Source organism: Oncorhynchus tshawytscha, linkage group LG09 (assembly GCF_018296145.1).
Source record: "Oncorhynchus tshawytscha isolate Ot180627B linkage group LG09, Otsh_v2.0, whole genome shotgun sequence".
Lineage (NCBI taxonomy): Eukaryota > Metazoa > Chordata > Actinopteri > Salmoniformes > Salmonidae > Oncorhynchus > Oncorhynchus tshawytscha.
The window spans coordinates 69,014,677-69,158,855 of record NC_056437.1 but is presented as its reverse complement, the minus strand read 5'-3'; the positions used below and the strand labels follow the sequence as shown (position 1 = coordinate 69,158,855).

General features: G+C 42.0%; 8 protein-coding genes across 13 annotated transcripts in view; 2 read left to right on the top strand and 6 right to left on the bottom strand.

The window, feature by feature from the left end:
• Positions 1-12,581, top strand: part of mpp2a (membrane palmitoylated protein 2a) — a 26,853-nt gene extending 14,272 nt beyond the window's left edge. For both annotated transcript variants that reach the window (XM_024432943.2, XM_042327315.1), the window contains 10 exons: positions 3,987-4,139; positions 4,355-4,510; positions 4,840-5,067; positions 5,996-6,127; positions 6,304-6,409; positions 8,969-9,040; positions 9,129-9,290; positions 9,504-9,706; positions 9,833-9,961; positions 10,925-12,581. In XM_024432943.2, coding sequence (XP_024288711.1) covers positions 3,987-4,139; positions 4,355-4,510; positions 4,840-5,067; positions 5,996-6,127; positions 6,304-6,409; positions 8,969-9,040; positions 9,129-9,290; positions 9,504-9,706; positions 9,833-9,961; positions 10,925-11,101 — 1,518 coding nt within the window. In that variant the 3' untranslated portion in view covers positions 11,102-12,581. The remainder of the gene's footprint in view (positions 1-3,986; positions 4,140-4,354; positions 4,511-4,839; positions 5,068-5,995; positions 6,128-6,303; positions 6,410-8,968; positions 9,041-9,128; positions 9,291-9,503; positions 9,707-9,832; positions 9,962-10,924) is intronic.
• Positions 12,582-24,475: 11,894 nt separating this feature from the next.
• Positions 24,476-32,625, bottom strand: si:dkey-283b1.6. Of its 3 annotated transcripts, XM_042327313.1 has the most exons (5): positions 32,473-32,625; positions 31,852-31,907; positions 25,588-25,653; positions 25,215-25,443; positions 24,476-25,055 (listed from the first exon to the last, which is right to left on the bottom strand). In XM_042327313.1, exons 3-5 carry the CDS (start codon positions 25,617-25,619, stop codon positions 24,933-24,935), a joined length of 384 nt encoding a protein of 127 aa, XP_042183247.1. In that variant the 5' UTR covers positions 25,620-25,653; positions 31,852-31,907; positions 32,473-32,625; the 3' UTR covers positions 24,476-24,932. The 3 variants fall into 3 exon arrangements, with proteins under 3 accessions (XP_042183247.1, XP_042183246.1, XP_042183248.1); XM_042327312.1 differs by lacking the exon at positions 31,852-31,907; XM_042327314.1 differs by lacking the exons at positions 31,852-31,907; positions 32,473-32,625 and adding an exon at positions 28,030-28,215.
• Positions 32,626-33,176: 551 nt separating this feature from the next.
• LOC112258520 (abl interactor 2) lies at positions 33,177-52,686 on the bottom strand. The gene is given in 10 exon segments (XM_024432940.2): positions 33,177-34,446; positions 34,625-34,753; positions 37,802-37,927; positions 38,400-38,452; positions 38,454-38,702; positions 38,925-39,026; positions 39,634-39,692; positions 40,486-40,665; positions 42,722-42,892; positions 52,376-52,686. Coding segments are annotated over 10 exon segments (1,368 nt in total). The 5' UTR covers positions 52,508-52,686; the 3' UTR covers positions 33,177-34,279.
• Positions 52,687-53,125: 439 nt separating this feature from the next.
• On the bottom strand, positions 53,126-54,578 carry LOC112259411 (Ig-like V-type domain-containing protein FAM187A). Its single transcript, XM_024434113.2, has one exon. The coding sequence runs from the start codon at positions 54,567-54,569 to the stop codon at positions 53,274-53,276; it is 1,296 nt and encodes a 431-aa protein (XP_024289881.1). The 5' UTR covers positions 54,570-54,578; the 3' UTR covers positions 53,126-53,273.
• Positions 54,579-54,880: 302 nt separating this feature from the next.
• Positions 54,881-58,540, bottom strand: ccdc103 (coiled-coil domain containing 103). The gene is made up of 4 exons (XM_024434114.2): positions 58,249-58,540; positions 56,145-56,291; positions 55,813-55,951; positions 54,881-55,442 (listed from the first exon to the last, which is right to left on the bottom strand). The coding sequence occupies exons 2-4, from the start codon at positions 56,288-56,290 to the stop codon at positions 54,897-54,899; spliced, it is 831 nt and encodes a 276-aa protein (XP_024289882.1). The 5' UTR covers position 56,291; positions 58,249-58,540; the 3' UTR covers positions 54,881-54,896.
• A 1,078-nt stretch (positions 58,541-59,618) lies between these two features.
• si:dkey-75a21.2 (uncharacterized protein LOC794385 homolog) lies at positions 59,619-61,814 on the bottom strand. The gene is given in 9 exon segments (XM_042327872.1): positions 59,619-60,465; positions 60,600-60,668; positions 60,786-60,911; positions 61,015-61,033; positions 61,036-61,275; positions 61,361-61,383; positions 61,428-61,592; positions 61,594-61,627; positions 61,799-61,814. Coding segments are annotated over 7 exon segments (558 nt in total). The 3' UTR covers positions 59,619-60,465; positions 60,600-60,668; positions 60,786-60,850.
• Positions 61,815-64,945: 3,131 nt separating this feature from the next.
• LOC112258519 (integrin alpha-3) lies at positions 64,946-98,338 on the bottom strand. Of its 2 annotated transcripts, XM_024432938.2 has the most exons (27): positions 97,876-98,338; positions 76,071-76,198; positions 75,680-75,771; positions 75,168-75,411; positions 74,668-74,763; positions 74,095-74,326; positions 73,700-73,893; positions 71,920-72,008; positions 71,570-71,706; positions 71,319-71,396; positions 71,098-71,165; positions 70,096-70,232; positions 69,764-69,910; positions 69,397-69,494; positions 69,009-69,177; positions 68,736-68,741; positions 68,529-68,612; positions 68,331-68,410; positions 68,112-68,189; positions 67,898-68,000; positions 67,635-67,811; positions 67,263-67,385; positions 66,926-67,039; positions 66,711-66,809; positions 66,375-66,500; positions 65,969-66,123; positions 64,946-65,456 (listed from the first exon to the last, which is right to left on the bottom strand). In XM_024432938.2, exons 1-26 carry the CDS (start codon positions 98,073-98,075, stop codon positions 66,016-66,018), a joined length of 3,207 nt encoding a protein of 1,068 aa, XP_024288706.1. In that variant the 5' UTR covers positions 98,076-98,338; the 3' UTR covers positions 64,946-65,456; positions 65,969-66,015. The 2 variants fall into 2 exon arrangements, with proteins under 2 accessions (XP_024288706.1, XP_024288707.1); XM_024432939.2 differs by lacking the exon at positions 68,736-68,741 and having other exon boundaries at positions 97,876-98,336.
• A 14,048-nt stretch (positions 98,339-112,386) lies between these two features.
• On the top strand, positions 112,387-126,673 carry LOC112258518 (globoside alpha-1,3-N-acetylgalactosaminyltransferase 1). Of its 2 annotated transcripts, XM_042327311.1 has the most exons (8): positions 112,652-112,690; positions 121,480-121,518; positions 121,670-121,705; positions 123,576-123,781; positions 124,222-124,275; positions 124,619-124,651; positions 124,852-124,986; positions 125,558-126,673. In XM_042327311.1, the coding sequence occupies exons 5-8, from the start codon at positions 124,259-124,261 to the stop codon at positions 126,246-126,248; spliced, it is 876 nt and encodes a 291-aa protein (XP_042183245.1). In that variant the 5' UTR covers positions 112,652-112,690; positions 121,480-121,518; positions 121,670-121,705; positions 123,576-123,781; positions 124,222-124,258; the 3' UTR covers positions 126,249-126,673. The 2 variants fall into 2 exon arrangements, with proteins under 2 accessions (XP_042183244.1, XP_042183245.1); XM_042327310.1 differs by lacking the exon at positions 123,576-123,781 and having other exon boundaries at positions 112,387-112,690.
• Positions 126,674-144,179: the final 17,506 nt, after the last annotated feature.

Here is a 144,179-nt window from a genome sequence, read left to right as displayed (position 1 = left end):
AAGCTGTAAGTCATTACAACACTCTACATGGCTGAGGGGAAATGGAAACCACGGCTGTGAACAAAAGAGACAGCAAGGGGAATCATTCAATTGCTTAAGAAATAAATTGGGTGTTTAGCCTTTTGTTTAATGAATGGTCCCCAAGGAGAAGGGTTGTGCACCTTTTAATTGAAGTTGCTCAGTGATTAAAGGGGAAGTGTCTGGGTACTGTTACTGGAAATACAGAGGGATGCTCTGGAACAAAAGCTACAAAGACGTAGATCTTTTTTTTTTTTTTAAGCACAACAGGTCCTGATCATTTTGTTATTCATTTATTCATGATGAGCTGGGGCCAGTAAATGTAATTATTTAAATGAGGTAATCTCTTGCGTCAAGGAGGACTGATGAAGAGGGTAATATGATCTCAAACTAGTCGACATCTGAGGATGTGGAACTGTCATGCCCCGGCACTAATGACTGCTGCTGGACCGCTTTGATGTCAGATGATGGGAGGGATCTCTCTCGCTCTCTCCAATCAAATCAAATTGTATTTGTCACATGCGCCGAATACAACAGGTGGAGACCTTACAGTGAAATGCTTACTTACAAGCACTAAACCAACAATGCAAATCATTAAAGAGCAGCAGTAAAATAACAATAGCGGGGCTATAAACAGATGGTAGTGGTACAGAGTCAATGTGCGGGGGCACCGGTGTCGAGGTAATTGAGGTAATATGTACATGTAGGTAGAGGAATTACAGTGACTATGCATAGATAATAACAGCGAGTAGCAGCAGTGTAAGAGGGGGAGGGGGGGGGGCAATGCAAATAGTCTGGGTAGCCATTTGATTAGATGTTCTGGTGTCTTATGGCATGGGAGAAGAAGCTGTTAAGAAGCCTCTTGGACCTAGAATTGGCGCTCCGGTACTGCTTGCCGTGCGGTAGCAGAGAGAACAGTCTATGACTAGGCTGGCTGGAGTCTTTGACAACTTTTAGGGCCTTCTTCTGACACCGCCTGGTATAGAGGTCATGGATGGCAGGAAGATTGGCTTCAGTGATGTACTGGGCCATACACACTACCCTCTGTAGTGCCTTGTGGTCAGAGGCCGAGCAGTTGCCATACCAGGCAGTGATGAAACCCGTCAGGATGCTCTCGATGGTGCAGCTGTAAAACCTTTTGAGGATCTGAGGACCCATGCCAAATCTTTTCAGTCTCCTGAGGGGGAATATGTTTAATCTTTTCCTCTTTTCCTCTTGGTGTGCTTGGACCATGTTAATTTGTTGGTGATGTTGACGCCAAGGAACTTGAAGCTCTCAACCTGCTTTACTACAGCCCCGTCGATGAGAATGGGGGCGTGCTCGGTCCTCCTTTTCATGCAGTCCACAATCATCTCCTATGTCTTGATCACGTCGAGGGAGAGGTTGTTGTCCTTGCACCACACGGTCAGGTCTCTGTCTTCCCCCCCTATAGGCTGTCTCATCATTGTCAGTGATCAGGCCTCCCACTGTTGTGTCATCGGCAAACTTAATGATGGTGTTGGAGTTGTGCCACCATGCAGTCAAATGAACATGGAGTACAGGAGGGGACTGAGCACACATCCCTGAGAGGCCCCCTCGTTGAGGATCAGCGTGGCGGATGTGTTGTTACCTACCCTTACCACCTGGAGGTGGCCCGTCAGGAAGTCCAGGATCCAGTTGCAGAGGGAGGTGTTTAGTCCCAGGGTTCTTAGCTTAGTGATGAGCTTTGAGGGCACTATGGTGTTGAATGCTGAGCTGTAGTCAATGAATGGCATTCTCAAATAAGTGTTCCTTTTGTCAAGGTGTTGGGGTGGTATGCAAATTGGAGTGGGTCTAGGGTTTCTGGGATATGGTGTTGATGTGAGCTATGACCAGCCTTTCAATGCATTTCATGGCTACAGATGTGAGTGCTACGGGTCGGTAGTCATTTAGGCAGGTTACCTTAGTGTTCTTGGGCACAGGGACTATGGTGGTCTGCTTGAAACATGTTGGTTTTACCGACTCAGACAGGGAGAGGTTGAAATTGTCAGTGAATACACTTGCCAGTTGGTCAGCGCATCCTCAGAGTACACGTCCTGGTAAAACGTCTGGCCCTGCGGCCTTGAGAATGTTGACCTGTTTAAAGGTCTTACGCACATCGGCTGCGGAGAGCGTGATCACACAGTCGTTCGGAACAGCTGATGCTCTCATGCATGTTTCTTGCCTCGAAGCGAGCATATAAGTTATTTAGCTCGTCTGGTAGGCTCGTGTCACTGGGAAGCTCTCGGCTGTGCTTCCCTTTGTATTTTGTAATAGTTTACAAGCCATGTCACATACGACAAGCTTCTCAGCTGGTGTAGTACGATTCGTTCTTAGTCCTGTATTGACGGTTCATAGGAGGGCGTAGCGGGATTTCTTATAAGCTTTCTCACACACACACACACACACACACACACACACACTCTCTCTCCCCTGCAGGGGAAATGAGAAGTGACAGCCTAAAAATAGCACTCCTAATGGAGGCCTGACATTGATTTGCCTTTAAGCACAGTTTGTCAATGAACCAGATATAAGGTGTGTGTGCACTCCTAGTCCACCAGGTGGTATGATTACCAAAGAGTTTAAATGACAGTTTTGGTCTGGCAGTGAGGCCCATATACTCTGTGTAGGTGGGTCGCCTTGCCCTTAAGTGTTGATCCCAGTACAGATTTGCTTAATCCCTCTTCATAGTAAGTTTATGTTTAAGGAAGAATAGGGTGATCCTAAATTTGCTCTTATGACAACCACTGGGCTAGAAGCCTAAATTCCTGGCTGGTGCCAGATGCCACTCAGTCCCAGACCTCAGGGTCGTGTCTGGCCCATCCCTTCAGTTGTTAATGTCCACTAATTCTCTCAAGAATTACTTTCAAACATCTGCTTTTACATTAAAGACATGATCAGCTGACTTTGAACTCAATTCCTTCTGTGAATGAACTTCAAAGGGAAAGTCAGTCAGGACATTTTGGGCGGATCTTGGAGCTTCTGTGAATGAACTTCAAAGGGAAAGTCAGTCAGTCAGCCAGCCAGGACATTTTGGGCGGATCTTGGAGCTTCTGTGAAATATTAATGGCTTCCACTCTACTTTGATGAAAAATAGTTTAGGCAGGTTCAGATAAAAGTCAGATAAAAGTCAGAGAACTAAAAAAGTACAAAAAATAAAATAGAACGATTTTTATATATATTTTAAGGTGCAAAGTATGTGTACTTACTATTTTTAAAGTACCCAAAACCATTCTGAAGCATACTTATTTCCATCCTAAAGAGATTCTCCAATACTTTTGTATACTTTGTAGCCAGTAGTTCTGCAAATTGTGTGCACATTTTGCTTGCTGTCACTCAAATGGTGAGGGGCTGAAGAACATTGGCTAGAACTCAAATTGTTAGGGGGCTGACCCACGTGGCAGAAAATGTAGGAAAAATGTCGCAGCACAGCTTCCAGAAAAACAGTCGCTTTCAAACTAGGGATTTCGTAGCTTATTGAGGTAAAACAGTAATTCTGCTCATAGATTATGCATGTATGAACTGCGCATTGACACATCCAGCCCAAAGCGGGAGGTAAAAAAAATAAAATAAAAAGTTCCAGAGCATGTCTTTAATAAGTATACATTTGTATGTCAAATATGTATTCAAATAAAAGTATAGGTGTGTGTGTCTCCTTGTGTCTCCTTGTGTCTCCTTGTGTCTCCTTGTGTCTCCTTGTGTCTCCTTGTGTCTCCTTTTAGTGTTGTGGTGTCTCTCTTGTTGTGATGTGTGTTTTGTCCTATAATTTTATTGAATTTATTTGTATTTTTAATCCCAGCCCCCCCTCCCCACAGGAGGCCTTTCAGTAGGCTGTCATTGTGAATAAGAATATGTTCTTAACTGACTTGCCTAGTTAAATAAATGTTCAATTAAAAAAAAAAAATAATAATAATAAATTATATATATATATATATATATATAATCATTTTTTTTTTTTAAATGTCCTGTAGGAGCCAGAGAGTCTGGAAGAGACCAGGTTGGAGGCAGTGAGGGACAACAACGTAGAGCTGGTCGAGGAGATCCTCAGAGAGCTGAGTCCCTTCACACACCAAAGCAACAGCGCAGCAGAGCTCACGCGCATCCTCAATGAACCCCACTTTCAGGTACACACACAGAAGCACACATAGTGTGGACACACCCACCCACACCCATTAAACCACACACTCATGTGGACATCAATGCACGCATACACTTACCTAGACGTGCAGAGAAGAAATGTCCTTCATCACATAATCCACTATTTAGTCTTATGAAAGTATTTCTGGTAGCCTCAGTCTGCTGTCAATCTAATGTTCTCTCTCTGCCGACTGGTTCCCAGTCTCTGCTGGAGACCCATGACTCGGTGGCGTCCCAGGTGTGTGACACCCCACCCCCCAGCCCCTGTGCCTACATGGAGCTCCCTGTCAGCAACCAGCCCGTGCCCCCAGATGCCGTCCGGATGGTGGGCATCCGCAAAGTGGCTGGTGAACACTTGGTTAGTACCACCTTGCTCTTTGTCTATCACCTATCTGGTATAGATAGCATGGCACCCAGAGTTTAGGTGTTTTAGTCAACTCTTCCTTCTTTGGCTGAATCACAAACAGGCTAGTGGTTTATCCATAGTGTATAATTGTAACCGTAGTGTATCCTCATTTATGTCCTTTTTTCAAGAGAAGGAATTGCCATTATTTTGTCATTTTAGATATTTGATTGAACATGTAGGACATTGTAGAATGACAATTAAGAGAGGAGAGAGTTTGTGCCAAAGTAGCAACACCCCATGCCACACATCCTCATTAGTTTATATGTTTTGAACCTGTTCAGGGCGTGACTTTCCGTGTGGAGGCGGGGGAGCTGGTGATTGCCAGGATCCTCCACGGAGGGATGATCGACCAGCAGGGACTCCTCCATGCGGGTGACATCATCAAGGAGGTGAACGGGAAGGAGGTGGGTGAGGACCCGAGGGTTCTGCAGGAGATGCTGCAGGATGCCAGCGGCAGCGTGGTGCTCAAGATCCTCCCTAGCTATCAGGAGGGCCATGCGCCAGGACAGGTAAGAGTTAACAATAAAGTACCAGAGTGAACAATAAAGTACCAGAGTGAACAGTTAACAATAAAGTACCAGAGTGAACGATAAAGTACCAGAGTGAACGATAAAGTACCAGAGTGAACGATAAAGTACCAGAGTGAACGACAAAGTACCAGAGTGAACGACAAAGTACCAGAGTGAACGACAAAGTACCAGAGTGAACGACAAAGTACCAGAGTTAGCAATAAAGTACAAAGTACCAAGAGTGAACAATAAAGTACAAGAGTGAACAATAAAGTACCAGAGTGAACAATAAAGTACCAGAGTGAACAATAAAGTACCAGAGTGAACAATAAAGTACCAGAGTGAACAATAAAGTACCAGAGTTAGCAATAAAGTACCAGAGTTAGCAATAAAGTACCAAGGCACCAGTCTGCTAGAACGCACCCCCTCTTCCCAGGCTGGTTGTCATGGATACCACCAGGCGGAGGGAGCTGAGTATTTCCGTACAATATGTCTTTTGGGGGGGGATTTCTTTCCTTTTATCTTCACTCGTTCCGTGGCTGGTAGACTGTGGAAAAAAAGAGGGTTGGGAAAATAGTCTGAAAGTACAAACCAGTTGTCAGCCGAAGGGTGTTATGGCTGCTGAGGAAGTGTTGATATTTACAGTAACGTATTTCAACTGAGGATTGTAGAAAGTAGTTTGTCTTTATGCATTCTTGTTGATAATGGCATTGATCAGCTGGAATACTGTATACAGCTGTATACTCTGAATGCACATACTGCATGCTCTAGAGGAAAACTTCCACTTTGATAAACAAATGTAAACTTTGCAAGTTAGAAGTGTGACAAATCGAGCTTCTCCTTTTGAATTTGGTACGCAATGTTCAACACTATCCAACAGTAACAGACTCGTAACCATCTGTATGTATCTACTTCCTGTTCCCCACAGGTGTTTGTGAAGTGTCACTATGACTACGACCCAGCCAATGACAACCTGATCCCGTGTAAAGAGGCAGGGCTTAAGTTCTACACCGGTGACATCCTGCAGATCGTCAATCAGGATGACCTCAACTGGTGGCAGGTGGGTCCATAGGGATTATTTTGCCATGTACTGTATGTAACACAAATTGTTTTGTGTATTGCTTCTGTTGTCAATACTATCAGCCTCTGTATTCGTCTACTTGTGCCTATCGGTGTACGGTGTGCGTGCTGGTGGGTCTAAGTATTGATGAGAGAATCATCCTGTGGGTCTGTCAGGCTCGTCGTTGTGTGGAGGGAGGCAGCGCTGGGCTGATCCCCAGTCAGCTGCTGGAGGAGAAGAGAAAAGCCTTTGTCAAGCGAGACGTGGAGCTGGCCCCCGCAGGTAGGACCAGTGCATAGGGCTGTGGCAGTCATGACAGTTTGCCAGACGGTCATTGCCGTGCAAAAGACTGCCGGTCACAAGGTAATCGACCGTTAATTAACATAAACACGTTTGGTATCTCCAGGTCTCCACGCATACGAGCCAGTGATGTGTGCCGTTGGAACATCTACATTTTTGAAAAGTATTATAAATCAATGAAATATACATCATCACAATAAATCCATGATTTATCTTAGTCAGGTCTAAGGAAACGTTATCAAATGAAAATGTATTTCAGAAGAACAGAATATGAGTTGTCCTACTGTATGTTATCTGGCTGTGCTCCATGCCATAGGCTGCAGGCTTGTTCATTTAGCGGACAAGATATGCTTATAAGTCCCATGATATAATTTAATTTTATCCGATTTTATAGTAAGAAGAATATAATAGAACTCAATAAAATAGAAAGGATACGTTTCCCATTACAGAGCGAGTGTGAAGTGGCTATGTTGAGCATAAAATGATGATTTGAAACAGGTCCTATGTGCTAGCTTTAGAGTTATTTGGCAACTTTAGTTGTGAATGATACAAAGAGCATGCTCTCTCTGCCCGACACGTGATATTTTGCCCAAACTCTTGTGTACCACGGGCTCTCAAACCTTGTTCCTGCAGCTACCCAGTGCTTAATTTGGGACACCAAGTGAAATCTGTTATGGAACATCAATAGTAACATCTTTTCGCAACAAAACATATTTCACTAAACTGTTGACAGCCCGTCTGCGCGCTCAGGAAAGGAATAAAGGAGAGAGTAGAGGAGATGGAAATGCATGATGGTGAGATATTCTGTATAGCTGAAGGTGACTCTCAATTAATTATGAAAATATTTTTTTAAATCCCTATTACTAGGCTATTCAAAGTCAGGCTAACTGTAGGCTAACTGTAAACCGCCCTGCACAAACAATGAACCAACAGCATCACCTAGGACTGGCTATACGTTCTCTCCCAGACCCGTGGATAGAACCTTTGCAGCATAACATAATGAACCAACAGCATAGCACCAGTCCACCCAGTATGTACAATAATACGGTCCACACTCAAAGGCGATTATTCACATTAGTTTAATTTTGGAGCATAGGCTAGACCAATTATGTACCAAGACATCTTAAATCAGTTTGGTTTCATTTGTTTTCTGCAATGCGTAATATCCGGTAGGCTATGCATTGTATAACGGCACAATCATGTTGGGTACAACCAAAGCACGACTAGAGTACATAAAAGGAGATTACTGTGACTCAATGGTGAAATGAAATTTTACTGTGGTCATCACTCATAACTGCCGGTGTGGCAGTCATTCAGTCACCCAACAACCCTACCAGTGCAGCCCACCTTATTAACACATCATAACACTTACCCCCTGTCTGTCTCTCACTCCTCACAAATGAACAGACAGCTTTTAATATGAGCCAGATCGTCAGATCCTTGATGTGTAGCTTATTATGTAGAGGGGAATGATGTTGTGCTGGGCATTAGAGGTCTTCATAGATCCACATGTACTCTAATACAGAGAACCGATCCGGGACCCGAATGGGTCTGGATCCAGAATTCGAAATAATGTCACGGGTCTGATACGATTGTCAGGGGTCTCGGGTCTGTTTAATCGTAACTGACTTGTCCGAAAGGACCCGTACATATCCGAAAGGCGAATGCTACAGTAGAGAGAGAGAGAAATTGTATAATTTACGCTGCTGCTCTTTTCACGATGGTGGCACGTGTAGCTTGTTGTTGGTCAATTATAAACCATCAAAGCCATCAAAATCCATAGAGCCTCCATGGAAAGAGTTATGCAATATCTAATCAATGGAAGATGAAATTACAAGTTAAAGGAGCAGGGTAGGCTACAACAACCATGAGCCAACAGTTAAGCTTCTACTTAATATTCTGATGGAGTTGTTGTTATTTCTAACTGTAGGACGAGAAAGCTCATGCAGCCTCAATTGGCCTAGCTAGCTAGCTTAACTAGCTTCTCCCGGTTTGATGCCGTCAAGACAGGTACTACTTAATTATATTGGATGATAAATAACCTAGCTATGGCAACAAGTCGGCTTGGTTGGTTGCTGTCTCTCGTCTTTCCCTCCGTCCTCCCTGTGCCACTCGCTCTAAGTAACATACCCCTCCCCCACATGCTAGAGCGGCACCTCTCCCTCCTCTCCCTCATGCTTTATCAGCTCTGGTTAAAAAGTAGGTTAAAAACTTCCCTTTTCTGCTGCTTCCTTCACTCGGATCGGTTCAGGATCCGACCAGGTCTATAATGAGTGGGTCTAGTTGTCCTCGGGTCCGTATCTATATTTAAAATATATATATTTTATGCATATCGGGTCCGGGTGGGAAAGCAACAGGTCCATTTTGGAATGTTTCCAACTTTTTGGACCAATGACCTCTACTTGGCATTGTTATATACTGCCCCCTAGTGTAAAATCAAATGGATGATTAATAAGAAAACCATGTGAATACCTGTGGATGAATGTGGATAAATGGAGTTTGTATGGGATCATCATTGTTTATTGTGTGTTATTGTGACAGGAAATCTTTGTACTGGAGTGGCGGGAAAGAACAAGAAGAAAAAGATGATGTATCTAACCACTAAGAATGCAGGTGGGAATTTGTTGAATTCTGAGTGTTTCTGTAAATTACATTGAAATGTTAACAAATAAACAAAGCTCTCTCACTCTCTCACTCTCAGAGTTTGACAGGCATGAGTTGCTGATCTATGAGGAGGTTGCCAAGGTGCCTCCATTCCGCAGGAAGACGTTGGTTCTGATTGGTGCTCTGGGAGTGGGCCGACGCAGCCTGAAGAACAAACTGCTGCTCTCTGACCCACAACACTACGGCACCACCATCCCCCGTGAGCGTTGCTAACGCTAACTTTCCAACTAATTGACAACATCAAAATGCTTCCATGCTAAAGCCAGGCCTTTTTGATTTTGGATTTAATCCATTGTGTCAGGACACCTTCATACAGTAACTAGGGATTGTTGAAACCGTTTCCAGCAAGTTGCTCTGGATAAGAGTGTCCGGTAAAGGACTAAAATGTAGATCATCTTCTTGCCTCCTCCAGACACCTCCAGAAAGCCAAAGTCAGGGGAGCGGGAGGACCAGATGTATGCCTTCACCTCGCGGAGCAAGATGGAGGCGGACATCAAGAATGGCCGCTACCTGGAGCATGGCGAGTACGACGGCAATCTCTACGGCACCAAGATGGACTCCATCCATGAGGTGGTGGAGGCCGGTCGTATCTGTGTACTGGACGCCAATCCTCAGGTAGGAGCGACTGGCTACATTGTGGCCCCATGCACCACAATCTGGAGCCCTAGCTGGGTGAATTCAGGGTTCTAACAGTGACATTGGTACCTCATACAGACATTGTATTCCTTGTACTACTTCCAGGCCTTGAAGGTACTGCGGACGTCGGAGTTCCTGCCTTACGTGGTGTTCATTGAGGCCCCTGATTTTGAGGTCCTTAAGGCCATGAACCAGTCGGCCATCGAGACTGGAGTTGTCACCAAGCAGCTGACGGTAAGCACCAGGGTGAAGCCAAACAGAGGATAATGCCTGAATGGAAAACTCAATGACAGCTACTGACTATGTCTTTCATTCAGGACGACCAACGTGCCTCAATTTGTTTAGCCATTATACACTGAGTGTACAAAACATTAAGGACACCTGCTCTTTCCATGACATAGACTGACCAGGTGAAAGCTATGATCCCTTATTGATATCACTTGTTAAATCCACATTAATCTGCGTAGATGAAGGGGAGGAGACAGGTTAACGAAGGATTTTTAAGCCGTGAGACAATTGAGATACGGATTGTGTATGTGTACCATTCACAGGGTGAATGGGAAAGACAAAAGATTGAAGTGCCTTTGAACGGGGTATGGTAGTAGGTGCCAGGCTCATCTGTTGTGTCAAGAATCTTTAGATCTTTAGATGGTTCTTCATACTGTATGTCTGTGCAGTGGGATTTTTGAAAAAGTTAATCTTAACAACCAGAAAGTTCTATCTGCATAAACCCATTTGAACTTGGAGCTATCCAATCACACGCCTGAACAAATACAGACTGACCAATCGGAACACGTCTTTGCCATCAACACTGTCAGAAATCTTAAAGTAAATTGCACATCATTGTTCAGTGATGACAGTAATCTGTCTGATGATCATAATACATTGCTTATCTGGGTAAAATAGTGTTATTCTATCATTTATGTATTCAAATAACTACAGTCTTCTTAAAAACTGAACATGCATAATTCATAAGTGTCAGGTAGAACTATGCTTTATGCAGATAGAACCTTATAGTCCCAAGGTCACAACTTGCTGTAAAGCTGAAAGGCCCTAATGTTGCTCACTAGCTACATGCTTGAGCTTCCAGGTTCTTACCTATTGGCGCCTTCCTAAACAGAACCAATTAGCTTGTTCAGGGCCTGTTCTCTTCCTATTACTCTTAGTTCTAACAACTGACATCTTTGGTCTCTGTAGGACTCAGAGCTGAAGAGAACAGTGGATGAGAGCACCCGCATCCAGACGGCCTACGGACACTACTTTGACCTCACCATCATCAACGACAACCTGGACGAGAGCTACAGGAACCTGAAGGCAGCCCTGGAGAAGGTCTCTGCTACCCAGCAGTGGGTCCCAGTCACCTGGGTCTTCTAGTGGGAGACAGAAGGACAAAAGAGGGTGGTGTCGAACACTTGTTCTCTCATTCATCCCCACAAGACATCTGAAGATACTGTCTGGCTCATCATCACTGTGACCTCTGGACCTCTGACCTTTGGACGCCATACTGTACATAAGACTGAACTGACAGCATTCTTTTTGCTGTGTATGTATTGCTTTTGGAAATTTGTCGACAAATTTGGGCATTATGGGATTCTGGTGTGTGTGTGCATGTGTGTGCATGTGCGTGCATTCGTGCAGTTGCAGAGTGTCTTTACCATAATCCTGTTCACGACATTGACTCTTTAGTTCAGCAAGACTTCATCTATGTTTACATGAATCATAAATGGACATTCAGAATAGTAAATAGATAATCTTACATCAAAACAGTGGTAGATGGCCTTCTACTGTTTATGTCTTCACTACAGGCTCTGACACACACACACACACACACACCAAATTCTATTTTTATTACCACATTCTATTTTGTGTATGGTTGCGTTCAAGTCGGAACACTTTTTGACCCCTACTGTTGGGTATTTCTTTTTTCTATCATTTCAAAAAGTCCAGACACCAAGGTGTGATAGTAAAACATAAAAATAATTTGGAGATAGCATATAGATGCATAGAGAGATGTGTATGATAGATGGACTGTAAGCACAACCGTTATTTAGGTAACCACACAGATACTTTACGTATATGTTTTTGACGTGCCAAAAGCCTCCTTTCTCTTTTATTTCATAAGAATACTATTCCCAGGTACATCCCTGCGGTACAGTACAGTACACACCCGTTTGACAAGGTAACGGCTCCGGCATTTTACTTGATGGGTCCCTTGGTGTTTACTTGTCAAACTGGGGCAGACCTTTTTATTCCACTTTCGTAACAGAGGATCTTGTGATGCAGTGGTACAGGATGCCTATTGGGTCAGTTGAAATCGATGCACCGCAGGCGTTTGGGAAATTTGGCGATGATTAGTTTGGGGTTGTATTCACTAGACACGAAACAGAAGAAAACAGACTGAGGACGTACCCTGTACTGTATAGCTTGTTTTCGTTTTCTGTTTGCGAAACATTTAGCGAGAATGTGCCCTAATGAACATGACCCTGTAAACTCCAGAGAAACGACATACAACAATGACAAGTTTGTGTGCACCTGATGAGTGCACGGTCATAGTTTCTTCCTTTTAGCATGGTTTCTGCATTCCATGATGCTCACGTGTATCCATGGCATTTTCAAATACCTACAATATGAGTTTGGAGATTTCAATTAGTTGAATTCATGGTTGAACGATTTCAAGAACCTTGTGTATTTGACTGTGTATCAGTCGCCTTTTCTAGACGTACTGTAAATGACAGACTGTGAATGTAGATATACAGTAGACTAGAGGCAAACACTAACTACAGTGACAGTGTGTTGTTTATAGGAAAATGAACTGTACATTTGATGATGTCCACAATTAAACGTCTAAAATCAATGAGACCAAATTGATGTTTTGATTCCATGGAAGGATCAAATAGCATCCCAGTAAAGCTACATTTTTTTTAGGGGGTTTAGGAAACAGCGGGCCCAAGTGCAAGGGATTTCCAGTGTTAAGAACAAATGTGGTGGCCAAGCCATTGATAACGTACTATTGGTAAGCCTATCAGGATGATATGCATTCCAAGTCATGATGACCTCATCTAACTCCATTTTCCACTGTCACTAAAAAAGAATGGATGGTTCCAAATAACTGATTTTTTAATTCAACTTGCATTAAGATATTAGGTGATTGATGCCTCATCAGATACTATTGATAGAAACAGTTCCCCCGTGTTTCTAAGAGCCCTGCCCATTGTCACTCCTCATCACCAAAGGCCAAAGTATGTGTTTTAGAATATTTATTTATCTAAACTTCTTTCTTTCCATCCCTCAGTTCCCACACTGCTTCAACCTTCAGTCTCTTCCACAACAGACAGGGAATCTCTTTGTAGGTCAGAGAACGTCTGATATTTTTAGGTTATTTTCCACCTCAGGACATTCTGCCATCTACCAACCAACAAACAAAATAGTAAAAATATTTCCAACAAACGTAGGTGTTCCCTTCAGGATGTGACGGATAAGGCCTTAATGTGTATGTACTCAAGTTGTTAGGTCTGGTAAGGCTATTCTCGTTTGTTAATCTCAGTGAAAAATAAGAACTTGTTTGAGGACCTACAAAGCGAAAACTAGTCTCTGGTGAGTAGTGACAGACGGTCAGAAGCCACGCAAGAGTTTGTTCAGGGTTGCAGAGATTAAGCAGAACGTAATGGCGAGCGGAATTTAGACACAATCATAAGGGAGGATCATTGGGTTGGATAAGCTTCTAATACATACACAAATGATCCAGCAAATTCTCTCTCACTATCTCAACCCCCTCTCTCTGTCAGAGATCCACTACCTGAGCCAGCTCCATAAGGACAGCATGTTTCGTGTGTCCCTGGACCAGATCAGTCAGGGCCAGATCCAGTTTGACACACTGATCCTAGGTCAGAGTGAAGGTGGGCATTGCTTCACGGCGGTGGCTCTGGTGTGGGACGTAGACCCCCCTCCACCCGCAGATCCCTTTGCTTTGGTGGCGGCCCTGGTGCATGGACCTTCACTGGAGGAACCGGGCCGCAGATCATCGCCGGAGGCTCCGGACCGGGGACCGTCGCCGGAGGCTCCGGACCGGGGACCGTCGCCGGAGGCTCCGGACCGGGGATCGACGCCGGAGGCTTCGGGCCATGGATCATCACTGGAGGCTTCGGGCCATGGATCATCACTGGGGGCTTTGAACGTGGAGCTGGAACAGATCTCACCGGACTGAGGAGACATACTGGCAGCCTAGTGAGTGGAGCTGCCACAACACATCCTGGCTGGATACCTAGTGCATAGAGCCGGCGGAGGACACACTGGACCGTGGAGGCGCACCGGAGGTCTGGAGCGCAGAGCTGGCATAACTTGTCCTGGCTGAATGCCCACTTTAGCACGGCCACTGCGGGGAGCTTGCAAAGCGCACCGGGCTGTGGCTGAGCACCGAAGACATGGTGCTCAGAACCGGATAACACTGTGCTTGACCAGTCATTCTCTCCCCACGGTAAGCACGAGGAGTTGGCTCAGGTCTACAACCTGACTCCTCCAATCTCCCTGTGTGCCCCCCACCAAACATTTTTGGGGGGCTGCCTCGTGCTTGCTTCATTGCCGTGACTCCCTCGCTGCTTCCACCTGTTCCCATGGGAGGCGATCCCTTCCGGCCAGGATCTCCTCCCACGTCCAGGATCCTTTGCCGTCCAGGACGTTCTCCCATGTCCAGTCCTCCTAACCACTCTGCTTGGTCCGTTCGTGGTGGGATCTTCTCTAACATCCGTTGTTAGAAGGAGACCAACGTGCAGCGTGGTAAGTGTTCATGATTCTTTATTTACCCAGAACACCAAACAAAACAACAAAAGAATATTGAACGTCACGTTCTGCAGGCTTCACAGAGCTAACAAAAAACAAGATCCCACAAACACCAAAATGAGAATGGCAACTTATATGTGATCCCCAATCAGAGACAATGATAAACAGCTGCCTCTGATTGGGAACCACACTCTGCAAAAAACAAAGAAATAGAAAACATAGAAATAAAGAAACTAGAAAGCCCACCCTAGTCACACCCTGGTCTAACCAAAATAGAGAATAAAAGCCTCTCTATGGCCAGAGCGTGACAGGGTCAAACGTTTCGGGTAGCCTTCCACAAACGTCCCACAATAAGTTGGGTGAATTTTGGCCCATTCCTCCTGACAGAGCTGGTGTAACTGAGTCAGGTTTGTAGGCCTCCTTGCATTTTCTATAGGATTGAGGTCAGAGCTTTGTGATGGCCACTCCAATACCTCGACTTTGTTGTCCTTAAGCCATTTTGCCACAATTTTGGAAGTATGCTTGGGGTCATTGCCCATTTGGAAGACCCATTTACAACCAAGCTTTAACTTTCTAACTGATATCTTGAGATGTTGCTTCAATATATCCACAATTTTCCTTTCCTTGTGATGCTATCTATTTTGTGAAGTGTACCAGTCCCTCCTGCAGCAAAGCACACCCACAACATGATGCTGCCACCCCCATGCTTCAGTTCGGATAGTGTTCTTTGGCTTGCAAGCCTCCCCCTTTTTTCACCAAACATAACGATGGTCATTATGGCCAAACAGTTCTCTTTTTGTTTCATCAGTCCAAAAAGTATGATCTTTGTCCTCATGTGCAGTTGAAAACCGTAGTCTGACTTTTTTAATGGTGGTTTTGGAGCATTGGTTTCTTCCTTGCTGAGCGGCCTTTCAGGTTATGCTGATAAAGGACTCGTTTTACTGTGGATATAGATACTTTTATATCGGTTTCCTCCAGCATCTTCACAAGGTCCTTTGCTGTCGTTTTGGGATTGATGTACACTTTTCGCACCAAAGTATGTTCATCTCTAGGAGACAGAATACGTCTCCTTCCGAATCAGTATGACGGCTGAGTGGTCCCATGATGTTTATACTTGCATACTATTGTTTGTACAGCTGAACGTGGTACCTTCAGGCTTTTGGAAATTGCTCCCAAGGATGACCCAGACTACAATTTCTCTTCTGAGGTCTTGGCTGATTTCTTTTGTTTTTCCCATGATGTCAAGCAAAGAGGCACTGAGTTTGAAGGTAGGCCTTGAAATACATCCACAGGTACACCTCCAATTGACTCAAATGATGTCATTTAGCCTATCAGAAGCTTCTAAAGCCAAGACATCATTTTCTTGAATTTTCCAAGCTGTTTAAAGGCACAGACAACGTAGTGTATGTAAACTTCTGACCCACTGGAATTGTGATACAGTGAATTATAAATTCAATAATCTGTCTGTAAACTATTGTTGGAAGAATTACTTGTGTCATGCATAAAGTAGATGTCCTAACCAACTTGCCAAAACTATAGCTTGTTAACAAAAATTTGTGGAGTGGTTGACAAACGAGTTTTAATGACTTCAACCTAAGTGTATGTAAACTTCTGACTTCAACTGTATATGGGGCTTTGGTGACAAACGGATGACATCCAATTTGCTGAGTAGAGTGTTGGAGGCTATTTTGTAAATGACATCGCCGAAGTCGGTAGGATAGTGAGTTTTATGAGGGTGTTTGGGGGCATGAGTGAAGGATGCTTTTTGCGAAATAGGAAGCCGATTCTAGATTTAGATTTAGATCAAACACGGTCTATGACCCCTAATTGGTGTCACACTTTATCCCCAGCCCCAGCGAACACACCTGACTCCAATAATCAACTAATCATGATCTTCAGTTTAGAACACAATTATTTTAATGAGCTGTGTTTGCTAGGGATGGGGGAAAAGTGTGACACCCATAACCACAGGAAGTAGTGGTGCTGAGGGTGCTGCAGCATCCCCTGATAAGTCATAATAAAATAATGATGAATATACAAATAAAATAAATTAAAAAAGTTTATACACCAAATTTGTGCACCAGGCATTAAATACTTACCCCTCTACGAGCAGAGAAAACTAAAACAAATTAACTGCTGCTGAGGTCCCTTATACTTTGAGGGCCTAACCACAGTATTACATGCCTTTATTTTTAAATCACATGTAGTCCCATTTCAGCGTACGTGTAATGTTTTTATTGTAGGATGGAGCGGAAATGCTTCCTATATAGAATATAACACTGTATTTGAATTCATAGAGCACCCGTCACACCCACAGAAACTCTGAAAAGACAGAGTAAAGCACAGTTAATCAAAAAAAATCAAAAATTGAGATGATCAGTGATGATCCTTCAATGCTGCCGAAGGTCTATTTTCATACAAAAAAAGGGCAGAGAGTTTGAGATATTAAGGATGAGAAGCACTTTTTATAGTTCAAATGATTGTGTTCTAAGACTCTCTCTCCACCTCCCAACAGGGAAGTCCTTTATGACTCTGTTGACCAATGCCAAGTTTGAGTGGTTTGAGGACTGGAAAGATGCCAAGCTAAACAAGAGAGGGTTCGATTACGAAGAGCTGAAGATGAGCATGGCCAAGGAGCTCCTAGATTGGGCACTGGTTGTCTTCCCTCAGCTCAGGAATAAGGTACTTTGAAAATATAGCTTCATTTGAACATCACTGGTCAAAATACATTGTCATATTCAATTTTAGGATGTATACCGTAGAGTAGAGTTTTTTGGACAATCCAAAGAGGCATTATAATTCGTTACCACACCCATTGTGCTTGAAATCAAGACTTCTTTGAAGCAATAATGTCATCCAATTGTAATGATGTCTCATACCTGCTGGCTGTCTCTGTACCTACCAGCACAAGATGTTGAAAAGATGTATTTTTGGTTGAAAGATGTTGAAAAAAACATCTTTCAACCAATTTTGCTCACTGGGTACCTTGTGTGCCTATAGGTGGTGTATATGGATGGAGGCTTCCACACCCCTGACCAACATGCACTACCTGGGCGTCCCGCGTGGGGAGATGTATGTGGCTGAACACAACATGGACTGCTACAGCCGGGAGACGGTGGCCAGAACCCGGCCCCCCACGCCCATCAAGGGATTCTACCTCACCGGTGAGAAAGAAATTGTTCAGTGTTGTAGTATTTGAGTTTTATTTGAGTACAATTGTCACAAAGGCACAAGGTGATGCTTGACTGTGGCAGTTGTATGAGTTAGTCAGTGGAATAAAATGCAAGAACTGAAAGTAATTTTAAGGCGCTACCGTAGATAATACTGTTTCTGGTCTATGCTAGACGGTTCTACACATTGTACAAACTTACCATCAGTAGTTTTCATTTCAGCAAACCCTTTGTCTTGTTCTGAACCCCAGACCAGGACGTGTTCTGTAACGGGATGGCTCTGCACGGACCTCCTACATGGACCTCCTAGCTCTGAAGAAACATCTCAAAAAGCAGACTCGTGAAAAGGCTCGTAACAAAGCCTGAGAAACCATTTGGACACAGCACTGACCACAGTCAAAATCATTATATAAACCAATATAATGTAGGTTACTGCATACAGTATGTCACATTTCTTCACCCTATCAATCAGTTTAATGTAACGGCGCCATTTTGTCTGATATTGAATTCAAATACTGTGTTTTTCTTTATTACCTGTTATGGTCACTTTTCCATCGCCTTAGCCTTGTTTAATGATGTTAGAAAGAAATGACATCACTGGATTCCACACAGTCGTGAATGATTACTACTCTTTAGTCAGATCACACCAGGCAGAAACGTGGTTTTGTTTTATGCTTTGTTTCCATAGAAGTGCTTCTATTGTACAGACACACCTCATTAAGGTGCACTTTTCCCCCTGAAAGTCTGTTACATTTGTCCTCTCCAATGTGGGTAGTTTCAACCAGATTATGTTCAAATGATACTTGTTACAACCAAGTCATTCTGTAACTGTAATACCTATCACTGTTACACTGTGGTTACACTGCTGTAACTTTTGCGCCTAGTACTGTAGCCAGCCACCGGGTAGGTTTCAGCTTGTTCTGTTCTATGACTCAAATGCAGATAGGAGAAAATAAGTCACTCTCAAGCTGCACCTCACGTCTCAGTACAACACTGTGCTGGGAACTATACTTTGAACTCTCATGCCATTAAAAACACTTTACAACCAGTGTTACAGTGCATTCGGAAAGTATTCAGACCCATTTTTCCACATTTTGTTACGTTACAGCCTTATTCTAAAATTGATTAAATTGTTGTTTTCCCTCATCAATCTACACACAATACCCCATAATGACAAAGCAAAAACAGATTTTTTGTACTTTTATTTTTATGTTATTAAAAATAAAAAACGGAAATATTAAATTTACATACGTTTTCAGACCTTTTACTCAGCATTTTGTTGAAGCACCTTTAGCAGCAATTATAGCCTCGTGGCTTCTAGGGTATGACGCTACAAGCTTGACATACCTGTATCAGAGGAGTTTCTCCCATTATTCTCTGCAGATCTCAAGCTCTGTCAGGTTGGATGGGGTGTGTCGCTGCATAGCTATTTTCAGGTCTCTCCAGAGATGTTCGACTGGGTTCAAGTCCGGGCCCTGGCTGGGCCATTCAGAGACTTGTCCCGAAGAAACTCCTGTGTTGTCTTGGCTATGTGCTTAGGGTCCTTGTGCTGTTGGAAGGTGAACCTTAACCCCAGTCTGAGGTCCTGAGCGCTCTGGAGCAAGTTTTCATTAAGGCTCACTCTGTACTTTGCTACGTTCATCTTCCCCTCGATCCTGAGTAGTCTCCCAGTCCCTGCCGCTGAAAAACATCCCCACAGCATGATGCTGCCACCACCATGTTTCACCAAGCGTGCTACAGATGTGACACTTGGCATTCAGGCCAAAGAGTGCAATCTTGGTTTCATCAGAACAGAGAATCTTGTTTCTCATGGTCTGAGAGTCTTTAGGTGCCTTTTGGCAAACTCCAAGCGGGCTGTCATGTGCCTTTTACTGAGGAGTGGCTTCCATCTGGCCACTCTACCATAAAGGCCTGATTGGTGGAGTGCTGCAGCGATGGTTGTCCCTCTGGAAGGTTCTCCCATCTCCACAGAGGAACTCTAGATCTCTGTCAGAGTGACCATCGGGTTCTTGGTCACGACCCTGGCCAAGGCCGTTCTCCCCCTATTGCTCAGTTTGGCTGGGCGGTCAGCTCTAGGAAGAGTCTTGTTGGTTCCAAACTTCTTCCATTTAAGCATGATGGAGGCCACTGTGTTCTTGGGGACCATCAATCATGCAGAAATGTTTTGGTACCCTCCCCCAGATCTGTGCCTGGACACAATCCTGTCTCAGAGCTCTACGGACAATTCCTTCGACCTCATGGCTTGGTTTTTGCTCTGACATGCATTGTCAACTGTGGGACCTTATATAGACAGGTGTTAGCCTTTCCAAATCATGTCCAATCAATTGAATTTACCACGGTGGACTCCAATCAAGTTGTAGAAACATCGCAAGGATGATCAATGGAAACAAGATGCACCTGAGCTCAATTTCGAGGTTCAAAACATCTGAATACTTATGTAAACAAGGTATTTCTGTTTTTTTATTTTTAATACATTTGCAAAAAATTGTAAAAAACTGTTTTTCGCTTTGTCATTATGGGGTATTGTTTGTAGATTGATGAGGACATTTTTGTAATTAATCCATGTTAGAATAAGGCTGTAATGTAACAAAATGTGGAAAAAGTCAAGGGGTCTGAATACTTTCCAAATCCACTTTATACTATATAAAAGTTGATGAATCACACTCACTTGATGAGTAACTTTGCACTGAGACCTGTTCTGAAGACATGTGTTAGTTCCCCAAGTTAATGCCAAGGTGTTTAGCTCATTGAGCTAACACAGTCCACTAGCAAACAAGAGACCCAGGTTTCAAACCCAGTCTGTCATATTTGCAAAATGCTAGTATTGTTCAGAATGTTCCATAAAGTAACGCATCACACATTTTGAGACCCAAAACAGTGTTGGGTTAGTAGCATTGAGGCATCTCAATAACAACTGCTCAACCTCTGGTCTAGTCTTAGATAATGAATAACAGAGATGGGCCATATATCTGTTTTGATCATAGTTCCTCATAATTTTGATCATAGTTTACGGTCATAGACGGAGTCCATCCAAATCATCTTGGCTCCTGGACTCTGTCCACGCATTTCAAGGCTGTGTTGAAACAATGACTTATCAATGGTCCAAGACCAGCTCAGTAAATCCCTGCCATTGTGACAATGCGTCATCATAATGCTGCCTCAAATGTCCACGATCCTCAAGGCGTTGTCAGACAATGTAAGTAATGTAATGTATGTCCCCCTAATTGCCCTGAATAACACTGTTGATCGTACAGCTATTGTATGCAGTAATCATTAGCCTATGAACCAGAGTTATACTGTTAGCACTGATGCGGTGTGCCCTAGTAGGAAGACCGCTGTATGCAGCTCACCCTGCACTATCAGCCCCAATATAAATAAAATGAGCAAGTCTACTTCTGATAAGCTTCCCAGTAAAGCTGTCACACCCTGATATGTTTCACCTGCCTTTGTGCTTGTCTCAACCCCCCTCCAGGTGTCGCCCATCTTCCCCATTATCCCCTGTGTATTTAAACCCGTGTTCTCTGTTTGACTGTTGCCAGTTCGTTTTGTTCGTGAAACCAACCAGCGTTTGTTCCCCTGCTCCGGTCTGTTTCTTGCTCCTGTTTTCTAGACCTTCCTGGTTTTGACCATTCTTCTTGCCCTGACCCTGAGCCTGCCTGCCATTCTATACCTTTCCCCACCTCACTGGATTATTGACCACTGCCTGCCTTGACCCTGAGACTGCCTGCTGTTCTGGACCCTTTGCACCTTCTCTGGACTTCTGACCCCTGCCTGCCTTTGACCTGTCGTTTGCCTGCCCCTGTATTCTAAATAATTCAAAATAAACTTTTGTGTCTGCATCTGGGTCATACCTGAAACGTGATAAAAGCATTAAAATTAATCAAGCAGAACAGAGAAGTGCTAAAAAACTGTCCGCATGAACATATGCAGCTTGAGAAACAAGGTCCATGAAGTCAATAACTTGCTTATAACAGATGACGTTCACATTCTGACTAGCTCTGAAACTCACTTACATTATACCTTTGATGATACAGTGGTAGCAATATATAACGTCAACAGAAAAGACAGAAATGCCAATGGGGGTGGTGTTGCAGTCTGTATTCAGAATCACATTCCTGTAAAGCTTAGAGATGATCTCATGTGAAATACTGTTGAAGTAATATGGCTACAGGTTCATCCGCCTCACCTTAAGCCCACTCTTGTGGTAAGCTGCTATAGACCACCAAGTCCTAACAGTAAGTATCTGGATAATATGTGTGAAATGCTTGATAATGTGATATCAACAGTATATTTTCTGGGTGATTTAAATATTGACTGGCACTCATCAAGCTGCCCACTCAAGAATAAAATTCAAACTGTAACCAGTGCCTACAACCTGGTTCAGGGTCTCAGTCAACATACCAATGTATTTACAAACAGCACAGGAATTAAATCAACATGTATAGATCACATATTTACAAATGCTGCAGAAGTTTAATTTAAAGCAGTATCCAAATCGATAGGATGTAGTGATCACAATATAGCAGCCATATCTAGGAAAACCAAAGTTCCAAAGGCTGGGCCTAATATACTGTATAAGAGGTCATACAAATAAGTTTTGTTGTGATTCACATGTTGAAGATGTAAATAATATTTGCTGGTCTGTGGTGTGTTATGAGAAGCAACCAGACGCTGCACTTGACACATTTGTAAAATTGCTTATTCCAGTTACTAATAAGCCTGCACCCATTAAGAAAATTACTGTAAAAATGATTAAATCCCCTTGGATTGACGAGGAATTTAAAAATTCTATGGTTGAGAGGGATGAGGCTAAAGGCATGCCAAATAAGTCTGGCAGCCCAACTGACTGGCAAACATACTGCAAATTAAGAAATCTGACTAAACTAAATAAAAATGAAAATAAACTATAATATGAAACAAACAAAAATTAATTATATAAAGAATGCTAGTATAAAGCTTTGGAGCACCTTAAGAAATCTTGGGAAAAAAGGCAAACTCAGCTTCATCATTCATTGAATCAGATGGCTCATTCATCACAAAACCCACTGATATTGCCAACTACTGTAATAACTTTTTCATTTGCAAGATAAGCAAACGTATATATGATATGCCAGCAACAAACACTGACACTACCCAGTCAAGTATATCTGGCCAAATTATGAAAGACAAGAATTGTACTTTTGAATTCCGTAAAGTCTTTGTGGAAGAGGAGAAAAAAATTATTGTTGTCTATCAACAATGACAAGCCACCGGGTTCTGATAATCTGGATGGAAAATTACTGAGGATAATGGCCGGACGATATTGCCACATCTTCAATTTAAGCCTACTAGAAAGTGTGTGCACTCAGGCCTGGAGAGAAGCTAAAGTCATTCTGCTACCCAATAATAATCAATCCCCTTTACTGGCTCAAATAGCCGACCAATCAGCCTGTTATCAACCCTTAGTAAACTTCTGGAAAAAATAGTTTGACCAGATACAATGCTATTTCACAGTCAACAGATTGACACTAGACTTTCAGCATGCTTACAGGGAAGGGCACTCAACAAGCACAGCACTACTGATGATTGGCTGAGAGAAATTGATGATACGATGATTGTGGGGGCTGTCTTGTTAGATTTCAGGGCAGCTTTTGAAATTATCGATCGTAGTCTGGTGCTGAAAAAAATGTATGCGTTATGGCTTTACACCCCCTGCTATAATGTGGATAAAGAGTTACTTGTCTAACAGAACACAGAGGGTGTTCTTTAATGGAAGCCTCTCAAACATAAACCAGGAAGAATCAGGAATTCCCCAAGGTAGCTGTTTAGGCCCCTTACTTTTTTCAATCTTTACTAACGTCATGCCTTTGGCTTTGAGTAAAGCCAGTGTGTCTATGTACTGTATGCGGATGACTCAAAACCATACACGTCAGTTACTACAGCAACTGAAATGACTGCAACACTTAACAAAGAGCTGCAGTTAGTTTCCGCAATGGGTAGCAAGGAATAAGTTAGTCCTAAATATTTACAAAACTAAAAGCATTGTATTTGTGACAAATCACTCACTAATCCTCAACTACTTCTCATAATGAAAAATGTGGAAATTTAGCAAGTTGAAGTTCACAGCCCCAAGTCCAGAACAGCCTATGGGAGGCGCACAGTGCCACTTAGAGTCATGACTACATCGAACTGTATTCCACATCAGGTAACTGATGCAAGCAGTGGAATCAGCTAAAAAAAAAGGTAAAAAATACACCTTATGGAACAACGGGGACTGTGAAGAGATATAGAAAGGTACAGACACATGCATTGTGATATTGTTGTATGGTGGTATAGCACATTTTGTTTTGTAGATATGTAGTGGGGTAATAATGTTATATGATGTTCTGTTTAATGTTTTGTTTTATCTGTAATGTAAGTGCTTTAATATGTTTGGACCCCAGGAAGAAAAGCTGCTGCCTTGGCAGAAGCGAATGGGCATCCATAAAAAATAGAAATAGGCAAGGGGGCATTAAATGAAGGGGTTACCATTTTGCTGTCACTTCATACACTACACATCATCAGCCAAAGACTTGTTCCAATTCATGTAAGGATATATGATTGGGCAACTGGAGTAACAGGAAATAACATATTTATAACCGAGAGCTATGCCACAACCTGTCATGTCCATCACATAGTACATTTTTATCAGTTTGTCTGTTCAATATCTTACCAGTGTTTCACAGAACAGCTTCCTGGGTAGGGCTGTTATGTAACCTATTGGGCCAAAGAGCATGGACAATGTGTTACAGCATCATAAATGGCTAATATAGGACAGATCAGATCATTGATATGAGAACAGACTTTATTCCCAATGTCAAAATAGTTAAAATAATTTACCATATTACACAACAAGGTCCATGAGATTTTACATAAATTAATAAACTATTCTGAGTTACACTTTGAAAAATAAAATGTGAAAGATTTCTTAATATTTACACACTGGTTTGTACAGATTGGTAGCTATAGCTACTACGCAACCCCATTTGATCTCTTATCCCCAACTTTTGCTTTAAAGTACACACTTTCATAGACGTCCAAACACTTGCTTTTCCTTATGGTCTCCAAACTTTCCACCTCACGTCCCCATTCCACATTCCCAAGGACCAAGTCTCTGTGGTATACATGTCCAGCTTCAGGATCCCCACTCCACATACAGTATGTGCCATTTTCTGTGTTATTTATCCCTTAGTCTGTGGCCTCAGGCCTCCCCCTCACAGGATTCCTAAGGTGGTACGGTCCTATGGTTGGGAGTGGGGTTCAGGAGGCACTGAGTAAGATTGCATGGGGAAAACAGGTGTGTTGGAGAGCTCAGAATAGGCTGGAGGAAGCTCTGGGTGGATAAAGTCTGGCTTCATCTCCACCTAGACATAATTAGATCAAAAGTGGATGAATAGAGATTAAAACACATTTACAATACAGTACAGTGTTTTACCCAAAAAGTGTGAATAAAAATCCATTGTATTGTTGTAAACCCTACTGTGCGGTACAATTTTTACCTCATGTTTAGGATGGACTATTACCTCATTGTAGGCAGGAGGTGGGCTGTAGAACTCTGAGTTGCTGTAGCGAGGAGGCCTGTGGATGTCTTCGTTGTCATAAGATACTGTGGGGAAGGGAATGACATAGATGGAGGGCCTGTCTCGTCTCTCCTCCCGGTCCAGATGCACCTCGCGGGCCCGGTGTAAGGACTTACAGAAGGCTATGCAGCAGACGATGCTGATGCCAAATGTGATCAACGGGATGAAGATTCTAAGGGAAGAGAAGGTAATTGGTTGGTGAATTTCTCGTCGCTGTAGGAGTTCGTGACAAGTGACAGGCAAAGTCTATTTCAGAGTGTGTTTGTGCGTGTGTGTCCTCGACGGATATGAAGGTGAACAGGAAGGGGACTCTTACTCTAAAATGAGAAACGTGTCTTGTATCGGCATCTTGTGAAGTTAACACCTGCACCTCAGTAGAAACCTGCAAGGACAAACACAACTACCTCATGAAGCTGGTTGAGAGAATGCCAAGAGTGTGTAAAGCTGTCATCAAGGCAAAGGGTGGCTACTTTGAAGAATTATAAATATAAATTCATTTTGATTTGTTTAACACTCTTTTGGTTACTGCATGATTCCATACATGTTATTTCATAGTTGTGATGTCTTCACTATTATTCTACAATGTAGAACATAGTCTGTAATAATTCAAAGTGCAGAAGTATGAAGAATAATATTGTTATAATAGGAATAAAGGAGGATGAAAACAAAAAACTATCAGTCAACGGAGGAAAAAGTCAAGGTGTTCATGAAACGTAATCTCAAGATGACAGGTGGAAACAACTGATTTTCAGAGTGAAGGCCCCGTCCAATCGTAGCTATGATGACGCACATTAAAAAATGAAAATTGCCTTGTTATAGCAGGTTAGGGAATTGAAGAACACCCCGTTCTCTATTAATGAACTATTTCCCCATGAAATAGTGAAGTGATGACGTGCCCTGTGCCCCATTTAAAAGGGCTCCAAGCAAAGAAGAAGAATGTTCGTCTAGTGGTCGATAAATTATAAGTAAACAACCAAATGTTCAAGGACTCGAAGATTGCAAGGTGGCTGTGAGTGATAGCTACCTCCTGTTGAAGTAGTCCCCAATACACATATGCACCTCATTACAAAGTACAATTACAGATTCATTTGTTTTTTACAAAAAATGTTTTTTTCCATTATGGACTTTCTTTATTCATGCTGTATGGAACCGTGGACTAAGTGGACTTAAAGTTAGACTTATGGCAATGCAGAATGGATATGATGAACTTGAAACTTGAAATTAAATCATGGTGTTTTTCGATGGTAAGTTTACAAACATTGGTTGTGATAAGTATAATTGAAACGTGGGTATCATTATGGTAAGTGGGGAAATAAGTATAGCCAGTTGTAATTGTAATGACTTAGCAGATAATAAATAAATAAAAAATATTATTTCTCTTTGCAGGTAAAAATGTATCTATTGTTTACTGGAAACTCATTCTACAAATATAGATTATGTTCAGTAGAAAAAGGACTGGGAGGGAGAAATATATTTTTGTCATGGGCAAATAAACTCAAAAGGGGTGATTATACTAATTAATACACATTTTGATCCGAATGTGCAAACAGATCCGCAAGGAAGATGGATTCTTTTAAATATGCTATTGGACCAAAAACAGATCTGGATAATTAATCTATATGGGCCAAATAATGATGAGCCATACTTCTTCAAAAATATATATAATAATCTATTGAGCTCACAAGCAACATATTAATCTATTATTATCTATTATGGTGTGAGATTATAATAGGGTTTTAAGTACATCAATGGATCGTAAAGGAAATCACACGACAAAACTATCACCCTTCAAGCACTTAAGGAGATCCCAAAGATCATGGATACATTATTAGAATATATGGAGGCTGAAAAACCCTGACCTAGTGAGATATACATGGGGGAGGCTTAATCAAGCTAGCCGTCTTGATTACTTCCTAGTCTCATTCTTGATGGCATCAAAAGTGTTTTTTAAAGTATTAATTGGAGACCGAAAGCGATTGGACCACCATCTAATTGGCCTCTAATATCTCTTACAAAATTTCCACGTGGACGGGGATATTGTAAATGTAATCAAAGCCTATTGAATGTTCTTAACTAAGACAAAATTATTTATAATGTACTTTTTTTCACAACATAGGTATAGAGGATCCCCTTCTTGTATGGGACAGTTTTAAATGTACTTTTAGAGGCCATTCAATACAATACTCATTGTATTGAATTCCGGCAGGTAGGCTAGTGGTTAGAGCATTGGACTAGTAACCGATAGTTTGCAAGATCAAATCCCAGAGCTGACAAGGTAAAAAAAAATCTGTTGTTCTGCCCCTGAACAAGGCAGTTAATCCACTGTTCCTAGGCCCTGATTGAAAATAAGAAGTTGTTCTTAACGGACTTGCCTAGTTAAATTAAGGTAAAATTTAAAAAAAAATACTCATCATTAAAACAAAAGCAGTTTGGGTCAAAAGAGATTAGACTAATAAAGGAAAAAGAAGTAACAGCGCAGGTAGACGGTAATGGAAACTGGACTATAGAGAACTGTCACGTGACTAGGGGGGTTTCTAGGTATGTGTGTGTATAGTGTGTGTGTGTGTGTATGGTTCCCAATTAGAGGCAGCTGATTATCAATACCTCTTGGGGATCATACTTAGTGTGTCCTTTTTCCCACCTGCTAGGTGGGATATTGTTTTGTGTGAGTGCCTATCTGCGCTACGTATTTCACGATCGTTATATTTTTGTTGTTTTGGAAGTTTTCACTATCATTAAAATGTAGAACTCTACTCACGCTGCGCCTTGATCCAATTATTTATACGACGGTCGTGTGTCACGGCTTTCTTCCTGGGAAGGAGAGGCGGACCAAAACGCAGCGTGGTTATAGTTCATGGTTCTTTAATAAGAGACACTAAACATGAACAACTACAAACCAAGAACCGTGAAAACAGTCCCGTGTGGCACAAACACTGACACAGGAAACAATCACCCACAAAATGCCCAAAGAATATGGCTGCCTAAATATGGCTCCCAATCAGAGACAACGATAAACACCTGTCTCTGATTGAGAACCAATCCAGGCAACCATAGACTTACCTAGACACCTAAAAGAACACAACCCCATAAATCTACAAAAAAACCCTAGACAAGACAAAACACATAAATCACCCATGTCACACCCTGGCCTAAGCAAAATAATAAAGAAAACAAAGATAACTAAGGCCAGGGCATGATATCGTGATAGAAACAAAATAGGTTAGAGGAAAAACAAAAAGAAATGGAGGTACTTATATGTTTTCTTTTCAGTCTCCTCCATTTCCACTGAATGGTATTAATTGCAAGGATGTATTTCCTAATAATAATGTTAACATTATGTACTGCAACCCCAGATGTAAAATAGAAAATAATTGTTACTTCTCAGAAAGTATTGAGCTTTTAAGAGGAGTAAAACAAGGCTGTTCATTGTCTCTATACATATTTACTATGGCCATTGAAATGCTAGCTATTAAAATTAGATCCAATAAGAATATCAAGGGGTTAGAAATCCAGGGGATAAAAACAAATGTGTCAATGTATGCTGATGACTCAAGTTTTTTCTTAAGTCCGCAATCTGGATCCCTGCAGTCTCATTGAAGATCTTGATCACTTTTCTAGCCTCTCTGGACTAAAACCTAATTATGACAAGAGTGCCATATTACGTATTGGATCGTTTAAAAACTGTATTTACACTACTTTGTAGTCTACCAATAAAATGGGAGGATGGTGAAGTACAGCACTTTGAGATATCAGCTGATGTACGAAGGGCTATATAAATAAATTTGATTTGATTTGATTTGATTTAAAGTAGACATACTTGGTATTCACATCTCAAAAAATATAAATTGAACTTGCCAGAATTAATTTCAATAGAAAGTTAGCAAAAATAGATACAATTCTGCAACCATGGAGAGGTAAATACATGTCTATCTATTGAAAAAAATCACATTGATTAACTCTTTGGTCCTATCACAGTTTACTTACTTACTAATGGCCCTGCCTACTCCAGATGACACGATTTTTGAATCATATGGGCAAAACATATTTAATTGTATTTGGAATGATAAGCCAGACACATTTAAACATGCCCACTTACAGTTGAAGCCGGAAGTTTACATACACCTTAGCCAAATACATTTAAACTCAGTTTTTAGCAATTCCTGACATTTAATCCCAGTAAAAAATTCCCTGTCTGGTGTCAGTTAGGATCACCACTTTATTTTAAGAATGTGAAATGTCAGAATAATACTAGAGAAAATGATTTCTTTCAGCTTTTATTTCTTTCATCACATTCCCAGTAGGTCAGAAGTTTACATACACTCAATTAGTATTTGGTAGCATTGCCTGCATTGCCTTTCAATTGTTTAACTTAGGTCAAATGTTTTGGGTAGCCTTCCACAAGCTTCCCACAATAAGTTGGGTGAAATTTGTCCCATTCCTCCTGACAGAGCTGGTGTAACTGAGTCAGGTTTGTAGGCCTCCTTGCTCGCACACGCTTTTTCAGTTCTGCCCACACATTTTCTATAGGATGGAGGTCAGGGCTTTGTGATGGCCACTCCAATACCTTGAATTTGTTGTCCTGAAGTATGCTTTGGGTCATTGTCCATTTGGAAAAGCCACTTGCGTCCAAGCTTTAACTTCCTGACTGATGTCTTGAGATGCTGCTACAATATATCCAGATAATTTCCCTGCCTCATGATGCCATCTATTTTGTGAAGTGCACCAGTCCCTCCTGCAGCAAAGCACCCCCACAACATCATGCTGCCACCCCCATGCTTCAAGGTTGGGATGGTGTTCTTCGGCTTGCAAGCCTCCCCCTTTTTCCTCCAAACATAATGATGGTCATTATGGCCAAACAGTTCTATTTTTGTTTCGTCAGACCAGAGAACATTTCTCCAAAAAGTATGATCTTTGTCCCCATGTGCAGTTGCAAACCGTAGTCTGGCTTTTTTATGGCGGTTTTGGAGCAGTGGCTTCTTCTTTGCTGAGCGGCATTTCAGGTTCTGTCAATATAGGACTCATTTTACTGTGGATATAGGTACTTTTGTACCTGTTTCTTCCAGCATCTTTACAAGGCCCTATGCTGTTGTTCTGGGATCGATTTGCGCTTTTCGCACAAAATTCCCTTAATCTCTAGGAGACAGAATGTGTCTCCTTCCTGAGCGATATGACAGCTGCATGGTCCCATGGTGTTTATACTTGTGTCCTATTGTTTGTACAGATGAACAAGGTACCTTCAGGCATTTGGAAATTGCTCCCAAGGATGAACCAGGCTTATGGAGGTTTACACATTTTTTTCTGAGATCTTGGCTGATTTCTTTTGATTTTCCCATGACGTCAAGCAAAGAGGCACTGATTTTGAAGGTAGGCCTTGAAATACATCCACAGGTACACCTCCAATTGACCCAAATGATGTCAATTAGCCTATCAGAAGCTTCTAAAGCCTTGACATAATTTTCTGGAATTTTCCAAGCTGTTTAAAGGCACTGTCAACTTAGTGTATGTAAACTTCTGACCCACTGGAATTGTGATACAGTGAATGATAAGTGAAATAATCTGTTTGTAAACAATTGTTGTAAAGATTACTTGTGTCGTGCACACAGTAGATGTCCTAACCGACTTGCCAAAACTATAGTTTGTGAACAAGTCATTTGTGGAGTGGTTGAAAAACTGGTTTTAATGACTCCAACCTAAGTGTATGTAAACTTCCGACTTTAACTGTATGTAATGAATATGAATTTGGGGGGCTAAAATGATTAAATATTAAAGCGTTAAACCTCTCACTAAAAGCGTCACTTATACATAAATTATACTTAGTCCCAAAATGGTTCTCCAGTAGATTATTAAGAAAGGCTCATCCTTTGTTCAAAAATTGCCTTTTTGCATTTATACAGATTGCAACTTCTAATTTTCGTCTAATTGAAAATGACATTTTTATCACGTTTCAGGTAAGACCCAAATGCAGACTGTGTCGAAGTAACAATGTTTATTACAGCAACAGGGGCAGGCAAACGTCAGTTCAAGGCAGGCAGTGGTTGATAATCCAGAGTAGTGGGGCGAAGGTACAGGCTGTCAGGCAGGGTCAGGGTGGGCAGAAAAGGTCAAAACCGAGAAAACAGGAACAATAGGCAAGACAGGAGCAGGGGGGAAAATGCTGGTAGGTTTGATGAACAAAACTAACTGGCACAGACAGACCGAAAACACAGGTATAAGTACCCAGGGGATAATGGGGAAGATGGGCGACACCTGGAGGTGGCAAGACGAGCACAAGGACCGATGAAACAGATCAGGGCATGACAATTTTATTTCAAGTATTGCCCTTTCTTAAACAAGCCATACAAAGGTGGTTACAATTTCAATTTTATCCTCCAGAAAAGATAGAACAAATAATACAACAAATGTTATGGTTAAACTCAAATATACTGATGAATTAAAAAAACATTCTTTATGGAAACAATGTTAAAAATGTGTATTATATTTTTTTTATTATATTATGAATAGAAACAGAGGAGTTATGTCACATACAGTGGGGAGAACAAGTATTTGATACACTGCTGATTTTGCAGATTTTCCTACTTACAAAGCATGTAGAGGTCTGTAATTTTTATCATAGATACACTTCAAGAGAGACGGAATCTAAAACAAAAATCCAGAAAATCACATTGTATGATTTTAAAGTAATTCATTTGCATTTTATTGCATGACATAAGTATTTGATCACCTACCAACCAGTAAGAATTCCGGCTCTCAAAGACTTGTTAGTTTTTCTTTAAGAAGCCCACCTGTTCTCCACTCATTACCTATTAACTATTGCATAGTCAATGTGTACAACACAGAGTCAACACCAATAATAATCTATTCCATCTGTCAGAGTAGATTGTTTATTTATTTAACTAGGCAAGTCAGTTAAGAACAAATTCTGATTGACAATGACGGAATACCCCGGCTAAACCCTAACGACGCTGAGCCAATTGTGCGCCGTCCTATGGGACTCCCAATCACGGCCGGTTGTGATACAGCCTGGAATCGAACCAGGGTCTGTAGTGACGCCTCTAGCACTGAGATGCAGTGCCTTGGATCACTGCACCACTCGGGAGCCAAATCATACATTCATACCAACAAAGTTCTGTTGACCTATAGTCATATTATACTGAATGTTAACGCACAGCAAATATATGAATCCAAATGAACTTTATCTTACCTTAAAGACAGCAGCCACTTCAGTAAACCTGGGACTTCAAACGGAAATCAATAAGGACCTGAACCTTCTTTGTACTGTGTGTCTGTGTGTGTGTGTGCACGTGTGTGTGTGTGAATATAGAAGACCTGAGTGTATGTGTACTGTGTTAATATGTCTCTTATCTGGCAAAAGGTGTGCTATGGGACTGAGGGTTAAGGTTACAGGTTTATGGCAACCCTTTGCTGTTTAAAGGCACAGCACCTGAGCTGCCATGGCCATGATGAGGCCAAACACAATGGTAAAGTTACTGTATCATGCTGTCTTAGCATTAGAATAAGACAGTTTTAGACAACAAAATGACATGGACTTAGTTTGTTACTCCTCTTAATGCTCTTCGTAGCACATACCGTAGTCATCTTTTTTTCTATAGTTGGTTTCTAGACTAGCATGAGAATATTGGAAGAGATTAACTTTATCTGAAGTGGGTTAAGGTTTTATAATTGTAAAAGGAGTTACAATCGGAAAAGTTCATTTGGAAAAGTATTTATTGAAAGACATGTCAATAAAACATTGTTCAATCTAAAAGGACGTACTAAATATCAAAATGAAACTAACTGAAAACATGAACAAGTTGAAAAGCACTTTCAGATTTTTCAATATCATGACATCAACTACAGTAAAATATTTTCACCACGTGATAGAATTCAGACAAATAAAAAAAAATGTTGGTATGAATTTTCTCAATAATCCATATATTACTTCATCTTAGTTTGAATATTACAAAATGTATTAGTGCAATTCTAATTAAGAGACCAATATCATCCTGCAGAGCCAAAAACTGCAGCAGCAAAACAGTGCCTGGTTCCATTGACAAAAAAAAAAACAGATGCAACTTTACCACATCATTTTGCAGTGTTCCGGGCTTGTCCTAGTGAGCACAACAGCGAGGCCAATCTAGTTCACATACTGGTACTACAGTACTTGTAAAACAATACTTAACAGGACATAGAGCTATTATATAAATTGCAAAGCATTTTCCCTCTTTACCAAGTATTCACTACCTTCATGGTTATTAAGAAAGCTGACTTTGAATCTTGTATCTAGTCTTGGTTGAAAGATAGCAGATACTAAGTCGTCCTACCTAGTGACCCTCTTGGTAATGTATAGCTAGCCCCTCGCGCTATAAAGTGGCTATATTTCAGAATCCTGTTATCATTCCCTGTATAAATATTGCTTTATATTCCGTTCACATTACTATGACCTGTAGAGGTCAGTAGAGGTCTTTCTACAAAGCTAATAGTTGACTATGTCCCCATCAAGAAACAACCCAACAACCACTAGCCCTAAACTCTGGTGGTTGAAATTCCATCTGGCCTATCAAAGGGACAGGTGAAGCTACATTAGTTATTGATTATTTTTACCAATGATGTGAATAGGTATGATTATACCTGTCCAATTCTTCCTGGTCAACATAAAGTGCCTAGGTAGACTTAGGGTATAGGGTTAGGGGTTGTTTGTGGACAGAGCCTACTTTCCCTTTTCATATTACAGGTAGAATAAGCGAAATGACATTGCCACGAGCAGCACCACAGATATTGTGATAAGCGAGATGCACGACTCCGCTCTCACACAGTCACACACAGAATCTGCGCATGTGCACGGGTTCGCTTCACACTTGTACAACATGGTAGCCACAAGACCAAAACAGAGGACAAAGTTGAGCCTCGGGCGTCAACACTCTTAGTTGTAGAGGAAATTGACCCACTATGCTGTTTACTTTCTGTGTTTACGTCATATCGCTGAGTCTACCTTTAAGTGGTCTAATATCTTAGCTGGAGGAGGAATCTACGTAGTTCCCAGGGAAGAATCCCTCTACTCCGTTGAGCAGTCCCTCACACCAGCCATCTTCATTCCTCTTGATCAGGTAGATGACTTCTCCCTGCAGGAACACCAGGTCTCCAGGCTTCCCTGAGTTGTAGCTGTACAGCGCCACCACTGGGAAGAAAAGTGAATTGCAATGAGACAACCAAGACAAAACACAAATATAGACCAAATGTTATGGTATGATTTGGTCAGACATTGAATAAGTACTGTAAAAGTATGCATGCAATTCGGGCCATGACGTCATTTAGTAATTTAGCAATTGGTGAATACGCATGGAGCACTATCATACCTTTCTCCAAAAAGTCTGCAGGGCCAGTCGTATCATAATCCGCAGGGGGGGGTAGGGGTGACATGTCGTCATCAAAGCCCACCACGCTGTCGGTAAAAGGTGGAGGAGGAGGGGCTGGGATCACCAGATCTACAAGATTGGACAAAAGTCATATACAGTTAAAGTAGGAAGTTTACATACACCTTAGCCAAATACATTTAAACTCTGTTTTTTTGCAATTCCTGACATTTAATCCTAGTAAAAATTCCCTGTCAGTTAGGATCACCACTTTATTTTAAGAATGTGAAATGGCAGAATAATAGTAGAGAGAATGATTTATTTCAGCTTTTATTTCTTTCATCACATTCCCAGTGGGTCAGAAGTTTACATACACACACATACACAATTAGTATTTGGTAGCATTGCTTTTAAATTGTTTAACTTGGGTCAAACGTTTCTTGTAGCATTCCACAAGTTTCCACAATAAGTTGGGTGAATTTTGGCCCATTCCCCCTGACAAAGCTGGTGTAACTGAGTCAGGTTTGTAGGCCTCCTTGTTCGCACACACCTTTTCAGGTCTGCCCACAAATTTTCTATGGGATTGAGGTCAGGGCTTTGTGATGGCCAATCCAATACCTTGACTTTGTTGTCGTTAAGCCATTTTGCCACAACTTTGGAAGTATGCTTGGGGTCAACGTCCATTTAGAAGACCCATTTGCGACCAAGCTTTAACTTCCTGACTAATGTCTTGAGATGTTGCTTCAATATATCCAGATAATTTTTCTTCCTCATGATGCCATCTATTTTGTGAAATGCACCAGTCCCTCCTGCAGCAAAGCACCCCCACAACATCATGCTGCCACCCACGTGCTTCACGGTTGGGATGGTGTTCTGCCTCCCCCTTATTCCTCCAAAAATAACAATGGTCATTATGGCCAAACATTTCTATTTTTGTTTCATCTGACCAGAGGACATTTCTCCAAAAAGTACAATATTTGTCCCCATGTGCAGTTGCAAACCGTAGGCTGGCTTTTTTATGGCGGTTTTGGAGCAGTGGCTTCTTCCTTGCTGAGCGGCCTTTCAGGATATGCCGATATAGGACTCGTTTTACTGTGGATATAGGTACTTTTGTACCTGTTTCCTCCAGCATATTCACAAGGTCCTTTGCTGTAGTTCTGGGATTGATGTACACTTTTCGCACCAAAGTATGTTCATCACTAGGAGACAGAACACGCCTCCTTCGTGAGCGGTATGACGGCTGCGTGGTCCCATGGTGTTTATACTTGCGTACTATTGTTTGTACAGATGAACATGATACTTTCAGGAGTTTGGAAATTGCTACCAAGGATGAACCAGACTTGTGGAGGTCTACTGTTTTCTTTAACTGAGGTCTTGGCTGATTTCTTTTCATTTTCCCATGATGTCAAGCAAAGAGGCACTGATTTTGAAGGTAGGCCTTGAAATACATCCACAGGTACATCTCCAATTGACTCAAATGCTGTCAATTAGCCTATCAAAAGCTTCTAAAGCCATGACGTCAAAAGCTTCTAAAGCCATGACATCATTTTCTTGAATTTTCCAAGCTGTTTAAAGGTCAACTTAGTGTATGTAAACTTCTGACCCACTGAAATTGTGATACAGTGAATAATAAGTGAAATAATCTGTCTGTAAACAATTGTCGGGAAAAATGACTTGTGTCATGCACAAAGTAGATGTCCTAACTGACTCGCCAAAGAGTGGTTGAAAAACAAGTTTTAATGACTCCAACCTAAGTGTATGTTAACTTCCGTCTTCAACTGTAAACCCAAACTGATGATAGGCTGCACCACTTGCCATACAAGTAATTCAGCATACGTTCCAAAGTGTATCAAAACTATAGCTATACTGCATAACTTGTTCCGAGGACTCTTTAAATCAATTTCCAGTACCTAGCTTATTTGAAACTCTTTTCTACACATAAAGTTTTATCTGTCATATTGAAAAACACAAGACATCATAGCTATCAAGGAAAAAACAAAGACGTTACCAACCCAGTGTCTGACGGACTTTTAGAGGACAGAATCTGTCCATGGCTTTACCTTCCAACACAGTAGACTCAACAGCAATAGCAGCAGAAGCAGAAGCAGCACCAGTGATGCAGTGATTTGGACAGAAGTCACCCTCTCATGCCCCCCTCTCCATGGCCTGGAGGGTGTACTGCGGCCGCACACAGTCCCCACTTACCCAGGTGATCCAGGCGGGCGGGCAGGCTGGACAAGGGGCTCAGCAACACGGGAGGGGTGAGGGGAGGGGGGTATGAAGGGGGAGGGGGGATCATGACTGACCGGTGAGGTCACAGAGGGAGGTAGGAATGGGTGACGGAGAAAGATGACATCAGATCAACCAAAAGGGGTCTTTAGCGGGGACTCCACATGTATTTGAATCAATGTTTTATTGGACCTTTATTTCACTAGGCAAGTCAGTTAAGAACAAATTATTTTTTACAACGATGGTCCAAATGCTAATGCTAGCACTAATATGAAGCTAACACAATTGCTTAAGCAAGGCTTGAATCATCATCATGCATCATAAACCTAAACAACGGTGGTGTAATATTAAACCAGTTTCGCATTAGCCATGTTCAGCTCCTCATGAACTAATGATTGGTATATTAATACTAAGTCATGAGGCCATATTGGACTACAGCTGGGGGTAGGACCTGGGATGGGGTAGGTTGCCAAAGTAGCCTTACGTGATTGGATGGTTGGCAGGAAGAGCGAGCGAGTGTAGAGCGAGCGAGAGCTAGGGCCTTTGCGGACCCTGAGGGACATGGAGCGCGAGCTGGGGGGGTGACGACGTAAACAAGACCGTCTGGGCTGCAGAGCTGAGCCGGAGAGATACAGGTCACAGGTCAAAGGTCAAGATCAAGCAGACAGACACAGAGAGAGAGCGCGAGAGAGAGAGAGAGAGAGAGGAAGACACGGAAGAGTCTAATAACAGAGATAAGGACAAGAAAACACCAAAGATCAGCATCAGCGAGCATGCTCTACATAGAAAGACAGACAGATAGATAAACAAACCTCAGACAGACAGCTAAACTAAACATTGTGTGAGGTCTCATTCTAGAGTCCTTTCAAAACCACTTGTTGAAAGACCATTAAAAGTACAGTGTGACACAATTATGGCTGGGTGGTCCACCAAACCAACCGCTCCTTTTACCTTCATCCACCTCATCACTCGGTGGACGGGGAGGGCCAGGGAGCTCCAGGCCCTCACTGGTTGGTGGAGGGAGAGGCTCGTCAGATGGTGGTGGCATAGGAGGCGGGAAGCCGTTCTCTTCAGCCACTAAGAAAAAAGTATATTTATGGAAGAGTATCTGCTTCCTTCATCTGATTTAAGTTGATATTCAGCGTTTCATACCGTGTGAAGTCAGTAACACAGTCATGCAACTAGGCCATAAAAGTATTTATTTCTTAGTATCACAGTGCAGGCACAAGGTTGTTTGTTCCTGGTTTTCTGCCTCTAGATGTGTCCGCATGTGCATGTCCCTAGGTGTCTCTATGCACACTACGTGTTCTCATTTCCTCTGCTACACTGTGCTGTGCAGTGTGCGTGAGCTGTCTCACAGTGTGGACAACACAAAAAAAAGCCATATTTTCCACCTAGATGTTTGATATTGAGTGTGATATTCATTTTATGACATGTTAATGTACTTTAGTTAGTCATACAATACGTTTACAATCAATTACTAATAGTATGTACGCTGGTTACAAAAAGTGTAGTCATGTTTTACGAAATTCATGATAAAGACACTTACCAGTCTCCAGTGGGGGTGGGGCAGGGGAGGGGGATGTAGGCAAGGCTGGTATGGGCAGGTTTAGGGGTGCTGGTTGCGGGGGGCAGTGGAGGGGGAGGAGGGACATCCAGAGAGGAGGCAGGTGGCGCCATGGGAGGAGGAGGAGAGGCCGGAGTGGTCATGGCGGCGTCGCCATCCTCCATCAGAGACAGGGGCGGTGGTGTGGGCGTGGCCTCCTCCAGCAGGGTGGTGATGATGTCAGAGTCAGGTGATGTGGGCCAGCTGGGGACCACGGGGGGAGGCACGGCCTTGCCGAAGCTGGACCTGTTACAGGAGGGGGAGGGCAAAGTCAAATTAAACTCGGGGTATATTTCCATGGTCTGGGTGGAGATATTCTACAGGCTACTCTACACACAAAATATACAAATCCAGAAGCACCTCACTTAACTGAGGTGTCTGAGTACTCGTAAGGCATGGACTGTTTAGTAGTAAGTGTCGAAGCTTATGTGTGTACAGTAAAACTGTTTCCAGGAAGTGTTTTTTTACCCAATGGAGCGATCATGGAGAGAGGTGAGGGACACCCCTCGAGACAGAGAGGGGGCTACGGGACACTGGACAGGCTCTAGGTGTGCTCTGGAAGTGCTCCTGCTGAAAACACACACACAGCCGTAAGCGTCACATAGTATCATCACAAATACTGGCACTTGAACTCACACAGACCAGCTCTATCAACTCACAAATAGTGAGAAACGTGCAGAAAGCTTCAAATCATGCACATTGACGTCATCTTCTCTCACTCAACAGTTTAAATATACTACTCAGTGCAAATGATACCCGCATATTTGATTTCTATACTTCCTGGTTTGTTTTTGGCATAATCACATTGTGAAATCTCTGTGCTCTTTCTCCTGCCAACAGTAAATCTCCCTCTGGCTGAAAGGCATTCAATCCCCTACTGAATGAACACAACAAACATGATTGGACAGGAGGTGTGGTTAGCCATGAATACTGTTTAACCTCCTTCCCCAACCCTACCCACAGCACACACAAATTATTTTAAGGATTTCTTTTGCTGATGTTTCTGGTCTTGAATAAAAGTTAAATAAAGTGTTTTTGTGGGCCACTGAGCATAGGGGACGTGCGGAAAGTAGGCTTCCTGTCTGAATGACTAGTTACAGGAAGTGAAACAGCTACAGTTAGACTGACAGTGTGAGAGCAGAGCAGTCAAATGGAGCCAGCAGTGTCAGCATCATACCTGATGGTGCCGCCATGTTTGCGTGTTGACCCTGGTTTCCCCAGCAGCTTACCCGAATCCTACGGGGAAGTGGTGAGAGAAAGGGAGAGAAAGGGAGAGCAGAGTGAAAAAGAAGAGGTAGTGTGTTGTGTGTGTGTGTGTGTGTGTGTGTGTTGTAGATGAGTGAATTGTGTTGGAGCATCAATGAAGCGGCTTAGCCTTGGCAAAACTAATTAGTGCGTCTAGCCATTTTCCCACGGTGCACAGTGGCCTGCCTGCTTAATCTGGCGTGCGTGCGTAGTGCGTTGCATCCGTGCTGTGTGTGTGTGTGTGTGCGTGTGTGAGTGTGCGTTGCATCCGTGCATGCTTGTGTGTGTGTGTGTGCGTGTGTGAGTGCGTTGCATCCGTGCATGCTGTGTGAGTGTGTGTGTGCATGCTTGTGTGTGTGTGTGTGTGTGTGTGTGTGTGTGTGCTAATCGAGGTCGGCACTACGCAACAAGCTGCTCCTCTCTAAGTGGATGTGGTGTAGACTAGAGGCACGGTGGTAGAAAATAACAGCTGCTGCTGCCTAGCTGCATCAGAAAGGCTCGTCGAGAGGGCTAAGGAAAGCTACGGAGCCTTTGTCTCCCGCCGTGGCGTCCTGGTTTTGAAAAGTCGTTTTCACCAACTTTGCAATACGTAATTACATTTGCACCTCAGTCATACTACTGAACACTGATTGCAACGTACAGTAGTGTACAGTTTTGTAGCTGTATAGTTTGACACTTGCAGGGAAAGTATTTGAACCGTTGACCTTTTTTTCAATGGCGTGGGAATGTGAGGTAAAACATGTGTTGTGAGTAATTGCACTTGAACTCGAGAACTCAGTCTCACCTTCATGCCATGTCCCTGTGTGTCCAGGTCCGAGTAGGTGATGGGACTACGGGTGTACTTGGGTTTGGGCTCCTTGCCTGTTGCCGGGGGGATTATTTTGTGACTGCGGGGAACCCTCTTGGCTGTGGTGAAAGCCCCTATCTCTCTCCGGGCCACCTTCTCTCTGTGCATGTCCACTGTCTACAAGACAGGAGGCAGAGGATGTTGCCATCAGGGTATGAACCAATAACACTTAATTTTATTTTTTATTTTTTTTAAACTACAGATAAACATGTGCCATTCTTAATTCCTCCCCTCTGGTAAAACTTTTTCCAAAATACATAATAAACCATACAGGATGGAATAGCATGGTATCCTTTCTCTGACAACATCATTAGCTGAACAAAGCTCATTCATGAACGTGGTAATATTGTCAAACTTTCTTTCCTTCCCCAAATAGAGGAAGTTCAAGTGAGCCCTATCATTTAGTATACAGTTGTTAGGGAACCTTCATGGGTGCCAGCAGACAATGGAGGACATCAATCAGAGGTTAGCAGGAAGGAGCATTCCATCCCAGCCCCTATGATGCTCTGCGTTGAAGGTCAAAGTTCACACTGTAGCCCCTTAACCCACTCGCCCCTCCATCCCCAACCCCCTCCTCAGGCGACCTGGTTCTGTATGATAATGCTGGGCACGGAGCATGCAGGAATGCCTGGGGTCTGTGCCAGCTTTGGGGACAGTGGGGCTACAGAGAGGGGTAGGGGGGGCAGCGGGGGACAGTTGGGCTGGTGTAAGAGAGGGGAGGTGGGGGGGGCAGGTTTGCTAAAATGCAAACCTGCCTTTTTAACTTTTGACTTTTTAAGGTTAACTGTGCATTTCTGCTAACCAGTGGAGGCTCCTCAGAGGAGGAAGGGGAGGACCATCCTTCTCAGTGAATTACAGGAAAATATAAATAGTGAAACACTAAAAAAGTTATCCTTTTTAGATAAAACTATGCTAAATATATTCACGTCACCAAATAATTGATTAAAACACACTGTTTTACAATGAAGGTCTACAGTAGCCTCAACAGCCATCTGTAGGGTAGCACCATGGTGTAGCCAGAGGACAGCTAGTTTCCGTTCTCCTCTAGGTACATTGACTTCAACACAAAACCTAGGAGGCTCGTGGTTCTCACACCATCCATAGGCTTGCACAGCAATTATGACAACTTCTAAAGTACGTCCTCCAACCTATCAGCTCTTACTTAGATAGCAAATGCAGCTAGTTCGTTTAGTCTACTCAAACACCCGGCTCAAACAAAGAGGGATGCTATGTTAGTTAGCTGGCTATGGCTATCAAACACTGGAACTCTTCCAAAGTCAAGGTAAGCTTTTGGTTTTACTAATTTATTGCCACCGGGGCTTGCCAGTGTAACTGCTAAACTGCTTGCTGATGACTGTACACTGTACTGCATGATTGTCACAGGTTTACTAACGCGTTAGTTCTAGTAGCTATGTTGAATATGACAATATGGTGACAACGATGTAGGCTGTGTGTGGCGGTTAACGGTTATGATAAGAAGGTTTTGCTTGGAAAGGTTTCCTTGCCTGGTCCCAGACCGCTAATGTGTTAAGCACTGAAGTCCACAAGCTAAGGGAAAAGGTGAGAGGAGGAGAGGGCATAGATGTGAGAAGGACTATACAATGATCAAAGTGATAATGCTGTTTGTATGTGGCTGCTATGAAAGTGAACAGTGTTTGCATGTGACCAGGGGTGTATTATTTCCGCCAAAAACGTTTCTTAAACAGAGGCAAATGGAACGAAATGGGTATAAACATACCTGAATTTGTCCAATAGAAACTCTTGTTTGCAACTGTTGGACTAATGATTACACCCTAGATCAGCTAGATGGAGGCAAGAGTGTACAAGGCGGTATTGAATGTGTTAATGTATGTCACCTTTCAAATTTCTCTCGACCTGTGCACCTACGTTGTAAACTTTCATTCATAGGCTAGGTTGTAGCAACCTCATGATGGGTATAGAGACAATTTGAGTATCCTGTAGTAACCTAAACCTAGCGATGTTACATTGAGCTGGGTAAATGGAATATGAATGGCAGTCATCCAATACGCTGTAATAGAAATTAGGCCATGCTCATGAAAAAATAATCGTCCTCCCTCCTCGGCATCAACCACCACTGCTGCTAATATACACATGCTTGTATTCTCTTCCTGAAACTGAATCGGAGCCTAACACATAAGTTGAGACATGCTACCTGTCCGATGAGGTTGACAGAGGACTCCATGTGTCTGAGCTGGGAGTTCTGTGCATCCAGCAGCTTGAGGACGTTGGAGGCGAGGTTGCTGATCTGGTAGGCCACACTGGCCAGAGACTGGGTGGTGAAGTTCTTAGTCTCCTCCAGGGCCTTGGCCGCATCTGCACCTGCCTAACGGGAGTGAGAGAGAGAGAGAAAGGGAGAGAAATACAGAGAGAGACATGGAGAGACTGACAATCATGAAAAAATTATGCTCATGGCACAAATGCCAAACAATAGAGTACGATTATGATTAGCCGATGTGTGTATCATGGCGCCGGAAAAGATGGCTGGCATTTTACGCGCTCCTAACCAAATTTGTTTTTTTTTGTGAGTTGTTTGTAACTTATTCTTTAACTTATTCTGTATATAATGTTGCTGCTACCGTCTCTTATGGCCGAAAATAACTTCTGGACATCCGAACAGCTGTTACTCACCACGAACTGGCAGAAGCTTTTTTTTTTCTTCCTTTAACGAGCCCAACGAGAACGTCATACTGCTTTGCCGGGAACAGTCCCAAATCCCCCTCATTCTTTTGAAGAGAAGGCAGAGTAAAAGAGGACAGATGTCAGGCTGTCTTCTGAGAATTCGTAGGCGATCGAATACACCCCCAACGCCTTCCGTTCTACGAGCTAACATGTAATCATTGGAAAATAATATCGACGAGGAAGATTACTAGCAACGAGACCAACGAGACATTAAAAACTGTAATATCTTATACTTCACGGAGTCGTGGCTGAACGATGACATAATCAATATAAAGCTAGATGGATATATGCTGTATTGGTGGGAAAGAACAGTGGCGTCTGGTAAGACAAGGGGGGTGGACTATGTATATTTGTAAACAACAGCTGGTGCACGATATCTAAGGAAGTCTCACGGTTTTGTTCGCCTGAGGTAGAGTATCTCATGATAAGCTGTAGACCACACTATCTACCTAGAGAGTTTTCATCTGTATTTTTCGTAGCTGTCTACAGACCACCACAGACCGATGCTGGCACTAAGACTGCACTCAATGAGCTGTATTCTGCCATAAGCAAACAGGAAAATGCTCATCCAGAGGCGATGCTCCTAGTGGCCGGTGACTTTAATGCAGGGAAACTTAAATGAGTTTTACCTCATTTCTATCAGCATGTTAAATATGCAACCAGAGGGAAAACAACTCTAGACCACCTTTACTCCACACACAGATACGCATACAAAGCTCTCCCTCGCCCTCCATTTGGCAAATCTGACCATAATTCTATCCTCCTGATTCAAAAGCAGGAAGCACCAATGACTCAGTCAATAAAAAAGTGGTCAGATGAAGCAGATGCTAAGCTAGAGGACTGTTTTGCTGACACAGACTGGAAAATGTTTTGGGATTCTTCCGATGGCATTGAGGAATACACCACATCAGTCATTGGCTTCATCAATAAGAGCATCGATGAAGTCATCCCCACAGTGACCGTACGTACATAGCCCAACCAGAAGCCATGGATTACAGGCAACATTCGCACTGAGCTAAAGGATAGAGCTGCTGCTTTCAAGGAGCGCAACTCTAACCCGGAAGTTTACAAGAAATCCCGCTATGCCCTCCGACCAACCATCAAACAGGAAAAGCGTCAATACAGGACTAAGATCGAATCGTACTACACCGGCTCTGATGCTCATCGGATGTGGCAGGGCTTGCAAACCATTACAGACTACAACGGGAAGCAGAGCCGATAACTGCCCAGTGACACAAGCCTACCAGATGAGCTAAACTACTTCTATGCTCGCTTTGAGGCAAATAACACTGAAACATGCATGAGAGCACCAGCTGTTCTGGACGACTGTGTGATCATGCTCTCCGCAGCTGATGTGAGTAAGACCTTTAAACAGGTCAACATTCAGAAGGCCGCAGGGCCAGATGGATTACCAGGTCTGTGAGCATGTGCTGACAACTTGCAAGTGTCTTCACTGACATTTTCAACCTCTCCCTGTCTGAGACCCGTAGCACTAACTTCTGTAGCCATGAAGTGTTTGAAAGGCTGGTCATGGCTCACATCAACACCATTATCCCAGAAACCCTAGACCCACTCCAATTTGCATACCGCCCTAACAGATCCATAAATTATGCAATCTCTATTGCACTCCACACTGCCCTTTTCCACCTGGACAAAAGGAACACCTATGTGAGAATGTTATTCATTGACTACAGCTCAGCGTTCAACACCATAGCACCCTCAAAGCTCATCAATAAGCTAAGGACCCTGGGACTAAACACTTCCTCTGCAACTGGATCCTGGACTTCCTGACAGGCTGCCCCCAGGTGGTAAGGGTAGATAACAACATATTCCACACTGATCCTCAACACAGGGACCCCTCAGGGGTGCGTGCTCAGTCCCCTCCCTGTTCACTCATGTCTGTATGGCCAGGCACGACTCCAACACCATCTTTACGTTTGCCGATGACACAACATTGGTAGGCCTGATCACCGACAACAATGAGACAGCCTATAGGGAGGAGGTCAGAGACCTGGCCGTGTGGTGCCAGGACAACAACCTCTCCCTCAATATGATCAAGACAAAGGAAATGATTGTAGACTACAGGAAAAGGAGGACCGTGTACACCCCCATTCTCATCGATGGGGCTGTAGTAGAGCAGATTGAGAGCTTCAAGTTCCTTGGTGTCCACATCACCAACACACCAAGCACACCAAGACAGTCATGAAGAGGGCATGACAAAACCTATTCCCCCTCAGGAGACTGAAAATATTTGGCATGGGTCCTCAGATCCTCAAAAGGTTCTACAGCTGCACCATCGAGAGCATCCTGACTGGTTGCATCGGCCTCTGATTGCAAGGCAGACAGTACGGCACAGTACGTCGTGCCTGGCCGTGGGGTGGCAGGTAGCCTAGTGGTTAGAGCATTGGGCCAGTAACCGAAAGGTTACTAGATCGAATCCCCGAGCTGACAAGGTAAAAATCTGTCATTCTGCCCCTGAACAATGCATTTAACCCACTAAGCTGTCATTGTAAATAAGGATTTGTTCTTAACTGACTTGCCAAGTTAAATAAAGGTTAAATAAAAAGGCACTACAGAGCTTCCTGCCATCCAGGACCTCTATATCAGGCAGTGTCAGAGGAAGGCCCTAAACATTGTCAAAGACTCCAGCCACCTTGGTCATAGACTGTTCTCTCTGCTACCGCACGGCAAGCGGTATCGGAGCTACAAGTCTAGGTCCAAGAGGCTTCTAAACAGTTTCTACCCCCAAACCATAAGACTCCTGAACATCTAATCAAATGACTACCCAGACTATTTGAAGTGCCCACCCCACCCCCATCTCCCATTTTATGCCACTGCTACTCTCTGTTATCATCTATGCATAGTCACTTTCATAACTCTACCTACATGTAGATATTACCTCGACTAACCGGTTCCCCCGCACATTGACTCTGTACCGGTACCCCCCTGTATATAGTCTCGCTATTGTTAATTACTGCTGCTCTTTAATTACTTGTTCCTTTTATTTATTTTTCTTATTTGTAATTTTTTTAACTGCATTGTTAGTTAGGGGCTTGTAAGTAAGCATTTCACTGTAAGGTCTACACATGTTGTATTCAGCACATGTGACTAATACAATTTTATTTGATTTGATCACTTGGGGATCATAACGAATCATGATAATAGTTGCATCTCATTTTGAAATTGACAATGTGGGATGACATTTTTCAAGAGTTATGAGTCATATGACGCTGTTGAAGTGTCTGAGAAGAGCAGTGAAATCAGACCTCTCACTTCCTCCTCACACAGTGAGAATACCTTCCTGTTCTAATTCTTCAATAATATCGCAACACACAGCTCAGTGCTAAACACAATACCCCCTTTTATAGATGCCCAGTGAAAGCACCTATTTACTAGCTTGGAAGAAACTGCCCGATCGCTGCCTTCACAATTCTATTTCATTTCATGGTGAACGTACACAGCAATTTCTCCAGTGTTAAATCAACTCTGACAGTGTTACATTTAACACTGGGCAAGTGTCGTTACAGGTCCACACATTTGTGCGTTAAATTAACAATGAGCTTAGTGCTGACGCTGTTACACTTTGTCAGTGATGGGGAATTAACACTTTCAGTGTCGTGCAATAACACCTCACAAAAGCATTTCTAACACCAGGAAGTGTATATAGTTTACACCAATGGTGTTATGCAATAACACCTCATATAGCATTTTTAACCATCACACTAAAAGGTCCGTATCTCTTGACAAGGTCATTTCATGTTGGACATTATAACATTATTTACAAGTCGTTAATGCCACCTGCTCTTATGTAAGGTTTTACAAAGACTTCAGAACTGTCAGCAGACACGCTCAGACTTTAATTTAAAATGTTTTTGATTTCACCTTTATTTAACCAGGTAGGCCAGTTGAGAACAAGCTCTCATTTACTGTGACCTGGCCAAGATAAAGCAAAGCAGTGCGACACAAACAACAACACAGAGTTACACATGGAATAAACAAACGTACAGTCAATAACACAATAGATTTAAAAAATAAATCATTTTACATAACCATAGACCACTTAATTGATACAACACTTCTACTCACGGGTGGCCAAAACTAAATAATTCAAAGCAACGCCGCCCACGACCCCAATATAATTTCAGACTGTGCGTTGCCTTTTTGAGTGAATTAGAGAGTTACCACCCATGACTGTACTTGTTAGTGACAGAGACAAGATTGTTCGTTCATTCTCAGTCCTGTAGACTTCACCGAGTTCCTACTGCTAAACTGTTTATGACAATATGTTACTTACAGTATATCATAAGGTCTTACTTTGATGGCCATGTTTTACCCCAACACAATGGTGTTACAAACCTACTGGTTTACGGGCCACATCAGGCCTGCAAGTCACATTATGCTGCTTGCAAAGTGATATGTAATTCCCCTTGGAATCCAGCCAGAGTTAGGGCAGCCAACAGTTGTCATTTTTATTCACCTGCAATCTGCATTAAGAATGACTGCCATTTAAACTGGAACAACTATTTCAGTGATTGGATTCGTGTCGAAAAATGTATGCAATTTATCTTTGTGTAGCATAAGATGAATCAATCAATATCTGTTCAAAAACACAGGTATTAAAAACAATCCCAAATAATCGAGCTGCAGTAGAGCATGCTGGGAAATCACATAATGTTGGTTTGGTTTTGATGTGAACGTTTTACTCTACACCAAGAAAATCGGACAGAATCAGACATACACTCAACACTGGTTCTTAACATTAACACTGGGGTTATTTTACACCACTGAGAGTTAATTTCACTCCTGAAATAAAACCTTGTAATGTTACACTGAAAAATCAACACTTAGGTAACATTGTCCAATTTGCTGTGTTGCGATCAGACATGTTCCAGCAGGCTACTTCAGTATTTAGAGCATCACCTAACAACTTGGTTGACAATAGGCTACACAGCATGGGGAAGTAGAGCCTGCCCTTATATGTGCACTCCTTCACAGTCACATAGAAATGGGCACATAATCATGCTCACTTCTAACAAGCAGATGCACAGAGACTTCCTGTGTTACTTTCTGTGCTCAGATGAACACTATCTCTCTCTCACACTCAAATGCCGATGGAGAGACACATCACACACAGACACAACCAATTAGGATGCACTCAGTTGTGTTTCTCTTCATCTCGAAATCCTCTCTGTACACTGAAATATTTGAAGGAGGTGGGTGTCACCGGAAGTGCACTTCATCTTGCTCATCTTGACAATGCACAATCTAGCAGCATCACTGTTCCAGTGTTCACACTAGATTAGAATACAAGCACAGAAATACTCTTTGTCAATTTTGTAAGCTTTCTAAACTAGTGTGAGTACTTCTGACTACGTAAACTAATCTGTTCCTCTTTCTTTGACAGGAATGTTTCTTAATGTACACTGAACAAAAATATAAACGCAGCATGCAACAATTTCAACATTTTACTGAGTTAGTTATTATAAGGAAATCAGTCAATTGAAATAAATTCATTAGGCCCTAATCTATGGATTTAATGACTGGGTATGCATCTGATATGCATCTGCTACAGATATGCATCTGATACAGATATGCATCTGATACAGATATGCATCTGTTGGTCACAGATACCTTTTTTTTTAAAGTAGGGGCACGGATCAGGACACCATTCAGTATCTGGTGGGACCACCATTTGCCTCATGGAGCCCGACACATCCTCGCATAGAGTTGATCAGGCTGTGGATTGTGGCCTGTGGAATGTTGTCCCACTCCTCTTCAATGGCCGTGCGAAGTTGCTGGATATTGGCCGGAACTGGAACAAGCTGTCATGCATGTCGATCCAGAGCATCCCAGACATGCTCAATGTGTGACATGTCTGGTGAGAATGTAGGCCATGGCAGAACTGGAACATTTTCAGCTTCCAGGAATTATGTACAGATCTTTCTGACATGGGGCTGTGTATTATCATGCTAAAACATGAGGTGATGGCGGCAGATGAATGGCACGACAATGGGCCACAGGATCTCGTCACGGTATCTCTGTGCGTTCAAATTGCCATCGATAAAATGCAATTGTGATTTTTGTCCGTAGCTTATCCCTGACCATACCATAACCCCACTCCCACCATGGGGCACTCTGTTCACAAAGTTCACATCAGCAAACCGCTTACTCACACGACGCCATACACGTGGTCTGTAGTTGTGAGACCGGTTGGACGTACTACCAAATTCTCTAAAATGACGTTGAAGGCGGCTTATGGTAGAGAAATGAACATTGCATTCTCTGACAACAGCTCTGGTGAAGATTTCTGTAGTCAGCATGCCAATTGCACGTTCCCTCAAAACTAGCATTGTGTTGTGTGACAAAACTGCACATTTTAGAGTGGCATTTTATTGTCCCAAGCACAAGGTGCACTTGTGTAATGATCAAGCTATTTAATCAGCTTCTTGATATGCCACACCTGTCCGGTGGATGGATTATCTTGGCAAAGGAGAAATGCTAAGTGCCAAAATGTCCCTCCATCCACCCTCTGTGACTTCTAGGAAGATTTTAACCCGCTAATCCCAGAACATACTCCCAGGTTTTCACCATGATTGTAAAGCCCTAGTTTTTGCGTTGCTTTGACAAAGTTATTTCTGAAGATTAATATTTATTTAATGTGATTAGTGATTAATTTAAGTCTGTGTTTTCAACCCTGTTAGCCATAAATAGACAGACTAGACATGTTTTAACAATTTAAAGTTTGTAGTGAATCTTGCATTCAATTGTCCACCCGTGTTGCACACAATAAGCTTCCATTCCCCTTGTCACAAAGGGATTCATGGCTGATTTAACTAATAATTACCAGTTGGAGGGCCGTTCAAGTGGATTTTTCCCAGATGTGGTAAATTCCCATTTCCCACTTGGTTACGAACGCACCATAACACTGCTAAAACTCCACTGTAGAGCTGTATAGTAGTAAAGTAGAGCTCCACAGGTGGGGGTTGTGCTTACAGCCCAACACCGTGAGGGACGTTTGGCATTTGCCAGAGAAGACCAAGATTGGCAAATTCGCCACTGGCGCCCTGTGCTCTTCACAGATGAAAGCAGGTTCACACTTAGCACATGTGACAGACGTGACAGAGTCTGGAGACGCCGTGGAGAAGATTCTGCTGCCTGCAACATCCTCCAGCATGACCGGTTTGGCGGTGGGTCAGTCATGGTGTGGGGTGGCATTTCTTTGGGGGGCCGCATAGCCCTCCATGTGCTCGCCAGAGGTAGCCTGACTGCCATTAGGTACCGAGATGAGATCCTCAGACCCCTTGTGAGACCATATGCTGGTGTGGTTGGCCCTGGGTTCCTCCTAATGCAAGACAATGCTAGACCTCATGTTGCTGGAGTGTGTCAGCAGTTCCTGCAAGAGGAAGGCATTGATGCTATGGACTGGCCCGCCCGTTCCCCAGACCTGAATCCAATTGAGCACATCTGGGACATCATGTCTCGCTCCATCCACCAACGCCACGTTGCACCACAGACTGTCCAGGAGTTGGCGGATGCTTTAGTCCAGGTCTGGGAGGATAGCCCTCAGGAGATCATCTACCACCTCATCAGGAGCATGTCCAGGCGTTGTAGGGAGGTCATACAGGCACGTGGAGGCCACACACACTACTGAGCCTCATTTTGACTTGTTTTAAGGACATTACATCAAAGTTGGATCAGCCTGTAGTGTGGTTTTCCACTTTAATTTTGAGTGTGACTCCAAATCCATTGATACATTTGATTTCCATTGATACATTTTGTGTGATTTTGTTGTCAGCACATTCAACGACGTAAAGAAAAAAGTATTTAATAAGAATATTTCATTCATTCAGATCTAGGATGTGTTATTTTAGTGTTCCCTTTATTTTTTTGTGCAGTGTATTTTGGGGGCCAACCGTTAGTTACATGCTGACCACACCAGCCAAGTTGCATGCGCGAGCATTGCAAAATAAACGTACACATACATGTTGTTCAATAATTTAATCCAAACTGCTCGCTCGTGTCAACAAGCGTCTGGTAGCCAGAACATGATTTTGTGTGAATCAAAATGGGTCAAAATTTTACTAAGATCCAGAGAAAAAAGACCTTGTGCATTTCAAGTAAAATAACAACCCAATGTTTATATCCCAGGACAAATTATCTAGCAACAAGCTAGCTAGCTAAATGACCATGAATGTCTCATGTGTTTCAACCTGTCCCCAAATTAACATAGTTGGTTCAGAGTTCGTTTTGATATTTCAACCTGCTTGTCCTGATCACATTTTTTGTCGATGGACAAAATCAACATGCGCACGTGTGCCGGGTCTAGTCAGCATGTTAGAGTAAATGTCATTCCTGTTCATCTGTTCTATTGTATTGTTATCACATGTTAAGGTTGAACACTGGCAGTTGTATAGCTTCAATGAGGCTAACAGAGGTATGAGCCTATGTAAATCCCAAAGTTGGGGTAGTTACCACTTTATTACTGTATGAACTCAGCAAAGTTAATATATTATATTACAATATGTGTAATATGCATAAATATTACATTTTAATTTGCAGTTTACAAACTTAACATTATGAACAGAAATGACATTTACGTTAACATGTGACCAAAAATAACAATCGGAAAGCCACGACTCCAATCTGATAGGCTGCCACACCTACAATGTATTTAGTTTTAAAAAGGTGGAATGCCTCCCATCACAAAATGGTCCCGGTTTGAATCTTTACACAGGGGTTCCTCTAAGACCTTTTTCAGAGGGGTTCCTCAAGGAAACGTTTTAAACTGGAAAGGTTATGCCGGTGTGGTGACCCAAAAGGTTCTTCCAGGCACCATTACATCTAAGAGCGTACACTCTTTGAAAAAAAGGTTGCATCGCAAACCTAAAATGATTTTTCGACTTACCCCATAGCAGAACCCTTTGAAGAACCCATCTTGGTTCCAGATAGAACCCTTTCCACAGAGGGTTCTACCTGGAACAAAAAAGAGTTCTTCAAAGGGACAGTTGGCACTATGCATTGGGGCAGGTAGCGTTCTCCTAGCATCCGCCAAACCCAGAATCATACTAGCTACGGTATAACTTAGGCTGTGTCCTAAATGGATGTCTGCACTAAACTTCCATCTCACCTGCAGGTAGTTATTCTCGCAGTATTCGGCCACGTTCATCAGGTTGTTGTAGTTGTCCAACAGGGCTTGTCTCGCCGGCGCAGCCTCTTGGAAGATTTGTGTAATTTCATCAGTACAGCTTTGGTCCTTCATGACAACCCTTTTCGCGCAACTCTCTTCCTTGGAACCCCGTGGCGACCCTTGTGGGAACTTGTTAGCTGAAAAATTCACTTTATAAGTCCACCACTCAGAGACATCATCACTTTGCAGAAGCAGTACCAAAAGTAGGGCTGGAGAATCTCCCGACTTGCGTTACCAAAAAAGAGAAGCTGTTTTACTTACCACTTGGCTGTGTGTGTCGTGTAGCTCACTTGATCTTCCTCTTTCTGCAACGCCTTGACATTATGCAAGGCGTAGCTGCTGATGGTGTGTGCAACACAACGCAAAAAGCCTTTGATGTTGTATCTATGTGAACCTGCCGCGGAATATCACTGCGCATAATAAATAGGCCTAATGTATGAATTGATCCCTAAATTACCTCCTTAAAACCAGTGAGTAATGGCAATCAATCTTTTTTTAAAGGTATGCATGTTAGTTTAGCCTACGGTAAAACATGTCTTAAATGAAAAAGTAATAGGCTTCGAGCTGTCTGTCGGCGTCATAGTGTCCGCATTGACATCCAGGCTAATGCATGCAGCACTAGTGCCACCTATTGGCCATAAGGCAAAAATCCAATAGGGTAGGCAATTACATACGTTTTTTTGACACACATTCCTACATCATGAGCACACTTTATTAACACACTTTATTTCTTTAGCTAAGATTTAGACAAATTGGACGTAAAGACAATCATACATTTCACAAAATGATTTGTTCAAAATAACTAAAAAAGAAATCTCATCAAGTGGCAAGCAGATTTCTAGTATTTGGCTACTTTTGGTCTTACTGTGCGCCAAGTATACTTCAACAGCACTATCAAAACAAATACCCCAGTCATCCCTCCGTAGCAGAGGAGAATAATCCTCAGGGCATAGAGCGACTCAGGGTCAGAGAGCAGACGCTTGCGGCCCAGACGGTAGTAAACCCCCAGCCTGATCTCAGCAGCCCTCTTCCCCTGGATCCAGCAGTAGTAGGACCCTCTGTCGTCCTGTGTTGCTGGGCTGAAGTGCAGGTGGTGGCCTGTGTCTATGAACAGACGGAAGGTCACGTTCAGACCCTCCATGTACTGGGAGCGATACAGAGGCCTAGAGCCTTGGTCCCAGGCTACCGCGTGCTGAGGTTTGGCTCCAGGGCAGGAGAGGATGAGTGGGGTGTCCACTGGGTGGTTGTGGTAGTAGACAGGGACCCCATGAGCTGCTGGCTCGTTGTAGCCCAGGAACTCCAGCAGGGCCTGGTGTTCTGGCTGGGCGATGGACTTGGGGGGGCAGGGGACCTGGCAGCTCCGCACCCCCAGCTCTGCCCCCTGGTGGTTGGTCTGGGTGAGGCCAAACCGTTGGGGTACAGCGGAGGAGCCGCAAGAGGCCACTGTCTGAGATGTCCACCTGTAGCGCACGTGGAGGTAGTCGCTCTTCACGTAGCAGAGTCCTACGCGGGTCTGCTCACCCCGCACGCCACAGCGGTCGCACACGGACCACGGCCAGAAGCTGGTGAACACTTGGTAGAGTGGAAGATCCTGGTTGGATCTCGAAGCTGCCCTCACCGCCACTGCTGCTGCTCTCCCCCGTCTCTGGGCACGACTCCAGGGAAAGGACACCCTGTGAGCCTCTTGGACGTCCACGTCATAACCATAGAAGAAGTCCCCCTTGGTCGTCCCACAGAGGTAGTGGCCCGAGTCTTCCTCCTGGGCCCTAAAGATGAGCAGGCTGAAGAGGCGGATGGAGAACCTACTCCGGAGGTCCCCTCCCCGGCCCACTTTGGATGAGTCCACCACAGAGGTGCCCTGGAAGTCAGTGAGGGCCCTGGTGTCCGGGCTGCCCAGCTTTTTCTGGTAGTACCATACCACAGAGTGGGCCTCCTCAGGCTTACAGTGACAGGGCAGCTCTACGGTCATGTCAACCAAATAGGCAGCATTGTCAAACACAAGGAAGGCAGGACAGGCCCTACTGGCAAAAATGTCCTCCTTGTCTTCAGGGGCCTCATAGGTAGACAGTAGGGAGAAAGAGAGGGTCTGGAGGAGGAGCAGCAACAGGGACATGTGTTTTAAAGGGATCATCATGTCCCGAGCCCCATCCTTGTCCTCTTCAAGTTATTCTTAGTCTATCTAGATATGCTATGAAAGGGCCATTACGTATTCTAGAATGTTCAGAGATCCACAAAGAGATTCTCTGGTTACCATGGCAGTTATTGTCATTTCACTTTGACACTGCATTGCATGGTAGTAAACATTGTCCTTCATATAACTTATACATATTATACATTTCAGAATAAAGAACAAACAAACGATATTAAAGTTTTTGCAACCACATAAAGCTCTACAATGTATAGTAACAGTCATTGTTATTTCTGAAAACAATAAGTCCAATATGGGTTTGTGTAATGTTTCTTACTGAGGAGGAGAGACTGTTTGAACCCCATACAACTGCATTATACCATTTAAAGTTTCAGTATCAATGCTTCTTCCGGCAGCCTCGCTGGTCTGTCCTGGAAACAGAGTCTCTGGCTCAGCATCTTGTGTCTCTTTAATCTCTTCCACATTACTTCCATGGACAATGACATCCCCTTTGGATCCTTTGACACTGCTATTCCCCGCTGCTGATGCTTTCCTCAGGTTCTGAAACAGATCTCCACATGCCTCTCTCTCAGCCCGGCTCAGGAGGCACATATTGAGTCCAAACCTGGGGGTCTTGGACAGCCCCTCCAGGATCCCTATCACCATGGCCTCATCCCCAGGCTGGAGACCACTGGAAAGGAACACAAGAAATTCCCCCAGTAGTCCGAACCCCACCTCAGCCCTGAAGATGTTCCGAAGGCCCTCTCCACCTAGGGAGAGCAGGAGGCTGTATTTATCCTCTGGGTTTTCACTGCCGAACCTGCGCCAGTCCCGGCTGAACTCTGATGCTGTCCTGGGCTGGAACTCGGACAACTGAGGCTTAAAATAACATATAGGAGACATTGTGTGTCAATTACTAATTTAATGAGATTGTTTGTTAATCAGATAGCATTAATATGCTTAATATGCCTGCCCTATACTATGAATACTATGAATACTATACTATGAATATATCCTGTCTAATATAAAACTAGGACTCCATATCCAGGGTTATCCCCAGGATTTTTAACAGCAATCTAGAGAAAAAAAACCCTATTATGGTGTGGTGCTTGGCCTTAAATTACATTTCAAATATAATAAAATGACATAGTGGTGCAGCCAGTCCACAAGGTGGCGCAGCACCACTCACATAATCCTGATGTTAGAATGGAGAGATGTTTGTGTTGGTGTGTGGTGGCAGAAGTCTAACCTTTAGGCCTATTTCATCACAGCTAGTCTGGTTCTGCCCTTTGTCAGTGGAGGCGAGAGCATTCCATGGCTGTTTGCGAGGAGCTCCAGCTTTATCCTTCCTGTCCAGTGGTTTCAGGTTGGATGCCAGGACTATGTCCCTGAGAGGATTGATGGTCAAAACAAACCATAAAACTGTCTGCTGTCTGGACTTCATTGTTTCAAGACAACATTTAAATTCTAATGGGACATCATTTATGATGAAAATACATAGTACATATGTTGTCTATTCATTTGTGAAACAACCGTGTGTAGGATTTTATATTGAAAAGAGAATCAACCTAGCCATCTCACCTAAACTCCTCATACGTTCCGACCTTCTGGTGTAGAGCACGGAACTTTGCATCATTTTCTCTTTGATATTTCTTGTCTGCTTCTACAGCAGACTGCAACTCCCGCTCCAGCGCTGAGAAGTTTAAAACCTCAGGAGAGTCATCCATCCTGTGAGACAAGACATGACCAGTGAACCAATGGAATCTCTTTTTAGTTCTGTGACACAGACAATGTACTCAGAATTGCCTGACAATCAGACTGTGATACTGTACCTCTGGTTCAGTCAAAATCAAAATCAAATTTTATTTGTCACATACACATGGTTAGCAGATGTTAATGCGAGTGTAGCGAAATGCTTGTGCTTCTAGTTCCGACAATGCAGTAATAACGAGCAAGTAATCTAACTAACAATTCCCAAAAAAAACTACTGTCTTATACACAGTGTAAGGGGATAAAGAATATGTACATAAGGATATATGAATGAGTGATGGTACAGAGCAGCATAGGCAAGATACAGTAGATGATATCGAGTACAGTATATACATATGAGATAAGTATGTAAACCAAGTGGCATAGTTAAAGTGGCTAGTGATACATGTATTACATAAGGATGCAGTCGATGATATAGAGTACAGTATCAACGTATGCATATGAGATGAACAATGTAGGGTAAGTAACATTATATAAGGTAGCATTGTTTAAAGTGGCTAGTGATATATTTACATAATTTCCCATCAATTCCCATGATTAAAGTGGCTGGAGTAGAGTCAGTGTCATTGACAGTGTGTTGGCAGTAGCCACTCAATGTTAGTGGTGGCTGTTTAACAGTCTGATGGCCTTGAGATAGAAGCTGTTTTTCAGTCTCTCGGTCCCAGCTTTGATGCACCTGTACTGACCTCGCCTTCTGGATGACAGCGGGGTGAACAGGCAGTGGCTCGGGTGGTTGATGTCCTTGATGATCTTTATGGCCTTCCTGTAGCATCGGGTGGTGTAGGTGTCCTGGAGGGCAGGTAGTTTGCCCCCGGTGATGCGTTGTGCAGACCTCACTACCCTCTGGAGAGCCTTACGGTTGAGGGCGGTGCAGTTGCCATACCAGGCGGTGATACAGCCCGCCAGGATGCTCTCGATTGTGCATCTGTAGAAGTTTGTGAGTGCTTTTGGTGACAAGCCGAATTTCTTCAGCCTCCTGAGGTTGAAGAGGCGCTGCTGCGCCTTCCTCACGATGCTGTCTGTGTGAGTGGACCAATTCAGTTTGTCTGTGATGTGTATGCCGAGGAACTTAAAACTTGCTACCCTCTCCACTACTGTTCCATCGATGTGGATGGGGGTGTTCCCTCTGCTGTTTCCTGAAGTCCACAATCATCTCCTTAGTTTTGTTGACGTTGAGTGTGAGTTATTTTCCTGACACCAGAGATTAATGTCATATCTTTGTTAGAAAAATGTCCTATCACAAGCTCTACAAGCCAGAATGTTGAATAAAATTATATTTGAACTTACTTTACTGGTTGTCCGTGCGGTCTTTTTGCAGGTAGGAATGTGAGACAATATCCACAGGAAAGAATGATTAAATCAACTTTTCAATGCAGTAGTGACTTCAGATTTCTATCCCTGGAAGCATGAATAGGACCTTGCACCCACTGGGCACAGACATCAAGTCAATTCACCATCTACTTCACATTTTATTTAAATGGAGTGGAAACAATGGTTGAATCAACCAGTGATTTCTTAGTGGTTAAACACATGCACTAGCTTGGCAAGTATGAATGCATGTACTTTCATTTTGTGCACATGCTTCAGGTGATAGAAACCTGAATGCACTAATTTTCCAGGGCTTTGAAAAGTTATTACACATTCCTGTGAATGTCTTACATCCCTACCTTCAAAAGGACCAAGCACACAGTTAAATACCATTTTATTTAACATTCTGGCATGAAGAGGTCTTGAAAGGAAATGTTTCTGATCCAAACACGTTAATGCCCGACGTAGAATTCTATCTAATTCCACGTCGTCTTCAGGCTGGCTATACGTCTCAGAACTGCTTGGAGAATCAACTCCAACTATGTTGCCAGATAGAAACCTTTATAGACTACATTTTCTTTCATTGATAGCGCGGTGGTGAACTTACCTGAGCTTTAGGTTAGCTAGCTAGTATTATTTTGATGAACAATCGTAATATCTGGACGTTGTTGTTTGTGCTGTAGCCTGATGCTCTTGCTGCAAGTCCGTGTCCCCTTCCTCAAACACACGTCGTCACCATGGCAACTTGGGTAAGGAAGGTACTATTTAGGCTGGTTGGGACGTCCCAACACCATTGAATTTGAAAATGAGGTAAGGATTTGGGTTTAAGGTTAGAGTTTTAGCAAAGATAGCAAATATGTTTGTTATATCTGTGTTTTAAGGTAGGGACCTTCCAAGGATACTGGATTGCACGAGCCGTGTTTAAAAGCCCATGTGTAACACAACTTCAAAATAAAAGTTCCCCACGATATGTCTCATTTACTGAGACCCAGCAACTCATTTTTGTCCACACCAATGAACATTATTTCTTGGTCCGTATCATTGACGTCATACTTTTAAAAAAACCATTGTTCAGTCCTGTTGCACATTTGAGAGTTTCAGTGCTTTTCAATGATATCACGTGTTTCGGCGTGTGAATTTGCTAACTCTCCTACAGGTTCTTCAAATTGGCTGCCAATCACAATTACCACATTTTATGGTAAAACGAAGTTGTGTAATTACAATTTTTGTGAGTTTGAAATTAAAATAGGTTTTACGAAGGAAGTATCTCAGGAATAGCTTGGGGTGTTTTCAAAAAGTTTTATAATTTCTTCACATTAAATAAGAGCTTGTTTATAAATGTCTAATGTAGAGGACATCAAGGTGTGCCAACTTATTTTCTGTACACATTTACTGTAATGCTACATTTTTACATTTACTAACCAAGTCCTAATGTCCACATACCATACACACACACATACATATATAATATATATATAAGGCCTCCCGAGTTGCACCGCAGTCTAAGGCACTGCATTGCCGTGCTAGAGGCGTCACTACAGACCCGGGTTTGATCCCAGGCTGTATCACAACCCGGCCGTGATCATATTAGGGGAGGGTTTGGCCGGGGGGGGGGCTTTACTAAGCTCATTGCACTCTAGCGATTCCTTGTGGCAGGCCTGGTGCTTGCAGGCTGACCCGGTAGTTGAACAGTGAGTTGAACAGTGTTTCCTCCGATACATTGGTGTGGCTGGCAGGTGGGTGTTAAGAAGTGCGGTCTGGCGGGTCATGTTTCGGATGACGCAATAATCAATGAACCTTTTAAAATGATAAACTTGGATTAGCTAAAACAACATGCCATTGGAACACAGGAGTGATGGTTGCTGATAATGGGCCTGTACGCCTATGTAGATATTCTATTAAAAAAACAACAATAAAAAGTCATTTATAACATAAACAATGTCTACACTGCATTTCTGATCAATTTGATGTTATTTTAATGGGGCTTTTCTTTCAAAAACAAGGACATTTCTAAATGACCCCAAACTTTTTAATGGTAGCGTACACCAGTATATAAAAAAATATAAATAAGCATTTTATATTTAAGACTCGGCAAAGTCATGACAACTACTGTTTTGGTTCAGTGATAGTATAGGCCTGTAGATCTACAACTGGGTTGGAAGAACAGCTTTTTAAAGTCTGATGGTCCATAAACATGGAATCAATTTCCAAAACATATGAAATTGCAGAAACGTCTTGCATTGAATGAACGTAAAACCAAAAGGCAAGAATGCAATACTGAAATAGCCACTGATTCTAGTGTTGTAGAGGCCACAATGCATTGAAATAGCCACTGGTTTTGTACAAGGCGGAGTTGACATAAAGGTGGTAGGCAGATGGGGGGTGTTTGAGGGCAGAGCGCTAGTGCACTGAAGGTCACAGATGGTGAGCAGTTGGATGATGGGCACATGGGGCCACTGATGTTGACTTGCTTATTTTGTGTAGTACTCCCAATGTCCATGTGCTATTCCACACACAGACATTCAATTGGGTGCCTTCCTCTTCCAGCAGCATGTGCCATGTCCACACTCTCCTATGGAGCTCTTTGCGGGGCGTGCGTGTCCCTGGCGAAACTTTGCTGTTGGTCCAGGGTTGGTTTTGCCAAAGTTTGATAGAGCGGCTATGAGTTCACTGTCTGTTTTAATCTTCTTGAAGCTGGAAACAAAGGATGCTACTTTAGGCCTGAAACACACAAGATCCTCCCTCATCTTCTTTTTGAGGTCTTCAAAGATCTCCATCCAGTCTTCCTCTAACGTCGCCCCCTCAGCTGGTTTTCCAGATGTACCTTGGAGAGCATTACAACCATAGTATTAGAATTACAACCATCCTTCAGATTACCAAATGAGTTATAGGTATACATTCTTAAATTGAAGCCCTTCACTTGGTATCAGATATATTGTGGTAATATTGTAGATTTACCTGAGCCGTTTACATCAGAAACGGGAGCACACTCGATTACAACAGTGTCCTCAGACACGTTGCCACAGTCTATTGTAGGAGGAGAGAATTACAACCATCAGACAACCAGATTGTTACGTCGTCTATATTGCCTGTCAGGGATAATGTTGCGTAATTGTGGATTTATTCAGTTATGGAGGAACATACCGAAAACATAACATTCTGGTGAACATTCTTCTTCATTGCAGTTATCCAGATTCTCATGAGAATCATCAATCTTGTTCTCTACATACGATTGCAACCCATGCTTCTTTGAAAAGCTTGTGGTATAATCTGTAATGGACAAATGAGGAACACACCTAAAGCAAATGATTTCTGGTGATAACATTTAAATACACTGTATGAATCAGCAGATCAAGTGTGTCAAGCAACTGACTTGTAGCAGAATTGAAGCTGGGGCAAATGGAGGAGTCCACAGAGGCATGCACATGGTTGTCTCCATACTCCACTTGCAACTCCTATTTGATCATGTTTAGAGCTGATGAAAGAGAGTGGACTATTTCAAACAGCTTTGTCAATTTCTCAATGGTGTCCGCTGACACATTTCTCCTCTTCAGCACCTCAGCACTTGTCAGACTGTGGTTGTCGCCATTCCGTAAACGCCCATGAAAGAGGCAACCTCCTTTCATATGGAGATCTGCAGACGTACAATGAATGGGATTAAAATAAGAGAATTCCAAGCTACTTTCTGAAAACAGGAACTTCATAACTATTAGGCCTACTTAATAACTTTGTTTTGACTTGTCTTATGATAGTGTGGGTAAATTGTGTTGCACTTCTATTACTAACCTTGATTCTCTTCGTTGCGAATGAATCAACCTCTTCGGGATGAAGTACATTATTGCACCACAACATGTGTTGTTGTCCACTTCAGCCAGAAGTACCCTTTTTCTCCAAGTCAAATCTGATGTTCTCTGGAAGTCTTTCAACCACTTGTGGACCTCTTCCTCAGAGCAGTTTCAACTCCAGGAAAGATCTGAAATGTGTTTCTCCCAGTGGTTAGTATGAGCCCAATGTGTGGTCATAGTTCTCAGGCTAGAGAGTCTTACAAATGATTAGCCAAGTAAGTTATCAAACTCTGGTCCACGCACATGCACTGCAAGCTGCGAGTACATCCAACGCATGCGCACGGACAAGAGCCAGTCGTCTACTATGCATACCTTCATATACAGTCATTGAGGCATTCAGAGAAAGGTTTGCCTGCACTATAGCAACAACTTTACTTTGGTGAGTTACGAAAGTAAAGCATATTGAAACTAGTCACTAAACATTGGTAAAAAAAAAACGCGGCAGAGGGAACTTTTTGCTGTTGTCGCGCGACATACTAGGTCTACTAGTTAGTTAGCTAGTTAACTTTAGCTGTAGCTATTACGCTACAGTAGCTTTAACAATTCTGTGAATAAATTATTTTGTACAGTGTATTCTTATATTTTTACAATGGGGCGATAGGCCTAGATGTAACAAAAACAATGTTAACAGAATGGGTTGGTATAATTTGTGGAACGTTCCAACAAGAATCTGTTCCAAAAACTTCGTAAAGAACAAGGTTGTCAACAAACACCGCATACAGAGTTGTATAGTGGCGGAATAAGACACCGGGTAGGGAGAGGGCTATATCATTCAATCTTTCACTCACCACGTTTATTCCGAAAATGTCTGTCCTCACTCTGGTAGCCCATAGACAAACATTGAGAATAAGCTACGTGGTGAGTTGATCGTGCTACTTTGTATGCGTTGATTGTTGGCAACTTTGTACTTTACTTTTTTAGAACAGATTTCCTGTTGGAACGTTCCAAATTATACCCACCCTAACAGAGTTATGACGTTACCTAGGCTGTATCACATCCGTCCGTGATTGGGTGTCCCATGGGCGGCGCACAATTGGCCCAGAGTCGTCCGTGTTTGGCCGGGGTAGGCCGTCATTGTAAATACACATTTATTCTTAACTGACTTGCCTAGTTAAATAAAGGTTAAACAAAATACAAATAAAACGAGCTGCCGTTAGCTAACTCCAGCTGGCTACAAGTTGTTAGCTAACTTGATCCTGCCTCCAAAGTGTGTGTGGTCACCTCTGCGCGGTCACTTTCCACACAGCACAGATGACACCAAAACAATGTCAGTTTTCTTTTCATTCATAAACTCTCAGATAATTTTACGACAGCTCGTTTGTTTACATTGAGAGGTAATTTAATCTCTGACTGGGGAATCATTTCCGGTGAAATGTATGTATATTGAGCCTTCAAAATAAAGGTCCCCTGTACATCGATTTTGTGTACAGGGGACCTGTAGTGTTATAAATGACAGTGTAGAAAGAACAAACAGCATGTAAAAATACTTTAATATAAATCAGGTACAGAAGTAGACACCAGAAAAAAACAATAATGAATAGAACCATCATGGTTGAGTATACACATAGAAAAAAGCATCAGAGACGCTATACAAATAACCACAAACAGCGACAACAGAACAGCATTAAACTGCACTCAGGCAATTGGCCCCCAATTCCCACACCACGTACCAGCTGTTAATAGCTGTCCTTTAGGGAGCTTTATAGGCTCACACTTCACTTTTTTTAAGCAACCCACATTAAAAAACATCACAGTTTACTATAAATTACTACAGTACATACTTACTAAATAAATAATACTACAGTACTTGCACTATAATTATAGCAAACTGTAGTATACTATACTACACACGGTAGTATCCCTTGATCATGTGTAGAACTTACTATAGAATGTTGTAGTATACTGTAAAATACTACAGTAATGTATGCAAAAACACTACACTTTTTGAACTACAGTAAATGCTACAGTAATTAATTTGCAAATATCTATTCCCTTCCCCCATATCGCAATTTGTGGCACTGAAAAAATGAGAAAAATATAGACCATATATTTTTCCCCTATAGGGTTATGGAAAATGTAGTAGTGCTCCAGGAGTTTTCCTGAAGGAGAAAGCCTCTGCTTCTTTGTAAAAGAGAATAAAACAAAAGCACTACAGTAAATACTACAGTTATGCCTGCAAAACACTACCGTAAATACTATATACTACAATATTTATATGATAGTTAACTGTAAATACTACAGTGAATACTACAGTAAAGTCCTCAATCACTTGAGTGAATACCGTAGTATTTATAACATAGTATATATGCTATAGTATTTTTTTCATGTGGGAATGCCTACTTTCACTATGTCACATACTAACAAAGACGTGTATACAGTTAACAGCCAAGCACAGTGCTCCCAGTCCCAAATTAATTTGGTGTATGCCATTGATAGTTAGGAGAGAGTTCTGAAATTATAGTCCTACTCTCTATTTTCTAGACTGATCATATTATTTTACAGAACACACACACACAAAAAAGCAATCAGACAACGACCAAACCATTAGACCTGTAGTTTACAATACATGTACATTGAACGTTTTGAAATTACCCCGACCTCACAATTCTCTGTGATTGAAACTTCTCCATGTTCCTTTCTTCTTGGTTCAGGAGTGGCAGTAGTGCCTTGGAACACTACTGTGTGAACCACTTCATCAGTCGATCTCTGATCCATTCCTCAGAATTAGGCCACTGGGATCAAACATACTGTACTTTCTGTTGGCACATTTACATCCATCGCTCAACTTGGGCTCATACAGTGTAATACATCAGAAAATGAATGTAAACAAATCACATACTAGTTTAAAAGCATAGTTTTAAAATAGTTTTGAAAGCATTTCTATTCAAACCACAGTACAAAATGACAGGACGTGCAAATATCAGTCTGTTCCATTTGGAAAGATCAAATCATAAGATAAAAAATTAAGAGCTTTTAGCAAATCTAAAACTGTTTCAAATTAGTCTTTTACAATCAACACACAAAAAAAGCACATCTGAGTATACAAAACATTAAGAATACCTGCTCTTTCCATGACATAGACTGACCAGGTGAATACAATTTTAAGCTATGATCCCTTATTGATGTCACTTGTTAAATCCTCTTCAATGAGTGTAGATGAAGGGGATGAGATTGGTTAAAGAAGGATTTTTAAGCCTTGAGACAAGGATTGTGTATGTGTGCCACTCAGAGTGTGAATGGGCAAGACATAATATTTCAGTGCCTTTGAACAGGGTATGGTAGTAGGTGCCAGGCGCACCGGTTTGTGTCAAGAACTGCAACGCTGCTGGGTTTTTCACGCTCAACAGTTTCCCGTGTGTACCAAGAATGGCCCACCACCCGAAGGACATCCAGCTAACTTCACACAACTGTGGGGAGCATTGGAGTCAACATGGGCCAGCATCCATGTGGAACACCACTTTCGACACGTTGTAGAGTCCATGCCCCAACAAATTGAGGCTGTTCTGAGGGCAGAAGGGGGGGGGTGCAACTTAATATTAGGAAGGTGTTCTTAATGTTTGGTACCCTCAGTGTATAATCTTGTTGACATCAAAACAACTAACATTAACAGTACAATTCTTGAAAATAACATTTCGGTCCAGAGCATTCAATCTTGTACACTATAAGGAATGTGGCAGTCATAACACCATCAGTCCTGTTCCCAATAATGTCCACAAATCCAGACATGCGCCCAGCCAATGCATATTGAGATGGAGCTTCTCAATAAGAGTAGTGGTAGTGTTGAAGGTATCAGTCAGTAGTAATGCTGCATTTCAGTCCAGTTTGTGATCCAGTGCTTCTTTCTTTTATTGGGATTTGGCTCCTCGATAAGGAATCCCTCATTTACCTGGTAGCGCTCCTCTTTGCGAATCTTCACTCCCTGGTGTATTGGCATCATTTTGAAGTGGTTGGGCCGCTTGAAAAAGCCACACTGTGGGACAATGGTAGACGACACAAAGTGAACATTTGAAAAGCGTAGACGTTTGGGTATTATCATGTTATTTTGAAAAGTATTTCTACTATTGGTGCCACCGGTATAAATGTTGTGATGCAATCTCAGTCCCGCTGTTGTTTAGATACTTGACAGCTTTCTAATGTCAACACGGGTATCATGAGATATGTGAAATGTATGATCAAATCACCACACAACCAATAGACTCAAGCTCGGCAAAGCTGGTTAGGTAGGAGAAGAGACTAAATAGTTAGCAATGGAGAAAGGGTTAGAAAAGGAGTTAAATAAACATATGCAAGTCAATCAGACAAGTCACAGCCTCTGAAATGCTGTTTCCCCTGTGGATAGAACCTCTCGATTAAGAGAAACCATTAAATCATTTATAATTTGACAGCAAGAGAGGAGGACTGAAGTTAAGGAAAGCCACTGCAAGCTGCAAAAAGCCGTTGGGAAGCTGAAAGGAGTGACAGACGGAAGGACTATTATTTTACCGAGGAAACCCAGTGCATTGTTCCAGAGGCCCACAAGGGGGGCCTCACTACTCCTCAGTCAGCCTCTCCACCTCCGACGGCTGGGTCTTCATCTCAGCTTTCTGGGCCTTGGCCTCGTACATCTCCCTGGTGCTGGCCCTCCTGAAGAAGCCACACTGAGGAGGGGAAGGCGGTCAGAATAACAAGTCAAACAGGATCCATTGTGGATCCAAAAAGGTGGACCTTTTGAACCAGTGGACAGTAGAAGTCTCGCGGTACGCGTACCATCTAACGGTTTGTTTGGATTTGTTGTTGGAGGCTAAATTGAATCTCCATTCTCCTCTTGCTGCTAATGTCAGTGCAGGATATTTGTTCAATTGGACCTAACTGGCAGACCATTGTAATAACTAATATACTGGATCGTTACCTTCCACATAAGGAGGATGATGAAGGCCAGAAGGAGGATGCCAGCGACAGCAGACACGATGATGATCCACAGGGGGACCTGGTACGTAGCCTCCTCCCCCAGCTCTGGGTCTATATTCAGGGTGAACTACACAGGGGGATATCAAACAGAGGACATTAACTATGTCTGCATTTAGGCTATATGTAAAAGTGTATCCTCAATTATTATTCTGTATATTCCTCCTCTCATGTATCAACTATCATCATCATCATACAGTAATCATCATGGAAATGACCTTTAAATTAGTATGGATGTAGCCTAGCTTTTGTTATAGTATGACTGGTATGGCGTCATTACCTCTGTGCTCTCAGTGTTCATCCTGATGGTGGGTTTGTCTGTGACCAGTTTCAGTGTGGCCTTGCCATTCACTGTCACCCGCCACGCTTCCCTGTAGTCCTATGGAAACACAACACATAAACAGGACTTTATTGGTACACCCATTCCAGTTACTCTAATGAAGCTGAGGAGAAAGTTCACATTAAGACTAGACCACTGTGCTTTGATGACTTTACCTCCAGCATGGTGCTGTTCCACACTCTGGCCCTGACAATGATTGTCGCAGTGTTGTTCATGTTGCGGAGAGGGCAGATGAATTTCACACAGTGAGCAGTGCCCGTGACACAGTCCTACAGACAACAGCAGTTGAAAGGGAGTTAGCACCAGTACACTATTTGGGCATACACATTTCAGTTGAGTGCATAATGTGACCGGCGGGGTTCAAACCCAGGTCTCCTGCTCACCAGAGGAGAGCATTAGCCCACTAAGCCAAAGCCTAGGTATTGGCTCAGGGAGACAATTCAATGCTTCAGGTCATAGGCTTATGAATAAGATGGTGGGGACGGGCCTCACCAGTTTAAAGGACTTTTTGCGAATTCCCTTCAGATTGAGGGAGGCCTGGAGTTCTCTGGGGTGCACCTCCTCTGTGGAGCCCTCCTCTCGCTTCCTTCTCCTCCTGGCTTTGCTCTCTGGTAACTATGAGGAAAAGGAAAACAGACAAAAAGGCACAGACCTCATAACTCAGTGTTATAATTTTGGAACTTAAAAGTAGCTGTTTTTTAGGTGTCATATTGACAACAACATGATCAACTGTGCACCTGAAGTTGAGATTTCCATCTGAAACCATAAAATTGGGACACATTAACGTTAATATACCAGCTACTGGGATTCTGAATAAACAAAACACAACTGAAATAGCCCTGGTAATACTCCCATCAGGTTTACCATGAGTTTGAGTGGGTTGACGATGGCTCCAGGAGGCACACAGTGAGAGTCTGACGTCCCTTTGGTCTGGATCTCCGTCAGGTACAGCAGCCACTTGCCATTGGCTACCTCCCAGGGCCAATCAAACTCCACCTCCAGGTTTCCAAGGTTAACCAGTGGCTTTCCAAAAACATTCACCTATGAGGAGAGGCATCATAGGTGAATTTAGGATCTTCAGAGATGCTAGCAAGGATTGTTTTCTAGGTAAAAAAAAAAAAAAAAACCTTAAATGTGAACTCCACAGGACTTCCGACGTCGCTGGCAGTCTTCATGCCCGATTCTCCCATGATCTCCCCACTGAAGTGAGTGTGACCTGTGTACTGGGCACTAGAATAGAGGCAGTAACACTGAATCAGATCCCTGTGCTATACAGTATGGTGCTACCTAATGCCTATAATCAAAACATGCCCTTAAAATGACTCAAAACCAATAACTTACAGTGCAAAAGACGCATCCAGTGTATACTCCACCACCATGACAAGAGGCAGCGGTTGTAGATTGCTCTGTTTACTCAATCTGAGAGAGGACAAAGGTTGAGAAGCAATTAAATGTTACAGATGATTGTAGCTGGGTCAGTCCAGAAGCAATGCTGTGATGAGGGATGATGTACGTAGGTAATGACAGTAGGAAGTGTACATAGAAGAGAGGGACATTTACGTGGAAAGCTGCAGCGTAGAGCGAATCTCTCTGGTGTCCAGACTGATCTCAGACGTCTGAAAGATGATCTGGATCTGATCCTGGAAAACAGAACGTGGTAGAAATCCACATTTAAAACCCTATATATGGTACCATGTTTCTATCTCACTTGTGGCCCAGACGAAGTAGTGGAGAGTACTAGTTTAAACTAGAACCTACCACCTGGTTGCTGGTGAATGGGTTCCCCAGCTCACACAGTACAACCATATCCTCTGCTGAACACTTGATGGCTGGGCTGTTGCTCTGTGGAACATAGGCAACCATTTCATGAGGAGAGAGGAACTAGTCATTTTTGGGACAACTAGCAAGTAATCGTATCTATAAATCACCAATCAGAGAAGCAAAAAGATGTGGTTGTTTACTTACCCATAGCTTAGCATTAGCATCGTTGCGTGCAAAACAATGGGAGTGATAGAACTGTTAGCCTTCTAGCTAATTAACTCTGTTACGCACCATAATAGAGGCTCTGAGGTGAAGTTTCCCCTAGGCACAGGTCTAGGATCAGCTTCCCTACCCTCAATCCTAACGTTAACCAATAGTAGAGAATATGCTAAAATGACTCAAGATCAGCACCTAGGGGCAATTTCACCCTATTACGCCATAGAGAGACACCAGAGTAGCACAGCAGAGCAGGCTTACCTTTGAGCGAAAGGCTGAGTAGATCAGCGACGGGGGAATGGTGACGTTGAGCATGGCATTGTGAGCGTCCTCTGCCGGTTTCCCTGGCGACTGGAAGTTGTTCACGTCCACGACCAACATGACCTTCTTGACACTGGCGCTGTACTGGAGGATCTGGTGACCATCATGGCTGTACAGGGACATTCACAACAAACAGAGTTAACAAAGATTACATTTTCTCTTTGATTTGATGTCTTGGTCACTCTAAAAACGACTTACATTATTCAAAGTCAACCTCTATGGTTTTACTTTCCTCTCAAGCCACCAATCATATAGCTAATGACACTTTGAACTATCCCTCCTATAACGATAGTCATGACCTTTGATCCCTGACCTCTGATGACTGTACCTGGGAAAAGGTGTCTGCTCTTCATTGGCAAACTCTGCCTTCATCTGCAGGTTACTCTGGCACGTATTGTCCGGGCCACAGGCTTTCTGGAAGTGAATCTGTGGGAGTGAGGGAGGGAGTGGGATAGAGAAAGAGGGGAGGGAGAGAGAGAAGTTGAAAGCAAGTATACTTATTCTCTATGGAACTAATATTATTTTCATCAACACACTATCAACAAACCCCAGTGTACAAAGCGTGGGCAGTAACTGAAGAGGCACACACACAAATAGTATAGTGGAGATTCTGTGTAAAGGGGAACATTCAAAAGAGTATTATGAGTAGTCGCACCTTGGTATCAAACATTAACTGAGTAAACATTAGGTCTAACCTCCTTTTTGACATGGCTGGCCTTTCCCTCACTGAGCACAGGGAAGGCATCCAGGTTCTGCAGGGACTGCCGGGCTCTGGGATGCCCCTCATGGAGGGATACGTTCAGGGAGAAGACTACGGGCTCCACCTTGTCTCGGATGGGACTCTACAGGACAGACAGCGAGACATGGTTAGGGTAACTCCCTTTGCTATTTTCAAGCATTTATCCAACAAATCTCAACAAGCAGATCATCAGTAATGATACAGGGCTTTGACCCTGGAGGAGGAGATGAATTCAAAACCAAAGCCAGTCCATGGTCACAATAGGTTATGTCGGTGACAGTTCCTTACCACTAGTCCGAGCCTCAGCGTTTTGCATTTGGCAGATGGCATTGACAAGAATCCAGTGTAGCTGTCCAGGCCATTGTCTTGGAAACGGACCCGGTGGTTGTGCCGTGTTAGGTCGGCTTCCACAGTGTACTTCACCGCTGAGAGGACACGGGACAAAATGCTAGAATACATACTACAGGTAATTTCATAACAATTATTCATTCATTTAGCAGCTTTTATCCCCATTGTTTGAATAAAAAGTGGCTTCAATGAATAAATACAATAAGAGCAAGTAGGCTTTGTGTACATTTGAAATCACATGAAACCAACAGTTGTGTTTGCGTACATACAGTATGCCAGACATAAGATTTATTTAGATAATTATATTAGGTATCTGTCATTTGATTTATGATTTTGGTTACAAAGGAAAGGGGACAAAGCCAGTGATGTCATAAAAAAAATATTTTTAGAGATGTTATGTGTGTGTTTCTTGACAAGCTCATAGGTTCAAGGGTAACAATGGTGGAGTTTGTTGTGCATGGCCCGGTGTCCCGGGTGGGTGGAGAATGGTCTAAAAGGAGGCAACTCCGCCCACATGGGGTACGGAAAATGCCAGGCGAACTCCAACAATGTCTTGCTAATTTACACCCTCCCCCTTTTGATGAACAACCTGCACTAATTGGCTGGACTGTCTTGCCAATCAATCACTTTCACCAATTAGTTAATAGCTAGGCACAAATGAAACCAACAGTCACAATGGCCCTTTAGGGCTCATGTTAACGCGATGCATCCTCGGCTTGCAATTGTACCTTGGGGATAAATAAACTGTATTGAATTGAAATCAATTGAACCAAATTTAATTAAATGGGCTAAATTGAATTCCATTAGCTCCGGAAATGACATTCATACATGTTGGCAATCTTGTCATGAGGTCACTTGAATGACTGATCAACACTAAAATAGCAGTGTTAGTGTTAGAGCAGTGGTCATCTAATAACAATGTTGTAACAGAACCACACTCACTGACGTTCTTCCTGAAGTCCTTGTCCCCAGTGCTCAGTTTGTAGTTGAAACAGACCTCCACCTCCACACTGCAAACACAGAAAAACATACTCAAATGGTCAGGGATTCCCTATTCAGGGTCATAACATGGGTTTAATCACTATTGCTGAAACATTGAGTATCCTCAAGCATTGAAAAGAGATCATTATGTCCAAATACAATTATACCAAACAAAATCTTACCAGTTGTCACAGTCTTTAGGGTCCACAATCCCTGGCGTCACTTCAAGAGTTTTAATGAGGTGAATGACTGGGCGGGCCCTGATCAAATAGATAACAACATGAACATATACCATACATTAGGGATTTATGGTTGATACAATAGATTTGCTGTGCATTAAACAATTTGTCTGGTTCGAAGGATGAGAACTGAGATGGACGAAAACACAATATACATCTAAATGCAACCACAGATCCTTGTTGTGATTAGCTACCTCAGTAAGGCTACGCGGTCGTCCAGTGAGCCGACCACCATGTCAGGGTAGCGGTTCTCATCCACATCCAGCCCCCCGTTGATGGAGTAGCCAAACGTCTTGAACCCACCCCCAGCTATATCCTCCCCCTCAATCACCTGAGGAGAGGGAGGTCAATACATCAACCAGATGTTGCAACAGAAATCGCTCCTCATCTGTTCAGTTCTGCAGCTCTCCTCACCACGAGCCCCATAGGATGAATTTACCCGTAGACGCTGATCTGAGGTCAGTTTTACATGTAATACTATTACGGCTAAGGTTAGGAGTCAGGGAGGATCCTAGATCCTGTTTCTAAGGGTGTGTTTCCATACCTGACTGGGCTCCTGAGAGATGCCCTCAGCACTGCCTGTCCAGATGAACACCCTGCCTGTTCCATGGAACGGAGCGCCCACCGCAAAATCTGTGAAGAGAGGGAGGGGGAGAGAGAGAAAGAGAGAGAAATGATAGACTCTTGTGTCTCCAACAAAGGCCTTCAAAAGCCTTGTTCCGTCACTGAGGGTCAGGAATGTTCTATCCACTTAATTTAATGTCAGCACTGAACCAATACTTGGTGAGAGTGAAATGTTGTCAAAATCCCATTCAAACAGCTTTGATTCATGTCAGAAAGGCACATGATAGATTTATAATACCAGTGTCATAGACATTATGGTGATCTACTGTATAGTGTTCAGGACAGCAATGCTGTAAAATGATACATGTAGCTTATTCTTAAGTGCTGTACTCTATTTTCTGAGAGATTAAAGGTCCAATGCAGCTGTTTTTATCTCAATATCAAATTATTTTCTGGGTACCTTACTGTGATTGTTTTTCATTTTGCTAGGGACTGTCTAGGTGTGGCCTGAGTGGGGAGGGGGAAACTGAAAACTAGCTGTTATTGGCAGTGAGGTTTGGAACTCTCTTTCTTATGTAAGGGGATAAACGCCGAAGTTCTGTGCTTTACCTTGGAAATGTGGATGACGCAGCGAAGTTCATTTTTCCAAGTTAATGTACAGAACGGAGGTGTTTATCCTGCTTACACCACAGCTGCCCAAAAAAAACAATACTAAAGCACACATTTACCAGTAGAAATTAACAATTTCCCGTTGATATTTCCATTTTTATAAGAGGATTCATAATTTTTCATATTTTGGTTAGTTCCGTTGTAGCCATGCTTGCTGGCAACGTCATTGTACCTTGCTTGCTAGTTACTATAGCCAACTAGCGATGGCTAACACAGTCACAACCTCCGTAGCCAGAATAACAGCGAAATAGCTGCATTTGCTTCTGTTCAAGCTGTTTTCTATTGACATTCATTTGGATACATCCATAACGTTGAGCTGATGATGCCCGATTTTGCCAGTTCATTACGAGGAGATCGCATTGCTTATCAAACACTAGGCTAGAAGCTATCTAAATAGTTAGTTGCTAGCAAATCTGCCAATATGACAACTGAATTGAAAAATACCATTGCTGAAAACAGTTTGTCAAACTAGAAACGTGGAAGGATTTGACAGCATAGCGCCACTTGCTTTGTGACTGCAACATAGGGACTGAAGAAATTCATGTTCATCAATATGCCTCTGAAAAATCAAAACAATGCTAGCTAGCTAACTAAGTTCATCCTCGTTGGGCCTGCATTTACAATCTATCCAATTTCAGTTTGTGTGGTTGTTGGTTTAGCTTTCTGTAACTTTGTAGCAAGTAAGGTCTGCATGTGTAGGCGTATAATTGCATCATTATTGCAAGGTGTCCGATATAATTTCAACTTTCCAGATATCTTTTCCAACTGTCCCGCTATCTGGTTTTAATGTCCATTCTAGAATGCCCTTCTAACCAACGCTGTGGTATAATGGTCTATTAGGACATTTATAGCCAGTTGATGTCACGAGGCAGTTCAAAACTCCATTCCACCAAAACAGGCTAAAATTTCAGTCAGTTTTTCCAAACAGCTCTTACACTAAAAGTGCATTATCATAAATATCACTATTTTATTCCAACCTCAGAGTGGAAGTATATATAAATCCCATTTTTGACTGTACTGGGCCTTTAATTACTTTCTATCCTAGGTTCTTTATAAGTGTGAGAAAATGTTGGTTTATTAAAATGTTTTACCTTGAAAGCCATCTTGGTTGACATCTCCAATGGCAGCCACAGCCATTCCAAACGCAGAGTCTCTAGGGCCTCGGAGTATGATGCTGTAGTTCTGCCGGAAGGAGCCGTTCTCGTTCATATAGACGTACACCGCTCCACCAAGCTCCTTCTTCCGATCAAAATAGAACGGGGCTCCGACGATCAGATCCATCCAACTACGAAAATATGCAAACAAAGAGTGTTGTTTCATTGACAGGGTTCAGCCAATAGTATTTCAATTAAATCAATTCAGGAAAAATTGATATTGCAGTTGAATTAATTCCAAAATAAGCTAGATCAATGATTTAAAACAAGTTACTTATGTCCCATGGGGATTAAGAGGAGTAAGTAAGACAAAGTTATAATCCATACTGTACCCATCATTGTTGAGGTCTGCCACGGCTAGGGAGTTCCCAAAGTATGAGCCCATCTGCTCGCCTCTCAGGGTGAGGTAGGGTTTCAGCTGGTCCCCGTCCCCTGACGTCGACGACTTCTTCACAGTCAGAATGACCGAGCCTTTGGCGTCATCCTTGTTATCCTTAGGAGCCCCTGTCACCACTGTGTCCTGGCTCTGGCTGAGGAGGCCTCGGCCCTCTGCCACCGAGTAGCCTGGAAAAGAACAACAACAAACAACATACTATTACTAACTTTAAAAAAAATACTATGTCTCACTTACGTGATCTGATGTTAATCTTAAGAAATTGTTCGTAAAGTAGAGAATCTTGCACATGCGCAGAAGTTACGGCTGTTTAGCTATCGGGAAGAGGCATCTAGAATATCTGGCCATGCAGCCACTCTGTTCTAACTACTACATACTGACGTACTAACAACATAGGTTACCTGACAACAGAAAACGCACACATCATGTTCACTGTTAACTTTAAAAACCTGTTCAATTCAAATCTGTATATAGACGTTTCCTGGGTAAAGCAAGATTTTAAAAAATGTACCTATGTAAATGTGCCGTCGATTACCAAAGTTGGGGAAGCTGCTTCTCTTGGTGTCATAGATGACGTTTGGATTCATCCAGGAGACATGAACATTGCCTGAAATAGAAGCAGAACAACACACTGGACATTTTAGAACAAAATATGAAACAACCACAAAAACTGACACGATTAGCATGACAATGATCATATGTGTTGACATACCGCACACACAGACCAGGCTAACATACAGTCATGACCATAATGATTGTCACCCTTGATAAAGTATTTTTATACAGTTTTCTTTTTGCTCGTCTTTATCAAGGTTGACAATCATTTTGGTCATGACTGTACTTAACCTTACTGACCATATTGTCCCTGTGGGATGTATTTTTATACAGTTTTCTTTTTGCTCGTCTTTATCAAGGTTGACAATCATTTTGGTCATGACTGTACTTAACCTTACTGACCATATTGTCCCTGTGGGATGTATTTTTTGCAGTCTCAAACAAATCTATGCCTACCTTGCCACTCAAAGCTGCCAGGGGCGCCCACGATGACCTCTGTGTCAGTGATGGCAGCAGAGATGCCCATGTTGCACATGACTTCACCTGTGATGTCTTTAGTGTGGCTGCACACCTGATCAGGGTTCTGCCAGTGCATGTCTGTTTCATTATAGTTCAGGTCGTTACCACGGATATAACACTTCCCAATCATCTGACGCAGCTTCAATACGCCATGTAACTTCACAAAGCGATGGCCACAGGTCTGAGAGAGAGAGAGAGAGAGAGAGAATCAGATGTGATCCTCTTTGTCTTGGTCATTCAATACTTGGCCATTTAATCAAGTAGTATGATACAGTAAGTTGCCAGAGATAATCATTCATTTCAATATTGAATGCATTTTTGCTGTAATTTACACTAATTTGTTCAGTAAACTCAGAAAGGAGAGTTGCTGGTCTGGAGGGTCACCAGAGGATTGACTGATGGCCTCTGGAACCAATGAAGCTTTAAAAAGCAGACAATAAGTTACTCACCAGAATTCGCCCCCCTGGCTGTCTTTGGCTGGCCACGGTTACCCCCAGCCACATATCCTCCACCCTGTCCTCACCCTCAATGAGGTCAGGGTCTGAAAGGTCACAGTATATCACACCACTCACCATCACTGTGCTTTGGGTTTCATAACAATACAACAATAAGGCATTTGTTTTAGGAATCAGAACAAATTACTTCCTTATGTTCCTCTTCAAATCCCTTATTTCAGTTGATTTGATATGAACATTTCCTCTGTGGCGTTCTAAATGGATAGTATATTTGTGGAACAATCAGTATCTATTCTTAGTCCAAATGTACTATAATATTTCCTTACATTTTTTAAAGCAGAATTAGCAACTCTGAGCAACAACAGCAAAAAAACACAATGTCTACCTGAGCCAATCAGGTTCATCCTGGTGCAATCTGATTGGGCAACGTTTACAGGGCAGGTATACACATCTCCTGTTACATTGGCCTTCACGCCAGACTCTGCCTTCTCCTTGGGTGCTCCAACAACGAGTCTGTGGATCCAAACAAGACAAAACAAATCTGCGTTTACATTTCAACCCCAAGATTAGCCATCTATAGTACAGTATGTTAAACTCACTGACAACAGGGCACCACATGCATGTCTGCAGGAGATCAGATGATACCCAGTGGTGTAGTGGCAGGTATACGCAAGCAGACGCCATATACACAGTTTTTTCAGTGGGCATTGTGTAACCTCCCTTCTTAATTAATCCCCACAAGTAGTTTACTCGAGGTATCAATGAATAAGGCTGATTTAACAGATCCGAATATTTTGGTTAAAATGTTGATTAACTATTATTTCTCCAAATTTTAAGCAAAGCAATGTGCACACCATTAGAGATCTAAAGATACAACAACTGTTGGGTTGCTACTATGACTAGGATAATGCCTTTGGCTGCTAAACAATGAAGGAAAGTTGATTTGAAAAATAGGCCTATAGAACAGGAGAGCGCATACGAGGTTTCTAAAATATTCCCCTCGACATTTCTATGGTCATATTTTGGCTTGGCTACTTTGAAGCAAGGTAAGACATGCCTCACCTCATAATATGAAGTAAAACATCCAGGTTTCAAACGAAGAAGGAACAGGAAACATAGAGATGCTAATGATAGGCCTAACTGTCTTCTGGTAGATGGAAAGGCTTTCCCAAAAAACCTTCTCAATGAAATGCTAAAGTAGTCTCTGCCTAACCTGGCAGAATGAAATCATGATCATTTGCATCAATCCCGTGGCCATTTGTTTAGCAAACTCCACCTCGTGTCCGCTACAGAAACACTACACACTTGAATTAAAGGGAAACTACAACTCAAAAGTGGTCTCCTGATGTGGTTTAAGCATTGGTGTTGACTTAGAACTTCCAATTATTATTATGTTGGTTTTTTTCAATCAAAAAAAAAGTGACTTTGAGAGCTAAAAACCTGAAAGAAATGGGGAAAAATCAGAAACCTGTGAATTTCTGACTCAGTTGACATCCTCGTTTATCTATTTCAATAATAGGCCTACTATTAGACTACTTGCACAATACATCTTGGCTTGTCCTGACTGTGAAAGACCAATATGGAATTCATAATTTTAGGTCATTCGGAGTATATGTCACTGTTTCTCAGAGGGCGACTTTACTTCGCCGGGCGTGTCGTTCGGGAAAATGTTAGCAAAATTAGAGTATATCCACTACACCATTGATGATACCACGTTAACAATGCGTATCCACTGATCCATTGATAACTGCCACCTAATTGGCAATCTGTTCAGAGTTATTTCACCATACAGAGAGTAGTAATTCAACATGTCTTGTTTCCTTTAGACAGAGAGTCAAATGTATGTATTTGGATTAAAAGGTGTAATAACCAAAGAATTTGAGCTGTCCTCCCTTGCTTCAATAAAAGATAATAGATGTAACACAGATGTAACACAGCCCCAGTGAAATAGAGAGGCAGGCAGCCAAGCCAGGATGTGTATATTTTCCCCTATCTCGCCCTCTTTCTCGTTGATATGCTGTACACACTGCAATGAGGTGAGTACTGATGAGGACGAGTCGGGGAGAGGTCAGACACAAAGAAGTCAGACTGGAGAGAGGTAGAACGAGTAAACAGAGGAGAGACTGGGGAGGAGGGCCGAGGAGGGAGAGAGCAATGAGAGGCGACAGCCAGACAATGACAGACGGAAGACAGGGAGAACCAGTGAGGAGTTCTGAACTGAAGGGCACCTTTCTCCTCCCATCCGTCCCTCCGAGCGGTCTCATCCAGTTTGGGGGGGTCTAATTTCATTTTGTTGCCCCCCCCTCCCCTCACCCAGGACGCGGGTTGGGTTGTGTCATGTGACTAAATCAGGTTTGCCCGACCAGGAACGAGGAAATGAGCATGTCACGTAAAGGGTGAGTGAGCTGTGGCATACAAGGACAAGACAGCATCCAAACAACCCAAGTCAATCAGTCTCTTCTCCTTTAATTCATCATTCCTTTCTCTCTTTCTCTCCCTCTCTCTTTCTCTCCAACACGTCTCATTCATAAGTCGCTTGGGATGTGGATGGGACATTGGAGAAAGAAACATCAAGCAATTCCACGCAATATTCATTCATAACAAGAATGCATTATAGTAAAGACACGACTGTGGCACACAATGATTCTATAATGAATCCAGAAAAGGGAAAAGTGTCAAGTGAGAGCTCCTCTGGGTTAAGAAGATCGGTGCATTTGTAGCTACAGAGACAGATATTTCAGCTTTGACTGCAGTATCTAGACCCTGGCAGACATAAATGTTCAGAGCTCATCAGTCAAGTGGAATAAATGCCAGTCGTCACCAAGGCGATGACAGAGATAATAGGGAGGACATTTACTGACTTCCACCAATCAGGCTGTCTAGTTACACTGATAATGTTATCACAAATGCCACTAGCCCACTGGAGAGAAGGAGCAGATATACACATACCAGAGAGTAGAGGAGGATTACTACTGATCAGTGTGTGTGTGTGTGTGTTTGTGTGAGTTTTATGTGCGTACGTGTGCGCTTACGTGCCTACTTGTGTAACAAACACAAGGTAATTGTTCCACTCATCTGACATCTGGCCTGGGAGTGCTCTCCCGCTCCTTTAGCAAAAGGAGCTCCAGTACTGGCAGCTGGGGTATGTCATACAGGTAGCATGGGTTACTAGGAAGGAATGCAACACTACCAGCACACAGGCTAATGGTTCCCATGCCGGCGTGCTCTGCATTCTCACTGTACTGTAAGACATAACAGAAGAAAGTGTCCTTCAAATACTTTGAGCGTTTGCTTGAGCCTGCATTGAGTGCCTGATGGGCTGGGTTTGTGTTTTTTTTAAATAATCTATTGGTTTATTGAGCCAGGCAAGCACAATCGAGCACAGATAAAGTATTTGAAAGGATTTCAAATACTATTTGAACCCAGGCCTGAATAGAGCACATGATATCAGAGCTAATCAAGCCCTGATGTGTCTTCTCTATGGGGGAAAAAAACATGAATTTCTCATGTCATCTTATGTGAAGTTAATGTGATCACGTGGCAACATGTAAAAGCAACATGTGAAAACATTTGAGCAACATGTGAAAACATGATTTCATTTGAAACAAATGTGACATCACGGGGATGCAACATTTCAACATGTGATACCATGAAACTACATGTGACAACATTTGAACGTTTTTCACATCAAAATGCAATTCCACATGTGAGAGTTAGATTTTCTCGTGAACATTTTTCACGAAATGAAAGTGCAAGTTTGATTTTCACCTGTGAAAGTTTTTCATGTGTGAATGCTAATTCCACATGTGAATCTACAATTCACATGTACGGTGAAAACCTGTTATTCTCCTCACAGATGAAAAGGTGGTGTTAACATTTAACATGTGACCTCTACACTGAGTGCATTAAACATTAGGAACAGCAGGTGAATCCAGCTGAAAGCAATGATCCCTTATTGATGGCACTTGTTAAATCCACGTGTATCAGTGTAGATGAAGGGGAGGAGATAGGTTAAAGAAGGATTTTTAAGCCATGGGGACAGTTGAGACATGGATTGTGTATGTGTGTCCTTCAGAGGGTGAATTGGCAAGACAAAAGATTTAAGTGCCTTTAAACAGGGTATGGTAGTATGTGCCAGGATTGTGTCAAGAACTGCAACACTGCTGGGTTTTTCACAGTTTCAACAGTTTCCCATGTGTATCAAGAATGGTCCACCACCCAAAGGACATCCAGCCAACTTGACACAACTGTAGGAAGCATTGGAGTCAACTTGGGCCAGCACCCCTGTGGAACGCTTTCGACACCTTGTAGAGTCCATGCCCCAACAAATTGAGGCAGTTCTAAGGGCAAAAGGAGGTCAAACTCAATATTAGTAATGTGTTTTTCTCTCAATGTATATTGAATACATGTGAACATATAGTTTCACATGCGAACAGCTGAACTCACGTGTCTCTTGTTGAACATTTCAGCTCAATATGTGAAAACAGTTATTTCGCATGTGAAATTTCCCTTTTTTGTGTAAGGGAAGTTATGAAATGGTATCGGTGTTTTAAGGTAGGTGATACGCTGTTGAGTTAAATGTGTTATAAAAAAGATGTACAAATCTTTAATCAGTGTCAATATGATTGCATTTTACATGATCACCTAGTACTGACCTTTCAATATGACCTCATGTGGGATTTGAACTCACAACCTCTGGATTACAGTGATCTTTCTGTTGCTAGTACAGATTCATTACTTATAACATATCTTTGCACTTGGAGAAAGAGTGTCATCTGCACTGTTATTTTAGTTATCAGTTAATCTTACTATTCTCTCATCATTGATTTCATTCACTTATTTTAGCATTTCAAGGGTTTTCTGTACAGTTGTCTAGGGGCGTATTACTCCTGAATCACTATGATAAATATAATAGCTTTTCTTGGGTGTATTATACAAAGTCCAAAGTGTATGAATACAGGAGCAATCAGTCACTGACACAGAAATAGTGGCATAGCAGGAAGATCAGAATGCTGTGAAGCAAGAAGTTGAGAGTTCAAATCCCAGGTGAGGACATGTTGAGTAATAATTACTATATAAATAAACATACATAATGCAGCCATATGTAAGTGGAAAACACTGTGGCTACTTCGGGACATCCCAGCACCTTCTTGTTTGCAGGGTATGGGTTTAAATCCACATGTGAAAGGTTATGTGACATATCATCATATGTGAAGTGTTCCAAAACCAAATGGTTTCACATGTGAAATCATGTGTTTCTTCCCGTAAAGGGTTATGCCCAATTGCCCACTGAACATACCTTGTACGCAATTACATAGGCAGGCAGCCTGCCTTCTTCCCTGCTATATGATATTACACGCTTGAACAGGCTGCTTTGCTTGCTTGGATTGTTAGGATATCATCCGTGTTTGGGATGTTTGTCTTCACTTCCAAGTATTTGTTTTATGTTTTTCACCTTTGCTGATGAGCTCTGAGCAAATGCCCTGTGATACACAGTATAGGAGGTCATCTGAATCCTCTAGTTCAATTCTGATAGTTTAATTTACAATTGTTTAAGTAGAACTCTTATCAACATTCTACTATTTGAGTACACCGGATTTAAACCTACTCAAGTCAGTGGCTGTTATCATGGGAATGATTGAGCCTTTGTGGGTTGGGTAAAAACAACAACACGAGTCTTGTTTGAAAAGACTGAAAGCCAAAGGTGCTCAAGTCCTTTCATTCGCACAGCCTAACCGTTTTAACGATGCCATTGTCATGAGCAGTTAACAAAAGACACATTACCAAACTCCTTAAGCAAACACACTCATTCGTGCAATAGAAACAGCGATTCGCTTGTGCTACCGCAGGCAATGCTGTGGGCGACTGAAACGAGAGAAGCATAAAGGTCTCCGATTGAGTTGCATCGGCTGCATGGGAACTCGTGCTAAGACACGTCACAATCACTTATTCACTTTATCTCTGAATCTCAAGCCAAATCCTTCAGCGGTGAGGTGGGAAATCAGGGATAAAGGGGAAGATATGGCACAGTTCATAGTCAGGCTATGTGTAAACACACGTACTGTAGACCCACTGCGCACACACACACACACCTCCTAGTCCTAACCATCCCATACTGTACAAAGGTCACCAATGGCAATACTCAGTGGGGAAGAGTTGGCAAAGTAGAGTAAATAAATGACTAAGATATCTACATGAACACAAGATATCGTGAAAAGGCATGCCCGGTAATAAGAAGTTAGCTTTTTTTAGGGGTGGTGTTTCTTAAGGCATAAGTCTCTGCTGGGTCTGAATGCACTTCACTTTGTAGCGCAAGACTCACTTCAATGAACTCTCAATGTTGTGTGACTGGAAGCAAAGTCTACCTGTAAAGGTCACAGGGTGATGAAGAACTTCTGCCATCTTCCCAATAAGTGATTTTACAATGGAATCTCAATTTTGAATAATCCTCTCACAAAACCCCTAAATCCAAAGGACTGAGACAGGGGTTAGACCTCTTAGTGGCTTGGCAGGCCATCTTGGTGAGTAGTCCACTGAAAATTCCACCACACCTTTCCAAAGCTGCTCCTAAAATTGAGCAACCCACTTCTTGGAAATCAAGAGAACTAGTGGTTTAATAAGTAATAGAGAGAACAGAGGAAGCATTGCAAAAAGGACTGATGTAGCTGGCTGGTAGACTGAATCATTTCCTCTCCCATACTGGCCCAGTGCCCTGGCACACACAGTACAACAGACCACGACACCTGAGACAGGATGTGGCCGATGACCTCCTAGGACATACTGGAACTTGTTTTACTCTGTGGTGAATACCAAGACTATAGCCAGGTGGATGAAGTATTTAGAATGGACTTGACGATTTAACGCTTGGTCAGTTTGCTGTGAAATAGTGAATGTCCAAGATTGATGGATGGTAATGTACTGTATCATCAACATGGCTGTTGTGTCACCTCTCTCACAGAGTAGTCCGATAACTAATAGTTGTCAACAAAATGTTAGCACTAGCATTCGCTAACTTATGTGACCTGGTCTTTTCAAACATGGCTTTTGGGGAAAAAGGCATGGTTTATATATATTTCCTGTGAGGGAGAAAACTGAGGCCTGGCTTTGAAAGTGTAGCTAAACAACTGGCAACATGAGGGTGGCCTGAATACACAATGCAATATAAGATCGCCATGGCGATAAGCTCCGGGAACCTGCTGCACGGTCGTCGGCGACAGCTAGGCCTGACAGAGAGAAGGAAGTGAAACTGCCCCGTAGAGAGAGACAACACGGACGGCTGATCACCATATTGTCCCCTGGCACGAATGCATCCACATGAGACTAAAGATAGCACCTTTCTGTCAACATGTAGGGGCCACATCTAAAGACATTCAGCACAATCAACAGGATTGGCTTCTTTAGACATTCCAGTGTATTCAGTGTTTCCTGCACAGAGCAACACGATTGAAGACACAAGATCAAGATCAATCTGTTTCACAGAAGGAGAAAAAACCATCTAAAACAGCAACTGGTTTACATGGCTTCCCACATGAATAAAGAATTAAATCTTGACCCTCACAGAGATTCTAAAAGAATGTAAATGTAACGTATTAGAAAGTAATCAAAAATGCACATTGAATTTTTATTAGGGATATACCAAAAGGAACACAGAGTGCTGCCGTCGCAAACGTTGAAGTAGCATACGCCCCAACGGAAAACACGATGACATGCCATGTCCAGTTTGGTCTCCGCAAACAGAACAGAGATACCACACACCCATCACATCACGGGGGGGGGAATGGAAAGTTAAGTGGCAGTGAAAATGACATCAGTCCGAACTTCAGAGAGATGATGCTGTAGCTTTCGCAGACCTCACGTACACAGGAAGCACACAGCAGTGTTTCCAGCATCACAGTGTGTCGCACAGCCTTCAAGGACAAGACGAGGTCTTCTGCCCATTTGCCATCAAGCTAATCAAGCCTCATCCAAATGATGTTGGATGAACAGGGTATGCTTTGAAGACGGACATGTTGATATTTTGAGGCAATACAGAGAGAGTCTTCAGAACCTGTGTGTTAACTAATAGACAGACTAAATCAAGTCGGACAGCAGACGCGGCTGGAGTCCAGAGTGAAACACAAGCCAGGCGTGTATATCTCATTCATTATGTGGAATTACCTGGTGTCGGAATCGACTCTCTTGAAAACAAATACTACTGCCGGTCAGAACCATTAACCTGACTATATGCCTCTGTCTGTCTGTCGTGATGAACGCACTCACACACAAAGAGAAATCGCTGGAAATGTAGATGCCAATGATGTTTTAGCCCTAAGGTCATTTTAAATAATATCTACCAATAAAGACCATTAATGAGCTGACCCCTTACCTTGTTGTTTTAAGCGACTTTTAAAATAAGCATGTTTAGTCTGTCAGATCTATAGGTGGTGTCTGATGAACCTGTAAACATGATGAATCACTAGTTGGCTGTCTTACCTCAACGCATGGAAGGAGACAGAATTTGTGTGTGTGTGGGGGGGGGTTGGGGGACTAAATAATAAAACATACATACTTGTGTTATCATTGTATTATCCTGTAATTCATAGTTTTAAAACAATTATGAAATCAGTCTCTCCTCAGATGACGGTAGATCAAAATGTCATAGCTAGGTATCTTGAGTGCACAACATCAACAAGCCACATGGTGACTAAATCACATGGTGTGAAGTAGCTCAGGTCTCTCACAGAGCTGTCAAATCAACAGCAGGTACAGCAGTGTTCATGGAAGTAACCCCGCTAACTCTGCCCCTTGTGTTGACAGTCTGGAATTTATCACATCAAAGTGTCAGCTAACCCGACCCTGGACTTGGCTATTGTCCAGAGAAACAGAGAAACACTGGAGTGGACTGTCGAGACTAGACTTCACGCCAAGACATGACACGATGAATTGTCCGATGCTCAGAAACAAATCATGATTTAAATCTTAACATACTGTAGGCTACGTTTGAACGGATGAAAATCAATGAAACGATCATCACACCATACGCGAATACAATGAATAGGCCTAATAATGAGTAGACAATAACAGGGAGCACAGAAGTACAGACCAGGTGTGATGTAGGAGCACAATGAGACCACTACAAAAACCACATCCCGGTAGCTGATTAGCAGTCCACCAAAGTAACATGAGCTAAAAAAATAAATTTAAAAAAACGATTTAATTCTTTCAATCACCATATGGGGAAGTCATCGTCATGGTGCTGTAGGACAGGACAGGATACCCTATTACAGTCCAGAACTGGTTTCAAATACTATTTGAAATCTATTGATTACTTAAGAGTGCTTTTACATAAGTCTTCCTGGAGAGCCATATGGAAGGGGTTTGCAATTTAGGGACTTTTCTATTGTTTCCATGGCAAAGGGGCAAGCTCAATCAAGTACAGCTAAAGTATTTGAAATGATTTCAAATAGTACCCAGGTCTGTTACAGACTACAGCCAAGACCGGAAAGAATGGGTTACTATGAAGGAAATGGGTGATTTGTCTGCAGGACAAGAGGGCTGAGAGTGTGCGTATAAAGCTTTCATTGACTTAAAAAGTTTCCGGGGGTCACATTACTCCTCCACCGGAACCTTTTTATGTCCGCGACACCGACAGTGGTGGAAGTGGAAGGGAGTGTGTAAACATTTTGACTGCTGTGGAAGTCTGGAATAAAACGTGGCATGCCAAATACAACCTTTGAACTCCCCACCTGGGTTTCGTAATAAGGGGCGGGGTGTCTCTCACGTTCAGTTATGTCATGTTGGAAAGAAAGCTCGGGAGGACTCGCCAGATCCAATTTCCCCTTAAATTTAGGAACCGACAAACTGGAGGACTCGGGAGCCTCTCTGTAAAGGGAGAATGTCAAGAATCTTTTTATTTAACCATTATTTTTAAAAGACCCCTGAGGTTAGAAATCCCTTTTTGTAAAGGCAACCTGGAATATTTACCCCGACAGTAGACATATTGCCTACTAGTCAAGCAACATCAGCCAACTGTATGACTTACTATCTCCCGTTCTCTCTGTTGCGGTTGATACAGTGAACGTGACCACCGAGGCCATGAAAAAGGAGCCTTTGAAACAGGGAGAACGTGAAGAATCTTTACTCCCACAGCAGACAGTCAAACAAGGTCAGACATTTCAATGAGTTATGTCCCTTTCTGTCTGTTCTGGTTGATACAGCAAAACCGACCACGAAAGGTCTGCTTCCTATAACACTCAGAGCCGGAGCCCTGTCCATCCTCTTGAGTTACTATTATACCTCCCAAATGGTACCCTATTCCCTATATATAGTGCACTACTTTTGACCAGGGTGCAGTTTGGGCCGGAAGCCTAACTTGACAGGTGCTTCCTGTTGGAGTGACGTTTCGAATCTCTCCAGTTCCCCCACAGAGCATTAAACGGGCACTTCACTTTTTACCCCCATATTGGAAGGTAGACACTGGTATGGTGCTGGAAATAATAAATGTGAATTTTAAAAACAGGTGAACTGTCCCTTTAACATGCATCTGCCTCTCATTAGCACCTGACACAGCGATGTTACAAACAGCCCACCTCAACCCGACTCAGCCTGGCCAAAGCAGGTTCAAGTGTAGTACCACACCAATTGGGATCATTAGCCCGTTAATTGATGTCAACACTGTCAGCCGTTTTAAATGTTCGTTGCTGTAATTACTATGTTATACTTTAGAGAAATGATCTGGTACCTTAAAACACAAGACAAATATGGGTAGGATTCAACAGCATGCAAGTATGGATTTGGTTTTGTCTCAAATGTATAGATAAGCATGAGCAAAAGAGTTGTCAAATCGCTCCACATTGAGACCAACCAATTAAGTGAAACGGAGAATAGGTCTGCTGACGCTAGCATTAGTAATAGCACCCATTGAAAAGGAAGTCGTTGAAGGACAAGTATTTCAATCACCCAATCGTAATCAGGCTACAGGGAACCCTTTCATTCTGTGAGTAAATCACTCCCATTCACATCCCCTGGGGTCAAGGACCCAAGGGATTTCCTCCTCTGCACTTCCTGACATGACAGCACTGGTGACATAAGCATAATGGTATGTCCCTGACTTAAACCACCACAACTTTAACCTGGACATCATTTTAGATGGCAAAAGTTTAAAAAAAAAATGGTATTGGTCTATGCGTTCATTTTTTTATGTCTTTGAATCTAGTGATGATAATTCTTATAATCCTATATGTATAAAACATGTCCTTAAAGAAATATTAGAGATTTGTAGGTTACACTGACTTGAGAAATCTGTCATTTGAGTCCAACTGGTCCTAACACAAATTTATACAGGCAAGAATATTTGACATTCAGTAGTCCATTGGCGATAGACTTGTGGGAGAGCAGTGACATTGTTAAACAAAAAACACAGCAGTCTACCAGCCTACGCACAGGATGTATAAGCTACTTCCCAGTCCTGAATTAAAACAGACCGTATTCCGTCAGCCAAATTCACTCTGCCAATTTTACAGCAGATTATTGGAGGGATGGACCACAACACATGTACTTTTCATCTGGGTCAGACGGTGCAGTTAATTGATATGGCGTGGGGGTTTACGTATGGATTTCCATTAAAAGCTCATTCAATTAGGTGGAATAAAGGCGAGGAGAGAGAGAGAGAGAGAGAGGCTCAGCTGCCATAATGTGTTTAAGGTTCTCAAAGACCCTCCATTGACCTGCATGTCAACTCTTATCCAGTTCAGATGAGGGTCTCAATGGTCACTGAATTAGAAAGCTTTATCACGACTGAAGTACAGATGAAGCAGGCTTAAGTACAGTTCAGTATCAGTACAAGGGAGTTGAACTTCAAGACACGAAGCGCTAAGACAATTGGTGCACTTACGGTATATGCTATACAACGGGTAGGTGTAATCCTGAATGCTGATTGGTTAAAACCGCATTCCAGCCAGTGTCTATTCCACAAGTTACCACCGGCTAAACCTATTATGTTAAAATGTCTATTTACTCTGTTCCACCTGACTGCGCAATCCACTGTCTCAACAGCCCAGCCAAGCAATTTATAAACTCGATCTCCACTATGAAAAGCATCTAGACATTATTTCACATTTCTTTTAGACTTTGTCTGTCTCTCCAACATTTGCAACATTGTTTCAATATTCAAATTCTTTCTCCAGCTGTCCCATAGTAATGAACATGTCATGAGTCGGGACGAGAGACAGAGGCAGGCAGTGTTTCTCAGCCAGTAGAAATCATGAGTCAGCTAGCATAATTTTTATGGATATATACAAAGAAATGTAAATTGAAAAAAGGTCAAACGAACCAAAGTGCAGCTATTTCACAGTCTTTCTTCCAGCTGCAGTTTGAAGTGATTGTGTTAGCTGTGTTGTTGGCTAGCTCCTCTGAACAACAGTGTCCTGACGAGAGAGCACATTTTCTATGCCAGGCGAAATCGCGTCTCATTAGCTCATTGTTATGGATGTATCCAAATAAATGTCAACAGAAAGCAGCATTTGCATTTAAGTGTTACTTTGGTGTTAGTCTGGCAGCTTTTTGACGTGACTGTAAATTAGCCGTAGTTGGCTAGCTAGCAAGCAAGGGATACAAACGTTACCAGCCAGTATGGCAATGGAACATTTAGAATGAAAGACTGGGTCGCATCCATAGATACAGAACAAAAAGACTGAACAACTGGGTTGCGTCTCTAGCAACCGAACCGATATAACGAACGACCAGCCGGCTTGGATAGCAACCCTAGATTTGTGTCAGCACTATATCTTGTGGAAGGATTAAATAGTATGAATAAATTAATCAAAATCAAGTTAATGAAAATATGTCAATCATTATTTGAATATGTTGGTAACCTGTTCTATAAAAGTGATAATGCCCTCGAAGCCGGTGTTTAGGGGATATATTGGCACGGTTTTCCAGCCCTTGACTTCGTCTCGGGCCTATGAACACCCGTGCCAGTATATCCTTCAAACACCGACTTTGAGTGCATTATCACTTAAATATCAAACTACAATATACAAAAAATTCATTCCACAGCTATAACAGCTGTTTATCATTTTAGTTAAGTGTATAAAAAAAAAAATGTTTTACATAAAAACAGGTAGAAATGTATTAATAAATAATATATATACATATAAACAAAAAACAGGTTAACACCATGTGCTAATGAATACAACACATATTTCGCAACCATTCCTTATCTTTCATTAAAACAGGTGGTAAACCTCTGTAGCAAATGGAGGGTTTTAGGAAACAAAAACAATGTTGCCTTACTGTCGTTAGTACTGTACCTCTTTCAACCAAATGTTTTGCTGGGATACAAAAGCTGACGCAATAGCTGCTGTAGCCTCTTTCTATTGAATGGTTTGAACCAGTTAAGTTCATCATCTCTTTACAGGGATAGAGATGTTGGAGCAGCTGGATCTGAGCCAAGCACAGTATTACCCTTTGCCCTGATGGTTCCCTGTTGCATCATGAGTTATTCTAAACACATTATTAATGCCTCGACACATTCATCTGAGGGTTGATTTGACTGCTCGAATTCCTACAGTACTAATACCGCTAATACTGTAACCCTCTTGTAAGACAAGACTTGTTGTGTGTCACTTGACTTGAATCCAACACGGATCTGAGACCGGCTTGTCAGTCGTCAGAACTGATCTTCTCTAATTAGAGCTGCATTCCAGTCGGAGCCTGTGTGGGGGACGACACTATCGATCAGCCTATTGATTCAGAGAACCAACTAGCTCCTGGAGCTGTCTGACAGATCTCCTAATGAGGAAATCTCGCTGAGTACTCCCAGCCATTCCACTTATTTGATGAAATCCATTACTAGCACACCTGATCTAATCCACAACTAATCACCAAGCCTTTCATCAGTTGAATCAGGTGTGCTAGGTGGTCTGGAATACATCAAATACATGGAGCGGCTGAGGGTACTCAAACAGAGATTTGGGAAATAGTTTGTGCATGAAGTATAACACTTCTTCAGTCCCTTGGGCCTACAGATGATATGACAATTGATAACACGGACAGGACACACACACACACACACACACACACACATTTGAACACAAATATATACAAACGATGAAGTGTAGGGGTATAACTGTAATTTCCCTGTACAGTAAGTGACCTTTGTAAGATAAATAATTGGGTTACCAATGTATTGCCTCAGTTCTCTCTATTAAGAACTACTTGGCAGACCCCGGCTTTTCTAGACCGGTCAAATTGAAAGCAAGCCTTGCTTCTCAGTGCACTCACGATTTCATTCCCATCTACTGCAGTAAGATCCAGATTTCTGTGCTTTATACAAGCTTCTCCAGGCTGTGTTGTGCCTTGTCTCTGAGGACATACCGTGCACATCCCCAACAAAACCCTCTGAACCCCACCCAACCTCCCCAAATCACCCACATCAAACCCATAGGGCTATGCAACAGCAGCTCTACGAAGAAATAACCCGCAAGTGCTGCCTCAGAACCATTGTGTTGCCAAAAGTCGAACTCAGATCTGTGTTTTGGCCGGGGTTACACAAAGCAACCAGACCAGGAAACTGGTTTTCCAGACCAGGAAACTGGACAGTAGTTTTTCTCGGTGAGGTCATATGGTCAGGAAAAACCTCCTGGCCCAAACAATAATAGCCCGGCCCCCCCCAGGCCATGTGTTCTCATGTCTTTTCTGCAGACACTGAACAGCCTTTTCCTAGGGGACCATACAACAGGAACCCAGTCAAGACTCTTCCTCCTTCCCGGACCAGCAACCAGGAAGCCTTCAGACAGACCCATCCATCCAGGCCACATAATACCATCATAACCCCCAGCCACAGTCACACAATACAGGGAGGACACCATTAAGGCTAGGGTCATTTTCCTGACAACATGACCTGACCAGGACAGACTCTTGCCCTTAGATGGCCTATCACATGAAGAGCTGCACATTTTCCGTTCCCCATATCTCGTCTCAATATCATAAGACACTTCTCTTTAAAGGGCTACTCGACTACGGTCATTTTGTTACGTCGTGTATGAAACCACCTTCCAGGTGTCTTCCACAGATGGCGTGGGCAACTACACAAGAATGTGTGGAGGGGACAAGACCTAAACGACAAAAACGGCTCATCACATCTGGTTAACAATAAGGATGTTGCTGCTATGAACTCGTGAAAGACTCTGAGAGGCAGAGGTATCAACTAAAATGACCGAATGAGAGCAATAAAATAAATCACTGACAAGTTCAACCTAAGATGAATACCGGCATAAATGCAACATTTTGAGGGGGGTGCGTGTTAGGGACATGAGCTAACATCATATTCTACGAAATCATAATGAATTGCGTACGGCCCGGCCCGTGCATTGTGTTTACTGGTTCAGCCCGACACCATAATTCATGTTAATATGGCTGAGATGTTTTTCCAAATGACTTAACTTGGCACAGTCTCATCACCCACTGAGGCTTTGCTGAAGACAACCCACAACTGAAGAAACACATCAAACAAATAGTGGGTTGACTTACTTCACAATTTTTCAACTTCATATTTATAATCTCCAGCTACAACATGTGTGAAAATGGCTGGTTTCTATGTTTGTGGGGGGATATAAGTGTTTCCAATGACATCCTCTGTGTGCATCGTGATTTTAACCAATTATGAGTAAAGCATTGCCAACTAATTGTCTACTAACTGGTTGATGAAGTCCTTGGAAACACAAATCGTCCTCTCTCTTTTTTTTTACTACAAAACATAGAAACGTGGCATTTCCACATATGTTGATATTGGGGTGGTGCTGGAGATGATGAACATGAAGTTGAAACATTTTGAAAATGTCCCTTTTAACAAAGCTCCTACTTGACTGAAAACTATCCACAGCCCTCCTTTTATGAATAATTTTGAGGAAGATACGTGCATGCGGCCTATAATTAAATAGTTTGCCCACATTTTGAGACATGCTTTGTGTCTGTGTCAAATGGGAGATTCTAAGTCAAATGGTCAGGATTGTGTGGGTAGTGTTCACATATACACAGGCCTACAGTATACTATACAGAGTGGTTACGTAGTTGTGCACTGCTTTACAGTTTAGTTAAGTCATCGTAACAAGACATTACACACATAAAACACACATACAGATAGACACAATAAAAGATACAGAGTCCTACATGTGATTCTACCTCGATTCAAGCGCACAACAAAATCCTGCGGATGATGTTAGGTAAAACTACCTGCCCTTTTCCATTATGTTTGACCTCATATTGGACGTACTACACAGAGATAGAGATGTTCAATCTTGGGACTCACCACATTTTCCCTACAGCGCTGATGTTGGGCCTTTCAATCAAAACAGGATTGTGTTATGCCCAGCATCAGATCCCATTGTAATAAAAAGAAAACAGCCTATATGTAAGACCTGCAGGCCTGTTGCATGACATGCCCCTATTGTGTAATCCGTGGCATGCCATCCGCCCTGAGGGAGGGAGGGGCTGGCATTATGAGCCAACCACCAGGCCTGTTAGGGCTACAGCAGAACAGCCTTAGCTAAGCATCTCCTCCTGCCACTATTACTGCAACCAGCCAGAGGACAAAGTGGAGGATTGCTAAAGCCAAGACCAGGCATCTTCCCAGGGGAATTATACAAGAGGCAATTGTCTGAGTGCTGGGAGCAATTTGGATATGCATTTGAACAGTAACAGTGTCTGCATTTTAAGTAAATGTGCTTATTTGTGTGACTCAGTAGGCTCATGTTGTGGGCAAGTCTGTGTAGGGTTTTCTAAATGTGTGAAATAAAGTAAGTATGCAAGTGAGTAAAAGAGAGAGTGTGTGTGTGTGTGTGTGTGTGTGTGTGTGTGTGTGTGTGTGTGTGTGTGTGTGTGTGTGTGTGTGTGTGTGTGTGTGTGTGTGTGTGTGTGTGTGTGTGTGTGTGTGTGTGTGTGTGTGTGTGTGTGTGTGTATATATGTGTGTATGCGTGCACAGGTGTGGCACTCTCACTTCAACTCTCTCCTTGACCACACTCTGGCCACTCAAACACTGGTCAAATAAATCAAGGTACGTTTAACATGTAGTGATGTCACTACAAGGGCATCCGGTTTGTACCAGCCCATTGATTCCACAGAAACAGCAAAGAAATTGACATAAAAAAATACATGACACATCGCTTTGTCCACTCTCAGGTCTCAGCGGAACTTTGTGGGCCATTAAAGGTGATTGGTGGCTTGTGGAGGACGGGGGACAAACTCCCAGGAAGCCTATAATTACTCGTCCTTAACCAGGTTGAAGATGACAAGGTTAAGACACTGTAATAATTCCATGTGGCTGCCTTAGAAAACAAACAAATTCATTTTCGCAAACAGTTATGGGATATTACAATTCCGTTCTCTTAACCTTTGTCATCTTCCACCTAGGTCCTTAAGAGAGCTGCTCTCCAACTCTGGAGGGACTCTCCAATTAAATGCCCAGCTAAATCAGAGCTGGAAGGACTGGGAGAGCTGGTTAATGGGTCGGAGGGAAGAAATACAATTCAATACTGGACTATTGGATGATGAGGTGACACACTTGGGGAGTAGCTGCCCATGACCAGGATAGGGCATAGCCCACTATGTGTGTAACGGAGATGGTCCGGTGGAATAAGATCACGTGATTCGTGACCTTGCCTGTGGCTGAGGCCTGAAGACATCCAGGCTTTAGCTCAGCAGGCTAACAGAGTCTTGTGGTGCCACTCCGTTATATTTGGCTGAAAGCCTCTTTGATAAGATGGCACCGAAGCGGATGGCTGACGTTTTACATGCTCCTAACCAACTGTGCTATTTTGTTAGTTTTTTTCTTTGTAATTTTTCTTTTTTAAACAAATTTTGTACATAATGTTGCTGCTACCGTCTCTTATGACTGAAAATAACTTCTGGACATCAGAACAGCGATTACTTACCACGAACTGGAAGAAGCTTTCTCCTTTAACGAGTCCGACGAGAAGGATATACTGCTTTCTTGGGAACAAGCCCAAATCCCCGTAATTTGGGTGAAGAAAAGATGGAGGATTAGAGGGCGCAGATCGGGCTGCCTTCTGAGAATCCAGAGGCAAGCGAGTAAACTCCCACTGTCATCCGTTCTACTGGCAATCATTGGAAAATAAAATTGATGACCTACGATTATCCTACCAACGGGACAATAAAAACTGTCATATCTTGTGTTTTACCTAGTCGTGGCTGAAGGACAACACAAATAATATTGAGCTGGTGGGATTTTCCATGCATCGGCAGAACAGAGAAAAATCTGGTAAGGTTGGTAAGATGAGGGGTGGGTGTGTGTCTTTTTGTCAATAACGGCTGGTGTCGCGATACCTAATATTAAAGAAGTCTCAAGGTATTGCTCGCCTGAGGTAGAGTACCTTATGATAAGCTGTAGACCACACTATCTACCAAGAGAGTTCTCATCTAAATTATTTGTAGCTGTCTATTTACCACCACCGATGCTGGCACTAAGACCACACTCAACTATCTCTATAAGGCCATAAGCAAACAAGAAAATGCTCATCCAGAAGCGGCGCTCCTAGTGGCCAGGGACTCTAATGCAGGCAAACTTAAATCAGTTTTACCAAATTTTTACCAGCATGTCACATGTGCAACCAGAGGAAAAAAACTCTAGACCACCTTTACTCCACACACAGACATGCATACAAAGCTCTCCCCCACCCTCCATTTGGCAAATCTGACCATAATTCTATCCTCCTGATTCCAAGCAAAAACTAAAGCAGGAAGTACCAGTGACTTGCTCAATACAGAAGTGGTCAGATGACACGGATGCTAAGCTACAGGACTGTTTTGATAGCACAGACTGGAATATGTTCCGGGATTCATCCAATGGCATTGAAGAGCATACCACCTCAGTCATAACGTTGTCCCCACAGTGACCGGACGTACATATCCCAACCAGAAGTCATAGATTACTGGCAACATCCTCATCGAGCTAAAAGCTAGAGCTGCCGCTTCAAGGAGCAGGACACTAATCTGGACTCTTATAAGAAATCCTGTTATGCCAACCATCAAACAAGCAAAGCGTCAATACAGGATTAAGATTGAATCCTACTTACCGGCTCTGACGCTTGTTGGATGGGGCATGGCTTGAAAACTATTACGGACTGCAAAGGGAAACCCAGACGCGAGTTGCCCAGTGATGCAAGCCTGCCAGCTAAACGCCTTTTAGGCTTGCATCGAGGCAAGCAACACTGAAGCATGCACGAGAGCATTAGCTGTTCTGGATGACTGTGTGATAACGCTCTCGGTAGCCAATGTGAGCAAGACCTTTAAACAGGTCAACAATCACAAATCTGCAGGGCCAGACGGATTACCATGATGTGATCTCAAAGCATGTGCAGAAAGAAGTGTCTTCACTGATATTTTCAACCTCTCCCTGACCGAGTCTGTAATACCTACATGTTTCAAGCAAACCACCATAGTCCCCATGCCCAAAGAAGCGAAGGTAACCTGCCTAAATGATTACCGCCCTGTAGCACTCACGTTGGAAGCCATGCTGTGCTTTGAAAGGCTGGTAATGGCTCACATCCACAGCATCCTCCCGGATACCCTAGACTCACTCCAATTCGCATACCGCCCCAACAGATCCACAGATGACACAATCTCAATCGCACTCCACACTGCCCTTTCCCACGTGGACAAAAGGAACACCTATGTGAGAATGCTGTTCATTGACTACAGCTCAGCATTCAACATCATATGGCCCACGAAGCTCATCACTAAGCTAAGGACCCTGGGACTAAACACCTCCCTCTGCAACTGGATCCTGGAATTCCCGACGGGCCGCCCCCAGGTGGTAAGGGTAGGCATCAACACGTCTGTCACGCTGATCCTCAACATGAGGGCCCGTCAGGGGTATGTACTTAGTCTCCTACTGTACTCCCTGTTCACCCATGACTGCGTGGCCAAACACGACTCCAACACCATCATTGAGTTTGCTAACGACACAAAGTGGTTGGCCTGATCACCGACAACGATGAGACGGCCTATAGGGAGGAGGTCAAAGAACTGGCAGCGTGGTGCCAGGACAACAACCTGTCCCTCAATGTGAGCAAGACAAAGGAGCTGATCGTGGACTACAGGAAAAGGCCCATTAACATCGACAGGGTTGTAGTGGAGTGGGTCGAGAGTTTCAAGTTCCTTGATGTCCATATCACCAATGAATTATCATGGTCCAAACACACCAAGAAGAGGGCACACACAAAACGTTTCCCTCCTCAGGAGACTGAAAAGATGTGGCATGGGTCCCCAGATTTCCTCAAAAAGTTATACAGCTGCACCATCGAGAGTTTCCTGACCAGTTACATCACCGCCGGGTATGGAAACTGCTCGGCATCTGACCATAAGGGTCTACAGAGGGTAGGGCGTGCGGCCCAGTACATCACTGGGGTCTAGCTTCCTGCCATCCAGGACCTATATAATAGGCAGTGTCAGAGGAAAGCCCATAAAAGTGTCAGAGACTCCAATCACACAAGTCATAGACTGTTTTCTCTGCTACCGCACGGCAAGCGGTACCGGACCAAAAGGCTCCTTAACAGCTTCTACCCCCAAGCCAAACAATTCATCAAATAGCCACCGGACTATTTACACCCCCTTCATTTGTTTTCTACACTGCTGCTACTCACTGTCAATTATTTATACATAGTCACTTTACCCCTACCTACATGTACAAATTACCTCAACTAACCTGTATCCCCACACACTGACTCGGTACCGGTACCCCCTGTATGTAGCCTTGTTATTGTTATGTTATTGTGTTACTTTTTTATTGTTTTACTTTAGTTTATTTGGTAAATATTTTCTTAACTCTTCTTGAACTGCACTGTTGGTTAAGGGATTGTAAGTAAGCATTTCACGGTAAGGTCTACACTTGTTGTATTCGGCGCATGTGAACAAATAAAGTTCGATTTGATTTGGATTTGATGTTCTTCTAGGTCAGAGAACGCATTCCGATGTTCAGCTTTTGCCCACCAAAGAAAAAGTCTGTGTTTTTATTGGGAAGCTCTAATCATTTCCCTCCGGGGACATAAAGACGCAAAAGGTTTAATGAAACGTTTTGTGGTTCCATTCGGGGCATTTAAGACAGGTGGCACCCAAAGGAGATGTATATCAAATACCCTCAATAAAACATCAAAAAATATATCTTAGTTACAAATGTTTGTTCTCTGTGTACTTTTATCAGTTTGCATGGCCCCCAGCTACACTATCACCAAGCCTGACCAATACTGGCAAACATTTGTTGTTCCTTGCTCAAGACAAGTACCATCATGAATGGTCACCCACCTCCATGAGCTGGTTGAGCCTAGCCTACTCTGTCAGACTGTGAGTCATGATTATTGTGTAGTTGAGACATGGAGATTAATCATTTACTGAACAGAATGAACCTTATCCACACCTTTGCATGGGGATAAACTATATCCCCAGCACCATGTTTTTACTGTTCCTGTTGCATGTGCATGCTTAGGCCTGTGTGTGCAAATGTGTTTATGATGGTACCATGGTTTATGTTATAAATTGCATGAATGTACAAACCTCAAAATGTTTGTAGCCTGGTAAAACTCCAGTAGACATTTGCGATCCTAATGTGACATTTAGCCTGCATTATAAGAGTTTTCCAGAGCTAGACAGATTGAAGTGTTTGTTGCTGAACTTAAATCACGGAGAAGCGACTTGGACAGTAACTTACAGGCAGCTCAGTGGCAAGTACATGTATGTGTTTCATATTACAGTACACCTACTAGAATATATAGTATCAAATAAAGTACTATGTAACAACACAGTACAATGGCATAAAATGTACAGTATTATACTGTAAGAAATGTAAATTCTACCGTAATCACAGTATTTTACTGTAATCACAAGGAATATGTGCAAGCAGGGTGGCTGCTAGGTAAAGTGTTTACACAGCATAATGTATGGTACTGTTTTCTGTGGGCTGGAATTACAGTACCATTCAAAATAAAGCAATTATTTTCCCACAATGCACCATAATTTACAGTGTGCTACTTTTACTGTTGATAATACCCAAAATCATCTATAATTTACAGTTTTCCTTTACAGTACTGAAAGGTAGTTTGACATCCACAGATGCAAAGCCATATTATTTCCCTTTATCTTGCCTGTGCACATTCTAGAATAGCAAGATTGATCAAATCTAACATTTGACAACACTTACAGGTATCTTTTCTCTCCCACCATCTGTTTGTGAAGTGCCACCGAGAACCCAAAGAGACTTCCCGGGGTCTTTCCTTCCTTGACAACAGGGAACCGCACATCCAGGTTGAACCCCTGAAGAATATGTACTGTGCACAACAGGACAAGCAACAGGAGATAGTAGGTATTCGTAGAAAACCGGAGTAGTTGAAAGATTGCCATGTGGAATTCCTTATTATATTTTCTTCTCTAACATCCGTTGTTCAAATGCAGACTTTGTTGTATTTTTTTAATGACTTTCGAATCTTTCTCTCAAGTCAAATAACCGTGCGCACTGAGCAGCCCTCAACGAACTCTACCCTACCTCCCTCTCTCTCTCCGCTCCGTTCCCTTTCCCTTCTGTCGTCAAATACATACAACCACATACGGCCGATTGAACCTCAAACGTGCTCACTGTACAGTGCTCTCATTAGTCATTCTTCCGGGGTGTAGTGCGGTCATCATAAATGAAATCATTGGGAGGTTGTACCGAGATTAAATTGAGCGCGCGCAGGCACCTTGTCTGCACGACAGCTCAGCCTGGTCTCATACACTAGACATTACAAAGTAAATTTAAATCCGGACACTCAAATAATTATAATATGTTACGTTTGGTATTGTTACATAAGACATAACACATCATTCACAACACATCATACATTTAGCATATTGTACGAATTGCAACATCGTAAAATATCATACATAATGGAGGATGGACATCCACAAATGAATACACACCCTACGAAACGTAATGTATCATATTAATTGGAGTGTCTCAGGTTTACATGTACTGTGTTACGGTACAGGTTGGACAGCTCCAGACTACCAATAGAGCAATTGCAATTATGCATTGTGAGAATCCTTGCCAGACAGCATAGAGTGGCCTATTCTCTAGTCTAGACAGTGTATCTCCAAGTAGTGTGGGAGTTTAGAATATGATATGTAAATGTGTCTATAGTGCCCCAAGGAGAAAGTGGTGATTGGAATAATCATGGATGGTAGACAAATTGCAAAATAAAAAAGTAAACATGCGCTTTAACCTTAACCTTGCTCTTCTGCAATACAGTTCATTTGCAGTTGGATACACGGAGTGTATGATAACCTTTGAATAACGCTGAACAACTGTTATAACAACACACACTGTTCTCACTGTCTATAGTAGTCGAAAAGTTTATGAGCAGAGTTCTGTGATGTCATTAAGGATTACTCCCATATGACTTAATTATGTTGATCTTTCTTAGAAGAATGCCATGTAATTTCGCATAATAATGCTTGTAGTAGACAGTGTATGCCCCCAAGGCACATCTCTCTCTCTGTGAGGTTTCCCATAGGAATGCTTTTGATGATGATGTCTGACTGAGTTACGGGTTCAGAATTAGTTTCAGAATCACAAAGCCAGGTTATCGTTGTCCTTCCTCTTGTTTTTTTCCTTCAATAATTCACATTATCCCTCACTTCTTCTCCTCTCTATCCCTTCTATCTCTCAACCATTGTAGAAGTTTCCCACAGCCTTCTTCTGAGCAGGCACACCAGGCAGCAGCTGCTGTGACAGTTACTGCTGGCTGAAAACTGGAAAAAAAAAACGTTGATTTGACTTGAACGCACCTCTTACTTCAGAGTAGCATTTGTGAAATGGTTATGAGTGAGTAACAACCTAAAAAATCAGAATGAATGAATGAATCATCTTTCTGCCCGATATTTAATGTCACCTTTTCACCAAACTGATTCTGGGCTCTATGTTTGGCAGGTGTTAAACCAGTGCAATTGTCAAATGTTTCCCACATTAAAAGTGAAAGTCACCCAGCAAAATACTACTTGAGTAAAATTCTAAAAGTATCTGGTTTAAAATGTACTTACTGTAAGTACAGTGGTGTAAAAAAAAATACTCACTTGAGTAAAATTAAAAAGTAAATGCTAAACATCAAATTCCTTATATTAAGCAAACCAGACACCACAAATGTCTTGTTTGTTTTTTACACACCGATAAGTACCCTTTAGCCTACTGGAGATGATTCTGGAAGGAGAGGATAAAGGGGTGGTAGGACTGCTGACAGCAGGACATGTAAGGTCACAATAACAGGTCGCAAACACACATTTACACAGACGGCTCCAAGGACCCGGTGACAAGACACATCTCAGATATTCTATCCCAGATATACAGTTCACCCAGAAAAAAATTCTACACCAAGCCATAACAGTCAACTTGCCTTGGGTCCCAGCTCACGTGGGGGTGCCTGGGAACGAGATGGCAGATGAAGGAGCCCTACATGACGACACCAACATCATAGTTCCAAAGTTAAAATCAGGAAATGAAGTCACTCATCAGAATCAAAATAACAGACAAATGGCAAAAAAAATGGACAGAAGTGGGAACAGGAAGGAATATAAATACAACATCCAACTCACTGGTTTCATAAATAAATAAATACTGACTGGAATATAAATACAACTGACTGGTTTCAATCAGCAATAACCACAAAGGACTCTCAAGACGATCAGAAACCATAATCACCCATCTACAAATAGGACACAATGGCCTCAATCACTCTCTCAAAAGTCCTGCAGCAGAAACTACAGATCAAATCCTCCTTCACTGTCAAACCTATGAACATCAAAGGCAAATGCTTAGAAGAACGATCACATCCCTGGGGAATAAGCTTCACCCTCTCCAACTTACTCAAAAGCTGTCCAGAAAAAAACTGTAATTCATTTAGCAATATATTCCTTCCTCCATTCATGTAGACTTGAGTGCAGAGTCTAGAACACCTCCATAGTATCATCACACCCAAGCCCAGTAGTTGGCGGTAGTGTACGAAATACTGGTATGCACATGGTTATAAAACCCCAATGAAGAAGAAGAAGTTGGTTATATAACCCCAATGAAGAAGAAGTCGGTTATAAAACCCCAATGAAGAAGAAGAAGTCGGTTATATAACCCCAATGAAGAAGAAGAAGTCGGTTATAAAACCCCAATGAAGAAGAAGAAGTCGGTTATATAACCCCAATGAAGAAGAAGAAGTCGGTTATAAAACCCCAATGAAGAAGAAGAAGTCGGTTATATAACCCCAATGAAGAAGAAGAAGTTGGTTATATAACCCCAATGAAGAAGAAGAAGTCGGTTATAAAACCCCAATGAAGAAGAAGAAGTCGGTTATAAAACCCCAATGAAGAAGAAGAAGTCGGTTATATAACCCCAATGAAGAAGAAGAAGTCGGTTATAAAACCCCAATGAAGAAGAAGAAGTCGGTTATAAAACCCCAATGAAGAAGAAGAAGTCGGTTATAAAACCCCAATGAAGAAGAAGAAGAAGTCGGTTATATAACCCCAATGAAGAAGAAGAAGTTGGTTATATAACCCCAATGAAGAAGAAGAAGTCGGTTATATAACCCCAATGAAGAAGAAGAAGTTGGTTATATAACCCCAATGAAGAAGAAGAAGTTGGTTATATAACCCCAATGAAGAAGAAGAAGTTGGTTATATAACCCCAATGAAGAAGAAGAAGTCGGTTATAAAACCCCAATGAAGAAGAAGAAGTCGGTTATATAACCCCAATGAAGAAGTAAGCGCTAATCAAGATTAAACTTCCAAACAATGTTCATCCCTGTGATCATAAAAAAAACTATTTCTTCCTCTCTGACTAACTCTACCAACTCACTTCCCGTATACGTAACATATCAGTGGCACCAGACTCAAACAAAATCATGATTTGAGGGAGGAGTTTCTTAAAATAAAATCCCAACCAAACCCTTCTTATGCAAGTACTGTAGTAGGCCTATGTAATGAAACTCTGTCCTCTGTCCTGTACTGCAGTGATTGTTCCTATTACATCCGGGCACTCTTATCAGTTCCTCCCACACTCTCCATCCCACCCAGGGGCCCTAATAGGGGACGGACAGGAAACAGGAAGTGTAGACAGTGCCACATTGCGCATTGGGTTATGTCCCAAATGGCACCCTATTCCATACATAATGCACAAAAGTAGTGCATAGCAAATAGGGTGCTATTTGGACAGAGCCAGGGTGTCATGTTGATAATCAATGGGGAATTTTCCCAAAAGGGCAACAAAGATCTTATTCCGCAGTTGTAAGCTCTTAGCCTTTCACTACTGCAGACTGAGGGAAGGGTTGTAGTTGCCGGAGAATTCCCCATACATCAGTCCTGAGTCAGTGACAATTCTTCTTTGGAACTTGAAATGGTTTGAACTTTGAAGTACATAATGAAAAGGGTGAGGATCACTGCTCTTTGGTGTCAGTTCAATTAAAATTCTGTAATTGATTGATCCAATTACAAATAGGTATTCCAATGATGCAACATCATCAGGTTATAACCATTATACAGTACCAGCATTTGCATTTGCATTTGCATTTGCAACTTGGCAGTTGTAAGCTCTTAGCCTTTCACTACTGCAGACTGAGGGAAGGGTTGTAGTTGCCGGAGAATTCCCCATACATCAGTCCTGAGTCAGTGACAATTCTTCTTTGGAACTTGAAATGGTTTGAACTTTGAAGTACATAATGAAAAGGGTGAGGATCACTGCTCTTTGGTGTCAGTTCAATTAAAATTCTGTAATTGATTGATCCAATTACAAATAGGTATTCCAATGATGCAACATCATCAGGTTATAACCATTATGACTGTCTCTAAGTAGAGGACAATGTCTCGACCTAATGTCCACAAAAATGCAGTATACAAACTGTAGCCTCATGTTATTTTCATGTTTCAACGCTTACAACAGGCAATCACATGTACCTCACAACCAAATCACTGCTTGTTATGTTCCAACAATGTTTGCTTACTTACACGCCTTATCTTTTCGAGGATGCACTTGTACGATTTCTTAAGGAAGGATTGCCTGCGTGATCAAAGCAACATCTTCTTTGGACAGGTGGAGATATCACACTTACTCTGTCAGACTTCATACAGTCAGGGTAACACATGGACGACTTGCACTGAATACACTCCAAACACAAACCTGGCAGGGAATCCTAGATGGTCAGATCTTGTCACATTGAGTTTGAATAGACGGAACTTGACAGTCATAGAGCAGGTGAATTTATGTGAAACCCCCTGAGATCCGTAGATATGTTTAAGCAATAAGGCCAATATACTATGGCTAAGGGCTTTTCTTAGCACGGCGCAACGCAGAGTGCCTGGATATAGCCCTTAGCTGTGGTATATTGCCCATATATGATAAACCCTGAGGTAGCTTATTGCTATTATAAACACTAGCAAGCAAGGGATAAGAACGTTGCCCGCCAGTATGGCAATGGAACATATAGAACGAACGACAGGGACGTGTCCATAGATACAGAACAAAAAGACTGAACAACTGTGTCTAGCAACCGAACCGATAGAACAAATGACCAGTCGGCTTGGGTAGCAACCCTAGATTTGTGTGGGGACTATATCTTCTGGAAGGATGAAATAGTATGAATAAACTCATCAAAATAACGTTTTTAATGAAAATATTTCAATTACAATTTGAATATCTTGGTAATACCCTTGAAGCATGTGTTTGGAGGATACATTGGCACCTCATGCATCTTAGTTTACAGTATAGAACACATTCCAGTCATACTAATTCCTAATTCTATGGTTGGAATATACTGTATTCAAACCCAGGCCTTCCTAAGATTTGGATGCAGAATGTGGTAATATGGTACTGAATTCCTCTTGACAGTCATTGGTGTCAAGTCATTTTTGTCAAGTCATTGGTGTCAAGTCATTGGTGTTATATTGACACGATCATGGGATGAATATCAGGAGATGTGTTGATGATGGTAGGAAGTATTTGTGGTTCATAGTAAGTGTATCACATGATAAGACCTCTTAATATTGAATCACACTTAGTAGTAACAAGCTAAAACTGTTTGCATGTACAGGAAGTCTTGAGAAAGCACAAAGTTGCACTTTCCGCTCAATAAATGCCACACGGTTTCTCCCAGAGTAGAGGTTTCACACCATGGCGGTCACATAGCAGAACCAACAGATCTATCTTTCCACCATAGACTGTCTGTTTCCCACGGTCCCAGCCAGGCAGAGGAGAGATGGACAGAGTCTGAGCACTCACAGACAGACAACCACTCCATACTGTATACAGAGAAGAACTAGGCTACATCCCAAACAAATGACACCCTATTCCCTACATAGTGCAATACTTTTGACTAAAACCCTATGGGGACTATATAGGGAATAGGGAGCCATTTGGGCCACCGACATAGTCAACTACACAAGAGCCAAAGCTTTGATTAACATTCGAAGGAATCAGGATTCTTCCTCGTTGATAATGTAATGACGACATCATTGAAAAGACTGTCCGCTTCTCTCTGTTCCCCTCTTTCTCCCACCCAGTGATACACTATCTAGAGGAATTCAGATATGAAGTACATACAGTACACTACACACCCCCCCCCTCCCCCCCCACACACACACACACACAATGCTTGCTGTTAACACACAAATCAGTATGAAATATGATACATACTAAACAACATTGCACATTTCATGTCTGGACACATGTTCGGCAAGGAAATCACTTATTTCAAGGGGAAGCTTTGTGGGGGTTTTTTTCAACACAGCTTGTGTATACTGTGTGTATCCTGTAGACATTGCTAACAACAAAGTTAGAGACACACCATCAAATAATTGGTCTTTGTGATTAGATATATTTCACACAAGTTGTCATCAGAAGCATTTCCTGCACTGATTAGACACGACAGGAAGTTTTTGGCAGTGACAGGGGATGGGTCACGCAGGAAGGTCCTAATTAGCTGTGTGTGTGTGCGCGTGTTTGTGTGGAGCCATGAAGAAACAGGAACAGCTGTAGCTCTAGTAGTTTATCTGCAGGCCATTCTAACAAGGAGAGCCTAAACCATTACACCCCCTTCCTCCTCTCTCCCAATCCTCAGATAAATGGCTTCCCGGTCAGACGCAGGTCAGCATACAGATACTATACATCCCCTTGCCTGGCAAACAGATCTGGGTTCAAACACTATTTCAAATCATTGCAAATACTTTATCTGAGCTTGTCTGGCTTAATTGAGCGGTAGAATAGCCCATATAATCCCATCTGGCACTCCAGGCAGACTAGAGCAAAACATGTCAAATACTATTTGAAACCAGGTCTGCTGACAAGCAGCAGAAAATGTGCAAGTCTCTCCTAATCAGACTGTCACAACAAGTCTCCTTCCTTAGTGTACAGAATATTGGATAATGGCTTGTGGAGTTGAAATATCATCAGTTACTATTAAGGTGGTGAGGAAAAATATCATATCCACACTATTTTAGAATTGGGCTAACTTTATATTAAACATTCAAACTCATCAAAGAGGCATTGATGACGGTTTGACTTTAAGCCAAATGGATTAATGTGGAGGTTGTTCAAGACTATCAGACTGAGTAGGAATTCATTGAATAGCTCTGAAACTACGTGACATATGTATATCCCCTGTCAGTCTTAATGCTGCCACGTCCTGTCTGACCAAGGATATCTCTGAAAATGCCTCTGCCTACCGATTCCCTTCTTGTTAGCAGTGTTTCAGAGGTATCAAGTCAGAGTGTTTATTTTAACATTGGATTCAGGGGGCAAGTATGTAATCTATTTCACCTTTATTTAACTAGGCGAGTCAGTTAAGAACAAATTCTTATTTTCAACGACAGATTTGGGTTAACTGCCTTGTTCGGGGGCAGAACGACAGATTTGTACCTTGTCAGCTCAGGGATTCGAACTTACAACCTTTCAGTCACTAGCCCAAAGCTCTAACCACTAGGCTACCCTGCCACCCCCAATGTATCAAGTATCGAGTCTGTCCAGAGCTACAAAGATGATGCATCTCCACAGTGTGCTCCTCTAACCATGCCATTAGTATGATGAATTAGCTTATACTTATCTAATCTGTGCCCCTGACAAGGGAGCTGCTGCCTGAGAGCTTTGTTCAAATCTGCACAGAGAATGCAATGGAATATGTGTAATAAATGTTTTATCGATGTGTAGTGGTTCAATATTTATACATATTAGGTTCTTATTTATTGCACGGTTTATTCAGTTTGTCAGTCCCCTCAGGCTTCAGGTCATCTGTAAACATTGCAGATCATTTCCCCAGAATGCTAACATGGATCAATACAGTGTTGGTCTTTCTTATCTCTCTCAGATGCAGCAGGAACAGTATGGATGCTGCCCATCAGTTCTGCCTTAGCCATGCTAAAATGTATTTAATGGCAGATGTCTAGCAGATGACTGTGAAATGTGGGTGTTTTACCTACCTTAGTTGAATGCACTGATGGTAAGTTACTCTGGATAAGAGCACTGGTTAAATTATTCAAATGTAAAAATGTATGTCCCTTCATTTACAATAGCCCTTGGTTTATCATAGGTCTGTGTTACAGACAGGTCTATATTAACACATTACATTGTAAAAGATCCATTTCCATCACAGCACAATGTACAGGTGCAGTCTCCACACAATGTCAGGCCCAGAATACAGTTGATTTCCATGCCAGAGATATACAGTACTTGGCCCAAAGACAGGCCCATCCATTTATGTCCGTCCATTAAGCTGTCTCAGTAAGGCTCAATGGGTGATTTACCGCCACTAAGATAGAGCAGACACAATTTCACCAGACTTCACCATTCTGTGATCAGGCCATTAAAGCAGGGATGGCTTTTTATGAATCTGTGTGCCATCGTTAACAGACAGAGATAGATATATGGGAGGGTAAAGCCAAAGCCTCTGTTAGAGGGCAGCAGGTAGCCTAGTGGTTCAGACGGTTGGGCCAGTAACTGAAAGGTTGCTGGTTTGAATCCCAGAGCCGAATAGGTGAACAATCTGTTGATGTGCCCTTGAGCAAGGTACTTAAAACTAAGGCTCCTGCAAGTCACTCTGGTTGAGAGTGTCTGCTGAATCACTAAAACCAATGGAGTGGCATCATCTGTGCCAGGGTAGTAGTAGATGACATGGGAATTCTCTAGTCTAGTGAACACCCCTAAGGGCTGGCTGTTATATGAATGAACAAGCTCAACATATTAGTTTAACATGCATGTCAGTCATATTTATTGGCTTGTCAAATAACAAGTGAGTATAATTTTGTTTCATTGGCTTGTGAATCCAGACACTGCAGCATGACACATAGTCATAACACACACAGTATGTGTCACTGTAAATTAGAGGACATTTTAAATGCAAACCCATTTCTTGCCATCCTAGATGCTCTGATGTCCTCTGATGTATCCTGTGTCCTCCCATAACGCCTAGCCTCCTTTTTTTACCTTCCTCACATTGTTTCTACTCTTCTCTCTAATCACAGGACAAAATATGTTTATGTTGTTGGGGGGACGGGAGGAACGACACTTTGTTAAAATGACAGCAGCGTCCTCCCGGGACTCTCCAAATGACAAGGTGACCCCAGCGCCTCGTCTCCACGCTCCTCATCATTAAAAACAACATGCACGCACACACGCAAATAGTCGCACACAGACACGCTTCTCCTCCAATGTCCTTCTGCATGGCAACGGGTGATTAGGCGCTGATTGATGTGCTGTTTTTATTTAACCTTGATGGTAGTAGAGACAGCATGGCTGAACTCAAGGTCTCCTTGGTGCTGTTGTGGTGGCACATCTTCACACTCCCCCTGTCAGTCTGCTTCTTAAAATCACCACCTGCACACACACACACACACACACACACACACACATTTTCAGGAGGCAGTAAACACAGGGGTGCAAATTAAAGAGGAAGCTACCAATGAAATGAATTCCTAAAAAAATGTAATTATTTTCAATAAATATTTGTCAATGTATTAGTGTAATTTTGATTTACTTCCTGAATTGACAACTGAATTAACCTCAACCGTAATGTTCACAGCAAATGTTTGACTTGACCATGGGGACATCTGGTGGAGAAAAGTTGAAATGACTAATTTACTCCATTAGAGAGCATTTTCAAAGCCATCCATGTCATGACTAATCAGTGGTGGAACAATTACACAATTATAATATTTGAGTAAAAGTATAAATACCTTAATAGAAAGTTACTCAAGTAAAAGTCAGCCAGTAAAATAGCACTTGAGGTAAAGTAAAAAATAATTGGGTTTTAAATATAATTAAGTATCAAAAGTAAATATACTTAAGTATTGAAAGTAAAAGTATAATAATTACAAATTCCTCATATTAAGCAAAGCACCATTTTTTTTAAATGTATTTTATTTATGGTTAACCAGGGTCACACTCCAACACTATGCATATTTTATTTACAAAAGATGCAATTGTGTTTAGTGTCAACCTGCCCAAGCATTCAAAATGTATTGAGTACCTTTTTTCTTTGTCAGGGAAAAATATATGAAGTAAAAAGGACATTATTTTCTTTAGGAATGTAGTTAAGTAAAAGTAGATGTTGTCAAAAATATAAATAGTAAAGTACAGATACCCCCAAACACTACTTAAGTAGTATTTTAAAGTATTTTTACTTAAGTACTTTACACTACTGCTCAGAAGCCAAAAGTGTTCCTCGAAAATGGTGTACTACGTGACAAATGTGGGTCCGGGTGGGAAAGCAACAGGTCCATTTTGGAATGTTTCCAACTTTTTGGACCAATGACCTCTACTTGGCATTGTTATATACTGCCCCCTAGTGTAAAATCAAATGGATGATTAATAAGAAAGCCATGTGAATACCTGTGGATGAATGTTGTTGTTTATTGTTTATCATTGTTTATTGTGACAGGAAATCTTTGTACTGGAGTGGCGGGGAAGACCAAGAAGAAAAAGATGATGTCATTAGTTCGCATTTCCAAATTGCTACTTTTTTTGGAAATAAAACTGCCTCTAGTAAATTCAAGATTAGCTGCGCATGGGTAATGGGTTTACCCGCTGTGGTAACCGTGCCCCTGTTTCTCAACTGAGCTGCAAATACATGGACTGTGTTAAAAGCATAAGCGCGATCAGTATGTATCGTAAAGCATTTACCCTTCCCCAACTCACAAGCCCTGGTAAGGGCAACAATTTCAGCTTGTTGAGCAGAGTAATTCTTTGGTAAAGCTTCAGCTTCCAACACCTCAGTGAGAGGCACTACCGCAGAACCAGTGGCATTTGAGCCATCTGTTTTTTTTTCCTGGAAGACCCATCAACAAACATAGTTATTTCAGCATCTGGCAAAGGCAAATCAGTCAGATCTGGTCTAGGGAGAACTACTTTCTCTGTCTCCGCTACACAGTCACGGGGACACCCATCGGTGGTTATAGAGATTAGAGTGGAGGGGTTCAAGGTGGTACATCGCAACAATTGTTAGATTTGGCATATTTAACTAAATTATCATACAAGACAAATGTCTAGCAGGTGACATGTACGCCATCTTGTGTTCTAATAATAAGATTGAGACGTCATGTGGTTCCATCAATGTCAAATCATGGTAAAGTACTACAGAGGCTGAGTCCTCCACAGCCCGTGCTGCACCCACCACTGACTGTAAACACAGGGGCATTGCTTGCGCCACCTCATTGAGACCGGAGGAATAATAGGCCACCGGCTTATTCATCCCTCCGTGTTTCTGAGTCAACACTGATGTCATGAACCCCTCCCTGCAATCCACAGTCTGTGTGAATTCACCGTCATACCTAGGAAACGCCAGAGCAGAGTCAGATATCAATAGCTGTTTAATAGTCACAAACTGTTTCTCCACCTTGCTTGTCCATACAATTTTGTCTTTTGCTGTCATAGCCTTACCATAGATCAAATCACTAAGTAACTCTGTATGCAGTTCAAAGTGTGGGACCCACACCCTAAAATAGTTAATCATGCCCAAGAAACTCATCATCTGCTTTTTGTTAAGTGGTTTGGGTGCTTCTAGAATGGCTTTCTTTCTGGTCGAATTGAGTGTTCTTCCTTCCTGTGTTGTAGTGTGCCCTAAATAGAGCTGAAACTTCCTCTTATTAACTTTGTGACCTTGGTCTGCTAGAAAGATGAACAGAGCAAGTGTATCAGCTTTACAGGCCTCCTGTGAGCAATTTGACAACAGAATATCATCAACATACAGTGGGGCAAAAAAGTATTTTGTCAGCCACCAATTGTGCAATTTCTCCCACTTAAAAATATGAGAGAGGCCTGTAATTTTCATCATAGGTACACTTCAACTATGACAGACAAAATGAGGAATTAAAAATATTTTAAAAATCACATTGTAGGATTTTTAATGAATTTATTTGCAAATTATGGTGGACAATAAGTATTTGGTCACCTACAATCAAGCAAGATTTCTGGCTCTCACGGACCTGTAACTTCTTCTTTAAGAGGCTCCTCTGTCCTCCACTCGTTACCTGTATTAATGGCACCTGTTTGAGGGGGGACTGTGGGAGGGGTCTCGAATGGTTGATGGACAGCTATAGGGGAATTTCAGTTTATTGTTAACATAAAGGTAAAGTTTGCTATACAGATAAATACTAAGTGCTGTTGTGTAGGTCAGGTTGACATTGAAGTTCATATCCAAGTAAAGGGGGGATGTCGTGTACCGATGTGACGTTCTGAGATAGGACGTCACCACGTCAGTAAAGGAATGTGAGGGATTACCCGTATAGTGATGGAGTACAAACATGTTGAAGTTTACCTCAGAGTCTGGTTTATTTAATTCAATATAATATCTTCACTTAGCACAAGTTGTAAGTATAAGATTGAACACCATCCCAAACTTAAAAACTGGAAGGAAAACAAAAAGTGGAGCAAAATAAAAACAATGAAGATGAGATAAAGGATTGTTGTTGTTTTTTCCCTCAAAAAGGGAGCACCAACTGGAGCTCTGGGCCAGCAGCTCTTAAATAACACCTGTGCCAGCACAGTGTAACAACGAGTGTAACTCATGACATTTTTTTTTTAAACCTTTATTTAACTAGGCAAGTCAGTTAAGAACAAATTCTTATTTTCAATGACGGCCTAGGAACAGTGGGTTAACTGAACGACAGATTTGTACCTTGTCAGCTCGGGGGTTTGAACTTGCAACCTTCCGGTTACTAGTCCAACGCTCTAACCACTAGGCTACGCTGCCGCCCCGTGATTAATGATGGATTGATTAAGAAAACAAGCATTAAATTCAAATTAGAATTTCCCCTGTCATTTTACAAGATATAAACCTCAGTAGCAGTTAAACATTACATTGTCGAGGTATTGCAAATGGTACATGTGTCAAGTCTCAAAATCAGACAAACAAATGCAGGTGGCTGATAAATCGGCACGCTTCTCAATTCTTGTTTGAAATTGTGCTAACTCCAAAATAACTTGGTGTCTTATGGAATAGATGCGGTAAAGAGGGCAATGGAAGGTAGATTGTGGGAGATAGAAGAAGGATTCCGGATTGGTGCACATTCGACAAATCTGATCTAACAAATTGAATATTCGTAAAATCCGTCATGATTGGTCCGATTTGGATATATTTGGCTGTTTTCGCTGCATAACATTTAGGAGTAGTCCCTTTTCAGGTTCAGAAGAAGTGGCTGCCAAATGCTAACTCCTGTTCGTATAAACTGGTAGCATAACTAGCATAGAGAAATGGTGGTGGAAGTCTGTTAGTATAATTTAATTATGACAATGTGCTTTCATCAATTGAAAGCCCTTTTTTTATGAGAATTTGTAAGATTTCTTGTTTGCATAAAATAGACGCAGACCAGTCTTTAAATAATAGGTAATAGAATTTATTCTCTTATTCTCTTACTACCACTCAAAACACATCCATCAGTTTAAATACAGATCATGACGTCATTTCACTGCCTTAACCGAACCCCCTGGGACAAAGTAAGGTGAAAAGTTCATTCTAACTTACTAACACACTCCCAGATAACTTTTGACCGCTCAACATTATCGATCACCACTGAACTGACAGTTTTAATTAACAGAAACCCTAGGAATGCACTCACTGCCTAATCTAAAAACCCCAGAGCTAAATTTCAGGTTGGGTCAACCATAGGCTAACGACCTTATGTGTTTACACAGTCCACAACCCATTTGTTCCTGCCCAGTAGAAATGGTGTTCATTAACATTCTATTCCTCCTTGTCCTGTCACACAATTTCTTCTTATGAACTCATATTGTTAATCAGATATAATATAACAGAGTATAAGTTTACTTACAGTTCCATTTAAAATGATTTGTTCAGTCATCTTAATCATAATTTCCTAACAAAGTCAAAGTTGTTTTTAACTGTAATGCAGTTGATTGCTGACGATGAAATGAACATTTATTGGGGTTGACATCCATACCATCATTATACTTAGATTTTTACCTCAACATAAAACACATGTAAGCAATAGCCTAAATATAGGCCAATTTTGCTGGGGGGCAATGAGATTCAGGATATTGTATGCCATGTATCCATGGCATTTCCTTTGTTCAGTTCCATTTACCTCTTTACTGCATCTTTACCAATTCCCTCTGAAGCCTGTAGTGTAGTTGACTCATCAAACTGGCTATCGGAGGGTCTAATTAGCCCCTTGGGGGGTGGTTTGTTAATTAGTCGAAGAGAAAGAAACAGGAAGAGTCCCAGGAAGGAACCTCCGTTGTTATTATAGGCTACACAAAATACATACATACACATGTTTCCTGTCACACTAGTTTAAACCGATATCAAACTTATTTTACTCGACCCTAAATCCAGGGTTGATTTACAGTACTGGTGATAGTAGATAACTCTATCTTACTTGAGACCAGTATTAATAGGATCAACTAAATCTTTTGGCGACACTATTGGATGAACAATGCGTTTTAGTTCGAATGTCAAGCCACATGTTCTGCTTCTCATTGTTGGAACGATCTTGCTTCTGGGGTATGTAAACCATTTTGACATTACTTCCAGTTTATTCCTTTGTCTGGTATTAAATCAGGAGCTTTTGAGATAGAAACTAACATGAAATTCTAAGAGCTCTGATATGTTATTTTTTTTTAGATACATTTCTTGAATGTGACTATGTTCTAATCTGTTAAGAGTTGGATGGATTTAAGAAATTAGATTTAATCAGGTGTAAATGTATAACATACCTCTTGAAAACTGAAATTATGGTTTATGTAAGGGATAATCAATGAGGGGCTATGCGTTCTACGGAATATTAATTAACGCCGTGGAAGGTGTGTTCTATGAAGGAGTTAGTGGAGTGGAACTAACCATCCAAGGAGTTGCATCATTTCCCAGAGAACGCAGAGAGCCCCAAATTTGTCGCTAGAAATGTGTTAATTTGCAGGTAGAAATGTGTTCAACATCCACTGAAGAAGCTATCAAGTTTACTAGATAGCTACAGGATTTGCCTTGGTAACCAAACAGACTTGCTAGTTTAGCTAATGTTAGAAATTAGATATGTAGACGGGCGAGTCGGTCAAGGATCGATTCAGACAAGGTGGTAAATTGTATGACAAGCGACAGTTTATTCAGAGTGAAGATATCTAGAACAGCGTAAATACGGCTCCTCCGCTGGTTCGTACGGAACTGCAGGCAAAGAGACCGTTACAATCAGTACACCACTTATATATAGAACAGAAAGTAGGTTGATTCTGGAAGATCGGATCTTTGGATTGGTTCAGCTGGGGTGTAGTCTGTAGTCTTCCGCCATTGGCTCAGTTGTCTGTCCGTCATCGTAGAATCCTCTTCGGGCACACAATGTTCAGCTACATAGGAGATTATGTGTGTGTGCGCTGGTTTTGGCAATTAGTGTAATGCGGGAGCTATCCTGTAGGGGACCCCATAAGCTTTACTTTGAGTTGTAGCCCTGTATTAACAATAGTTTGGTCACCTGTATAAGAAATAGCATTTCTCTACACTAACCAAACCATCAGTCCTAGCTTGCTATTATGAACATCAAATTCGACAAAGCCAATAATAGTAATTCAAATTTTGCTTTCAAAAGCAGCTCAAACATAGAACATGTAAGAATGACATATAGCCATTGAATTCTACCGTGCTGATATACTGTGCGTTATAAGGAAATAATGCATGCTCTAGAATGCCCTTCAAGCCAATCAGAAACAAGTATTCAACAATGCCATGGTATAATAAAACAATTGTACACGAGAGGGTGTGCTAAACTACTTTTTTTTAGCACGGCTGTGCTGCGGTAGATCAGCACAGCCGTGCTGAAAAAGTTATTTACCCAAACCTTGAGTGTACAGTTGTTTTTCTAAAACTGGTTACCAATTAAATAAAAAAGCTTTATTATGGAAAATGTATTCATAAGCTACTACTTCATTCCTCAGAAAAAATATGGGTCTTGTCCCAAGCTGGTTGTGAGTTCATTCTATCGGTTAGGTTGCCAGAAATGCGACCCAATCGTGAAGCTTTTTTGTTCTATATCTATGCAACCCAGTTTTTTGTTCTAAAAGTTATATTGCCATCCTGGCTCGAAGCGCTGTAATCCCATTTTTGCTAGCTAGCAAACTACAGCTAACACAGTCACGTCAAACCGTGCAACCACAACAGCAAAGTAGCTGTGTTTCATTTAATTTGACCTGTTTTCTATTGACATTTCTTTGTATAATATATTAATAAAATTATGCTGATTCATAATTTCGACTGGCTAAGTAAAGATGTCCGTCTCGTCCTGACACGTTAATTCACAATAGGACAGTGGAGATCAACTATCAACATTGAAACTATGTTGCAAATGTTGAGAAACAGCAACATTTGCACAAAAATTAGGGGTTCAACAAGGGTTCTTCTAAGATCCTCAAAAAAAGTACATTAGGGTTTTTGGCACTGAAAAATTACCCCAAAAGTTTATTCCATGAACCCCATAGGAGTTGGGGTTCATCGAGGAACCGCTTTAGTTCTTGGGGTTCTTGCAGGAATCTAACTGCCCAGCTGAAATATTTCAATATGAATTTGAGATAATTATATTAATAAGGGGGGCGGGGTTCAAAAATGGACCCCACAGGGTTCTTTGGGGGAAAATTAATGGGGGTTATTTGAAGAACTTATAGGGGTTCCTCCATAGTTCCAATTAGAAGAACCCCTAAAGGATCCCCCAGGAACCTTTTCTTTTTAGAGTGTACAAACCCCTGTTGTTGAAAACCAAATGTTAGGCTAGAAGCAAGGGGAAATCATTTTAACTAGTCAGTTAAGAACAAATTCTAATTTACAATGACGACCTAGGAACAGTGGGTTAACTGCCTTGTTCAGGGGCACAACGACAGACTTTTACCTTATCACCTCGGGGATTTGATCTAGCAACCTAGATGTAGTCAGCAATAAGGGAGTGATTGCCTCCTAGAAGACCACAAAACATGTACATTTCTAGACATATTTTAAAAGCGAGTCAAGTAAAGAGCTTTTTTTTGTTTTCAAGGGGCAATGTTGTATGTTGGGACAGGCTTGAATAAGCTAAGTAGCCAATAGGCAGAGGGGAGCATCATTTCTCTGATTCTCTGTAATAATGGTATGGCAATAATGCATTTTATTTTGTAAATTGGTTACTTGCATCAAACAACACAAAAACATGTGCACTTGTCTGAAGGTCAAGTGGATAAACAGGTTAATGTCAAGCCCTGCATTTTTTCCCCAAGAAGGTAGAGACAACAATACATCACGCAAAGCAGCCACAACTGTCAGTAAGAGTGTCCATGATTGAGTCTTTGAATGAAGAGATTGTGAATAAAACTATCCACAGTTTGAGTGTTTGTTGCAGCTCGTTCCAGTCGCTAGCTGTCTCAAACTGAAAAGAGGAGCGACCCAGGGATATGTGCGCTTTGGGGACCTTTAACAGAATGTGACTGGCAGAACAGGTGTTGTATGTGGAGGATGAGGGCTGCAGCAGATATCTCAGATAGGAGGGAGTGAGGCCTAAGAGGGTTTTATAAATAAGCATCAACCAGTGGGTCTTGCAATGGGTATACAGAGATGACTTTACCTACCGATCTATAAATTACATCTCCGTAATCTAGCATGAGTAGGATGGTCATCTGAATCAGGGTTTGTTTGGCAGCTGGGGTGATAGAGGAGTGATTACAATAGGGGAAACCAAGTCTAGATTTAACTTTAGCCTGCAACTTTGATATGTGCTGAGAGAAGGACAATGTACCATCTAGCCATACTCCCAAGTACTTGTATGAGGTGACAACCTCAAGCTCCAAACCCACAGAGGCAGTAATCACACCTGTGGGGAGAGGGGCATTATTCTTACCAAACCACATGGCCTTTGTTTTGGAGGTATTCAGAACAAGGTTAAGGTAATGAGGTAGGTAGAAGGTAGCGTTCTCCTGGCATGCGCCAAACCAAGATTCGTTAGTCGGACTGCCTATGACGGTGCCACATTGAAAGTCCCTGATCTCTTCAGTAAATCCATTCTACACTGAATGTTTGTCTATGGAGATTGCATGGTGGTGTGTGCTCAATTTTATGCGCCTGTCAGCAACGGGTGTGGCTGAAATTGACGAATCCACTCATTTAAAGGGGTGTCCACATACATTTGCATATACAGTGTATTTTTCCCCAATGTTGTATGCATGTTTGAAGAAAGAAAATATATTTCAAAAATAGTATTAAGCAGTTTGTTGTGCTATGACGTGTAATTGATCAGGATGAACATGTATCAAAACCTCAAACAAGTTGATGTTCAATAATACAATCCATTCCCACCACCAACAAGATCATGTGCACCACTGACAGAGGCTTACAGCTCAGTGGAATGAACACGTGCTCAACAATGCCTGCTAAGGTGGGTTCAAATGAAAATTGGCCAAATTCATAAAACAATGCTAAACATTAAGACATTTTATTTTACTAGGCAAGTCAGTTAAGAACAAATTCTTATTTTCAATGACAGCCTAGGAACAGTGGGTTAACTGCCTGTTCAGGGGTAGAACAACAGATTTTGTACATTGTCAGCTCAGGGATTTGAACTTGCAACCTTTCGGTTACTAGTCCAATGCTCTAACCACTAGGCTAACCTGCCGTCCCATGATCACTTACTAATCAGAACTACTTATACTTGTTACAAATGTGTAATGAAGGTTAATAATTTAAGTAGAACGGACCCTAAATATTTATGTTCAATACAACAAATATTACAAATACAAACAAATAATAATGTTCAAGTAACTTACATTGTTAATGTTCAGAATATACTACAGTTTACTGTCAAAAAGTAAATAGTATTTAGACCTTAAAAAGACAGCCATATGGGTGGTGAAAACACCCGCCCGCGGTGCCCTCGGCTATGGCCCATGACAGGGAGGAACGTCCATCTCAAATCGATCAGTAATCTGCGCCGCTCTGACACGTTGTCAACAAGGTCAACATGGTGCATCGTCCAGAAACATGCCATATCTCTTCTCTATAAAATATATATTCGAATTTTCAAACTAGTTTTACTTGGGATGGCAGATAAAGCGTTTATCAGCAATCCTGTGTTTTCACAGAAGCTGTTGACTTTGAACAGGTCACCTAGCTAATGCCCGGGAGGTGGATGTGAAATGTCATAGGTTTAGTTTCATGGTTTCACATGTTGAAATTGTGCATCCCTATATAACATTTATTAAGCTACACAGATTGAGTTAACCTTGCATCCTTATTGAAACTTTTATTTTTTGCACTCTCTCTACGCACACTCAAAGAAACCCTCAACCCATCATCTGCTCATTCACACATAATATGCACATAAATGTATACTGAGTCTACACATACGCACACCCACTCACATGCAAGCTAATGCTACTCTGTTTATCTAATATCCCGTTGACTTGTCACCTTACCCCTATACATACAGTGCCTTCGGGAAAGTTCAGACCCCTTGACTTTTTCCACATTTGGTTATGTTAGTCTTATTCTAAAATGTATTAAATTAAATAAAAATCCACATCAATCTACACACAATACCCCATAATACCAAAGCCAAAACAAGTTTAGATTTTTTTCAAATGTATTAAAAGTAAAATAAATAAATACCTTATTTACTAAGTATTCAGACCCTTTGCTATGAGACTCATAATTGAGCTCAGGTACGTCCTGTTTCCGTTGATCATCCTTGAGATGTTTCTACAACTTGATTGGAGTCCACATGTGGTACATTTAATTGATTGAAAGTGATTTGGAAAGACACACACTTGTCTATATTAGGTCCCACAGTTCACAGAGCATGCCAGAGCAAATACCAAGCCATGAGGTCTAAGGAATTGTCCGTAGAGCTCCGAGACAGATTTGTGTTGAGGCACAGATATGGGGAAGGGAAGCAAAAAAATTCTGCAGCCAAGACGCATACAAATCCTCCTGATTCCTGCTTACAAGCAAAAACTAAAGCAGTAAGTACTGGTGACTCATGCAATATGGAATTGGTCAGATGACGCAGATGCTACGCTACAGGACTGTTTTGCTAGCACAGACTGGAATGTGTTCTGGGATTCATCCAATAGCATTGAGGAGTATACCACCTCAGTCACCACTTCATTAAGTCCATCAATGACGTCGTCCCCACAGTGACCGTACAAACATATCCCAACCAGAAGCCATGGATTACAGGCAATATCCACACCGAGCTGGGGCTAGAGCTGCCATTTTCAAGGAGCGGGACACTAATCAGGATGCTTATAAGAAATCCCGCTATGCCCTCAGATGAACTATCAAACAGGCAAAGCGTCAATACAGGACTAAGATTGAATGCTACTCCACCGGCTCTGATGCGCGTCGGATGTGGCAGGGCTTGCAGACTTGTGTGCTACAAAGTGAAACTCAGCCACGAGCTGCCCAGTGACGTGAGCCTCCCAGATGAGATAAATGCCTGTTATGCTTGCTTCGAGGCAATAAACACTGAAGCATGCATCAGAGCAGCAGCTGTTCCGGACAACTATGTGATTACGCTCTCCGTAGCCGATGTGAGCAAGACCTTCAAAGAGGTCAACATTCACAAGGCCGCAGGGCCAGACGGATTAGCAGGATGTGTACTCAAAGCATGCGTGGAAAAACTGGCAAGTGTCTTCACTCTTCACTGACATGTTTTACCTTTCCCTGACCGAGTCTGTAATACCTACATTTTTCAAACAGACCAACATAGTCCCTATGCCCAAGAAAGCGAAGGTAACCTGCCTAAATGATTATCACCCCGTAGCACTCACGTCAGTAGCCATGAAGTGGTCTGAAAGGCTGGTCAAAGCTCACATCAACACCATTATGCTGGAAACCCTAGACCCACTCCATTTTTTCATATCGCCCCAACAGAGCCACAGATGACACAATCTCAATCCACACTGCCCTTTCCCACCTTGACAAAAGGAATACCTATGTGAGAATGCTGTTCATTGACTACAGCTCAGTGTTTAAAACCATAGTGCCCACAAAGCTCATCACAAAGCTAAGGACCCTGGGACTAAACACCTCCCTCTGCAACTGGATCCTGGACTTCCTGAAGGGCCTCCCCCAGGTGGTAATGGTAGGCAACAACGCATCTGCTACGCTGATCCTCAGCACTGGAGCTCCTCAGGGGTGCGTGCTTAGTCCCCTCCTGTACTTCCTGTTCACCCACAACTGTGTGGCCAAGCACAACTCCAAACCCATCATTAAGTTTGCTGACGACCCAAAAGTGGTAGGCCTAATCACAGACAACGATGAGACAGCATATAGGGAGGAGGTCAGAGACCTGGTAGTGTGGTGCCAGGACAACAACCTCTCCCTCAGTGTTAGCAAAACAAAGGAGCTGATTGTGGACTATAGGAAAAGGAGGGCTAAACAGGCCTCCATTAACATTGACGGGGCTGGAGTGGAGCGGGTCGAGAGTTTCAAGTTCCTTGGTGTCCACATCCCCAACGACAGTTGTGAAGAGGGCACATCAACACCTTTTGCCTCTCAGGAGATTGAAAAGATTTGGCATGGGTCTCAAGATCCTCAAAAAGTTCTACAGCTGCACCATCGAGAGCATCCTGACCAGTTGCATCACCGCCTGGTATGGCAACTGCTCGGCATCTGACCATAAGGCGCTACAGAGGGTAGTGCGTACGGCCCAGTACGTCAATGGGGCCAAGCTTCCTGCCATCCAGGACCTATATACTAGGCGGTTTCAGAGGAAGGCCAAAAAAATGTGTCAAAGACTCCAGTCTCCCAAGTCATAGACTGTTCTCTCTGCTACTGCATGGCAAGTGGTCCTGGAGTGCCAATTCTAGGTTCAAAAGGCTCCTTAACAGCTTCTACCCCCAAGCCATAAGACTGCTGAACAGTTAATCAAACACCCACCTGGACTATTACATTAACACACACCCCCCGTAATCTGCTGCTACTCGCTATTTATTATCTATGCATAGTCACTTTAACCCTACCTACATGTACAAATTACCTCGACTAACATGTACCCCCGCACACTGACTCGGGACCGGTGTCCCCTGTATATACCGTAGCCTCGTTATTGATAAGCAATTTTCTTTTGTAACTTTTTGATTTTCTTTTTTTTACTTTAGTTAATTTAGCAAATATTTTCATAATTCTATTTCTTGAATTGCATTGTTGGTTAATGTCTTGTAAATAAGCAATTCAAGGTAAGGTTCACACCTGTTGTATTCGGTGCATGTGAGAAATACAATTTGATTTGATTTGTGTGTCTAAAGGGCATACTACGCCATGGAAACAAGAGCATGGGGAGCCCTGCCTAACACATCACAAACAGGTTCTTAGTTAGTGGCAACATATTGAATTCCCGTTCCTCCACAATAGTCAATGCAAACTGAATGACTGAGGCTTTCTTTTCAGCCTGGTCAAAAAGGAAAACAAAGTTTACACAATGATTTAACCAACAGGTTTTGTTGCATGGTTGAGGGAAGCACTAACTAAACAGTCATTGAACTTCAAGATTTAATCAAACTATTCAATATATTAACTAGGTATATTGGGATCTTCTATACCACATACCCCTCTCTGATGGGTATTGAATAAAAACAATGGCTCTCTGAAGCCACATGCAATTAATATCAGTACAGCATTTTTGTTAAAAGCAAAAAAATTTAACCCTTTAAAAATGTCTGCACACTTGTGAACCGTTGCATTTTTCAAGTGTGCAACATTATGTGCAATATGGTTTAATTGAAAAGCTCCTGTATACTTTAAATATCTTGCCTACTTTTATATACTACTAGATAGCAGGGGTACTCAACTCTTACCTTATCGTGTCCGGAGCATGCTGGTTTTCTGTTCTACCTTATAATTAATTACACACACCTGGTGTCACAGGTCTAAATTAGTCCCTGATTAGAGGGGAAGAATGAAAAAAATGCAGTGGAACTGCCTTCGAGGTCCAGATTTGAGTTTGAGGGTACTATGGTATTCACGGTATGTTAATAGCTGCACAGACATGCAGCATGAATGTGGCTTTGGCAACACCACATCCAAGGTAATATAAGGATAGTGTAAAGCCTAATTTACACCTTACTCAATACAGTGTGCTTCCCAGTATTTTGTAACTCCACGAAAATGCGTAGGATTGCCATCTTGTGAAGCTAATTGTGTCCTGTACTGGCGTAAGAGTATGAATTATATTTAAAATAAAAGTAACAACTGATGTCGAAGAAAGGCTGCGCCGGCATAACATTTTGTTAGTGTTAAAAATAAATGTTGTCATGACAGACTTGAACTGATTCTCTTCTGCCTCTCCAAAGGTATGTCTACTTCAACTTCTTCTCTGAAAGACTCAACGGGTAAGATCAAGTTCTGTTAATCTATTACCGCCTAATGTCGCTACAGTGTAAAATGAAAGTCACAGTGTTGTCTGATTCTTACTAACAGGGTGTGGTTTGAGGCTTGAATTTAAGGGGAAAATGTGTATTATGGTTTCATTGTTTCCAACAGAGATATCCTAATTAATGAGGACCAGAAGAGCACCAGGTAAGTTGGGGGAATTTCTCAGTTTCTCTCAACATATTGTGGTACTTGGTCATTTTAATGGTAGGATGGTACATTAAAAATGTAAGGATTTTTGTAGTTTTGTTCTGTCACAAGATAATCCATAAAATTGAGGTAAACCGTGCCATACTCCAGCAGTTTTGTTGTGATCACAAGAAAATCCTAACAATTCAGGCTGATATGGCTGCCAGGGCGTTCAGGACTGAGCCACTAATGTTACGAAACTCTGAAGGGCTCATGGGTTTGTGTGCTGCAGGGGGAAAGGAAGGGCCTTTTCTAAAAATCATTTCCTGCAATTCTACATGACTTGGAGACATGAAAATTATTTTTTTATATCACACAAATGACCAAAATGACAAGCTACTATGACAATTATATATTTGAGATCAATAAAACAAACAACCCATATCTGAAATGCAACCAATAGCATAGGCCAATGAAAATAGTGGATACACAGATTTTAGGCCTATAATATGAGGAGGAAATTATAATCCACCAACCTTCCGGTGGCACTTACCAATTCAAACAGATTTTTACCGTCATGATATTTTGAAATATTGCCCAAGTACCTTCTAGCTGCTGCCTGCTGTTCATTGACAGCCAGATCACAACAATCTGCTGTTTTATATTTGCTGCACTGGCTGCATTGACTGCTCCTTAGAAATACTATAACAGTAAATTAATAGATTACATTCACTGATTAAAAAGCTGTCTCCAAAATGATCACAGTTTTCACAGATCCACCGTGGACCAAAAACATCTCTGTGCGAAAAGTCGTCATATGGTCTGTTTTGTCAACAAACTCAGACAAAAGTAAAAATACTTTAAAGTACTACCTAACTCGTGTTTTGGGGTGTCTGTACTTTACTATTTTACTTTTACTTAAGAAAATAATGTACTTGTTACTCCATACATTTTCCTTGACACACACACAAGTATTCGTTTTCATGTTTTATGCTTAACAGGACAGGAAAATGGTCAAATTCATGCACTTATCAAGAGAACATCCCTGGTCATCCCCACTGCCTTTGATCTGGAGAACTCACTAAACACCTGCTCATCAAACATTTCAACAATTTATCAACATTCCCATGAAAATTTCAATATCATGGGCATTAAAATGGAGTTCGTCCCCCATTTGCTGCTATAACATCCTCCACTCTTCTGGGAAGGTTTTCCACTAGATGCTGCAACAAAGCTGTGGGGACTTGCTTCCATTCAGCCACAAGAGCATTAGGGGTGTCGGGCACTGATGTCGGGCGATTGGGCCTGGCTCACAGTCGGCATTCCAATTCATCCCAAGCCCATTTCATGAAGCTCCAGATGAACAGGTCTTGTGCTGACGTTGCTTCGAGGCAGCTTGGAACTCAATAGTGAGTGCTGCAACCGAGGACAGACCCGCTTCAGCACTTGACAGTCCCGTTCTGTGAGCTTGTGTGCCCTACCACTTCGCAGCTGAGCCGTTGTTGCTCCTAGACCTTTCCACTTCACAATAACAGCGCTTTCAGTTGACCGGGGCAGCTCTAGCAGGGCAGAACTTTTACCAACTGACTTGTTGGAAAGGTGGCATCTTATGACGGTGCCACGTTGCAAGTGACTGAGCTCTTTAGTAAGGCCATTCTACTGCCAATGTTTGTCTATGGAGATTGCATGGCTGTGTACTGGATTTTATGCACCTGTCAGCAACGGGTGTGGCTGAAATGGCAAAATACACTAATTGGAAGGGGTTTCCAAATACTTTTGTATGCATAGTGTACTGCAGCAGGTAACTTAAATCAAACCACATCCACTGCGCGCACGCCTGTGGACATATGGGATCAGAGCATGACTCAGTTGTGTATGTGCCTAACAGAAAACGGCACCAGTAAGTGTCCCACACGAGTGATGATGGCTGATCTCCAACGCTTGGAAGAGCACTTTTGGACCTACTTCCCAATCTGTTTGACAGTACTCCTGGATGTGACAGCAGGGATGAGGTTGCGAACTGTCGACCACGCCCCATGTCTTTGAGAATCTCCGACGCGCCATGCCTCAAGCACACTCGTCTCATTAGTGGTGGTGAGATAAGACATTATGGCCAGACTAGTTTGCAATTGAGTGTCATAGCCCCACATTAAAAGTATGTGATGGCGAGTTGAGTAGACAATCAGAGATAATGCTAGAATGTTTTTCAATTGACTGTCATAGTCCCCCCCCAAACAATGGCAATTAATTACATAATTATTTTCACGTGGGGTCATGGACCTAGAAGGTTTTGGGACCACCTACACTAATTGCAACTATCCCACTACTATTTGTAATAAATTCCCTACTACACTAACCTCAAATTGTCAACACTAGCCTCTAACAATTTAAACTTAACTCCTTCCACTAATATAAAAATACTTCTGCGCAACTGAAGCAAGTCACACAATTATTTTTTCATGTAAAAGTACCCTTTCTAGTTTTTTTTATCTTCATTGTGTTTTTCTTCCTACTATGTTTTTCTTTTCCTACAGCTTGAGTCGACTCGTGTTCAGGAGCAGAGTACGGAACATGGTCTCTCCTGAAAAGTATGCATCTGCATTTTACCCTACGATCTTTCAGCATAGCAGTATGGTGTCATGCTATCACATCCATCCTACAAACATCTTGCAAAAAGCACTTACAATCAATCAAAACAGTGGTAATTCTATGTCATAGCATTGTACATCAGTGTCATGTTTTATTTACTGCATGAATTGGTGATGGGATGCTGTATGTGTTGAGTTTATAGCACGATTGTTGGGGAAGTAGTTCTATCAATGTCTATTTTCTGTAGTAGTACAACTATTACATTTCGGTCTATCTAATACTACCAATATCAGCCCATCTCTTCATTACAATTCAGTAATTATTGACATTTTGTTCTCCCAGGCTATTGTACAAGCAGCCCAGTGTCTTGGTGGGGTAAGTAGCATTTTATTCTTATGTTAAAGTCATATAAGCTGAAAAACTATACTGTAAGTGTCTGACACATCAGTGTGGGGAGGTGTAGCCTAAAACACCACACCGTGTTTAAATGCCAGTATTATAGTGAAGTATTGAGATCATAACATGGCTCTGGTCAGTACAACACAGTCAGGCAGGACCCTGTTCTCTTCCTCTAGACGTACTGATGTGGTGTCAGTGACCCCATGGTTGGCACCCATCGTCTGGGAAGGCACCTTTGACCCTGTGCTTGTCGACAATATCTACAAGCCCATGAACCTCACCGTAGCAACCACAGTGTTTGCCATTGGAAAGTGAGTACAACTTTTGCCAAATATTCAAAAGGGGAATTGAGCTATCAATACTTTTGCAACACTGCAACTGTAAGGACATAAGTCCCTGATGTAATAAAATATCATGATGCCTTGGAACAAGTGAATAATTGTACTACTTCTTGTACTGTATTATCTGCTAGACTGTATACTGGTCAGAAAGTGGTATAATGTATTATGAGAATGATGCAGTTAAGGGGATACCAAGTCAGTTACACAACTGAATGCATTCAAGTGTGTGTCCCGCATTTAACCCAACCCCTCTGAATCGGAGATGCTGCCTTGATGACATCATCGGCGCACAGGGAGAAGTTGTTGTTGTTGGGAGTTAATTGACATGCTCAAGGGCAGAACCACAGATGTTTCCACCTTGGCATGTCTCAGCGATTCGAACCAGTACTGGCCCAAAGCTCTTAACCAGTAGGCTACCTGCCACCCTATCAGTTACAGATGGTTGCTGGTATCATAATCTCAGGTGTGACCTACTGCCGTTGTGTCCTTGAGCAAGGCACTTATTAATCCTTGTGTTATGTATGCCTTTAAATACTGACAGATACGTCAGATTTCTCCAAGATTTTCTGGAGACAGCAGAGAAGCACTTCATGGTCGGCTTCCACGTGCGCTACTACGTTTTCACTGATCGTCCCCACGATGTTCCTTCAGTGAACCTGTCTCAGGGGAGACATCTGAGTGTGATCCAGGTCCCGGGTTCAAACCGCTGGCAGGAGATATCAGCCCGGAGGATGGAGATCATCCAGACCACCATCGAACGTCAGATCAGAAGGGAGGCCGACTACATCTTCTGTCTGGACGTAGACAGCAAGTTCCACGCTCGCTGGGGGTCAGAGTCTCTTGGAAGGCTGGTTGCTGTGATACACCCAGGCTACTACGAGCAGACCCGTGACCGCTTCCCGTACGAACGGCGTCCAGCCTCGACGGCCTACATCCCCATGGATGAGGGAGACTACTACTATGGCGGGGCTATGATCGGAGGGTTCGTGGAGGATGTGTACACACTAACAAAGGTATGTCGGACCCGGTTTGAGGAGGATGCGGGGAATTCTATTGAGGCTGCCTGGCAGGAGGAGAGCCACCTCAACAGGTACCTGCTCGACAACAAGCCCAGCAAGGTGTTGTCTCCAGAGTACCTGTGGCAGGACTTCAAGGCCAAAACCAAAGAGGTCAAAGTAATTCGCTTCTCAGGGGTCATTAAAAACTATGCTGACGTTCGTCCCAATGTATAAAAATAGGTAGTGACTATTAGACCGGCAGAAGAAAAACTTAATTTAGTCGTAGCGGTAAAATTAATTGAGTTTAGGAACAAGGGTTAAGTTTAACTTTAGGTATAGTTTGACTGAGGTTAATGTTTGGGTTATGGTTAGGGAAAGGCATAATAACAGTAATTTTGGGGGTGCTTATAAATTTGTCACCTGTGGGTGTTTCTTGTACAAATGTGTAATGGAAATGTGTTTCTTGCATATCACAGCTTCTGAGAGTGGGGTCATGGGCCAGGGTCACCATTGTTCGTTTAAACTTATTTCATTCTGTATTCTATCTATTTTGCATGTTGATTACTGTGAGGGAACAAAGAAATATGCAAAAAAATGTAACAATAGTTACAATAATAGTAATAACAATAATACTATTATATTTTCTTGAAATAAATGTTTTACCATATTCCATTATGTTTGTTGTGTCACTACTTATTTAACCAATGTCCAAAGTGATGTTTTGATTTAAAGCTTTATACTTTAGTGGGATTCACACATGATAAATAGTGCTTCTTTCTGGTGGACGGTTAGGGTACATGAAATACAGGGAAATGAAATGTATTCCATAGCCTAACTTAAAAACAACAGCTTTAGTGAACTAATCATCTGGCAACCACAGCACGGTGTCAGTAGAAACGGGAAGGACCGAGAACACATACTGGGATGAGCTAAGGAGCAACACCGGACTGGAGGATGTATCTGCAATGTAGGACTGGTACCACTGGGGGACTCATTTATCCACCCAATATGTCCAAATTCATATGGTGAGGACAGTGTATGTATATATATATATATATTTTAATAATCAAAGATAGGATGAGCTGAATTAATCACACATGAATAAAAAGTTATTGGAATGATTCATAATAGACAGATGTAGGACATTGTGACATGAGTCACACTTATCCCAACAGGTTCCTTTTTAAAAGTCAAAATGGAGGATGCACATCAATGTATAAAAACATCTGCCAACGTCAGGGCAATTGGCTAAATCCTTCTTGTCAATGAGTCCACAGAGAAGTGGATGGGGGACTAGGTTCCAGAAGAGCCTGACCAATCACATTGTATTGGGTTACGTGTGCTGCCCGGAAAGCAAACAGAACTGAAACCAGGTGTGTATCTGCCCTATTTGACCAAAAGCATACAGTTTTGTACTATTTAACCAGGTGAATGAAGAGAGATGACCTAGCCAACAGATGAGTTCATCATTACATATTGCTTATACATGCAATAGGCATGTAATAATAATAATAATGTTGAGTGAGCTAGCCTTGCAAGCAAGCATTTCACTGCACCTTTTATACATGCTGTTCACTGTGTGACAAATACAATGGGAGATAAAATCAAAACAAATTGTATTCAACTTGTATATTAACGCACGTAGTTGAATGGCTTTCAAGTGATTAATACAGCAATTTAGGAATTATAAGCATCCATATCTTCTTGTCTAGCTCTAACTACTGTAGCGTATGTCCACATACATGAATTGTAAGCTTCCATCCACTAACTGTTGTCCTCACAACAGCACCTAAGGGGGAAGATTGCCCCCTGCTGGCCTGTGGACATCACTTCAAGCAGAACAGAACATTTCTTTGTTCATGGGGTTGTCTCAATCAGATTACACTCTTACTGAAATGTGACAGGCTAAAATCTTAGAGAATAGCGAGTATTGTAGATTATAATGCAGCGTTAGACAGTTTTTATTTTTGGGCCTAAAGCCAATAAAGTAAGGTTTAGTTTATTGTCATGATGTACAACATTTGCAGCTAAACGCTGAATTACATTGTTCAGTTCATTTAAATAAATAAACGAGTAGTGTGAAATCGTGATATATTCATAAAAATTCATATGAGATCACGACAATTGAGCTAACCATGTTTAAAAGGTGACGTTATGTTCTACGTATGACGAAATGCAGTCATACGTAAAAAAACTGTTGATTTCGAAAGTGAAAGGGATTTAGGATTTTTATTCACCGATGTCGTCATCCCCCGCGACAGAGGCCGTCCCACTTTCATGGCTTGAAGGGTTCCTAATTGTCGAACTATTCGAAAATGTTTTGCATTTTAGCTAACCCTAAACCTTTTCCTAAACTTAACCTAATTATCCTAACTTGCTACGTTATTTTTATATTTTTTATTTCACCTTTATTTAACCAGGTAGGCTAGTTGAGAACAAGTTGTCATTTACAACTGCGACCTGGCAAAGATAAAGCACAGCAGTGTGACACAAACAACAACAGAGTTACACATGGAGTAAAACAAACATACAGTCAATAATACAATAGAAAAAGTCTATACAGTTTGTGCAAATGAGGTAGGATAAGGGAGGTAAGGCAATAAATAGGCCATGATGAAATAATTACAATAAAGCATTTAAACACTGGAGTGATAGATGTGCAGAAGATGAGTGTGCAAGTAGAGATACTGGGGTGCAAAGGAGCAAAATAAATCATATAAATAACAGTATGGGGATGAGGTAGTTGGATGGGCTATTTACAGATGCTATTTGCAGTGATCTGTGAGCTGCTCTGATAGCTGGTGCTTAAAGTTAGTGAGGGTGATATGAGTCTTCAGCTTCAGTGATTTTTGCAGTTTGTTCCAGTCATTGGCAGCAGAGAACTGTAAGGAAAGGCGGCCAATTGAGGAATTGGCTTTGGGGGTGACCAGTGAGTTTACAGTCTAACCAGACACATAGAATATGTGGACGACCACAAATACCTAAGTCAGAAACGTTCAGAGTAGTGATGCGGGCAGGTATGGGCAGCGATCGGTTGAAGAGCATGCGTTTAGTTTTACTTGCATTTAAGAGCAGTTGGTGGCCACAGAAGGAGAGTTGTATGGCATTGAAGCTCGTCTGGAGGTTAGTTAACACAGTGTCCAAAGAAGGGCCAAGAGTATACAGAATGGTTGTCGTCTGCATAGAGGTGGATCAGTGAATCACCAGCAGCAAGAGCGACATCATTGATGTATTCAGAGAAGAGAGTGGGCCCAAGAATTGAATCCTATGGCACCCCCATAGAGACTGCCAGAGGTCAAGACAACAGGCCCTCCGATTTGACACACTGAACTCTGTCTGCGAAGTAGTTGGTGATCCAGGCGAGGCAGTCATTTGAGAAACCAAGGCTGATGAGTCTGCCCGATAAGGATGTGGTGATTGACAGAGTCGAATGCCTTGGCCAGGTCGAGGAATACAGCTGCACAGTATTGTCTTTTATTGATGGTGGTTATGATATCACCGGGGTAGGGGTAGCCAGGTGGAAAGCATGGCCCGCCGTAGAAAAATGCCTATTGATATTCTCAATTATCGTGGATATATTGGCGGTGACAGTGTTTCCTATCCTCAGTGCAGTGGGCAGCTGGGAGGAGGTGCTATTATTCTCCATGGACTTTACAGTGTCCCAGAACTTTTTGGAGTTTGTGCTAAAGGCAGCAAATTTATGTTTGAAAAATCTAGCCTTTGCTTTCCTAATTGCCTGTTTATATTGGTTCCTAACTTCCCTGAAAAGTTTCATGCCACGGGGGCTATTCGATGCTAATGTAGTACGCCGCAGGATGTTTTGGTGCTGGTCAAGGGCAGTCAGGCCTGGAGTGAACCAGGGGCTATATCTGTTCCTGGTTCTACATTTTTTGAATGGGGCATGCTTATTTAAGATGGCGAGGAAAGCACTTTTAAAGAATAACCAGGCATACTCTACTGACGGAATGAGGTCAATATCCTTCCAGGAACCCCTGGACAGGGCGATTAGAAAAGGCCTGCTCGCTGAAGTGTTTTACAGTGATGAGAGGTGGTTGTTTTACCGCAGACCCATTACGGACGCAGGCAATGAGGCAGTGATTGCTGAGATCCTGATTGAAGACAGCAGAGGTATTTGGAGGGCAGGTGTGTTAGGATGATATCTATGAGGGTGCCCGTGTTCACAGATTTGGGGTTGAACCTGGTAGGTTCATTGATAATTTGTGTGAGGTTGAGGGCATCAAGCTTAGATTGTAGGATGGCCGGGGTGTTAAGCATGTCCCAGTTTAGGTCACCTAACAGCACGAGCTCTGAAGTTAGATGGGGGGAAATCAATTCACATATGGTGTCAAGGGCACAGCTGGGGGCAGAAGGTGGTCTATAGCAAGCGGCAACAGTGAGAGACTTGTTTCTGGAAAGGTAGATTTTTAAAAGCAGAAGCTCAAATTGTTTGGGCACAGACCTGGATAGTAAGACAGAACGCTGCAGTTCGATCGGGTTCAAGTCCAGGCTCTGGCTGGGACACTCAAGGACATTCAGAGACTTGTTCCGAAGCCACTCCTGCATTGTCTTGGCTGTGTGCTTACGGTTGTTGTCCTGTGGGAAGGTGAAACTTTGCCCTAGTTTGAGGCCCTAAGTGCTCTGGAGCAGGTTTTCATCAAGGATCTCTCTGCACTGTTCAGCTATCCCTCGATCCTGACTAGTCTCCCAGTCCCAGCCGCAGAACAACATCCCCACAGCATGATGCTGCCACCACAATGCTTCACCGTAGGGATGCTGCAAGGTTTCCTCCAGACGTGACACTTGGCATTTAGGCCAAAGAGTTCAATCTTGGTTTCATCAGACCAGAGAGTCTTGTTTCTCATGGTCTGAGAGTCTTTAGGTGCCTTTTGACAAACTCCAACCTGAGCCTTTAATGAGCCTTTAACTGAGGAGTGGCTTCCGTCTTGCCACTCTACAATAATGTGCTGATTGGTGGAGTGCTGCAGAGATGGTTCACCCATTTCCACAGAGGAACTTTAGATCTCTGTCAGTGACCACTGAGTTCTTGGTCACCTCCCTGTCCAAGACCCTTTTCAAATCAAATCAAAGTTTATTTGTCACGTGCACCGAATACAACAGGTGTAAACCTTAGTGAAATGCTTACTTACAGGCTCTAACCAATGGTGCCCAAAAAAAGGTGTGTGTGTGTGTGTGTAAGTAAAGAAATAAAACAATAGAAAGACATTTGAAAAAAGAGTAGCAATGCTATATAGACACCTGTTAGTCAGGTTTATTGGGGTAGTATGTACATGTAGGTATCGTTAAAGTGACTGTGCATATATGATGAACAGAGAGTAGCAGAAGCGTAAAAAGAGGGGTTGGCGGGTGGTGGGACACAATGCAGATAGCCCGGTTAGCCAATGTGCGGGAGCACTGGTTGGTCGGGCCAATTGAGGTAGTATGTACATGAATGTATAGTTAAAGTGACTATGCATGTAAGATAAACAGAGAGTAGAAGCAGCGTCAAAAGGTTTTGGGGGGGGTGCAGACAATGCAAATAGTCCATTGGTTACCTGTTCAGGAGTCTTATGACTTGGGGGTAAAAACTGTTGAGAAGCCTTTTTGTCCTAGACTTGGCACTGCTTGCCATGCGGTAGTAGAGAGAACAGTCTATGACTGGGGTGGCTGGGGTCTTTGACAATCTTTAGGGCCTTCCTCTGACACCGCCTGGTGTAGAGGTCCTGGATGGCAGGCAGCTTTGCCTCAGTGATGTACTGGGCCGTACGCACTACCCTCTGAAGTGCCTTGCGGTCGGAGGCCGAGCAATTGCTGTACCAGGCAGTGATGCAACCAGTCAGAATGCTCTCGATGTTGCAGCTGTAGAACCTTTTGAGGATCTCAGGACCCATGCCAAACCTCTTTAGTTTCCTGAGGGGGAATAGGCTTTGTCGTGCCCTCTTCATGACTGTCTTGGTGTGTTTGGACCAATCTAGTTTGTTGTTGATGTGGACACTAAGGAATTTGAAGCTCTCAACCTGCTCCACTACAGCCGAGTCGATGGTAATGGGGACGTGCTTGGTGCTCCTTTTCCTGTAGTCCACAATCATCTCCTTAGTCTTGGTTACAGTGAGGGATAGGTTGTTATTCTGGCACCACCAGGCCAGGTCTCTGACCTCCTCCCTATAGGCTGTCTCTTCGTTGTCGGTGATCAGACCTACCACTGTTGTGTCGTCAGCAAACTTAATGATGGTGTTGGAGTCGTGCCTGGCCATGCAGTCCTGGGTGAACAGGGAGTACAGGAGGGGACTGAGCACGCACCCCTGGGGAGCTCCAGTGTTGAGGATCAGCGTGGCAGATGTGTTGCTACCTACCCTCACCACCTGGGGGCGGCCTGTCAGGAAGTGCAGGATCCAGTTGCAGAGGGAGGTGTTTAGTCCCAGGATCCTTAGCTTAGTGATGAGCTTTGAGGGTACTAAAGGTGTTGAACACTGAGCTGTAGCCAATGAACAGCATTCTCACATAGGTGTTCCTTTTATCCAGGTGGGAAAGGGTAGTGTGGTGTGCGATAGAGATTGCATCATCTATGGATCTGTTTGGGCAGTATGCAATTTGGAGTGGGTCTAGGGTTTCTGGGATAATGTTTCTGGGATAACCCAAACTGCTACAGACCGATATCTATCCTACCCTGCCTCTCTAAGGTCTTCGAAAGTCAAGTTAACAAACAGATCACCGACCATTTCGAATACCACCGTACCTTCTCCACTATGCAATCTGGTTTCAGAGCTGGTCATGGGTGTACCTCAGCCACGCTCAAGGTCCTAAACAATATCTTAACCGCCATCGATTAGAAACAATACTGTGCAGTCGTATTCATTGACCTGGCCAAGGCTTTCGACTCTGTCAATCACCACATCCTCATCAACAGACTCAACAGCCTTGGTTTCTCAATTGACTGCCTTGCCTGGTTCACCAACTACTTCTCCGACACAGTTCAGTGTGTCGAATCTGAGTGCCTGTTGTCTGGGCCTCTGGCAGTCTTTATGGGGGTGCCACAAGGTTCAATTCTTGGGCTGACTCTTCTCTGTATATATTAATGATGTCGCTCTTGCTGATCGTGAGTCTCTGATCCACCTCTATGCAGACGACACCATTCTGTATACATCTGGCCCTTCTTTGGACACTGTGTTAACAACCCTCCAGACAAGCTTCAATGCCATACAACTCTCCTTCCGTGGCCTCCAACTGCTCTTAAATACAAGTAAAACTAAATGCATTATCTTCAACTGATCGATGCCTGCACCTGCCCGCCCGTCCAGCATCACTACTCTGGACGGTTCTGACTTAGAATATTGGCTTCCTATTTCGCAACAAAGCATCCTTCACTCATGCTGCCAAACATACCCTTGTAAAACTGACCATCCTACCAATCCTCGACTTCGTCGATGTCATTTACAGGATAGCCTCCAATACCCTACTCAATAAATTGGAAGCAGTCTATCACAATGCCATCCGTTTTGTCACCAAAGCCCCATATACTACCCACCACTGCGACCTGTACGCTCTCGTTGGCTGGTCCTCGCTTCATACTCGTCGCCAAACCCACTGGCTCCAGGTCATCTACAAGACCCTGATAGGTAAAGCCCTGCCTTATCTCTGCTCGCTGGTCACCATAGCTGCACCCACCCTTAGCACGCGTTCCAGAAGGTATATCTCACTTGTCACCCCCAAAGCCAATTCCTCATCTGGCCACTTCTCCTTCCATTTCTCTGCTGCCAATGACTGGAATTAACTACAAAAATCTCTGAAACTGGAAACACTTATCTCCCTCACTAGCTTTAGGCACCAGCTGTCAGAGCAGCTCACAGATCACTGCACATAGCCCATCTATAAATAGCCCAAACAACTACCTCTTCCCCCACTGTATTTATTTATTTAGCTCCTTTGCACCCCATTATTCCTACTTTGCACACTCATCTGTCAAATCTACCATTCCAGTGTTTTAATTGCTATTTTGTATTTACTTCGCCTCCATGGCCTATTTATTGCCTTTACCTCCCATCTCACCTCATTTGCTCACATTGTATATGTACTTATTTTTCTACTGTATGTTTGTTTTACTCCATGTTTAACTCTGTGTTGTTACATGTGTCGAACTGCTTTGCTTTATCTTGGCCAGGTCGCAGTTGTAAATGAGAACTTGTTCTCAACTTGCCTACCTGGTTAAATAAAGGTGAAATAAATAAAAATAAAAATGACCACGTAAATCTTTCAGACATGGGGACTTTTTGGTGGTTTCAGTTTGATGTTTGCAGCCCTGTTTCACATCTTTATATTAATTTATTCATTGATGCAAATACACCTAGTGTATATTTGCAAATTAAGCACATACAATTGTCTTTATTTTATTACAAAGCATTTAATTATTGACGCACACATCCCGTCACAACATCCGCGGAATTGCAGAGCACCAAATTCAAATTAAATTACTAAAAATATTTCATTTTCATGAAATCACAAGTGCAATATAGCAAAACACAGTTTAGCTTGTTGTTAATCCACCTGGCGTGTCAGATTTCAATAAATATTTTCGGTGAAAGCTATCCAAGCGTTTAAGAACATCTCTCTCAGTAGACAAAATATTACAAACAGCTAGCAGCCAAGTAGATTGGTCACGAAAGTCAGAAAATCAATAAATTAAATTGCTTACCTTTGATGATCTTCAGATGTTTGCACTCACGATACTCCCAGTTACACAAATGTTCCTTTTGTTCCATAAAGATCATTTTTATATCCAAAATACCTCCATTTGTTTGGCACGTTATGTTCAGAAATTCACAGGCTTGAGCGGTCACGAGATCGCAGATGAAAATTCCAAATCGTATCCGTAAAAAGATGTCAAATGTTCTTATCAAACCTCAGGTTGTTTTTACAATATGTAATCGATAATATGTCAACCGGAATGTAGCTTCTTCCGTAGGCGAGAGAATGAACAAGAACAACTCTGCTGGCACCCAGCCATCCACTGACGGGATGGGTTCTTTCTCGCTCATTTTTCAAAATAAAATCCTGAAACTATGTCTAAAGACTGTTCACAGCTTGAGGAAGCCATAGGAAAAGCAATCTAGTTGATATCCCTTTAAATGGAGGCAAGGCATCCAATGGAACAGAGAGCTTTCAGGAAAAACACTTCCTTGTTGGATTTTCTTCAGCTTTTCGCCTGCAATATCAGTTCTGTTATACTCACAGACAATATTTTGACAGTTTTGGAAACTTTAGAGTGTTTTCTATCCTAATCTGACAATTATATGCATATTCTAGTTTCTGGGCCTGAGAAATAGGCAGTTTCAAATGGGTACGTTTTTTAGCCAAAAACGAAAATCCTGCCTCCTACACTCAAGAATTAATTAAAAAGACCTGATATACTAAGAAAATGTATATATGAGTGCAAGAATCAAGTACAAGAAAAAATACATTTTGAAATTTTTACTATAATTCAGTCAATATCTGATGGAATTTTTTTTAAATCATAGTTTGGAGTATCTTCATCCATTGTACAGATGTAAATTTTATTAGAATAGTTTTTACAAACTTCTAACAATTTCGATGACCGGTCTGAAACGGCGCACACCTTTTAAAAACCATAGCGCCAGGGGATGAGCTCCTTGAGTGGCACCATCAATTCCCATATGACACGCTGAAATAGTTGCCATATACATCTTCGGGGTGGAGAATAAACGGCCCTGCTCGAGAAAAAAACCTGTATGAACATTAAAATGTCCACCAGAGGAACAATTCCTTTATTTTGGCACCAAAGCTCATAGCCCACCACGTAAATCTATCCTCTCGTGGAGCATCATATGTTTCAGCAAACGCACGAAATTTGCTGAAATGTATTATGTACATATATGCACGAATTGAATGTGTGATTGGGTTGAAGCCTCACATGATTGTGTTGTCAGTGTATACCTTTCAAGGGCCAAGCCCACAGATTCCAAATTTCTGGCTGCGGCAAATGACCTACGTAAATGATCTACGCGAACCACTTTTATTGTACATAAGAATGGTAGTTTGGGCCAATGGGGAGCCACAATGACCAGTCCTCCGGAAGCACTATCTTTAGTGTGGTCTGAATCACGACTATAGCGGGGAAACGCGTAGAAAAGTCCGATGACTCTGGTGCTCGCTCTTACAGTACACAGCTATGCAAAGTTTTCACATTCTGCTGCCTTAAATTTTTAAAAACGTGACTGCAAAATGACACACATTAAATACATGATTTACTATTCATATCTATTTGGCACGAAATAATCTGAACCACAACCAAAACAAATAGCAAATGCATCCAACAACGTTGTAGTCACAAGCTTGATGTAGTCATTACGTGCTATGAATATGGGACCAAACCATTTGTACTACTGTAATAACCACATGTGAATTTATCCTAATACTTTTCTTTCCCTAAAATGGGGGGGGGTTGCTTGCATCGTTGGTCGTTGGTTGCATCACACCACACAATTTTACAAAATTGCTAGCACAATTTAACCCAATATAAAGCGTGTTTGTCTTTTTATTTAAATATTATAGTGTACATGGCAATTATTTGCAATTATTTGCAACACGGATAAATAATATAAATATATAAAGGTTACAGTGGCATACTTAATATATTAAACAAAATTACATTTTAATGCAGAATTGAACTAAAAGTAATGCTACTCTCACACGTATTTCTTGGCATTTTTGATTGCTTGTGAAATGATGCTCCCCATTTCAGCTCTCACGACCTCCCATGAGCACGCGCTGAAACGCTGAAAGAAAAAAATGAAATAATATTTATTTTAGGTGAAAATAATTCATAATGCACCATAGGTATAGGCTAGGCCCACTCCACCCCGCTCAATAGTTTAGACTTGAAACACCGCTGACAAAAAATTCAACCTATGATATGTTTTACCTCATGTAAAAGAAAGTCATCCAGCTCTTTGAAGAAGTTCTTAATTGGAAGGTTTAGATGCACACTCAAGTCTCTCACCTGAAATAGTAAACAAACAGTATAAATATCCACGGGATTACATAAAAATAATAATAATAATAATAATGTGTAAAAAGCTACAGTAAATAAAAAAATAAACATCACCAAGAACGTACACATTCCGAATAGGTCATATTTTGTCGAGCAAGAAGGTCTTGAAGGTCTCTGAGTTTGATGGAATTCCATTTCACAAGAGTTAGGTTTTGTTGGAAGAGCTCGCTGGCTAGTTGAAATGCAAGTCTCAGTGTCCAAACCTTTCCCCCCGCCTGTAATCAGAATAACACCCCGTGTAACCATGCAACTGAACTTGACTAACACAAACACTGTAGCCACTCATGATCATCACCTCTTTTGGAAGCGTTGGACGTTGGACCCTTAACCTTTCAGCTTCTGGGATACAGCCTCTTGGTAACCTCTCCTATACCACACACAAAATACACCATATCTCAACAAAACAACTGAATATATGAATGAATCAAGCTCCAATAATCTATTTTTAAACTAGAATAAATAACGTGTGATCTCACAGTATATATGCTACAGCCTGTGTTCTGAGCCATATTTCTAAATATGGTCAATTTGTAACAGGTTAAAGAAATTAACCTACCTCGGCAAGATCATTGAGGGTCTGGCGAGTTTGAGAAAGATAATATATTTGCACTTTTCGGTCACTGCATTTAGCATACACAATCGGGTAAAAAACAATTATACACAGAAGATGTACCACAAAGGACACGTTAAGAGTTGCCATGTGTCCAGTCAGTTGATAAATCCCTGAACACTACTTCTACACGTTGGGCTACGTGCCCTAACTTTATAGTGTCCCTCATTGAAATATCATAGATGAGGTAATATGTCATTTCCTAAGGCTATATACAAAAGGAAATTTCAAACAGGGAAACTGAAAGAGCATTGAAAATTCCATCTCCTCACCTTGCAAGGCTGTTGACGAAATGTTTCGTTCTTGTCTTCTGTATGCAGGTGTGCGCAAGAATGTTGCTCAAAGCATGGGCTATGCAAATACGTATTTGTACCAATACATCATCAAAACAGAGAATAATACAATGACAGGTACACAGTGATCTTCACGCAATGCATTTTAAATACAGTAGCCTATGCATTATACTGTAGGCATGATAGCCTACAATATAATCATTTAAATGCATACTTTTTATATCCCCTCTCCCAAGGGATGGAACGTGTAACTAATTGTATAGCTACTCTGTTAAAGAAAGAACATGATTATAATAGTGTGACTCCACACAGCTGCTCCACTGCAGTTACCGAAATGTACTACATGTAGCCTACATGCCATTTCATTATTTAGTTGTAAAACAAATTGACATTGGAATATAAAAAAGGTAGTTTAAAATATTTATTGTGGACCTTATTTATTTACAGCTAGATACTAAGCAATTAGTAACGAAGCAGGTTGGGAGAAGTAGGTTAAGTTTAGGAAAAGGGTTCAGGGTTGCAAAAAATGCTAATAAATAAATAACAACCTTTGTCGCGGGGGATGATGCCATCGGTGAATTCAAACCATAAATCGCTTTCACTTTCGAAAACAGCAGTTTTTACATACCCCTGCATTGCGTCATCCATCCCAGTAGGTAGAACCTTTTAAGATGGTTAGCTCAATTGTCATGAATTCTATTTGTAGCCATCTTCTCACATGGTTTTGAACACAACCTTTCTATATTTTTTATGAATATATCACATGATTGATTTGTTTAGGTAATCATTTGGTTATTTATTTAAATGAACAGTACAATGCAATTCAGCGCTTAGCTGCCAAGCATGTACACCATGACAATAAACTAAACCTTACTATAAATACGAGTCATACCTACTGGATATTTATTGGCTATAGGCCCCAAAATTTAGAACGGTCTAAAACTGCCTTATAATCTACAATACTCACTATCTCCTAAGAAATTCGCCTGTCATATTTAAGTAAGAGTGTAATCTGATTGAGACAACCCCATATAAAAAACACGGTTGACATTTTCTGATCTGATTGAAGTGATGTTAACAGGCCAGCAGGGGACATTCTTCCCCCTTAGGTGCTGTTACGAGGACAACATTTTTAGAGAGGATGGATGCTTAAAATTCATGTTTGGGGACATATACGGTAGCAGTTAGTGCTAGACAAGAGAAGATATGGATGCTTAGAATTCTTAAATTGCTGTATTAATCACTTGAATGTCATTCTCAACTGTGTGCTTGAAAATACAAGTTGAATACACTGGGAGATTAAATCAAATTGTATTTGTCACACACAGTGAACATGATGTATAAAAAGTGCAGTGAAATTCTTGCTTGTTAGGCTAAGCTCACTCAATATTATTATTACATGCCTATTGTATGTATAAGCGACATGTAACGATGAACTCTTGTTGTGTACGTCATCTCTGCTCATTCACTTGGTTAAAAGTACAACATAGTCTTATTTTGGTCAAATATGGCAGATACACACCTGGTTTCAGTTCTGTTTGCTTTCAGAGCAGTACACGTAACCTAATACAATGTGATTGGTCAGGCTATTCTGAAACCCCTTCCCCCATCCACTTTTTTATGGACTCACTGCAATGAAGAGTTTACCCTTTCGCCATGACATTGGCAGGATGTTTTTACACAATGAAGTGCATCCTCCATATTGCCTTTTAAAAAGGAAACTGACTCACGTCGCAATGTCCTACATCTATCGAATATGAATCATTCAAACTTATTATTCATGACTGTGATTAATTAATAAAGCTCATAATTTCTTCTACAACATGTTTTAACATTTTTTCATTATATATATATATATATATATATCCTCACCATATAGATTTGTATTTGGATGTCTTGGGTCAACCGGATGAAATGTAAATCCTCCAGAGCGGCCGGTCCTCCAGAGCGTACTGTCCTCCGATGCATACAGCAATCCCTCTGGCGTAGGCAAGTTCGTTGTTTTTAGTTATTCTCATTGGCGATTGTAGAATGTAAATCTTTGTGGGGCAAAAATAATAACAATAATGTATTAGATGCATGCCAGCAAAGCCACAACACAACACTAAACAATACATGAATTACACTATAAAAGGTGAAAAATGTTGCCCATAAACTGTTAGGGCCTACATAAAGCTGTTCCAAAAGCAGAGCTTTCTTTTCAGCACAATGGAGTGAATCCTTACCACCCTACACCTGGCTATCAAAGGAGCGTTGTCCGGGAGCGAATCAGTTAATTCAGCTTATTTTACTGCCTTTTAAAAGAACATAGCTGATATGGAGGACTTGCTTAAACAAATGTGGTTTCAACTGACAATTGAGATGTACATATATGGCATAAGGGGATAAGAAGCAGATAAGAGGCAATCTGTACTTTCAATTAAGACATGAATGAGCAAGCTAGGACAGACATAGTCAGTATAACTATTTGTTTAACACGTTTGAAATGTACAGCGACAAAATTCAGAACATGGGCCATTCTGACAGTGTTCTCGCTGTACACCAAGTCAGAACCGTAGGATAAATATTACAATATTCGATGTTTGCATTTCTCTAAAAAAGGTTATAGGCTTCAAGTGCATGACTAAATCAGAACAGTAGGTGGAATTAAGAAGGGTAAATAGACCAGATTATTAGGGTGGCACAGCGGTCTTTCATATCTCCCTGGCATATTTCATAATTTATGCAGCAGCATACAATACATTTTTGGGCTCACCTTGTTGTGCTGTGCTCACCTGAACAGGAAGGTGGCACAGCAGTCTTTCATGGGAAAATTTTGTCATCAAACTTTGTCATCAAAGTCTGGCTTTCTCTGGACTTATGGTGCTTTCAAGACAACTGAACTCGAGAGGGAAAAAATGGTTGAATCATGATGACAGTGATATTTAGGTCGTAGCTCTAGAAAGAGTCCCGAGTGTACTATTTTGAGTTGGATGAAAGTTCAAAACGTATTTTCCCAGTCGTAGCCGAGTTCCCAGTTGTCTTGAACTCACTAATGTCAGAGTTAACAGATGTTTTGAGTGCAGCACAAATCATGCTTCATTTACAGCATGGCCAATGTTCAATGTTTCATTTTCAACTAGGAAAAGAGACCCTTAATTTTAGACTTGGAATCACACAGCCACTCCACTGAATAGCAGGCTAATGATTGCTTTGCAATGCTTGCAGTTAGCCACTGATTCATTCCAAACTACTCATTGTTGAATTTGCGATTTCCAACTTGCTGTGTAATGTTTATGTCCATTGGCCGATGTTTTATCTATAATTTCACTCCATTGTTTATCTTCATATGACAAGGATTGAAAAGGATTTACCAGTAGTTTGTTGAATTGATTCATGCTGATGACTGCTAGCTAAGATTTTGAATGTATGATGTTGACATCATCAGTCCCATCAAAGCTAATGTAGATATGTGATTTGATATCATTTTGTCCGTGGCCAATGATATTGAGCCTTCTTGGATGGGCAGTTTAATACAACTCTATGGCAGCACCCAAGGGGCTTGGATTTGCAAGCTCTACCGCAACACTCTGTAATTTCTGCTGGCATGCCCCACCATCACAGAAAACACGGAGCTAGGCTGAAACACCTGCATTTTGGAGCTGCCTTATTCAAGAAAACAAAAATGAGACCATGTTTGTATGCGGCTTTATTAACTCATTGATATATACGTATATTGTTGTTTTTTTTTACATTGTTTGCAATCTGAAATGGGACACATATTAATGCCAAAATAACATGCAAAACAGGAAAGCCTAAAATCTGATAAAAAATAGGGGCTCATCACAGGTGGTGCTCTGCCCTGAAAGATGGCTCGCTATTTTAGCTAACCCTAACCCTACGTTTCGCTACACTCGCAATAGCATCTGCTAACCATGTGTATGTGACCAATAGTTTTTCATATTTTTATATTGAATAACAAAATCAGGTCCACAAGAAATTGTTTGCATTACCTTTTTATATTCCAATGTCAATGTGTTTTACAACAAAATAATTAAATGCCATGTAGGCTACATGTTGTAAATTTCAATAACTGCCGTGGAGCAGCTGTGTCGAGTCCAACTGTAAGAGTAGCCATACAATTAGTAACATGTTCCATCCCTTGGGAATGGGAATGTAAACAGTATACATTTAAATGCTTATACTGTATGCTATCGTGCCTACTTAATAAAGGTACAATTTAATTAAACAAAACACATAGGCTACTGTATTTAAAAATACATTGCGTGAAGAGCATTGTGTACCTGCCATATTATATTATTCTCTATTTTGATAATAAGTATTTGCATAGCCTATCATTTGAGCAACATTCTTGGCCACACCTGCATACAGAAGACAAGAACGCAAATGTCGTCAATAGCTTTGCAAGGTGAAGAGATGGAATGTTCAAAGCTCTTTCAGTTTCCCCGCTTGAAATGACATTTTTTTATAGCCTTAGGGAATTACATATTACCTCATCCATGGCATTTCAATGAGGGAGACTATACAGGTGGGGCACGTAGCCCAACCTTTAGAAGTAGTGTTCAGGGATTTATCAACTGACTGGACCCTTGGGAACTCTTAACGTGTCCTTTGTGTACATGTGTGTAATTGTTCTTTACCCGGGTGTGTATAATCAATGCAGTGACCAAAACGAGCAAATGTATTATCTTTCTCAAACCCTCAATGATCTTGCCAGGGTTGGTCAATTTATTTAACCTGTAACAAATTGACAATATAGGCAGAGACATATTTAGAAATATGACTCTGAACACAGGCTGCAGCATATATACTGTGAGATCACAAGTTATTTATTCTAGTTAACAAAAATACATTGTTGGAGCTTGATTCATTCATATATTCAGTTATTTTATAGAGATGTGGGTTATTTTGTGTGTGGTATAGGAGAGGAGACCAAGAGGCTGTTTCCAAGAGGCGGAAATGATAATGGTCCAACGTCCAACGCTTTCAAAAGTCGTGATCCTCAGGAGATCATGAGTGTGTGTCTACAATTTTAGTGTTAGTCGAGTTCAATTGCTTGGTTACACGGGGTGTTATTGTGATTACAAGAGGGGGGAAAGTTTTGGATACTGAGACTTGCGTTTCAACTAGCTGGCGAGCTCTTACAAAAAAAACGGACACTTATGAAATGGAATTATATCAAACTCAGGGACCTCCAATACCTTCTTGCTCGACAGAATTCGGGAATGTGTAAGTTCTTGGTTATGTTTCATTTGTTAACTGTAACTTGTTACACAATTATTATTAGTATTAGTATTTTTCACGTAATCACATATTTAAGTTAATGTTATTTGTTTACTATTGAAGGTCAGAGACATGAGTCTGCGTCGAAACCTTCCAATTGCTGATATGGTTAAGAACTACATCAAACAGCTGGACGACTTTCTTTCACATGAGGTAAAGCATCTCATAGTTTTGTATTTTTTTTGTTGTCAACTGTGTTTCAAATATGAACTATTGAGAAGGGTTGAGTAGGCCTAGCCTATACCCATGGTGTATTATATATTATATTCACATAAAACATATTTGTTTCATGTTTTGGGGAGCATCCTGAGGTTATTTTACAATAAATCATAGATGACAATAAAACATGTGTGAGAGTAGCGTTTACTTCTAGTTCTATTCTGGAACCCCATTTTTGTTGTTGAATATATGATTTCTGCCACTGTAAGCTAATAATTTCCATGTAGGCTATAATATTGCAATAAAGAGACAAACACGACATTGATTGGTTAAAATTGTGCTAGTGTGATGCAACTTTGAAATTAAACTACTTTTCATTTAAATGTTATCCTAAAATGTGATGTTATTCCTCCTGATATTTGCATATCAACATAATATTCAATGAAAAACAATAAACTTCTCGAATTCCTATTCCAGCCATATTTTCCTGCACTTTAAGACATCATCATGTCAATGCAAAACATTGTTGATTGGTATAGTTATTCATAATATCAAGTAAACATGTACTGGATATAATGCAACATAATTGAAATGTCAATTTCTGAATGTTAGTTAAATGGAGCATAGCAATCGTTCTTAAAACCATGCTGTTACTGTTCAGTCCCTCTTGGAAAGATAATAGATGAAGAGGTCCCATCAACTCACATACTGTATCTGGATAAATAAATACAATATTTCCTTTATAATTCCAATAAAAA

Coding starts and splice junctions, on each gene's coding strand:
- si:dkey-283b1.6 (XM_042327313.1), bottom strand. CDS start 25,619: ATGCCGATACAAGACACGTTTCTCATTTTAGA. Junction 25,444..25,587: donor GACACGTTTCTCATTTTAGA/GTAAGAGTCCCC, acceptor CTCTTCCCTTAG/AATCTTCATCCCGTTGATCA. Junction 25,056..25,214: donor CACCTCCTGCCTACAATGAG/GTAATAGTCCAT, acceptor AATTATGTCTAG/GTGGAGATGAAGCCAGACTT.
- LOC112259411 (XM_024434113.2), bottom strand. CDS start 54,569: ATGATGATCCCTTTAAAACACATGTCCCTGTTGCTGCTCCTCCTCCAG.
- ccdc103 (XM_024434114.2), bottom strand. CDS start 56,290: ATGGATGACTCTCCTGAGGTTTTAAACTTCTCAGCGCTGGAGCGGGAG. Junction 55,952..56,144: donor GGAACGTATGAGGAGTTTAG/GTGAGATGGCTA, acceptor CAATCCTCTCAG/GGACATAGTCCTGGCATCCA. Junction 55,443..55,812: donor GTGATGAAATAGGCCTAAAG/GTTAGACTTCTG, acceptor TGTTATTTTAAG/CCTCAGTTGTCCGAGTTCCA.
- LOC112258519 (XM_024432938.2), bottom strand. CDS start 98,075: ATGGCAATCTTTCAACTACTCCGGTTTTCTACGAATACCTACTATCTC. Junction 72,009..73,699: donor CAACCAAGATGGCTTTCAAG/GTAAAACATTTT, acceptor CTCTCTTCACAG/ATTTTGCGGTGGGCGCTCCG. Junction 71,166..71,318: donor CCTAAAGACTGTGACAACTG/GTAAGATTTTGT, acceptor CTGTGTTTGCAG/TGTGGAGGTGGAGGTCTGTT.
- LOC112258518 (XM_042327310.1), top strand. CDS start 112,623: ATGCGTTTTAGTTCGAATGTCAAGCCACATGTTCTGCTTCTCATTGTT. Junction 124,276..124,618: donor AACATGGTCTCTCCTGAAAA/GTATGCATCTGC, acceptor TTGTTCTCCCAG/GCTATTGTACAAGCAGCCCA. Junction 124,987..125,557: donor ACAGTGTTTGCCATTGGAAA/GTGAGTACAACT, acceptor AAATACTGACAG/ATACGTCAGATTTCTCCAAG.